The 105,470-nt window shown below is 50.3% G+C and overlaps 6 protein-coding genes and 1 pseudogene across 15 annotated transcripts; 1 reads left to right on the forward strand and 6 right to left on the reverse strand.

Annotated features, from left to right (window-relative positions):
* Nucleotides 1-1,881: 1,881 nt before the first annotated feature.
* On the reverse strand, nt 1,882-7,573 carry LOC144946170 (uncharacterized). The gene is made up of 6 exons (XM_078874972.1): nt 7,357-7,573; nt 6,483-6,632; nt 5,761-5,972; nt 5,118-5,278; nt 4,475-4,607; nt 1,882-3,232 (listed from the first exon to the last, which is right to left on the reverse strand). Exons 1-6 carry the CDS (start codon nt 7,508-7,510, stop codon nt 2,948-2,950), a joined length of 1,095 nt encoding a protein of 364 aa, XP_078731098.1. The 5' UTR covers nt 7,511-7,573; the 3' UTR covers nt 1,882-2,947.
* Nucleotides 7,574-9,650: 2,077 nt separating this feature from the next.
* On the reverse strand, nt 9,651-20,007 carry LOC144946284 (tetraspanin-33-like; annotated as a pseudogene). Its single transcript, XR_013639796.1, has 8 exons — nt 19,827-20,007; nt 18,604-18,661; nt 17,018-17,146; nt 16,783-16,857; nt 16,552-16,647; nt 15,886-16,014; nt 15,153-15,368; nt 9,651-10,378 (listed from the first exon to the last, which is right to left on the reverse strand). The product of XR_013639796.1 is annotated as a tetraspanin-33-like (transcript).
* A 1,140-nt stretch (nt 20,008-21,147) lies between these two features.
* On the reverse strand, nt 21,148-40,660 carry MTMR14 (myotubularin related protein 14). Its single transcript, XM_078874973.1, has 18 exons — nt 40,243-40,660; nt 36,319-36,470; nt 33,231-33,339; nt 32,746-32,924; nt 32,501-32,626; nt 31,490-31,563; nt 30,792-30,862; nt 30,464-30,538; nt 29,051-29,117; nt 28,636-28,721; nt 27,994-28,070; nt 27,686-27,722; nt 26,975-27,045; nt 26,238-26,296; nt 24,614-24,746; nt 23,967-24,110; nt 23,592-23,705; nt 21,148-22,873 (listed from the first exon to the last, which is right to left on the reverse strand). The coding sequence occupies exons 1-18, from the start codon at nt 40,339-40,341 to the stop codon at nt 22,714-22,716; spliced, it is 1,833 nt and encodes a 610-aa protein (XP_078731099.1). The 5' UTR covers nt 40,342-40,660; the 3' UTR covers nt 21,148-22,713.
* Nucleotides 40,661-44,819: 4,159 nt separating this feature from the next.
* Nucleotides 44,820-47,104, reverse strand: LOC144946172 (putative protein BRICK1). Its single transcript, XM_078874974.1, has 3 exons — nt 46,926-47,104; nt 46,177-46,259; nt 44,820-45,685 (listed from the first exon to the last, which is right to left on the reverse strand). Exons 1-3 carry the CDS (start codon nt 47,041-47,043, stop codon nt 45,659-45,661), a joined length of 228 nt encoding a protein of 75 aa, XP_078731100.1. The 5' UTR covers nt 47,044-47,104; the 3' UTR covers nt 44,820-45,658.
* Nucleotides 47,105-50,259: 3,155 nt separating this feature from the next.
* Nucleotides 50,260-58,405, reverse strand: LOC144946173 (nuclear respiratory factor 1-like). Of its 8 annotated transcripts, none has more exons than XM_078874981.1 (11): nt 58,381-58,405; nt 56,220-56,293; nt 55,915-56,119; nt 55,693-55,807; nt 55,245-55,371; nt 54,301-54,447; nt 53,759-53,917; nt 53,000-53,293; nt 52,800-52,894; nt 52,165-52,265; nt 50,260-52,052 (listed from the first exon to the last, which is right to left on the reverse strand). In XM_078874981.1, the coding sequence occupies exons 2-11, from the start codon at nt 56,289-56,291 to the stop codon at nt 51,946-51,948; spliced, it is 1,422 nt and encodes a 473-aa protein (XP_078731107.1). In that variant the 5' UTR covers nt 56,292-56,293; nt 58,381-58,405; the 3' UTR covers nt 50,260-51,945. The 8 variants fall into 8 exon arrangements, with proteins under 8 accessions (XP_078731107.1, XP_078731104.1, XP_078731106.1 ...); XM_078874978.1 differs by lacking the exon at nt 58,381-58,405 and adding an exon at nt 58,235-58,371; XM_078874980.1 differs by lacking the exon at nt 58,381-58,405 and adding an exon at nt 58,230-58,371.
* A 5,678-nt stretch (nt 58,406-64,083) lies between these two features.
* On the forward strand, nt 64,084-83,276 carry ACTR8 (actin related protein 8). 2 transcript variants are annotated; one of them, XM_078874984.1, is made up of 13 exons: nt 64,084-64,259; nt 65,746-65,916; nt 67,333-67,443; nt 68,670-68,774; nt 70,121-70,294; nt 73,488-73,581; nt 75,996-76,128; nt 77,249-77,402; nt 77,834-77,929; nt 78,393-78,533; nt 80,017-80,287; nt 81,268-81,455; nt 82,140-83,276. In XM_078874984.1, exons 1-13 carry the CDS (start codon nt 64,134-64,136, stop codon nt 82,281-82,283), a joined length of 1,908 nt encoding a protein of 635 aa, XP_078731110.1. In that variant the 5' UTR covers nt 64,084-64,133; the 3' UTR covers nt 82,284-83,276. The 2 variants fall into 2 exon arrangements, with proteins under 2 accessions (XP_078731110.1, XP_078731111.1); XM_078874985.1 differs by having other exon boundaries at nt 81,268-81,431.
* Nucleotides 83,277-83,350: 74 nt separating this feature from the next.
* LOC144946286 (interleukin-17 receptor A-like) lies at nt 83,351-104,893 on the reverse strand. The gene is made up of 12 exons (XM_078875174.1): nt 104,732-104,893; nt 101,931-102,091; nt 98,163-98,184; nt 95,555-95,692; nt 94,414-94,544; nt 92,826-92,946; nt 92,035-92,082; nt 90,047-90,186; nt 88,254-88,328; nt 87,597-87,660; nt 86,615-86,734; nt 83,351-85,316 (listed from the first exon to the last, which is right to left on the reverse strand). The coding sequence occupies exons 1-12, from the start codon at nt 104,736-104,738 to the stop codon at nt 83,947-83,949; spliced, it is 2,397 nt and encodes a 798-aa protein (XP_078731300.1). The 5' UTR covers nt 104,739-104,893; the 3' UTR covers nt 83,351-83,946.
* Between the last annotated feature and the right edge of the window lie 577 nt (nt 104,894-105,470).

The raw sequence follows: 105,470 nt of genomic DNA on the forward strand, positions 1-105,470 counted from the left end.
CGCTCAAAGGTGCGATGGACTTTCAACAGCACCTCCATCTCTTCTCTGTCGACCTGGTCAAGACCTAAGATGCCATCAAGGGGCAAGGGCTTTTGGTTATTCTTGATGCTATTTGGGGTCCTTGACCCCTCTGCTCACGATTCATGAAGAATGACGCGATGAAATTTCGATCTAAAGCTTTCGTGACTGCAGGGATTCATCTTCTTGGTTCTTTCGGTAAAGTCACGTAGAAGGGAAATAAAAATCAAACGTAATAAAATTACAGGTGAAGAAACAGAGCTGTCGGAAAGACAGCGTCCTAATGAACACCGCCAAGCTTGGCAGCGTATATTTAAGCTGGTCGGGAGGAGGAGAGCGCCTTAACAAAAGGGTTTACATATCAACAGCGGAATTAAGCATATTGATGGCAAATGCAGATATGGGATTAGTCACTCCTTGTGGAATGTGTAGGTGGTGGTGGGGGTCTCAAAGTCACATTATGCTCGAGTATTATGTAGGATTAGCTGTGATAAAGGGAGGAAGTAGGATTAGCAGTATCAAGCTCGTGCATTGTGTGGGCAACAAAGAAGGGAGGAGTTTCTAAAGAACTGCAAATGCCCAACTACCAGATGATAAACTACATCAATGTTGATGTAGTGTATATTTTAGTTTTTTTTTATCGGTTCACTATATGGTAGTCATTATATAGTGTAGCTTATACCCAGTTACTTAATGTTAATAGCTCAGCTTATTGAGCACATTGATTATATTGATGTAGTTTATATTTAGTTTTTTCACACAGGTGTATTATCTGGTAGTTGGGCATTTGCAGTTCTTTAGAAACTCCTCCCTTCTTTGTTGCCCACACAATGCACGAGCTTGACACTCCGTGGTTACGATTAAAATCCCCCTCCCTTTATTACTGCCAATCCTACTTCTCCCTTTTATGACTGCTAATCCTACATAATACAAGAGCATAATATGACTTTGAGACCCCCCCACCCCCTACACATTCCACAAGGAGTGACTAATCCCATATCTGCATTTGCCATCAATATGTAAACTTCTTTGTCAAGGCGCTCTCCTCCACCCGAACAGCTTAAATATACGCTGCCAAGCTTGGCGGTGTTCATTAAGAAGCTGTCTTTCTGACAGCTCTGTTTCTTCACCTGAGGACAGCTGCTTGTGTTGTGGCCGAAACGTCGTGATAAATGTAATTTTATTATGTTTGATTTTTATTATTTCCCTTCTCCGTGACTCTACCGAAAGAACCAAGACGACGACGACGCGATGATGGTTGCGCACGCCTTGGGGGTCGCGAGCGCAGCTCCCCGGTTCACAAATCGCCGGTGGGACATTGGCGCCACTTAGTGGCGAAGGGCGGTAGTTGCTGTCGCCTGGGTGAGTGTCACCTGGGCGAGGGTCACCTGGGCGAGGGTCACCTGGCGCGAGGGTCACCTGGGTGAGTGTCACCTGGGCGAGGGTCGCCTGGGTGAGTGTCACCTGGGCGAGGGTCACCTGGGCGAGTGTCACCTGGACGAGGGTCACCTGGGCGAGGGTCACATGGCGCGAGGGTCACCTGGGTGAGTATCACCTGGGCGAGGGTCACCTGGGTGAGTGTCACCTGGGTGAGTGTCACCTGGGCGAGGGTCACCTGGCGCGAGGGTCACCTGGGTGAGTGTCACCTGGGCGAGGGTCACCTGGGCGAGGGTCACCTGGGTGAGTGTCACCTGGGCGAGGGTCACCTGGGTGAGTGTCACCTGGGTGAGAGTCACCTGGGCGAGGGTCACCTGGGCGAGGGTCACCTGGGCGAGGGTCACCTGGGTGTCACCTGGGCGAGGGTCACCTGGGTGTCACCTGGGCGAGGGTCACCTGGGTGAGTGTCACCTGGGCGAGGGTTACCTGGGTGAGTGTCACCTGGGCGAGGGTCACCTGGGCGAGTGTCACCTGGGCGAGGGTCACCTGGGCGAGGGTCACCTGGGCGAGGGTCACCTGGGCGAGGGTCCTGGAATCCACACAGCCTCGAACACCGCCACAAGGTAGGAGAGTCCAGACACAGTCACTACGTTCGGAGATTTAATAAATTACAACAGAGGCGCCTCAGGTAACCGTAACTCTCCACCGTAATCAGCCCACTCACCGCACTCACCGCACTCACCGCACTCGCACCACTCGCACCACTCGCACCACTCGCACCACTCGCACCACTCGCACCACTCGCACCACTCAACATACTCGCTGCACTCACACCACCCACTGCACTTGCCACTCTCACCCCACTCGCCACTCTCACCCCACTCACCGCACTCACCGCTCTCACCCCACTCGCACCACTCAACACACTCGCTGCACTCACACCACCCACTGCACTCACCACAATCACCCCACTCGCCACTCTCACCCCACTCACCGCACTCAACATACTCGCTGCACTCACACCACCCACTGCACTCACCACAATCATCCCACTCACCCCACTCAACATACTCGCTGCACTCACCGCTCTCACCCCACTCGCACCACTCAACACACTCGCTGCACTCACACCACCCACTGCACTCACCACAATCATCCCACTCGCCACTCTCACCCCACTCACCGCACTCACCCCACTCAACATACTCGCTGCACTCACCGCACTCACCCCACTCGCACCACTCAACATACTCGCTGCACTCACACCACCCACTGCACTCACCACCATCATCCCACTCGCCACTCTCACCCCACTCACCGCACTCACCCCACTCAACATACTCGCTGCACTCACCGCACTCACCCCACTCGCACCACTCAACATACTCGCTGCACTCACACCACCCACTGCACTCACCACAATCATCCCACTCGCCACTCTCACCCCACTCACCGCACTCACGCCACGAACTCCGCACGCCACCGCACGCCCTGCGTGGATGCCGCTGCCGCGTCCCCCTCTGCCCCCGTCCCCCCACCTGCGCCCTCCGGGTCAAACGGGGCCCCTGGCGCAGTCGCGCACGCGCTCTTCCTCGTCCGCCACGGGGGGGGCGCCCCGCGAGCGGGGGCGGAGCGGGCACCCCGTCGTCACGGGGGGCGCGGGGCCCCCCCGGGCCCGGAGGGAGCGAGCGTGGGCGCGCTCGCAGGCCTCCACGCTCCGCACGAACCAGGTGCGGTCCACGATAGCGGCCAGCAGGTCGGTGCGCACCAGGCAGACGCCGAGCAGCGAGGCGGTGGGCACCGGGGAGCAGCGCGCGCTGCCGGGCCCTGCAAACACCTGCACGGCGCCCGCACGGCGCCCGCACGCAAAGGGGAAAAACCATCATCCCCCCACCGCGTCGCCTTCAACGGATCGTCCGGGGTAATGGGAGGTGCTCGCGAGCGGCGCCTAGAAAGGCCATCGCGGCACACTGCGGTGGGAATGCGGTCGCCACCCGCGCCGATGTTTACACGCAGGGAACCAGGTACCCATTTGATGCCGAGTCGACCTGGGGGAGACCCGGCATCACCAGGCCAGATATACGTGACCAGCGTTGGCCGTGAGCGGGAATCGAACTCGGGTCGCCAGCTTCGAAGTGCAGTGCGCTAACCGCTGCGCCACTGCTCTCCGCACACGTGTACACGTGCAAGCAAACATGAACGTCTTTGTGTGCACGCGCATGAACAGACAAATGTACACGGGAAAGCATGCAAGAGCGCACCCGTGTATATTGTTGTGGATGGTATGAGTGAGTGATGTTGATCGTGTTGTTGTTGGTGTGAGTGAGTGATGTTGATATTGTTGTTGTTGATGGTGTGAGTGAGTGATGTTGATCGTGTTGTTAGTAATGGTGTGAGTGATGTTGATCGTGTTGTTAGTGATGGTGTGAGTGAGTGATGTTGATATTGTTGTTGTTGATGGTGTGAGTGAGTGATGTTGATCGTGTTGTTAGTGATGGTGTGAGTGAGTGATGTTGATCGTGTTGTTAGTGATGGTATGAGTGAGTGATGTTGATATTGTTGTTGATGGAGTGAATGATGTCGATCGTGTTGTTGTTGATGCTGTGAGTGAGTGATGTCGATCGTGTTATTGTTGTTGGTGTGAGTGATGTTGATCGTGTTGTTGTTGTTGGTGTGAGTGATGTCGATCGTGTTATTGTTGTTGGTGTGAGTGATGTTGATCGTGTTGTTGTTGATGGTGTGAGTGAGTGATGTCGATCGTGTTATTGTTGTTGGTGTGAGTGATGTTGATCGTGTTGTTGTTGTTGGTGTGAGTGATGTCGATCGTGTTATTGTTGTTGGTGTGAGTGATGTTGATCGTGTTGTTGTTGATGGTGTGAGTGAGTGATGTCGATCGTGTTATTGTTGTTGGTGTGAGTGATGTCGATCGTGTTGTTGTTGATGCTGTGAGTGAGTGATGTCGATCGTGTTATTGTTGTTGGTGTGAGTGATGTTGATCGTGTTGTTGTTGATGGTGTGAGTGAGTGATGTCGATCGTGTTATTGTTGGTGATGGTAGCAATGTGATGGCGATGTCCCACCTGTGGGTTGACGATTGTGTTCCCGTCATCGGGGCGGATGTTGTCGTCGATGAAGATGTGGTGGACGCTGGGGTCAAACGGGTCCACCCACAGGGGCTTTCCCCCCTCGCTCGTGAAGCCGTGCCTCGCCCACCTGCGCCGCAACCACAACCACAATCACTACCACTGCAATCACAATCACCAAAATCACAATCACCACAATCACTACCACCAACAACCACAGCCAACACCACCACTACAATGGCAACCGTGATACCACAACCACAAAGAGGATCTTGTCTGCAGACCGGACGACAACAACAACAACACAGCAACCAGGAGAGCGCTCTTCGGGTGAGTGAGTGCTTCGACCAGAGAGTCAGTGAGTGAGTACTTCGGCCGGTGAGTGAGTACTTAGGCCAGAGAGTCAGTGAGTGAGCGACCATATGCGAGAGTAGATGACAGGGGAGTCAGCGATTGGGCAAACAAGCACGTGGACGAGCGTGGACGTTGGCGAGCGACGGGGCGAGTGAGCGTGCCTACCCAGGTGAGCGAATTATGGGCGAGCGAGCGAGCCAAGTTGGCGAGTACACGGGTGAGCGAGCGAGCAAATCTAACGACTGTGTTGGCGAGTACACGGGTGAGCGCGTGGGGGAGTGCGTACCAGCGGAAGTCGTCCTGCAGTCCGTGCACGCCGACGAGCGCCGAAAGGACCCTGTATGGAGCTCGCCCGTCCTCCCAGCTATTCACACTCGTCCCCTCCATGCTCAGAGTCACCCCCCGGGGGCCCGGGCACACGCTCCCCACCTGCACGGCCACATCCACCTACGGGGGGCGGGAGGGGGCAGGCGGGCAGAGTTGGGCACGGAACGGTGGCGGGGGGGGGGCAGTAATCTGTGGCAAGAGTCAGGGCAAGGAGTCAAGGTGGTTGTGGTGTCGGTGGCATTGGGGTCACAGAGGACAGTGTCGGGGTCACAGGGGTCGGGATTGAGGTTGGGTATTGAGGGTTGTGGTCAGATTTAACGAGGTCAGGGGGGTCGGGAATAGTGGCAACGATTCGGGTCGAGGCCAGGGAGGTCGAGGCTGGACAAGGGTCGGTATCAGGAAGTGTGGTGAGGTCGGCGAGTTCGGGGGTCGGCGAGGTCACCGTCGGCGTCGTAGACTTCGAGCCGTGCATTCGCCGCTCACGGCAAAGGGAACTCAATCGCTGCACACGGGGCAGCAGAACAGGCGGGTTACGGCGGCTACGAATCGGGGAAGTGTGTCAAAGGTCAGAGTTCGGGAGTCGTTCCCACGTGTGAGCACACCCGCCGCTGGGCGAGCTGGGGGAAGTCCGGGTGGTGTCCGTTGAGGGCGCGCCGCACCGCGCCCAGCGCCGCCTCCAGGTCGGTGCCGAACGTGCGCAGCACCAGGCCGAAGCCCGGGCGCCGGCGCGTAAGCCAGCACAGCAGCTCCAGGAAGCCGGGCAGCAGCAGGTGGCACGGGCGGCCGCGGGGTCGGCGGGTCCCCCCCTCGCTGCCTGCGAGAGACGGGGGGTCAGGGCCGAGGCTTGGGGGGGCGGGGTCACGGTCGGCTGCGTCCTCCGTGGGGGTCTGTCGGACGAGGTCGGGGCACGTCGGGTAAGTTCAAGCGAGGGCAGACGAGGTTAAGGGTCAGCAGGAGGTGGTCAGGGGAAATTATTTGAGGTCAGGGGTGAGCGGGAGGGGCGTGTAGTAGGCTTGAGCGGGGGGGGGAGCAGCAGGGGTGAGCGGCAGCATTGAGCGGGAGGGGTGAGCGGGAGGGGTGAGTGGGAGGGGTGAGCGGGAGGTGTGAGCGGGAGAGGTGAGTGGGAGGGGTGAGCGGGAGGTGTGAGCGGGAGGGGTGAGCGCGAGGGGTGAGCGGCAGTGGTGAGTGGGAGGGGTGAGTGGCAGGGGTGAGCGGGAGGGATGAGCGGGAGGGGTGAGCGGCAGGGGTGAGCGGCAGGGGTGAGCGGCAGGGGTGAGCGGGAGGGGTGAGCGGGAGGGGTGAGCGGGAGGGGTGAGCGCCGCACCTCCGGGAAGGGTGAGCTTGGGGTCGTCCCCGTGTCTCCACTCCAGCCGTTTAACCGCGCTCCTCACCACGGCCTCCGTGCCCCCCAGGGCCCCCCACTCCTCCAGCAGGGGGGCCACCACGGGGTCACTGCTCAGGGGTTCCCCCTCCTCTGTTAGGGATGAGAGGCGGAAGGTGGGGGCCACAAGCACGGCTCGGATGAGTCAAGTGGGGCCGTCTCTGGGTGCCATTGCCACGGTGCGCCTCTCCCACGCCTCTCTGCGCACCTCCAGTCGGTCTGTTCCACGCTCGTTGCCTGATCACGGCGGAGTTCAAGACGCGCGTGGCGCAGCAGGCGGAACGAGCGACACGTTGGGGCCATCCGTCCCACAACGGTTCGATTGACCGAGCACGCGCGCTTTGGGGTAACGACAACCCGACGCGGGCACCCCCAGCGGCAGCTGTCCCCGTGCGGCACGAGGCGACTCGTATACCCCGTCAACCCACGCGGCGAAATTGAGTGAAACGATTTGTTCGTTTCTCCCTTGTGATGGGACTTTGCCGGGTGAACGTTGCGATGCACAAGGTAACAAGGTAACAAGGGCACAGGGTGACCGACCAGGTCCGAGTTGGGTGTGTGACGAGGTGGGGCACTGACGAGGGGTTCACGGCGCTACTCCGCCATGATCGATGCTGCCGTGTAGTCGCGGTCGAGGAGCTTGCGTCTTAAAACCCACTACGGAGAAGGCCCGTTGCCCGAAACGGACAATACCGTATACGCGTCATTAACATAATCTGCGTCATTAACATAATCTGCGTCATTAACATAATCTACGTCATCTGCGCGGCCACGCCCCCACGGCGGGCGCCTCGCGACAGGCGGGCCGCCTCCTCACCAAGCCGCAGGCGCAGGAAGTTGGCGAGCGCCTCCTCTGGGCCCTGCGACGTCACGGAATCGGCCACCACCACCGTGTTGTTGAGGTCGACGTGAAGGACGAGCTTGGGCCTCCACCTCGTCCCCTCGTCCACCTCCTCCTCGTCGTCCGCCATCGCCTCCCACGTTATCCGACGCAAACCTCGAGCCGGCTTCTCAGCAGGAATCGATTCCTTCGATGTAATTCGTAACGTCGCTAATCGATTCTTTGTTTTATACTTTAGGGGAATCGATTGTCTCGCATGAACCGCAAAGTGGAATCGAATCGCGTCGCCCTTCAGCTTTTTGCGTCGCGCCGGAAATTGGCAGCGCGCGAGGGGGGGGGGCGGAGCTTGTCAGCGAGTGACGTCACTCGTTAACATAATTTGCATACCGCCTTACGTCAGCTGCTGGGCTTTACTAATCGTGGTGTTTATGGCAAAACCGGTAACCGGTTAAATGTGGTGGGGTAAAGAGTGGGTACGGTTCACATACTAATTAACATTCTACTGTGCGAGACTTAACAGATTCTCCAAATGGTTACCGGTTTACGACCCAAGCCTGGCTGTGCTGATGAGACCTCAGCAGGTTGAATCCAGCCCGGAGCTGCTTGCCGCATCGCTCACGACAGCCACGAGGCGCGTTCACTAAAACACTAAAGTTGTTTTTCTTCTTGGTTCTTTCGGTAAAGTCACGTAGAAGGGAAATAATAAAATAATAAAAATAAAACATTTAATAATTCTCACGACGTTTCGGCCACAACGCAAGCAGCCGTCCTCTGACAGACCTGTTCTTCACCTTATTTTATTGTTTTATTTTTATTATTTTATTATTTCCCTTCTACGTTACTTTACCGAAAGAACCAAGAAGATGAATCCCTGCAGTAACGAAAGCTTTAAATCGAAACTAAAGTTATTTATTCACATATAGAGTGTAGTTTTACACAGCTGCTGAGAACAGTAGGCCCAAAGGCCCGAAAACGTAAAAATGACCAGCAACAAACAGCGCTATCAAAGTTGTAATAGATCATGAAGAGTGTAACCTGTGTCTAATGGGTGAATGAATGGGTGGGTGAGTGGATGGGTGGGTGAGTGGATGGGTGGGTGAGTGGATGGGTGGGTGGGTGAGTGGATGGGTGGGTGGGTGAATGAATGGGTGGGTGAGTGGGTGGGTGAGTGGGTGGGTGGGTGAATGAATGGGTGGGTGAGTGGATGGGTGGGTGAATGCTGAGGATGACGCCGATAAACAGGAACACTTGGATTCGAGAGCGCACACGCGGCTCGACAACACCGCATTGAACTTCAACGGGCAGTGGCTAGGCCATGACGACGACGACGATGAAGCGAGCATGGGGACGCGTTTCGCGTCGCTGTTGCACGTTTCTGACAGCGCGGTTCCCTCCCTTCAACTCTCCCTCTTTTAGTTGCGACAAAACCAAAAGGCGGCGGTGCAGACTCGTAGCCGTAGCTCACGCGTTGTCTGGCGCGTCCTGCTATCGTTGTATGATGTGTGCTGTCGCTTTCGTTTGCGGCCGTCAAGCGCCCCGTTTGTTAGTGGTGCAATATCCCCCGTGTCCCCCGTGTCCGCAATGTCGATGCTTCTGTCTTCGCTGCTCCTGCTACTGTTCTCACGAACCACGGATCACCCGTGCAACATACCTGGGCAACTGGCGAAACGGGATCATGCGTGTAACGAATCAAATAAACTTTATACTCAATTATTATCACCCCCCTCTCGATTTGAAGCTTTCGTGACTGCAAGGATTCATATTCTTAGGTTTTTTCGGTAAAGTCACGTAGGTAAAACATTAAAATTAATAAAAGTAAAATAAAATAAAAATCACGACGTTTCGGAGGCAACACAAGCTTCCGTCTTCAGGTGGAACCGTCACAGCCACGACAGCTGTATCAAGTAAATGAGAGATTACAAGAACTACCACTCCGTATATATAATGGTTGGAGAGGGGAAGGACCAAGTACGGCACGCTTAGTCACAAACCGGACCTCTCCATAACAAAGGCTCAGCCTTTTGTTATGCAGTCTATTCTTAGTCTTAAGCCTCACCTTACCATATTAATAAAAAGTGTGCCGTACTTGGCCCTTCCCCTCTCCAACCATTATATATACGGAGTGGTAGTTCTTGTAATCTCTCATTTACATGATACAGCTGTCGTGGCTGTGACGGTTCCACCTGAAGACGGAAGCTTGTGTTTCCTCCGAAACGTCGTGATTTTTATTTTATTTTACTTTTATTAATGTTAATGTTTTACCTACGTGACTTTACCGAAAAAACCTAAGAATATTATCACCCTCGTTTACCCAGCACAGCCTCACCGATCCTCAAGACTGTTTCAGGAGGGTTCTGCCAAATGTTTCGCAGGAGGGGACTATGATCGCAACGTACAGGATATCTGCTATACATGCATAGCAAGTCTGTGGGTCTCTATAGGTTCCTATATGAGTCTTTCGGTGTGGGAGACTGTCAGGGTAGTTATATGGGTCTCTGTTCGAGTGTGTGGGTCACGATGCGAATCTAAGGCCAGATGGTGCAGGTAGGCCATCAGGGTGGATCTTGGAGTTCGCTGTGGGATTCGAGCAGACAGAGCGCGTTTGTAGCGGTGAGGTGCGGTGATGGCTTAATGTGGGTGCCAGGTTGTCGCATTGTAAGCAAGTAGGGCCTGGGTTCGATCCCCATCGCAGCTGTTATTTTGCGTAGAGTTTTTCCTGTGAATGGTTAATACCACACCAGAGTATTAACCAGGGTGGCCGCTGGATTCGAACCGTGTAAACCCTCTGCCCACAAGCGGCGAGTGCACTACCACTGGGCTGCGTCACTGCCCTGACGAGCGATGCACGAGTCACCTACAAGTCCCCCTGCTCCATCATCAGCTTCATATCCTGCGGCTGCAGATGCTGCTGCTGTAGCTGTTGCTGCTGCAGTTGCTGCAGCTGCTGCAGCCTCTTGACGTAGGCGATGAGCGCGCAAGCCAGGCTGATGCCGATGAGCTGAGGACACACGAGGAGACACTCAAAGACGCGGAAAAACACACGAAGACACGGGACACAGGGAGACTCAGGGGGGACGGGGAGACACGGGGGGACGGGGAGACACGGGGAGACACGACGTCCCGAAACGTCCAGCGGCCAGCAGCAAGCAGCGCTATCCAAGTTGTATGAGATAAGAGCGCCTGGACACAAGTGTCTTGCATTGAGCAAGGTTTTTGTTATTGTGAGAACTTGGGGGGGGGGGGACGACAATGATGATGATGGAAGGAGAAGGGGATTCCAGAGTAGAGCAGTGAAAGGGAAGATGCAGAAAGAGAAGCGTGGTGAACTGCAGTGTGGCGAGTGGGTGGGTGGGTGAGTGGTTGAATGGGTGGGTGGGTGAGTGGTTGAATGGGTGGGTGGGTGAGTGGTTGAATGAGTGAGTGGGTGGTTCCGCGAGTCAGTTTTTCAGTTTCATTTATTTGGTGTAGCCCTGTGAGCCATTTGGCTCTTGAATCGGGTGCAACCGCAACAAACAAAAAACATGAACAATAAAATATCTTAAAGTGACTATGCGCAAACAGAAAAATCCAGGAAAAAACTGCAAAAAATCTTCCAGAAAAAAGCACCATACACCAACGCTCTGTGCAAAAATCCCAGTGGGATGCAAGTCAAACAACCAACCACAAGACAACTTAGATTAAATTTCGATTTAAAGCTTTCGTGACTGCAGGGATTCATCTTCTTGGTTCTTTCGGTAAAGTCACGTAGAAGGAAAATAATAAAATAATAAAAATAAAACATAATAAAATACAATTCTCACGACGTTTCGGCCACAACGCAAGCAGCCGTCCTCAGGTGAAGAACAGGGCTGTCGGAAAGACGGCATCTGAATGAACACCACCAAGCTTGGCAGCGTATATTTAAGCTGGGTTAGAGGAGGAGAGCGCCTTGACAAAGGAATTTACATATCAACAGAGGAATTTAACATATTTATGGAAAATGCAGATATGGGATTAGTCACTACTTGTGGAATGTGTAGGTGGTGGTGGGGGGTCTCAAAGTCATTATGCTCGAGTATTATGTAGGATTAGCAGTGATAAAGGGAGGAAGTAGGATTAGCAGTAATAAAGGGAGTGAAATTTTAATAGTAAGGAGCTGCAGCAGCCAAACCACCACGTAAATATATATATAAACTACATCAATATCAATATACTCAATATACTCTCCAATAAGCTGAGCTACTAACAGTAAGTGATACATTACACTTAGATTAAGCCATCATTCTAACTCTGTACTACAACAAACAAACATGGCCAAACCAAACAACTTTTCGAAATCACCAAAATGAAGCCATAAAAGCAATGTAAGAGTGACCATAGGAACTGTGAGTTTCTTGATGTGAGAAGAAACATAATAAGGAGTGGAGAGTGCCAGGGAGCATGACACGAGCAAATTAGTATTTTTTTTGTTCCTGGGTAGTAAGTGTGATTTTCTAATTGCGTATGCCTCAAAAGTAGAGAAAATGGCGATTACACTGGTCAACACACTTTTTCTGGCATAAGGTATTTCAACGGTTTTAAGGTTATTTTGGGGTGCTGATTCCAAATCTGGCATCAGTTTTTGTCTATCACATCAGGTTTTTGAGATATCACATATTGCATTTTCAATAAAAACTGCGGAAGAAAAATATTAAATAAATGTGGATATCTACATAAAATGATATTATAAACATACTATCCTAAAAATACAGCACCATATTTTAACACTAAAGCAGTCACTGACTCACAACAACTTGCAATCATAAGTGACAGAGTTAATTTCGGGTAAAATCAATGAAAATGGGGTATGCCGATATCATAAAAAATTAACCCGTAAAAACAAAGTTTTTCACTATAAATCCTTTATATGCGTGGCGGCTAGAGTCCTCTCGTCCTCTGGCTTGAGATGGCTGCCACCTATGGGTCAGATGATTGCCTGCCACCATTAAGCAATTGGTAATTAAATATAAAAAAAAAAATTCCTAAAAAGTGTAAAGTAATGGAAATGTTTTTTCACGAAAATAAATTGTCACGCACAACGAGTCTGTGTGCAAAATGTCAGCTCGATTGGATCACGGGAAGTGGGTTAAAAAACGACCGAAAGATTTGCACGGTCGTAAGCGCGCAGGCAAGTGTAGTAGGTTCCAGGAGACTTGGACGACGTAGTTGGAGGCACACTTATTTATTAACCACAAGGTACATAACAGGCCGAGATGTACAACACTCAAAGGGGTATCGGCCCCTTCACCCGTCTAACAGGGAGATCACACAATCTATGTTACGGCTAGCCTACTCCTAGGTCCTCCACTACAGGGCTAGGGGAGGCTAACTAACCCAGCTCTGGTTAAGCTGGGATTACGGCACCCTGAGTCCCCAGACCGGCTCTTACAAGAGCATCGGCTCTGGGCTCTTGGGGCCACGCCACTGGCTTGCCCTGAGAAGGACAGCGATCCAGGGGAGTCCCAGGGCCTATCTAGCCGGTCTTCTTGCTTCGCTGGTTAAGGCTGAACACTGCACCCCGAGCCCTCCGGCTCACCGCCTCGTATAGCAACTCCCCCACTGAGGGGTGGGGCCGGGGGGGATCCCAGCGCCGTGTCAGCCCCCCAGGCTCAACGGTGCGGACGTGGATGTAAGCACCTCTCGGCGTACGGGCATAACCACGCCCAGTGTGTTTGTTTGCCCTCCGTAACACCTCTACACAAGCAAGCAAGCAAGTGAACTTAATATAAAGGATTTAAAAGTGAGATGTGATAGAGCAAATCTGAGATCAGATTTGGAATCAGCACCCTGAAATTAGTCTAAAACAGCTGCAAAAGTCCAGGCCAGAAAAAAAATGTTTCTCTTTTGTTTGACCAGTGTTATTCCACACACACTTCGCTTTTGTGACCAGGACAGTGATATTTTGAAATTTACATATTTTCCAGAACATTCCAGATAGATTCAGTGCTGAGTAAACTTGGAGAAACTTATAGAACATTCTAGAACTTTCCAGTAATATAAATAGTCGTAAAAATACAGGGGGCATAAGCCCACCAGTTCAGTTTAGTTCCATCTGCCTAAGTGGATACATATCTGCATTGTTCTGAGATGGCATCAAGAGGCTGCAAGCATCCGGCAGACGCATTTTGCGATGTCTGCCGCCAATATATCAAGACAAGAGCGAAAAATGACTCTGTGAAAGCACCTGCTAAGATGTGTGAGGCCTACAAGGCATATTTTGGCATGCCTGTCGGGGCTCAAGCAAACCCTGGGCATTCCTGATGGGTCTCCAAGGCGGTTTTACCAAGTTTCCCTGCTATCTTTGCCTTTGGGACAGCAGGGACACCAAGGCGCACTACCACAAGCGGGACTGGCCACAGCGGACCGAGTTCTCTGTGGCGAGGAACAACGTTAAGTGGTGGACCCCCAGAAGGTGCTGATGCCACCACTCAACATCAAATTGGGCCATATGAAACAATTTGTCAGAGGTATAGATAAGGAGTCGGCAGCCTTCAAGTACCTTCAAGACTTCATCCCTAAGTTGTCTGAGGCAAAGGCCAACGCCAGTGTCTTCGTCGGACCACAGATAAAGAAGATCCTGGAGTGCAATTAATTCCCCAAGAAGCTCACTAGTAAGGAGAAAGCGGCTTGGGACAGCTTTGTCGCAGTGGTTCGTGGCTTCCTGGGCAATCACAAGGTCGAAAACTACGTGGAGCTGGTTGAGACTCTGGTGAAGAACTATGTCACAATGGGCTGTAGGATGTCCCTCCAAGTCCATATCCTTGATGCTCATCTTGATCAATTCCAGAAGAACATGGGAGCGTACTCGGAGGAGCAAGGCGAGTGCTTCCACCAGGATATACTGGACTTTGAACGCCGCTACCAAGGACAGTATAATGAGAACACGATGGGAGACTACATTTGGGGGCTGATCCGTGAAAGTGATTTACAGTAAATCGTAAATCTTGAAAGACTACTCACTTCTAAATCTTTTGTAGTAATTTTTGTATTACTTTAGTATAAATATAATTTTGATTCATGTTGTTTTTCTGACTTTATGTGAACAAAAAGACACAAATTCCCCCATTTTCTCATAGAAAATAGGTACATTTCAAAATATCTCTGTCCTGGTCACAAAAGCAAAGTTTGTGGTGAATAATATCTATTTTCTGTACTTTTTGGGCATAAGCAATTACGAAATAACACTTACTACCCAGGAACAAAAATTGTGTTACATAGTGTAATCATAATAGCCCTGCCAGAGCCAGTGGTGAAAATGACACATTCCTATGCAAGGGGTGAGTCCATCTCCAAGACAACCACTGTCGACTTTTATCGACTCCCGAGGAGGGAGTGGGGCACCAAGAGGCGGTGGGGCTGAGATGAACATACGAGAGTCATAAGGGGTGAGCAGTGACGGTGTGGAGGAGCTGTAGCCGAGGGGCAGCACACAAGGCAGCTCGGTATAAGAGGTGCTGATGATAATACTGCTGATGGTGATGTTGGTGACAGTGACGATGACAATGACCACGATGATGATGATGCTTCTACTGCTGACGATGATTCTTCTGTAACGACCCTGATGATGCCACTGCTGTTGACGACAATGGTAATAATATTGACGATGCTGCTGATGACTTTGATGTCGATGTCACTGCTGCCGATGACGTTGAACCTGTGGCACAGCCGGTCCGATGGCGCTGCTACCCCGCTACCAAGAGGAGGAGAAGGTTCGAGCGGCAGAGCTGCCGACGAGCACGGCGGTGGCGAGGTACCTGCAGCACGGCGAGACCGAACGCGAGGCCCAGCAGCAGCAGGAGGTTGGAGTCGACCCACCGCTCCACGCGGCCCAGGCACCCCTCGGTAAACACCGGGGCTCTGGCCACAACACCGCTGCCACCACCACCGATGCCACCACCACTGCCGCCGCCACCACCGCTACCGTCCGGCAACAACTGGGCTCCATAGCCACACATGGTGTTCATCACCACCTGCACAACGATACCACCCGATGGAAAAACGCACCGCCAGTGGGGAGTGAGCCACATCACCCCTGGTGCTCAAGCACACAACCTGAGCTAGCACACACCGCCAGGGTCAGCAGCAACCAGAAGGGGCAGCCACCACCAGAGGTCAGAGGTCAGCCACACCACCAGAGGTCACCCACCACCAGAGGTCAGAGGTCACTCACACCACCAGAGGTCAGCCACACCACCAGAGGTCACCCACCACCAGAGGTCACCCACCACCAGAGGTCAGATGTCAGCCACACCACCAGAGGTCACCCACCACCAGAGGTCAGAGGTCACCCACACCACCAGAGGGCAGCCACACCATCAGAGGTCACCCACCACCAGAGGTCAGCCACACCACCAGAGGTCATCCACACCACCAGAGGTCACCACACCACATCACCGAACCAACGTCACCACCACTCCTGAGGTCCACGCGTGACCTCCGAGCCCCCTTCGTCCCCCCTCTGACCCCCCCACCCTGGAGCCTCCTCACCTCCCCCTGGATGGGCACGCAGCACGAGTAGGGGACCCCACAGCGCTCGGGGCTCGGGTTGTCTGCGGAGCACTGGAAGTACCGGCTCCGATTCCAGTCCAGGCGGCTCAGAGCCCCACAGCACAGGAACTGGGGGGGGGGAGGGGGGGGAGAGAAGGGTAGGGGGGGAAGGGACAGGAAGTGGGGGGGGGGGACAGGAAGTGGGGAGATGCAGTGAGGAGTGGAGGTGGTGATATCGATGAGGTGAGGCTGCAGTCGTGTAAGTGATGATGATCTGTAGTCCACCTCTCTCTGCATGTAGTCGATCTGGAGACGACGATGCGGATGATTATGACGACATAGATGATGACGACATAGATGATGACGACATAGATGCGGACGGCCCACCTCTCTCTGCATGTAGTCGATCTGGAGACGACGATGTGGATGATGGTGACGACATAGATGATGACGACATAGATGATGACGACATAGATGCGGACGGCCCACCTCTCTCTGCATGTAGTCGATCTGGAGACGACGATGCGGATGATGGTGACGACATAGATGATGACGACATAGATGATGACGACATAGATGATGATGACATAGATGATGACGACATAGATGATGACGACATAGATGATGATGACATAGATGATGACGACATAGATGCGGATGGCCCACCTCTCTCTGCATGTAGTCGATGGCGTTCTGCAGGTCGTGGTCTCCCCGGTACTCCTGGATGGCGGCGTGCACCAGCTCGGTGACGCGCGCTCGCACCTACTAAGCACGGGGGGCACGTGACTTGGGGGTCATCGGGGGGGGGAGCATGTGGGGGGGGGGCGTATGTGACTTGGTGGGGTTGCAAGGAGGGGGTTTGGGGGGGGGGATAGCTACGAGGGGGGTCTCACCGACCTTGGTCTTAAAGATGAAGGCGATGACCCCTGCGGCGAGTTGAGCTGTGAACACCACACAGAGTGTCCCTGTGAACTGGAGACACGGGGGACACGGGGACAAGGGGGGGGCACGGATAGACACGGGAACACGGGAGACATGGAGGAGACGGGGGACATGGGGGGCACGGGAGACCACGTGAGTGTATAATTGAGTGTATAGGTGAGTCTCGAGGTGAGTCCGGGTGAGCGCTCACCGTGTACAGGAGGCACGTGTTCTCCCTGAGCGCCCCCCACGCAGCCGCAGAACGCGAGCAGGAAGGTGAGAGCCCCCACCACGAGGAGCAGCACGGCAGGGTCCCCCACCAGGGAGCCCACGGAGCCAGCTGCGGCACACAGACCCCCACTCACTCACACAGACCCCCACTCACTCACACACTCACACAGACCCCCACTCACTCACTCACACAGACCCCCCACTCACTCACACAGACCCCCACTCACTCACACAGACCCCCACTCACTCACTCACACACACAGATCCCCACTCACTCACACACACAGATCCCCACTCACTCACTCACACAGACCCTCACTCACACAGACCCCCACTCACTCACTCACACAGACCCCCACCCACTCAACCACACAGACCCCCCCCCCCCCACTCATTAACCCACACAGACCCCCACTGACTCACTCACCCACACAGACCCCCACCCACACAGACCCCCCCCCCCCCCACCCACTCACCCACACAGACCCCCCCCCCCACTCACTCACACAGACCCCCACTCACCCACACAGACCCCCACCCACCCACACAGACCCCACCCCCCCCCCACCCACCCACACAGACCCCCCCCCCCCACCCACTCACCCACACAGACCCCCCCCCCACTCACTCACACAGACCCCCACCCACTCACCCACAGACCCCCACCCACCCACACAGACCCCCCCCCCCACTCACTCACACAGACCCCCCCCCCCCCCACTCACTCACACAGACCCTCCCCCCCACTCACTCACACAGACCCCCCCTCCCCACTCACTCACTCACACAGACCCCCACTCACTCACACAGACCCCCACCCACTCACCCACACAGACCCCCACCCACTCACCCACCCACACAGACCCCCCCCCCCCCACTCACACAGACCCCCCCCCCACTCACACAGACCCCCCCCCACTCACTCACACACTCACACAGACCCACCACTCACTCACCCACATAGACCCCCACTCACCCACTCCCACCCATTCACCCACACAGACCCCCACCCACTCACCCACACAGACCCCCCCCCCCCACTCACTCACCCACACAGACCCCCACCCACTCACCCACACAGACCCCCACCCACTCACTCACACAGACCCCCACTCACTCACCCACCCACACAGACCCCCACTCACACAGCCCCCACCCAGTCACCCAACCACACAGACCCCCCCCCACTCACTCACACAGACCCCCCCCCCCACTCACTCACACAGACCCCCACTCACTCACTCACCCACTCACCCACCCATTCACCCACACAGACCCCCACCCACTCACCCACACAGACCCCCACCCACTCACCCACACAGACCCCTACTCACTCACCCACCCACACAGACCCCCTCTCACTCACCCACCCACACAGACCCTCCCCACTCACTCGTGTACCGAGATGACGCTGATAGTGTTGTTGTCATGATGATGTTGCTGATGGTGATAATGATAACGATGTTGCTGATGGTGATGATAACGATGTTTCTGATAACGGTCTTGCTGATAATGATAACGGTGTTGCTGCTGATGATGCTGCTGATGGAACCCCCCCACACTCACCGGCTCGTTTCTCCGTCCGTGCATACACTCCGACTGCAACCAGCAACGCCCCGACAACCTGGACTCACCCAGATTCACCTGGTGAACGACTCACTCACCGACACTCACACCCAGTGTTGATATTGTTGGCGGCGGCGGTGATGCTGATGTTCGTGTTGATGGTGTTAGTGATCTTGTTGTTTGCTGGTGATAGGAGCTTTGAGCAAGTTGAGGAATTCACCCTCAGGGTTGGGGCGAGACGAGACACGGAGGGGAATGCGCCGCTCACTCACGACGCGTGGACTCAGGGACACAACAAAGATCCCCCGTGTAGCCTTGGCAGGCTGTTGGGGCAAGTGGTCTTAGCGAGTAGCACTTACGAAGGCCGACACGGCACACGAGGGGGTGGGTGGCCAGCACACCACGCCCGACCGCCTTTGTCTCCCCGGTGGCGATGTTTTTACACACCAGGCCAGGTACTCGTTTGAGGCTGAGTCGACATAGGGGAGGCCCAGTACAGGTTCAGATAACTGTCACTGGCGTTGGCCGTGCGGGAATCGAACCCGGGTCGCCGGGTTCGTAGCGCAGCATGCTCACTGCTACACTACCGCTCACCGCAACTCAGGTACACACACACACATGTACACGTGTGTGCGAGTGTGCTCAAGTGTGTCTACTCAGATGAGTGTATTTAGGTATGCACGTGTACAAGCGTGTGCACAGGTGAGTGGGCATGTGTACAGGTGAGTACAGGCGAGTCTTGTACAGGTGAGTCTGTGTACAGGTGTGGGTGCACAGGTGATTATAGGTGTGTGTACAGGTGTGTGTGTACAGGTGTGTGTACAGGTGTGTGTGTACAGGTGTGTGTGTACAGGTGATTATAGGTGAGTGTGTACAGGTGCGTGGGTGTACAGGGTACGGGGCGAGGTGGTGTAGCGGTTCGCGCGCTGCGCTACAAACCTGGCGAGCAGAGTTCGTTCCCGCTCACGGCCAACACCGGTGACGATTGTCTGAACCGGTCCTGGGCCTCTCCTAGGTCGACTCGGCCTCAAATGAGTACCCGGTGGAGTGTGTAAACATCGCCACTGGGGAGACAAAGGTGGTATTGTCCACCCACCCCCTCGTGTGCCGTGACCGGCCTTGAAAGATGCTCGCTGACAGCACTTGCCCCGAAAGTCTCGTGAGGCTATACCGAGGGGGGGATCTTTGTCAGTGTTTTGTGTACCCAGGCAACCCCTCCTCACCCAGAAGACGAGATTGAAGACGAAGAGAGTCCATTTCACGCAGCATCTCACGTCCACACCCGGGTCGCAGCCCATGCCGGCAAGGGAGGGGGGGTCAAGAGTGGCAGCAGCGGGCAGCGGAGGGCAGCAGCTGGGCAGGAGGAGGCGGCTGGGCAGGAGGGAGGAGGCGGTGCGGCTGAGGACCACGAGGGGCGAAGGGCAGCGGAGGCAGAAGCGGCACGTGGAAGGATTCCCACTGGGGCGGTTTGAGGGTGTGGAGCAGGAATGTGGAATGGCAACCCAGCACACGGGGGCGGGGCGGGGTCTCCCGGGGGAGGGGGCGCGAGGGGTGGGGCTGGCCGGTGGGAGACTGAGGAACAGTTTTGGAGTTCGTTGAAAATTCACGATGTAACACGATTTTTGTTCCTGGGTAGTACGTGTTAGTTTCTAATTGCTTATGCCTCAAAAGTACAGACAATGGCAGCTATTATTATTCCCCACAAACGTTGCTTTTGTGACCAGGACTTTGTGAAGGAAAGACACAAATGCACACGGCGTTTTCTCATTGAAAATAGGTAAATTTCAAAATATCACTGTCCTTCTCACAAAAGCAAAGCTTGTGGAAAATAATAATAAAAGCCATTCTGTATTTTTGAGGCTCAAGCAATTAGGAAATAACACTGACTACCCAGGAACAATTCGTTTTTGTGACGGTGAAATTGAGCCATGGACCGTGGTGACCGCGGGGTGGTGATGCGAGGGCGCGATTCTGTTGGTCGTGGATTGTGCGGCATTGGGTCCCAACCAGGAGCCCGTGGGGCAAGCTCGACAAGCATCATCGGGTCAAGCGAGTCAGACTCCTGCTGATGAGACGCTGAAATGTCGAAACCGGTCCGGAGTGTCGCTTGCGTTGAATCAACGCCGCTGAAACGGAGCAATCCCCACCGCCGTCTCTACGCCGGAAGACCCTCCTCGTCTGGGGCCTTTCTGTGTGAATGGTGACGACCCACACCGCAGCATTAGCCAGGGTGGCCGCTGGGATTCGAAGCGTGAACCTCTGTACAAGTGGCGTCACCACCCCCCCCCTCCGCTTCTCACACCGTGCAGCCCCCACTCCCGAGTCCAACAGCAACCTCGATGACTCGCCAGGCACAGATGAACCCAGGACTCTCGGTCTCAGCTTCACCAACATCTCTCAGCTTCACCAACATCCTCTCTCAGCTTCACCAACATCCCGTCTCTCTCAGCTTCATCAACACTCCCCACTTCTTTCTCTCTCGGTCTCTTGGCCCGGGAGCAAACCGGTCACTCCTGCAGTGGCCGCGTACGCAGATACTGCGGCTTTGAGCGCACGCACCTGCGATGCATTTATTTATATATTTACAGGACGAGCACGTGTGCGTGTGCCAGCATGTAAAGGTGTGTACAGGTGTGAAGACAGTTGTGGGCACAAGTTTGTTCCTATGAATGTCCAGGTGCGTTCCTGCCATGGCCGGGGATGTGCAGGAGAGCGCTCTCAGATGTGTGTGTGAGTGATGGGGCAGTTGTGGAGAGAGTGGAGAGTTTCCCAAACCTGGGCAGTGTGTTCAAGACCGGCTCCGGTTTAACAGCAGAGGTCTCACTCCGAATTAGTCGAACGGCATTATCCTTTCATCGGTTGCGTAACGCTGCATGGAAGCTACCTGGTCTGCCGCTCCGCACGAAGCTTCAGGTCTTCTCGGCCAGTCATTCCCTCCCTTCTCTACGCTTGCGAAACGTGGACCCCCCTAATGGAGCATCTTCGCTGGTTGTAAACATTTAGGCTGGCCTGCCTACCATCCATCCTGGGTTTAACCAGGCTGGATTGTGTGAGCTCACAAATCCTTGAAAGATCTGGGCAAAGTCCAATCGATGAGCTCCGGCAGGCAAGGCTGCGTTGGCTGGGTCATGTAGCCCAGCCGCCGCATGCCTAAACAGCTTTTGTTAGGCCGGATCGAGGGGGCTAAACGGACGCGACACGGGCTAGAGAAGAGATGGAGTGATGTGGTACAGGAGGACGTGGAGCTGAGTGAACTTGCCGATGACTGGTACCAGCGGTGTCAAGATCGGCCTCTGTGGAGGAGGCTCGTGAAGGACGCTGCTGGGCAGTTGGAGGCAGTCGCTCACAGCAACGAGCGGAGTGCCAGGTGGCACTCCACTCGTTGTTGGCGCAGGAGGGGGCACAGGTGGTGCATCGGCCACTCGTTTCAGTCAGTCAACCCGTGGCACCTCGGTCTGTCCCGTGACCTGCCAATGGGCGTTCAACACTTCACGTGGCCTTAAGGTGCACGTAGCCTGGCACAAGCGCCGTGGTGACGTCACCGCCACTTAGTGGCGAATGGCGGTTGTTGTTGAGTGAGCATGTGAGCATGTGTGAGTGCGTGTGAGTGCGTGTGAGTGCGTGTATGTGTGTTAGTGTGCGAGCGTATGTGTGCGAGCGAGCAAGGGTGAGAGCGTGTGTGAGCATGTGAGTGAGTGTTTGTGTGTGTGAGCATGTGAGTGTGTGAGTGTGTGTGTGTTCCCAGATGGCGTGCGTGCCCGCCTAGGGGTGTGTATCACTGTGTGTGTTCTCAGGTGCGTGTGTGTTGTGTGACGTGTTACCGTGTACGTGTGCGTGTCCCAGAAGAGTGTGTGAGTGAGTTATCAGGCGCCTTATTCATGTGAGCCAGTCCCTGGAAAGTGTTCTTATGTTTGTTACTAAGTGGAGGTCTCCGAGTCCCTGGTGAGTCACGTGAGTGAGTCAGCAAAGTCCCTGGTGAGTCAGGTGAGTGAGTCCCTGGTGAGTCAGGTGAGTGAGTCCCTGGTGAGTCAGGTGAGTGAGTCCCTGGTGAGCGAGTCCTTGGTGAGTGAGGTGAGCGAGTCCTTGGTGGGTGAGGTGAGCGAGCGAGTCTCAGGTGCGCAGGCCGCGGACGAGGTGCTCCAGGAGGCCGGTGAGGGAGGGCGTGGGGGGCCCTGGCGGTGAGCGCAGCCCCACGGTGAGGCTGTACGCCGCCAGGAACACCGAGCGCACCTCCTCCAGGCGCACCTGGCGCGGCGACGGGCCCGGTAGCCTCCGCGTCGACACGGGGGGGGGGGGGGGGGAGGGGAGGGGTACTCGTGGTGAGACGCCGGGCGTCTTCGCGGTTTGACGACCGGCGGACCGCCCCGGCAGACGGCGCCGTCGTATTAGATGCCGAGCGCTATCGAGCGTCGTCCGCCTCGCTCGCGGCGGGCGGTAAAGAGCCCCGTGGCGCCGTTCGGAAGAGCAGGCCGTGGTGTGCCGGCGTCGCTGTGCAAATTTGTGCAACGGCAATCACGGGGAGACACGGCGAGTGAGCGCGAGTGTGCGAATGAGTGCGCGTCGGTGAGTAACACTTGCTCAAAGTGATCTCCTGCTCAAATGCGCATTGAGGCATTGTTACTCATCTCTTGTCTACAGCAGTCAGTGGAGGAAATTCCACATTCATATGGTGGGGGCGAGTCCGTGCGTGCGTAGGACATCCTCTGTTGATTTCCCACGCCAGGCGGTGCTTTGTCTTTATCGAGCTCGGAGGGAGGGGCTCATGGGCCAAGCTGACGCCCAACCAGGATGTGAACTCACGACCTCCCGATTGCGAGCCACCCCGCTCTACCGCTGGGCGTCCCGGCCGGTGAGCGAGTGTGAACGTGAGCGAGTGTGAACGTGAGCGAGTGTGAACGTGAGCGAGTGTGAACGTGAGCGAGTGTGAACGTGAGCGAGTGTGAACGTGAGCGAGTGTGAACGCGAGCGGGTGATTTAGAGTTGCTCACTGGTGAGGGAAAGGCGAGTCTCTGCCCATCCCCCGCGCCGGACCCCTCAGGCTGCCAGAGTCTGACACGAGCTGCCAGCTCTCGCTCTCACACGAGGATGCCACAGAGCCCGTCCTGGAACCGCACCGCGTCACGCCAACGTCACCACCAACGCGACACGTCACACCAATACCGCACTACGTCACACCAACACCGTGCCAGGTCGCACGTCATGCCAACATCATCACCAACACGTCACACCAACACCACACCGTGTCACACCAACATCGCACCACATTACACCAACACTGCATGTCACACCACATTACAAACCAACACTGCATCACATCACACAATACCATACCATCACACACTCACTCTGCACTGCACACCTACCCCGCCACCCGCCCCCACCTCTCTCTCGTCGGCACGGCCAATGGGCTGCTTCCTCTCTGCTGCAGTAAGCCGTGCTCCGATTGGTTGGGATGAGCGGCCATCCTATCTTCTGATTGGTGGAGGAGATGGGACCGCGTCTCTGCACTGAGGAGGCAGGGGGTTAGAGGTTGTCGCTTGTAACATCACTATGACCATCACTGCTACCATCAAATGCTACCGTCACCGCTACCGTCACCGCTACCGTCACCGTCACCGCTACCGTCACCGCTACCGTCACCGTCACCGCTACCGTCACCGCTACCATCACCGCTACCGTCACCGCTAACGTCACCGTCACCGTCACCGCTAACTTCACCGTCACCACCATCGCTGCTACCGCCATCACCATTACTGTTACCACCATCACCACCACAACCGTCACCACCATCACCATCGCAACCGTCACCATCATCACCACTACGCCCGTTACCGTCACCATCATTACCATTACTGTTACCACCATCACCACCACAACCGTCAACACCATCACCACCGCAACCGTCACCATTATCACCACTACCACCGTTACCATCACCGCTATCGTCACCATCATCATGAGTAGGCAAATGGGCGAGCGAGTGGGTGGGTGAATGAGCGGGCGAGTATACCAGTGGTGTGAACGGGCGAGCGGATGAGCGTGCGGGTCGCCCGATTCTGTGAGGACGGACGGAGAGTCGTCCAGCAGGGTGGACAAGCTGCCCACGCTGTTCAGGCTGCTGCTGCTCCCTGCCAGACGCCCATCTGCACCACGCGGAGGCCAAGCGACAGCAGCCGCGTCACACTTCACACACGCAGCGCGCAGCTTCACACGGCTACACACAGCAAGCCACTCACGGCAACACACACAAACGACAGCAGCCGTGTTACACGTCCCACACGCAGAGCACAGGCTCACACAGCTACACACACACAGCCACGTTCACGTGCAAGCACAAAAATAAAACAAAGATCCCCCGTATAGCCTTAAACGGACTGTAGGGGCAAGTGCTGTTAGTGAGCACCTAAGGCCGGAACATGAGGGGGTGGGTGGCCAGCACCACGCCCGACCGCCTTTGTCTCCCCAGTGCTGATGTTTACACACCACACCAGGTACTCATTTGAGGCTGAGTCGACCTAGGGGAGGCCCAGGACCGGTTCAGTTAATCGTCACTGGTGTTGGCCGTGAGAGGCAATCGAACCCGGGTCGCCGGGTTCATAGCGCGGCGCGCTAACCGCTACACTACCACTCCCCACACATGCAAGCACACACAGCTACACATGCAACCACACACAGCCACATTCACAAACAGCAATAAACAACAGCAGCAGCGGCCCTCACAGACGGCAAGATGCAACCCACATAAAGAACGCCGGGACTTGATAGGTGGACAAGGCACACGCAGGTGGAACAGGTGGATGGAACAGGTGGATGGAACAGGTGGATGGAACAGGTGGACACAGTGGGGACACGGTGGGGACAGTGGGGACACGGTGGGGACACGGTGGGGACACCGTGGGGACACCGTGAGGACACGGTGGGGACAGTGGGGACAGTGGAGACACGGTGGGGACAGTGGGGACGGTGGGGACAGTGGGGACATGGTGGGGACAAGGTGGGGACACGGTGAGGACAGTGGGGACACGGTGGGGACACTGGGGACACGGTGGGGACACGGTGAGGACAGTGGGGACAGTGGGGACACGGTGGGGACACGGTGGGGACACTGGGGGGACACGGTGGGGACACGGTGGGGACACTGGGGGGACACTGGGGGGACACGGTGGGGACACGGTGGGGACACGGTGGGGACACGGTGAGGACAGTGGGGACACGGTGGGGACACGGTGGGGACACTGGGGACACGGTGGGGACACGGTGGGGACACACGGTGGGGACACGGTGGGGACACACGGTGGGGACACGGTGGGGACACGGTGGGGACACGGTGGGGACACTGGAGACACGGTGGGGACACGGTGGGGACACGGTGGGGACACGGTGGGGACACAGTGGGGACAGTGGGGACACGGTGGGGACACGGTGGGGACACGGTGGGGACACGGTGGGGACACGGTTGGGACACGGTGGGGACACGGTGGGGACACGGTGGGGACACGGTGGGGACACGGTGGGGACACGTTGGGGACAGTGGGGACACGGTGGGGACACGGTGGGGACACTGGGAACATGGTGGGGACACGGTGGGGACACGGTGGGGACACGGTGGGGACACTGGGGACACGGGCTCATACCAAGGGCTCCACCGTCGTCACTGCGTCCCTCCGTTTCCCGTGAGGACTCCCGCTTTCTCCTATGCACACACAGACAGAGCGTGTGTTTTAACAAGACAAAAATCCCCCGTGTAGCCTTAACAGACTGTTGGGGCAAGTGCTGTTAGCGAGCACCTATGAAGGCCGGGATGGCACACGAGGGGGTAGGTGGCCAGCACCACGCCCAGCGGCTTTGTCCCCCCAGTGGTGATGTTTACAAACCGCATCAGGTACTCATTTGAGGCCGAGTCGACCTAGGGGAGGCCCAGGATCGGTTCAAATAATAGTCACTGATATTGGGCCGTTAGCGGGAATCGAACTCGTGTCGCTGGGTTCGTAGTGCAGCACACTAACGCTTGCGCTACCGTTCTCCACTTAATATAATTTCCCATAACAGGAATTGAACCCAGGTGCAACTGGGTGAAAACCAAGAATCCTCACGACTGGACCATACAGGGAGACGAACACACAGCAAACCTGACCCGACTTTGTAATCAGGTGTCATAACATGAACACGAACATACAATCCGATTTGAACTTAATATTAACCATTACAGATAACATTTAAATTGAATCCAAATGTATCTGGGCCAATGATGGATTGATTGAATGGTAACATTCCTGCTGCTATGGAAGGGGGTTGGGGGGGCGAAGGGAAGGAGGGGTGGGGTGTGGAGGAAGGAGGTGGGGGGGGGGAAGTGGGGTTTGGGGGCACCCACCGTTTTCTCCGCAGAGCTGAGAACTCGTCGCCGGAGATGTGCTTCAAGCAGTTGAAGCAGAAGAAGAAAATCTGCGAGAGACGGAGATGGTCACGGGGACAAAGGATCGAGTCGCAGACACAATGAGACACAGAGACACGGACACAATAAAACAAAGAGACATGGAGACATGGGCACAATGAGACACAGAGACACGGACACAATAAAACAAAGAGACATGGAGACATGGGCACAATGAGACACAGAGACATGGACACAATAAAACAAAGAGACATGGAGACATGGGCACAATGAGACACAGAGACATGGACACAATAAAACAAAGAGACATGGAGACATGGGCACAATGAGACACAGAGACACGGACACAATAAAACAAAGAGACATGGAGACATGGGCACAATGAGACACAGAGACATGGACACAATAAAACAAAGAGACATGGAGACATGGGCACAATGAGACACAGAGACACGGACACAATAAAACAAAGAGACATGGAGACATGGGCACAATGAGACACAGAGACACGGACACAATAAAACAAAGAGACATGGAGACACGGGTAGCATGTGGCATAGAGCCCAAAGACAATTGTGCAGGAATGGGACCGGCTCAACATTGCTGTGAGCGGGGTCACGGGGTCATGGGGTCACGGGGTCACGGGACTGAGAGGTCGTGTGTCATGTTCCTCTCTGGCCTTGCCCTCACCTCCTCGCCCTTAAGGAGCCGGTCCTCGAGCATGTGCCTGTGGGAACACCAAGCGGAGGCATGAACACGCGGCCTCGCGAATCCACCATGCCACCACAGGCTCACCACAGGCTCACCACGCACTCAGTACGCACCGTGTAGTGGTGACACTGGTGCCTCGCAGCGAGAAGTGCCTGGGTTTGATTCCCGACCCGAGCCCCTGTCCAAGTGGAGTTTGTTCGTTCTCCACGTGTGTGCGGTTAAATTGTTTTCAGGGGCCAGGGGAGGGGGGTAAAAGGTCACGGGTGGGAGGTTAAAGGTCACCGCACCCGAAGAGGAACCAGTCGTAGGCGATGGTGAGGTAGAGGATTTCCTCGGGCCCCAGGGATGCGTGGACCAGTCCGTCCTGCACGTACAAAGACAAAGACATCCCTTATAGCCTTAACAGACTATATATAAAAAAAGCCTTAACAGACTGTTGCGGCAAGTGCTGTTAGCAAGCACCTATGAAGGCTGGCAAGACATACGAGGTGGATGGCCAGCACCACGCCCAGCCACCTTTGTCTCCCTGTTGGCGATGTTTACATACCACACCAGTTACTTATTTGTGGCCGAGTAGACCTTGGGGAGGCCCAGGACCGGTTCAGATAATCGTCACTGTGTTGGTGGCCGTGAGCAGGAATGGAACTCGGGTCGCCGGGTTTGTAGCGCAGCACGCTAACCACTATCCCACTCCTCACAGACACGCACACTGTCACACGTGTGCACGCACGCACAGATGCGCACACTCGCTCACGTGTTGTGTGGTGAGACAGGAACTGGGCGAGAGCTCAGAGTGAAACCGTGGAGAAGCGAACCCGAGAACTTCCCTCCTCACACCCACGCAGGTCTCAACCACTGCATGGGGATACGCGGAGACATGCGGAGACACGGGGAGACACACGGGAACATGCGGAGATGCAGGTACTCACGGCCCACAGGGAGAGTCTCAGGAGGGAGATGAAGAGCGGCGTGCGGTCCCAGCCTGAGATGCAGTGAACCAGGAGTCCACTCTCGTCTGCACAGGGACACACGCGCACCAGTCTCCTGTCCACACGTCTCCCGGCACCTCCCTGTGTGTCTCCCCGTGCCTTCCCGTCCCTCGATCATCTCTCCCATCTCACTCTTCTCCAACGCGTCCCTCCGAGTCTCCCGCCGCTTCAGTCTTTCCTGCTTCACCCGTAATGCACCTGAAACCCACGGGCCTGCCACTCGGTACCATCCCTGGCACGTACCGAACCACCCAACCCACACCGCCCTGCCTGGTCCTTCCAGTACATCGTACCGCCCCGCACTTCCTTGCCCAACCCCTGTCCCTGCCCTGCCCTGTGCTGGCCTGTCGCTCACCGTCCAGGTTGATGATGTGCAGCAGGAGGCGCAGGTAGTTTTGAGTCTGCTCCATCAGGTCCCATGACTGCGGGTACAACGATGAGGGCGGAACGTTACCTACAAATTACCGGGAGGTGCACGCACATGCACGTGTGTGCGTACCGGGGTCTCGGAGTGCATCTAGCTGGGTGCAAGTACGGTGGTGATCTCTCTGCCATTTGGTGGCGAGTGGCGGCTGTTGATGTGTGCTGCTGGCCTCTAGAGGTGCTCGCCAACAGCACCGGTCCCATTAGCCCGTGTCGGCTACGTGGGGGATCATTGTCTTCATCGCGGTTGTTAAACAGTAACTGTCGATGTCTGTAATCGCGTCTGGCGGAAGGCGAGTGCCGCACGCACGGACTGGCCACGCGTAAACATGAAAACCGCACGGCGGCCTCAGTCGTAGCGTAGCGCAATGCCCCCGCGTTTCTCAGTTGAGAGGTACAGGGGCAGCCCCTGCAATTGCTCGCCAATGAGATGTGAGAAACTTGCACCATGGTTTGAACTGCCGCACCAGGAGATGGAGCGGAATCGGCGACCTCTGGATGGCGAGTCCGCGGGTGGTGGCCACTACACCGCCACTGTGGTACCACCTCCCCCATCGCGTCTCAGTTAAAAATCTAAGCACGTGTTTACTGCTCTGGACAATGCCGTGCGGAAAACCGGTTACTGGTTATGAAACCCTACTCCATAGCGCGTGTGTGAGATTACACACGTGAGAGTTTGTGTGAATGTGTATACGTGTGTGTGCGCATGTGTGTGTGTGCGCATGCGGTAGTGTAGCGGTTAGCGCGCTGCGCTATGAACCCGGCGACCCGGGTTCGATTCCCGCTCACGGCCAACACCAGTCCTGGGCCTCCCCTAGGTCGACTCAGTCTGAAATGAGTACCTGGTGCAGTGTGTAAACATCGCCACTGGGGAGACAAAGGCAGTCGGGCATGGTGCTGGTCACCCACCCCCTTGTGTACTGTTCTGGCCTTCATAGGTGCTCGCTAACAGCACTTGCTCCTACAGTCTGTTAAGGCTATACGGGGGATCTTTGTGTGCGCGTGTGTGTGTGCGCATGTGTGTGTGTGCGCACGTGTGTGTGTGTGCGAGTTTGTGTGTGTGCGTGTAAGATTGCACATGTGTGCGTGGCGACCCGAGTTCGATTTCCGCTCACGGCCAACATCAGTGACAATTATCTGAACCAGTCCTGGGTCTCCCCTCGGTTGACTCAGCCTCAAAAAAGTAAACATTGCCACGAGGGAGACAAAGGCGGCCGGGCGTGCTGTTGGCCACCCACCCCCTCGTGTGCCGTTTCGGCCTTCATAGGTGCTCGCTAAAAGTACTTACCCCAACAGTCTGTTAAGGATATACGGGGGATGTTTGTTTGTGTGTGTGCGTACTTGCCCTGTATCCACCCCAGTTGATGGGCAGCCCCTCCCTGAGCTCCTCGGGGACGCTGAGCGGAGCGTCCACATAGTCCTGCCTCAAGAACCACACACGCGCACACACACACAAACGGACGCACGCACACACAAAGACACAAATGCGCACATGCACGCACACACATACCCGTGCACACGCACACCCACGCGCGCAAACACGCGCACGCACAGACTGAAAGCGTTCATAAAAAATAAACACTCGACACTCGTGACCCCGTTTCGTCCCAATCACTACCCCCGCAGTTTAGGCCCAGCAAACCGTAGTGCGGGACGGCACCCGCAGTCCATACCTGACTCCAGTCGAACACGAGTCCCTCGCCCGAGTAATCCCGCTCTCGGTAGGCCTTGAAGAACTCGCAGCCTGCCAGACGCAAACACCGGGCCGGGCCACGGTCAGCCCACTGCCGTAAGGAGGCCCCCCCCCCCTCATCCCAACCCGCCGCCGCCTCTCACGATCGCGCGACGCGACAATCCGCACGGCTGCTGCATCGTCACGAGGAGGACACCGCCTCGTCGTTCCGTCTCCACTGCGGATGTACCATCGAGCGCGCTCTCTCCTTCGGCTGCCACTCCGTCCTTAAGTCTCGACCGCCGGCCAGGGTCCCTTCTGGCTGTGACGCATCCTGCCCAAGCGAGGGCTCTGCTTCGTGTGCGTTCTCTCAGCTGCATGCTCCTCTCTCTGCCTCTTGCTGCGATTCTGAGCGTGCGTCTCTCCGTTGCTTCTTTGCGCACTTTTCAGATTTTGTTCCACACGCACGTAAATCGAAATAAATCAGCTCAAGCCTCCCATACGTCGCGTGACTTGTGCGTGGCCTTGACATGGCCCTGGTAACTCGTGACCTAACCCGGTAATCCTTGACCTGCCCATCACCTTCACCGAATACTGTGGCCCTTGACCTGGTCATGTGACCCTGGACCGGACCCTCGATTTGGCACAGTGACCCAACCCTGTGACCCTTGACCCATGACTTGACGACCGAGGCCGTACCGGGATAGGGCAGGGATAGAAGGGTGAAGTCGGCGTAACGCTGAGCCTTGTCCACCTTCTCCGACGACGTGACGCTGCGGAACGCCACACACCGTCACCATCGTCACACCTCATCGACATCACACACCGTCACCATCGTCACACCTCATCGACATCACACACCGTCATCATCGTCACACCTCATCGACATCACACACTGTAACCATCGTCACACCTCGTCACACACGTGGTTGCCGTGGGTGAGGGTACGTTGGCGAGGGTGAGTGTGCGTTGGCGAAGGTGAGTGTGAGTTGGTGAGGGTGAGTGTGCGTTGGTGAGGGTGAGTGTGCGTTGGTGAGGGTGAGTGTGCGTTGGCGAGGGTGAGTGTGCGTTGGCGAGGGTGAGTGTGCGTTGGCGAGGGTGAAGGTGCGTTGGCGAGGGTGAGTGTGCGTTGGCGTGGGTGAGGGTGCGAGGGTGAGTGTGCGTTGGCGTTGGTGAGTGTGCGTTGGTGAGGGTGAGTGTGCATGGGTGAGTGTGCGTTGGTGAGGGTGAGTGTGCGTTGGCAAGGGCGCGTTGGCGAGGGTGTGTTGTTGAGAGTGCGTTGGTGAGGGTGAGGGTGCGTTGGCGAGGGTGAGTGTGCGTGGGTGAGTGCGCGTTGATGAGGGTGAGTGTGCGCTGGCGAGGGTGAGTGTGCGTGGGTGAGGGTGCGTGGGTGAGGGTGCGAGGGTGAGTGTGCGTTGGCGTTGGTGAGTGTGCGTTGGTTAGGGTGAGTGTACATGGGTGAGTGTGCGTTTGTGAGGGTGAGTGTGCGTTGGCGAGGGCGCGTTGGCGAGGGTATGTTGGTGAGGGTGAGTTGGTGAGGGTGAGTGTGCGTTGGCGAGGGTGAGTGTGCGTGGGTGAGTGTGCGTTGGCGAGGGTGAGTGTGCGCTGGCGAGGGTGAGTGTGCGTGGGTGCGTGGGTGAGTGTGCGTGGGTGAGGGTGAGTGTGCGTTGGCGAGGGTGAGTGCGCGAGGGCGAGCGAGGGGCGACTCACTTCATGCCGAACTTCACCTTCTTGTTCTCCACCATGAGGTCGCAGATGAAGCGCACTCCCAGGTGCTTGAGCAGCTTGATGTCGTTTCCCCGGATGCGGTTAAACAGCTGGGACTCCCGGCCATTCCTACAAAGACAAAGGTTCCCCGTGAAGTCCTTGACAGACTGTCGGTTGGCGAGGGCTGCGAGCGGGCAGCACCAACGAAGGACGGCAAGGCGCACGAGGGGGTGGTGGGTGGCCAGCACCTGAGCCAGGCTTCGTCGTTGCTCCCTACGCCACCCACTCCCCCGTCTCCGTCCACCCCTCCCCCTCCGCCGCCGCCGCCACCGCCGTCGTCGACGCCCCCCGTAGAGAAGAGGTAGTTGTAGCTGCTGCGTCCGTAGATCTCGCCCCACCCGGCAAGTGTAGAGGATCGGCAAATGTGCTGTGAACACGTGGGTACACCGACACGTGGGTTCACTGACACGTGGGAACAAAGATAGAGACACACATCTTTTTTTCAACTTCATCAATCCTATCTCCCGGCATCAACCTCACTGCGTTAGTCTCACAAGCCTCAGCGTGTCGATCACCGCCCTGGCCTCACTGCCGCGACATGACTGTTTCGGCTTCACCACTCCACCCTCACCATGGTGATCTCACCGCCCCAGTCTCACCCTCACCATGGTGACCTCACCCTCACCACCTCACCCTCACCACCGAAGCCTCGCCTTCACCGCCCCAGCCTCACCTTGCCGCCGTAGAGGATGACAGGGCACACGAAGCGGCCGCGGCACCGCGCCATCTTGCTCTTCGTCACGAGCTCCCGCAGGCGCTGCACCTCCAGCACGCTCTCAAAGCTGCACAACCACACAACCACAATGCAGCACCACACTACACCACAACCACAATGCAGCACCACACTACACCACAACCACAATGCAGCACCACAATGCACCACAATGCAGCACCACACTACACCACAACCACACTGCAGCACCACACTACACCACAATGCAGCACCACACTACACCACAACCACAATGCAGCACCACACCACAACCACAATGCAGGACCACACTACACCACAACCACACTGCAGCACCACACTACACCACAACCGCAGAACCACACTACACCACCACCACACTGCAGCACCACACTACACCACAACCACAATGCAGCACCACACTACACCACAACCACAATGCAGCACCACACTACACCACAACCACACTGCAGCACCACACTACACCACAACCACAGAACCACACTACACCACAACCACACTGCAGCACCACACTACACCACAACCGCAGCACCACACTACATCACAACCACAATGCAGCACCACACTACACCACAACCACAATGCAGCACCACACTACACCACAACCACAATGCAGCACCACACTACACCACAACCACAATGCAGCACCACACTACACCACAACCACACTGCAGCACCACACTACACCACAACCACAGAACCACACTACACCACAACCACACTGCAGCACCACACTACACCACAACCGCAGCACCACACTACATCACAACCACAATGCAGCACCAAACTACACCACAACCACAATGCAGCACCACACTACACCACAACCACAATGCAGCACCACACTACACCACAACCACAATGCAGCACCACACTACACCACAACCACACTGCAGCACCACACTACACCACAATGCAGCACCACACTACACCACAATGCAGCACCACACTACACCACAACCACACTGCAGCACCACACTACACCACAACCACACTGCAGCACCACACTACACCACAATGCAGCACCACACTACACCACAATGCAGCACCACACTACACCACAACCACAATGCAGCACCACACTACACCACAACCACAATGCAGCACCACAATGCACCACAATGCAGCACCACACTACACCACAACCACACTGCAGCACCACACTACACCACAATGCAGCACCACACTACACCACAACCACAATGCAGCACCACAACCACAATGCAGGACCACACTACACCACAACCACACTGCAGCACCACACTACACCACAACCGCAGAACCACACTACACCACCACCACACTGCAGCACCACACTACACCACAACCACAATGCAGCACCACACTACACCACAACCACAATGCAGCACCACACTACACCACAACCACACTGCAGCACCACACTACACCACAACCACAGAACCACACTACACCACAACCACACTGCAGCACCACACTACACCACAACCGCAGCACCACACTACATCACAACCACAATGCAGCACCACACTACACCACAACCACAATGCAGCACCACACTACACCACAACCACAATGCAGCACCACACTACACCACAACCACAATGCAGCACCACACTACACCACAACCACACTGCAGCACCACACTACACCACAACCACAGAACCACACTACACCACAACCACACTGCAGCACCACACTACACCACAACCACACTGCAGCACCACACTACACCACAATGCAGCACCACACTACACCACAATGCAGCACCACACTACACCACAACCACACTGCAGCACCACACTACACCACAACCACACTGCAGCACCACACTACACCACAATGCAGCACCACACTACACCACAATGCAGCCCCACACTACACCACAATGCAGCACCACACTACACCACAACCACAATGCAGCACCACACTACACCACAACCACAATGCAGCACCACACTACACCACAACCACACTGCAGCACCACACTACACCACAATGCAGCACCACACTACACCACCACCACACTGCAGCACCACACTACACCACAACCACACTGCAGCACCACACTACACCACAACCACAATGCAGCACCACACTACACCACAACCACAATGCAGCACCACACTACACCACAACCACACTGCAGCACCACACTACACCACAATGCAGCACCACACTACACCACAACCACACTGCAGCACCACACTACACCACAACCACAATGCAGCACCACACTACACCACAACCACACTGCAGCACCACACTACACCACAACCACACTGCAGCACCACACTACACCACAACCGCAGAACTACACTACACCACCACCACACTGCAGCACCACACTACACCACAACAGCAGCACCACACTACATCACAACCACACCACACTACACCACAACCACCACATTGCAGCACAACCATGCCCCACAACCACACCACACTACACCACAACAACACCACACTACACCACAACCACAATGCAGCACCACACGGCAGCACCACCACACTGCAGCACCACACTACACCACAACCACACTGCAGCACCACAACCACACAACACGGCGCTGAAGACACAGGGTTTAGGCGATGTAGGCAACAGAGACCCAGGCACAAAGGTAGTCGCAGTACATGTGGTTTACGAGCCAAGTGTTGATGAGATTTTGACTTGAAGAGACGATCGCCCCGTGTTGGGTCACGGCTCATCTCAGGCTGGGCTCTGGAAAAACCCGGCTCAAGGCCACGCGGTTACCTGAAGCCGGCTCCGAGCGTGGCGCCTAGCCGTGCACTCGGGATCTACGCGAGACAAGTTCGAGCCGAGCCACGGGCAGGCCACAGCCGAGCTGCTCGACGGCCCCCGTCGTTGGAAGCAACCGAGCGACTCGAGCCCGAGCTGGAGCCGAGCCACAGGGAGGAACGCGTCTCTCAGGAACCCAGCCGGCGGCCGGTGACGCCGAGAATAGGGTCCCAGGAATTAGGAGAAATCGGACCCCGGCAAGAGGGGTGGGGATTAACGCGACCCCGTGACCTGGCCAAGACCTCCACGCGACCTCGCCCAGGCGCTCACCGCTCGTTGTGGCGCCCGGCGTGCGTCTCGTACTCGAGCAGTGCAACGTGCAGTGGGTAGTGGCCGCACAGCTCGCCGCCTGCATTCTCCAGCCAGGCGCAGACGTAGTCGCGCGAGAACAACTCCAGGCAGCGCACCTGGATCTCGTCGACCTGCACACCGCCACGGCCGCCCGTCGTGAACTCGTGCTCACTGCACCGTCTATATTCCCCCCTGACCTCCCAGTGTACATTTTCCCCGACGAAAGTCATATTGAGTTATGGTGCTCGTCTACCGTTTACAGCTCAGAGCCGGTGATGGAAATTCCACATTTCTATGGTGGAGATGTGTATATCCAAAGGTCAACCGCTGTTGACTTCCCCACAAAGTGGTACTCGTTTTATCAAACCCAGAGGGAGGGATGATTGGATTTAAACTCGCATTATTTAAACTGAACGAGGATGTAAGAATTTGGGAAGAGAGACGATGGGAGAGAGAATTCAAAGCAGAGCGGTGCGAGTGTAATAAACAGAAAGAGACGTGCACTGACCTGCAGGGTTGCGAGCGAGTGAGCGGATGAGTGAGAGTGTTGTAGTGATCTGCAGTGTGGTAGTTGAGTGGGTGAGTGTGTGAGTGCGTAGGCGAGTTGTGCGTGACCTGCAATGTGGTCATTCAACACGTGTTTGCATTGAGGAAGACCGGCAATGGTAATTGGCTGCACAATATACGTTCACCGATCGGCTCAGCTGATCATATGACCTCCACAGCTTTCACTTGACCAGAGCGAGCCTTTGGCTAAAATAAAATACGGCGACTCGATTTGCTAGAGTGGGGGGCGGAGGGTTTGTTGTTTTTCCGGGTCTCCCCCCCACCCACCACACCCCCCTCAAACATTCCCAAACGGTGAGGTCACGTGTTAAACTCGAAGGGGGGCTCCGGTGCCCAGAGATGCTGAGCCAGAGCTGATAAGATCCAGGGTCCAAAGTTGGGGGGAGGGGTGTCACATTTCAACTGCCCAACCCTTTGATTAAAAATGGGTTCCCCAGTGAGTGGAGTTGAAAATCTCAGGCTGGTCAAGAAAGACATAAGAGCCCCCCCCCGCCGCCACCGTTGACTTGCGTAGTAGAGACCATGGACTCGCGTAGAAACTAAAACTCGCGTCAACAGCAACAATCACAGTTCCAACTCCTAACGGGTCACCGCAGCATTCGCTCGCTCTCCCCAACAGAGAGAACCACCAGGAGGTGCGGGGGGACCCACAGACAAGTGCAGAGGCAGCCATGCGACGAGCCTGTGCCAAATTGCCTTGTGCTCTCCTGTGGCGAAGGGGGGGTACCGGAGTACCTGGAGAAAGCCCCACACATTCCAGGGGGGAATTGCTCCATCCTATGCAACTGGACACAGGCAGAGTCCACATTTTATGTGCTGCCTTCTCTTACAAAGCCAGGGTTGTGGTGCTTCGATGTCCACGGGAAGGGGAACTTCACGCCATTTGTGCGATCCACAGACCCTCGACTCCGTAGAGCTGGATTACAAGCATGCGCGTGCCATCACCCTTCGGTAAGAGAAGCCCAGAGACTTACACAGAGATCCAAAGACTCCCGTAGAGACCTATAGACGTACATTTATGATTATTATTCTTGCATACTCTAGGAAAGCCTCACTAAGTATGACGACTGTATTTTTTCTGAAGTGTCCGGCCAAATTTACGCAGAAAGGGGGCGATGATTGCCACATGAAATCCCAATTGAGTAATTTGCGTTGAAATCTACTCGCGTGCGGGTGCCAATTTGGATTGTTGAATTGTAGGGCCGTGAGAGATGGTGACAAATTCAGAATCATATTCATTGAAACTGGAGAAATCCAATGAGCTATTAAGCTATTTTTTCACAGATATCCAGTATCTCTTCATCCAGCAGTGGATAGTGGCCAATTACCACTACACATAGCTAGACTGAGTTGTATGTATGTGTCCTCAACTTCTATCGCACCATACGTAGCCAACCGTGCTAATCGGAGGTTTTGACAAAACCGAGCTCAAGTGCAGTGATTTTCATTGTCCCAGCCCGGTCACCAGTTGAGCTCCACAGACTCTCAGACTCGGAGAGAGACCCACAGACTAGCACAGACCAGGGCGATTCGTGGAATGCCTTGCTCGTCCAAGGAATGTATCATTTCGTGTGAATTTACTATTCTTTGAATGACACAGAGTGACAGAAAGAGGAACACAAGAATTAGAGAACATAATGCAAATCAGAGACATCACATTTTGACTATAGATAAAAGTGAAGTGGGCTTGGGCCTGACGCGTCATGGCCAGAGGGGAAGATACCTGGCGGCCAAGGCCAACGCAGGGGGAGGCAGCCAAAGGAGAAAACGCACCCGACAGGACGTCCACCGAGGAGACTCAGCGATGGGATCAGCTCGTGTGCAGGTGCCAAACTGTTGCATCGCATCGACCAGTGGATTGATCATGGCTGATGCCGATGACAGCTGGTCTCGTTATCTCTACTGCACTGTGAACTGTCGTCTTAGGAGCGGACACTGATTTGGTCATCTATGGATTAGGGCCAGCCACGGTGGTGAGATGTTAACTCCCTCGCCTGGTATACAGGAGGTCGTGGGTTAGATCCCGACCGTGACGATACCTGTTAATTTGGAATTTGCATGTCTCTCTCCCCATGGTCGGGTGGATTTTTCTCCTGGCCCTCCGGTTTTTTCCTCCACATTTAGAAACATCGCGTGCTTAGAGTCTTTGGCTGATCAGCCACTGCGTTGACCTGTCATTTGTGGTAAGGTCTCTGTTTAAAAAGAGCTTTTAGGTCAGTGGGCCCTACCTGGTAAAATAATATTTTTTATTGTTTTTTTCCCTTCTCCCAATAACCCTAACCTGTCATACTGCCCTCCTTGTTAAATGTTAAACTCCTACATAACCGTAACCAAACAGCAGCCACGATATATCCACTGCTGGATGAAGGCCTCTCTCCAAGTTGTCACCATCTCTCACGGCCGTGTGATGCAGCAATGCAAACTAGCGCCGACGGAAGGGCATATTTCATCGGTCCGTGATGCACGACGAACGGTGTCCCGTTGGAAGTTCTCCCCTCCTTTGACTGCCGTCCGCCTTGAGTCTCGACCATCATCCGTCCAGCCTTGAGGAGCGCTGCCCCAAGGCCCACAACTTGCATGGTTCGTCGCGTGGCGAAGCTTCTGCAATCGGTGTTCATCTTTCTATATCTCGGGGTTCGATCCAAGCGTCCAACCTTTCCACCGTGACCTGTTTTTTGGCGCACTTCTTAGCTTCGTTTAATTTCCTTTTGCCAATAACCACGTTTACAATCCATGGGTATGTTACATTCACCACGAGAGATTTCGTAACGATTTCATCGTAATTCAACTCGCCGAAGCGTGTTAAATAACCAAAACACATGGCATAATGGACACGTGGATGATACATATTGGTTCGTGTGCGGTACAGACACCCGCGCGGTGAAGTATGGTCAAAACTTGGTAGCGGTTCCCGTGAGCTTCACTCATCGACGCCTCCCTCCTCCTACCTGCCGAAGTGAGGGGCTCCGGTTTCACGGGCAGCAAAGAAGTTCAACAAACCAGACGCCAAACCCCGTGACACGACGACAGAGTTGGGGGCCAGAGGCGTTCGCCCCAGCAGTGGAGTGAGACTGGCAGGGCGCGTGGATGGCGCCTGAACGCGGCGCAGTGTCGCGGGGCAAAGTCCACGGGGTTCAACTCCGGCCCACGGCCTCAGAGAGAACTGGGAGAGAGAGAGATTGTTGGTTGGGGGGGAGGGAGGGAGGGGAGACAAACGAGGTGCGGGCGTGCCGAGATCGATTTAACGGCGGACGGGCTCGGCTGTCGCGAGGGAGGGCGAGCGAGAGAGAGAGAAAGAGAGACAAAGGCGGCCGGGGAGCGGGTCACGCAACTCGCCTTGCCCACGCCCTCGCGCGCGCGGTACGTGTTCTTGGAGAAGTAGTCGATGAGGTCTCGCACTTCCTCGTAGCGGCCGCCTCTCGCTTGCTCGCCCATGGCTCCCCCCCCCCCGACCCACTCACACCACCATGGCCCCCTCGCCACCGCGCTCGGATCGCCGCCTCTGCCCGCACGCAGCTCACTTCCGGCCGGCCAAGGAGACGAGGTCGCAGCGGGGATCGTTGGGTCGGCGAAATGAATGACGGGGTGTGCGCGAGAGGGGGGCCGAGTGGAGGAGTGAAGGGGGGCCCGCGGGAGGCGATGAGACACGGGGGGGTAGCGGGGGTAACGGGGTCTCGGGGGTACCACGGGGACCACAGCCGTCGCTGCAGCGTCTCGACGAGTGGGGGGCACCCCGGAAAGGAAGCGAATCGGGTGGGGGAGCGAGCCCCGCCCACAGCGTGCCGAGACCACGCCTCCTGGTGACGTCACACAGGAGCCACGCCCCCTAGCGTGGGGGACACGCTCTCTTCACGAACACCCCCCCCCCCACTCTCAACGTGCTCACGGCAATTTAACAAGTCGCAGTCGTTAGTCGTTGTTGTTGGGGTTTCGCGAGCAATATCCATAACGGAGGGTTTTTCTGGGTGAGATCGCGTAAGTATAAATGTGTTGTGAAACCCGCCACAGCCAATTAGTAAGGTTTGTAAATTGTGTGGGTTTTACTCTCCAACACACAACTTTCGGTAAAGTCACGTGGGTATAAAATAAAATAAATCACGACGTTTCGGGCGCAACACAAAGCGTCTGTCATCAGGTGGGAAAGCTGTAATTGTTAATTAAATTAACTTATTAACGTTTTTCTTGATCCAGCTGGACAGGTTTGGACAAAACTTAGCCCACTTTTCACTCAGGCAGGAGTGCACAGGCTAATTGTTACTAACATTTAAACGAGCAATACAATGTTTAAAAATCACAATTACTAGACAAACGACATACATACTATTTACAAATAATTATAATTTCATAACTGTAAAACTTAATTTACAATGTGCGATTGTGCAATTAACAAACAAGAAACTCGACACATTCGTCAATAAGGGTGGCCATTCGTAGCACAAGCACCGTATTGTGTGCGTCATGTGCGTTGAATAAGAGCCATTGCCCTGCGACACCCATTGCTGATTGTTCTATGAAGTCCACACTCCACACACAGCGTTATCGACGAACGTGTTGGGGTTGCCGAGATAGTGTCACGAAGACAAGATCCTCATGACAGACTTCACGGACTATGATGACTGAGACGGTACACGAGGGTGGTGGGTGGCCAGCACCACGCCCGGCCGCCTCTGTCTTCCAAGTGGCGATGTTTACACATCGTACCAGGTACGCATTTGAGGCCGAAGTGACCTAGGGGAGGCCCAGGACCGGTTCAAATATTCGCCGTTATTGGCCGTGAGCGGGAATCGAACTTGGGCGGGCCGCGGGGTTTGTAGCGGAGCGCGCTGACTGCTGCTGCGTCACCGCCCCCCACTCTCTACGATAGCGGTACAGCTGCATGACGTCACGACACACCCACTACGAAGGGGGAAAAGCCCCCGGCGACGTGCCCAAAAAACCCTTTTCTCATTACGTCATTAAACAATTCCCCCACCCCAACCCCTTCCCCCGAGAGATTCCTGGACGCTGCCACATGACGTCACGAAGATCACAGCTGAGCGAACCTGACATTGAGCGTCTTATCAGCAGCAGCAGTCAGGATCGCTTGAACCACAGCTGGCGAACAGCCATATTTCTATTCGCAAGGTCTAGTTTCGACAGTCTCATCAGCACAAGCTCGCTTGAAATAATGCTTAGCTGCCAGATGTGTATAGGCAAAGACCCTCGATCTCCGAGTCAAAACCAATACAGTGTTTTGCTTGTGTTGAACCAATGGTGCTGAATGTATGCACTCCCAGAGGCCCGTGAGGGCTGATTGGATGTGGAAAAACTTTTTTTTACATGGCGTGACAAACATGGCCCGATTTCTGTCAGATCCTGCTTCCTTTCACGGGCAAGTCCACCTCAGCTGTACTTAACTCAGCTCACTTGGTTTCTCTAATCAAGGACATCTCACTGTCTCCGGATGATTTGCCTGTCAGTTTCGATGTAGTCTCTCTGTTCACCAATGTACCTGTACTTGACACCATTGCAATCATTAGAGACTTGGTCCAACAAGGACTGAATCCAGATGTACCAACTTTGGTAAGGCACGGTCTTGCCAACACATACTTCACCTGGAATTGTACATTCTAAAAACAAAATGAAGGTACCCCAATGGGTTCTCCCGTATTGCCAGTGGTAGCGAATGTTTTCATGGAGAAATTTGAGACAGATGCCATCCAGACATCCACCCTACGTCCTTCCTTGTGGAAGAGATATGTAGATGACACGTTCGTCATCTGGCCACATGACCTGCCATCACTGAACCAATTTCTCAACCACATCAATTCCATACACCCGTCTATCAAATTCACCATGGATGTGGAAAAGGATGGCAAGCTACCATTCTTGGATGTGTTGATCGAGAAGAGACCTGATGGCTCGTTGGGACATTCGGTCTACAGGAAAGCCACCCACACGGATGCCTATCTAAATCCTGACTACCACCACCATCCAGCCCAGAAGAATCCCCTCATCAAAACACTACACCATAGGGCCAGTTGCATCTCCGACCAGCACCACCTAGCCAGTGAGTTGGAGCACGTACACAAAGCCCTCAGGATGAACGGATACTCGGACCGTACAATCCGCAAAGCTGTCTCCCCAGCCATGCGGAGACAACCTTCTGAGGATCCAATCAAAACCATCACTTTACCGTACATAGTAGGGGTTACCAAAAAGATTTCCAAAATCTTAAACAAACACAAGATCCAGGTTCGTTTCAACACAGTACACAAAATCCGTGATTTAATCCCATCTGTAAAGAATGTGATTTCTGACATGCAATACTCTGGTGTCTACAAACTAGTTGTGGTTGCGGCAGCAGTTACATAGGGGAAACGAAACGACATGTCTCGGACCGTGTTCGTGAACACAAGGCAGATCTGAAACACGGCAGGACCAATACCTCTGCCTTTGCCGATCATTGTTTTAACGCTGTGGGCTCACACGAAATTGATTTTTCCAAGACGGAGGTACTCTGCAAACCTGCCGGCTACCTTCAGAGATTTGTTCATGAAGCCATCCAGATATATAAACAGACACTTCAACCAAGAGGATGGGTACAAACTGAACAATCATTGGAAGGATGTTATTAACCAGGTAAAGTCTTAACCGACTGTAATGTTTCCATCCAACCTGCCCATGGTCAGCTGTTATTTCCGACTCTCTCTTAGATCTCTCATGCTCACCCTCCTTTTCTAGTTACATGCTAATTTCTCACGTTAACATCATGCTAATCTCTCACATTCACATAGCTACTTCCATGTCCTCGTCTCAGAGGCCGCTTTCCTATCTTACAGTTACATGCTAATTTCTCACATTAACATCACTAGCCCCGGCCACTTCTTAATGACCCTTGGGCACCACTCATTTCAAACCTTTTAAAACAGCAGCCTCAGCAGCAGACCATGCTTTCCCACCTGATGACGGACGCTTGTGTTGCGCCCGAAACGTCGTGATTTATTTGTATTTTATACCTACGTGACTTTACCGATAGAACCAAAGAGAATGTGAAGGAGGTTGTCTGTTTATGAATGTTGCTTATATTCTATACAATAACAGGCAGCTCACCAGCCTGCACACAGCCATCATCACCACGAGGACAGAGGGGCACGAACACAGGGCCAAGGATGCGACGTTTATTCGTGACACGGGGGGGGGGCACCTTAATTGAGAACACGCGGTGACGAGCGTGGGGGCAAAGGGGGCGGAGGGGGAGTAGGTGGCGTTGCTCCCGGCTGGTGCCAATCGAGTCGGCGTGTTTTACACAACTCTTATCCACTGTGGTACGGATGAACCGATATCGCAGATCCTATCATAGACGGTCGACTATTTTTGTCAATAATTTCGAACGCAAAGTTAACATTTAAATGTTGCCCTCGGCAAAGCCCTCCCGTCATCCCCACACTGCACCACGGGCAAAGAAAACCCGACACGGACTCACGTGCGCCACGGGCAATTAACGTGGCCGGGTGGATCGGAGGGCGGTTCGCAATGGCTTTGTCAGACACATCGAGCTGATGTAATTGGATATATGTTCCCCACAGTGAACATTTGGTCTCCACATTGTATTTGTACCCTCGGGGTAGGGGTTAGTGGTTCGGTCTTTGTAATAAAAAAAAGCACAGATATAAACTCACACGCAAAGAAAGTTTACAATGTTACAAAAAAACACAAGTATTTGGAAGGGGAACTCGCACACAGTAGTGAGCAGTGGCTTGACTGTCTTGGCCTGGTCACCAATGACTTCACAAGAAACCATCAAATACAAATTGGGAGTTTTCAACTAAATTTGGCAAAATCCAGGCTCTGACAGGTTTGACGGAACACTCATTGCACGGCGTATTGAAAAAAAATGCATCTGAAGTTTGTATTAATAAGTCATCTGTGACGTCAACTTCCAGGGTCGTTGTGACACAAGGTGGTGCGCTGCTCGCTGGAACATTTAGAAACGAAGATCTGTTCGTCTCGTGGTGACGTGGCAGCGCCGTTGGAACCCAACATGGGAAGGCAGTGGAATAAAAATAACAAACGCTCAATGTACAAAAATCGCCACATCAGGCACCGGACGCAGTCAAACCCAACAACAGGTGGCCCCCTCTGTGTGTCACGACAGGCCCCCAGGGTGACACCAGCGGGAGCAATGGGCCACAACACCGAGACGTGCTCGGGGTGTAACAGTTCACCGCCCTGCAATCCGATAAGTCCTCAGGATTCAGAGAATACATCTGAATCAACCATAATTAGTTTGTTTACACTATAGTGAATGTACTGGCCTCTTGTGGCTGCAGGGGTCACACAAACCCATTACGTGCAACATACACGCATGTCAAACGTGCGATTCCTTAAAACCGCGAGTCGAGGCGCGCATAGTGAGCTTTAAGGAGCGACATTATCGAAATTGATGACTGGCGCCCAAAGAGACCCGCGGTGCGTGCCATGGCGGACGTGGACATGCTCCCAGCCCGCAGACAAGGCTTTGCGTTTAAGGCATTGGTGAAAGGACAGCGAGCGGTGGTTAGTGGTGGGTAGTGGTGGGTAGTGGTGGGTAGTGGTGGGTAGTGGTGGGTAGTGGTGGGTAGTGGTGGGTAGTGGTGAGTAGTGGTGAGTAGTGGTGAGTAGTAGTGTTATCGGCGCGGTGGGGGAGGAAACGGAAGGAGGGGCACCGCCGCAGAGGGCAGATGGGACGGTGAGGATCGGTGTGGCGAGGGTGACACGTGGTGAAGGTCTGCTAAGTCAACGTCTCCCCCTTGGTCACCTGCGGCGAGACGAAGACAAATCAGCGTGGTTATATTTGGCAAAGGTATTTTCTTGCGACCTTCCATGTGGGTGGGGAACGGAGGCATGGCATCTCCCCTCTTTGTGTCTCTCCTCAGTGTCTCTCCCGCGTCTCATATTTTGCATATCCTCTGTGTCTCACCCATGTGTCTCCCATATATGTGTCTCCACTTTCTCCATCTCCACTCACTCAGTCTCCCCTCCTCACAGAAAAGTATTAAAATATAATAAGACAACCCAAATAGGACAGTGTAATATGAGATAGACCATTAACAAAACAACAACATGGAGTCTCTACAAATGACACAAAAAAACAATCAACCCATGACTTGAGTTGTTACTCTGAATTATCACGATGATGTGTGGAACCGTGGGAGGATGCTATGCTTGAAGGGCCCATGATGTGTGTGTGTCTCACCGCCCTGCCTCCCCCCACCGCTCTGGTCACCCCCCCACCACTCCTCCTCTTACCCGAGCCTCGATGTACTCCACGCGTCGCTCGAGTGACGTCAACTTCTCGTTCAGCACGGCGAGGCGGGCACGGCACGACATGTCTGCGCCGCGCACCAGCAGCCGGTGGGAGTGACGGTAGCAGCAGCAGCAGCAGTAGAGATGATGCCAGCAGCAGTAGAGACAACATCAAAGGCAAAGTGGGTTAGGATTCGGTATTTTCAAGACACCACAGCAACACCATCATCAGCCATGATCGATCCACTGCTGGATGAAGGCTTCCCCAAGTTGCCGTCAACTCTTACGATCCTGCGATGCAACAATCTGTCCATCACTTGTTGGCTACGTGTGGCTCTCATCGCTCCATCTCCTTGGTGGCCGAAACCCTCGGACGTGTTCCATCCCTCCATAGCGCCATCACAGAAACACAGTAACATCACAGCGCCATCACAGACCACAGAGTAACATCACAGATCACATGGCAACATCACAGATCACAGGGTAACATCTCACAGTGCCATCACCGAAGGGGTAACTCTACCACGACTGTAAACACACAAAGGAGGAAGTCGATTTCTTACGACGGATAAACATCCCCGGCCGTGTTGGCGATTCCCATTGGCCAAAATCAGCATCACGTGATCTCGCCTGACCAACGGCGACCCTCGTAACAGAGCGCGCGCGCGAGCGCGCTGGGTAATGTAAACGGCGGAGGATGAGGGAAAGGGGGGGGGGGGTTGACGAGTCGGGGGCTTCGCGCCTTCTCGCACCGAACGAGTTGAGGAAGTCGGCGATCTTTTTGATGCTGCTGGAGATCACTTCGATGTACTCGCGATTCGCCCAGTCCTGGTGGATCTCGCGCTGCACGGGATCGAACTGGCCCGCCATTGTCGCCTGGGCTTTCAAGCCCCGCCCCGTTTACCACGAGCTCCGCCCCTCGCTGCAAGCCCCGCCCATCACTACAAGCCCCGCCCCTTCATTACAAGCACCGCCCATCACTATAAGCACCGCCCCTTCACTACAAGCCCCGCCCCTTCACTACAAGCCCCCGCCCGCCACTGCAAAGCCCCGCCCCTCGTCCCCAACGCTAAATCAATCGGTAATAAAAACCAGGCTTTTCAATGCACACACTTTTTTTGCATTCAATAGTAGACAACAAATTTGTTTGACCCCGGAATTAATCGAATTTGACGTGCTCAATAAAAGTGGGCGGCTTCCTTTCGATATGTTTAATTTTCTTTGATGCGAGCTTACACTTTTATTGAGCACATCAAATTTGATTAATTCCGGGGGTCAATGTAATTTCTTTTATACTTTTGAGTGAAAATAAAAGTGTATACTGTACATTGAAAAATCTCGGTTTTTATTACCTCATAATACTCTTTGGGTCTTTCGGTAAAGTCACAGATAGAAAAATAAAAAAATTCTATCTTCGTGACTTTAGCGAAAGACCCAAAGAGCATGAATTCCTGCAGTCACGAAAGCTTAAGTCAATATGTCATAATAGTTTGCAGTGCACTTGTTACTCTCGCACCGAGGAACAAGAGGGGAGCACAACGGCCGCTCAGGCGCCATGACGAGCGGTCATAGATGAAGCGCCCCTCCCATTGGCCATAGGCTGCCAGCAACAGCCGCTGTGATTGGACCAGACGTTTGCCCACGTAGATGGGGAGGGGGGATAAAGTGTACGATCATTATACTGGTAGGAACGAAGTGAACCAGCCTACAATAGTTCTAGATTTGAAGCTTTCGTGACTGCAAGGATTCATATTCTTAGGTTTTTTCGGTAAAGTCACGTAGGTAAAACATCGATATTAATAAAAATAAAATAAAAATCACGACGTTTCGGAGGCAACACAAGTCTCCGTCATCAGGTGGGACCGTCACAGCCGGATTAGTTGCATCAAGTGAGGCAATGATTCAAGATGTAATCCCTTAAAAGCAAGTTGAGGGGGGAGGAGAGGGGGGGGAGCTCATCAGAATGTGGTAGCCAATGAATGGAACGTATCGGGAGGGAGGGGGGCGGGGCTCAAAGACGGCACGGAGTGCCACGTACAACGCATAAAATCCGTGATCTGATTCCATCTGTGAAGGATGTCGTTCCTGACTTACAGTATCCTGGAGTCTACAAATTGAGTTGCATTTGTGGTGATTGCTACATTGGAGAAACGAAACGTCATGTTTCTGATCGTGTCCGCGAGCACAAGTCAGATCTGAAACACGGCAGAACTGATTCTTCGGCCGTTGCCGATCATTGCTACAACTCGGTGGGCTCTCATGAAATTGTCTTTTTCGAGACCAAGGTTCTCTGCAAACCTCCCGGCTACCATCAAAGGTTTGTACACGAAGCCATACAAATATACAAACACAGACATAATTTCAACCGTGATGATGGGTACAAACTTAGTAATCATTGGAAAGATGTTATCAACCACGCAAAAAAGACTTAATTACACTTTTTTGGACCATCTTATCTGACAGGCACTATTTTACTTTACCGAGTGTTAACATCCCCAGTGTTTAACAGTACTCTCTTCATTGTTCAGCCAGAATTGGTATAAACATGGGCATTTTCGTTCTTTTTCTATGTGTATCAGGCCTCCCCTCCCCCTCTCTGTCCAATGCGTTGGCGTGTGCAGCAGCAACCGCGTCCACGCCGTCCATTCTTTTGGCCCCGCCCCCCCTCCCGATGCGTTGTACGTGGCACTCCGTGCCGTCTTTGAGCCCCGCCCCCCTCCCTCCCGATACGTTCCATTCATTGGCTACCACATTCTGATGAGCTCCCCCCCCTCAACTTGCTTTTAAGGGATTACATATTTTAAGAGATTACATCTTGAACCATTGCCTCACTTGATGCAGCTAATCCGGCTGTGACGGTCCCACCTGATGACGGAGACTTGTGTTGCCTCCGAAACGTCGTGATTTTTATTTTATTTTTATTAATTTTGATGTTTTACCTACGTGGCTTTACCGAAAAAACCTAAGAATATGAAGCCTACAATAGATTATATCGTCCGTCCGTCCGATTAGGTGTAGCAACATCGCCCCCTACTGCAAACACTTTGCAGGGCCCTACAAAAACCTTTAGACTCACTGACGCTTTCCTGGCTAAACAAGTGTAACATTCCCTTGTAATTTCCTGAGATAGTTTTTAATTAAAACATTTAATTTCAAAATTAACTCACATCGGCCTAAAGCCTAGAACTAGGCCTCAAACTCTCCCTTCGTATCGTACCCCCGCCATTTCTTTATAGCCATTCATTTGTTCGTTCTTACCAGCCCACACCGCAGGGACCTGTTTTATATTCTTTGGGTCTTTCGGTAAAGCCACGTAGATAGGGTAAGTGGGTGGGGCGGTGTCCCTCGTTTATTAACGAGCTGGTCGTCTCACAAGCACAGCCACCGTTGCAGTGGTTCCCTCACATTGACATGCTCATCTCTCTCGATACAATGGCCACCTCCACAGCTGCGTCCTCGTGGAGGTAGATCAGCTCTCCGATCTTACATTTACGGGCAAATTCCATCTCTAGCCCCACCCACTTCCCCTTGGGCTAAACCCATCTCAAACCTATGTAACAACCTGCTTCAGCAGCTCTCCCGCTAGATATTGTTTTCGCCTGATGACGATTGCTCGTGTTGCGATCAAAACGTCGTGATATTTTTATTATTTTTCTATCTACGTGGCTTCACCGAAAGACCCAAAGAATATGAATTCCTGCAGTCATGAAAGCTTTAAGTCAAGATCATTATTTAGTAAGATTTAGTTAAAAACCCGAATAGGACCATGATGGGCGAGACCTGGACCGGTTTAAAAATTAAATCTTGAATTGTCACGCGAGTCGAGGCTGCGTAATGTCAGCTCGTTAGGCTTCGAAGATCTGAAGACATTAAGCGTTAAAGATTCCAAAGAATATAATGACAACACGGCACGCTCAATAAGTGTGTGAAAAAAGGAGCTATACAGCTCAATGGGCCTTACTTGGTAAAATACAAATAATTTAAATTTGCTTTTCATACAACTGCTAACCTCAGCAACAATCGGTAAATACGACGCTTCCGCTGGCCCGTGTCCCATTTCCATGCATTGAAAGCACACTGCACACACGGATATAAACGGTCTTTATTATATCACAAAATTAACATCATGTATAGTATAGAATAACGCTCATTTTGTACAGCACATACACACGCGCATCATTAGTTATAAACAAAACACGCACAAAGGGAGACCCTGCACCCTCAGCGCGTGAAGATATTTGACTGCATTCCAAGAGTTGAAGCATCCATGAGCCATACAGCCCCCACTGTCAACTCGCCCCCCTCTCCTCCTCCAATGTGCAAAGGATTCAAAGCATTCGCCCGACTCCTGGGCTGCAAGAGATTCCTGTTCTCGCAATACGAATGGAGTGCCAGCAAGACACGAGACTATTGTCATAGCTACAGCAAAGTATACTCTACATGTGGTGTGCCGCTGCTGAATGAAAGCCTCTGCACAAAGCTGGCGTACAATTTTCATGGACCCCAAAAAAAACGATCGTCGCACACAAATCTTGATGCGGTCAAGAAGTGTAAAGGTCACGACAAATATTGTTTTCGGTTAGATTGTGTCAATGTGTCGTAGACACACCTCCACATGACAGCCAATGAGTAAGGTTTGTCATGTGAACAAAACGTCCCAGCACATAAGTGTGTTAAAGAGAAAACCCGCAACATTTACAATGAATGCCATCACTTTACTCTAATTAAGACCCAAAATAGGAAGACTTATTGAGCATTCTGGCAATAACCTGACGATGCTGATTGTAATCACCAACAAAACGTAAAAATGGTCAATTGTAATGTTGTGGGTTTGCTCGCCAACACACTACTGGCGGGTCCTGAGGTTGTAACTAATTTGCATGTTGTGCTCGTTCCAATCCGTACTAATTAACTGCGTCGGGTGGAGGCAGGGGTACGACACTTTTACATTTATGCGATCTAACCCAAAAAAAACGACTTTATCGTGAATAATAATTGGGCACGAAAGCCTACTATGTGTTTAAACAGGAATGGAGTGGCAGCCAAGGAATGGAGCGCATCCGAGAGGACTCCCAGGGAGGAGATGCAGCAATGAGATTGGTTCGTGTGCGGGTGCCCAATGGATCGTTGCATCGCAGGGTCACAAGAGGTGGCAGCAACTTGGGGGTGTCTTCAGCCAGTCGTGGATCGATCACAGACGACGACCACAACTGGATGCGTGTACCGCGGCGCGGGCGTTCGGATGGATTCTGTTAAACTTTTTGGTGAATTTTTACTTGCAACCAACCTTCCTCTATCTCCTGACGCTACCCACCCCCAACCCCAAAACATCTGTCTTCTTTCCTTTTCCTGTCCAGCCCCTCCGCAGGGACACTGGGGTCCGTCAACTTCCAGCAGTAGCGGCAGCGGCCATCCTCCACTGTGGGCGATCATCGTCATCAAATTCCATCTGCTCCATCCGTCAGTCTCCTGTCTTTGTCCTCCCTCTGTTTCTTTCCACTATCATTGTCATTGCTTTTGTCGGATTGCTGTTTTGGTGGTTTTGTCGCGACACGACCGTACAGCGACAGTTTGCGTTCCTCACTTCTTGCCGTTGTTGTTCAGTCCACCTAGAAATAGGAATCCCCCCCCCCATCCCCAAAAAGGGTCCTCTCCGCCCCTCCTAGGTTCCCATGCATCAAGTGAAAGGTGTCCCTCTTCTCACAACTCATGGGTTTGCAAGTCCGCTGCGTGACCTCGTGTACCTCCAGCAAGGAAGAGGTCACGGCGACATCACCCCAGGGTCACGACCTCCACGTCTTCGGCGCACGCCAGTCCGTGCGTCGCTGCCACGGAGACCTGGGCAGGGTGGTCCGTCGCCAAGCGCACGTGGTAAGACCCTGTGGGGTCGGGAGGTCACGGAGGGCGTGGGTCAGGGTAAACGTGAGATTGGCTCAAGGTGAATTTAGGCCAGGGAAGTGTGGAGTGGCGAGAAGTGAGGGAGAGCTGTACCCTCCTGCTGGGCAAGGGCACCCACGGCGGCCGCCGCTTCGCCAGAGAAGAGGATTTGGTTCCCACCGGGCAGGGTCGTCACCGCAGTGACCGTGCCTTCGCTGTAAAGACAATCAGAATATTTATTTATATTGAAAGAATCCCATTAGCTACAAAGCTCTATTTCACAAATGTCGAGTAGATCTCCCCTGTAGCCTTAACAGACTGTTGGGGCAAATGCTGTTAGCGAACACCTATGTGTAGTCCGGGACGACACACAAAAGGGTGGGTGGCCAGGACCACGCCGAGCTGCATGTCTCCCTAGTGGCGATGTTTACACACCGCACCAGGTACACATTTGAGGCCGAGTCGACATAGGGGAGGCCCAGGACCGGTTCAAATAATCGTCACTGGTGTTGGCCATGAGCGGGAATCAAACTCGTGTTGCCGGGTTCGTAGCGCAGCGCGCTAACCACTGCGCTACCACCCCCCACATACAAACACACACCGACAGACTCGTGTTCACTTTTGTGTGTATGAGTGTTAGGGTGCGTGTGTTACTTGTGTAGTATGTTAGGGTGCCAGGGTGAGTGTTTGGGCAATTGTCAGTGTGATTGTCAGTATGAGTGCTGGGTCTCGGTGGCACAGGCTGGCACCTGTTAATGGCCACAGTGACGGTGGCCGTGTCGTGGACCCCCGCCTGGTAGACCATGTCGGAGAGGGTTTCCACCTCCGTCCATCCCCTGTCCATCTTTCAGGGGAGGAGACAGGTGGTGAGTGGTCGGTCATACTTCGTCATCAGCCATCCTCGATCCACCAGACGCACACTCACGATGCACCCCATCACCACACTCACCATCACCTGTACGAGGGACAAAGAGCCATCAGGGTTGATCGCCTGCACCATGGTGGCGCCACTGCCGTCATCGTCCGTGCCGAGCAGCGTGCTCGTCAGCGTGGTGGCCTCCTCCTGCTCCTCCTGCTCCGCAATGGTGGCACCATTGTCGCCGGCAACATCGTCGCCGGCCCGCCCTCCCGCCGCGGCCACCTGTGGCACGGGCGCATCGTCGAAGGCGTAGAGCAGGTCCTCACGCCCGTGCTGCCGGTAGCAGTTCTTGACGATGGCGCGCAGCGCGTGCGTCCAGGACACCTGCCACCGTGCGCCACACGGCCGCCCGGTTGCACAGCTTCATGAGTTGGTGGCTGCTCTGGTTAATACCGCGGTGCGTGTTAATAAAGAGTAATTTCACCTTGTAACGCGACAGCGACGCCAATGCCGACGCTGCACGGTATCCGCTCACTCTCGAAGAGTGACAACGAATCCAAAGAGCGAGGAGGAACCACAAACGAGCGGATGAGCTGGTGCCAAAGATTCACTGATTTCTGCAGTCCTCAACATATTAAGGTGTTATTGGCCAATTTATAGGTGTGCATACATATGGGAGGAAACAAGAGTACACGGACAAAACCCAAACGTGCAGATGAGTCCACATTTTTGCTGTACCGTCTTCTCGGCTATATATATGTATGTTGAACTTCTTCCATGCTGTACGCAGCCAAACGTGCTATGGGGGATCTTTGTATGTGTGTGTGTGTGTCTATGTGTGGTTCCCACCAGCTGTTTCTGCTGGTGGGAGCGTGCGTCGGAGCGCACGTTGGCCCACGGCACGTGGGGTGGCCACCACGGCGGGCGGCACGCCTCCTTTCCCCAGCCTGGCTTCCCGCGGCCCGTTGAAAACTTCAGCATCTCAGGGATGAAGGCCCGCAGCTGGGCCTACTCCATCACCACAGCGTCACAAACAAAAGACAAAGATCCCCCGTATAGCCTCAACAGCCTTTTGGGGCAAGTGTTGTTAGTGTGCACCTATAAAGGCCAGCAAGGCACACGAGGGGGTGGGTGGCCAACACCATGCCCGGCCGCCTTTGCATCCCTAGTGGCGATGTTTACACACCACACCAGGTACTCATTTGAGGCTGAATCGACCTAGGGGACGCCTAGGACCGGTTCAAATAATCTTCACTGGTGTTGGCCGTGAGTAGGAATTTAACACGGTTCATAGCGCAGTGTGCTAACCGCTACACTATCACGCCCAACACAAACATGTGCGTACACACACTAGCGCGTACACACACACATGCATGCGAGTGTACACGTGCCTGCGTCATCTTGTCCACGGATACGGGGATGCCGTCAATAAGGAGTGGCGGGAGCTCCGGTTGCCGTTGCCCCCCGTGCACGGCGGGGGCGTGCACCGAAAGTGCCTCCTCCACATCCTCCAGGATGGACGACTTGTACCGGCGCACCTGGGGCAATGAGTGTACGGAGACAAATATCCCCCGTACAGTCCTTAACAGACTGTTGGGGCAAGTGCTGTTCGCGAGTAGCGCCTGTGAAGGCCGGCACGGCACACGAGGTGTGGGTAGCTAGCACCACGCCCGGCTGCCTTGGTCTCCTTGGTGGCGATGTTTACACATAATACGAGGTATTAATTTTAGGCCGAGTCAACATAGGAGAGGCCCAGGAATGGTTCAGCGGGTATAAATAGATGCACACGCAAGTGCACGGATAGACATCTACACACTCACTCGCTAAGACATCACATATTCCCAATTAGGCCCACACAGGCTGTGGGGCAAGCGATGTTGGCGAGGATATATGAGGGGGCGGGATGTGGCCAGCACAATGGCCAAACACCTTTGTTTCCCCAGTGCTTATGTTTAATACACACCGAACCGGGAACTATTTAAGGTCGTCCTAGGGAAAGCCCTGGACTGGTTCAGATATTCGCTGCCACTGATGTTCGCTATGAGCAGAAATCAAACTTGGGTCACTCGGTTCGTAGCGCAGTGGTGGGGAACAGCTTCTTTGCACGGTTCAGCATCGTCCAAGTTCACTCCACACTCTCCCTCGCTCACCCCACGCTCTCCCTCGTTCACCATTTCACCGCTCTCACGCACGCACGCCCACCCCAACCCAACGAGTCCCCACTTACCCAATTGTCCCCGGCTCACTCTGGCTCACCCTTCCGCACGTCCCCGCTCAATCGCTCGCACACTTGCTCACTCGCCCGCCCACCCTCACTCCCTGCTCGTCCCCGTACCACGTTGTCGAGCGGCGCGGCGCCGAAGGCCTTGAAGACGGGGTTGGGTTTACGTGGAGACACAAAAAGCACCACTGCCTGCTGCCCCACGCGGGTCGTGTACTCGTCTATCATGCCCCTCAGCTTCCTAGGGGGGTAGGGGGGCAGGGGTGGGGGAGAGGGGGTGAATCACGACATTACCAGTGAGGAAGCAGCGAACTTTGGATGCAACATGAGTGAGGAGAGAGTAAGGGGAGTGTGAGGACAGGGTGAGGAGAGTGAGGCAAATGCGGGAGACAGTGACGAGAAGAGGGTGAGGAAAGGGTGAGGGGAGCATGCAGAGAGAGTTAAGAGTGAGGAGAGTGAGGCGAGAGGAAGGCTAGATTGAGGAGCATCGGGTAAGGCACGAGTGACACGAGAGTGAGGAGCGAGCGAGAAGTGAGTGCGGCGTGTGTGCCACTTGGCTGACCGCAGGAGCCTCGTCTGCTGCCGCTTGCGCACGAACGGGTTCGACTCGAAGGCATGCAGCCGCCGCCTCCTCCTCCCCGTCGCCACGGCAGCAGCGGCCGCCAACCCCACGGGGCCTCGGGTGATACAACGCGGACGCATTAGCTCTCACAGCAGTGGCGGCATCGCGCGTCCAGCCTGTGAGTGTGGGTAAGCATGGGCGAGCCTGGGCGAGCGTCCTTACCAGAAGCGGCGAGGTGTGCCGTGACCTGATCGGCCACGCTGGGCGCAAGGACACCACCGCCACCATCGCCGCCATCGTCGTAACCATCATCGTCGTCGTCATCATCAGCCGAGGATGACGATGGTTCATCGTTATCTTCGTCAATATCTTCAATATCTTCTTCGTGGGCCATCGTAGGTCCCAGGACCCTTGTGTAGGCATCCATCTGTTGGGTGATAGTGTGTCAAGAGTCGGTGTGTCAGGCGAGGAGTCGGTGTGTCAGGAGTTGGTGTGTCATGCGACGAGTCAGTGTACCAGACCTCCACCTGATTGGCAATCGCTGTGTCATCAGTGGTGGGACTTGGTAGCTCCTCCTCCATGCAGGCCGGCTCCTCCATGGCTGCATGGGCCAACCACAAAACATGGAAAACACGGGGAGGGAATGATTCAATTGGCAGGATGTGATTCATTTGTGTAGTCATTGGTAACTGGGATGAGACCACTCACTGCACTTCAAAACCCAATTTAATCAAAACTCAGTCCATGTCAGTCTATGGGTCGACATAATTATATGATTCTCTTCAAAAGTTATTGGTGACCGGGCTGAGGTCATTAACTCGCTATACTCGGCTTCATCATTGGTGGATGGCCGACACCTCGATTCGAACCCAGGTTCTCAACAGTGCTGACTCAGTGATTGACAAGGCCATTATGAACAGCACAAGCCACCCTAACACCACAATGTGGTTGTTTAACTGCTCATTGATGAATGTTGCAGGACACAATGTAGACATGAAATTTAATTCTAAGGGGAATGTAAATATTGCCAATAGATTTGTCAATATTGGACCTCTAGGGTTCCGTTTACAATGTAAATCAGTGTAAACATCGACTAACACGGTTCTCTATGTACGGTGCAAAAGACGTTCAAACATACACATACATTCGTCAGCCCATGATCAATCGCCCGGAATGCGACTGGTCTTATCAGATTTCCAAAGCAAGGCATGGTTGAACCTGGCTATTGACTAAATGGGCAATAACCACAAACACAATCAGGTTGTCATAAAGTAGCCGTGCGATACGTTTTGGGTAGCAGAGGAGAGAGAAACAAAACCCTTCATTGCACTCTATACATTCTAAATCCTTAAATAAAAACCCAACGCAGGACCCTCCTGAAAAGGAGTCCTACGACTCAGTGTGGCTTTCATGAATACGTTCTTATCGACAAAACGGGCTGTACATGTACATGTTGGCATCCATATGTACGCGAGTTAGAATCATGTGTGAATGAGTGGATGAGATTGATACCGCGTGGGTGAATGGGTGGATGAGATTACCGTGTGAGTGAATGAGATTACCAAGCTAATGAGTGAATTAGGTGCCAGCTCAGTTGTGGGTGCATGACGTTTGTCAAGTCAAATGTCAACCAAGAAATGTTGTGACGTGTGAGGTCATGTAAGTGACCTTGCGGACGACGCTAAATAGTGAGGGGGGGGGGTCACATCCAGTGCGGCTGAGTAGCTCGGCTCAACTGCGAACTGAATCGCGGCGCCTCTCTCTCCACTGCCAAGCTCCTAGTTCATATCGCCCCAAGTTTGTATCGCTCCTCGTTCCTATAGCTCCCAAACTACCTGAGCCAGCTGTTTAAGGCCACTTACGCCACTCTTAAGAATAGCCCACAGTGCGCCTGCCGGTCACGGGCCTCACCACAACTTCTAGATTTGAAGTTTTCGTGACTGCAAGGATTCATACCCCTGGTTTTTTCGGTAAAGTCACGTAGGTAAATAATTTTTTACCTACGTGACTTTACCGAAAAAACCAAAGATTACCTCACCACAACGTTCGGCGGGTCGTAAGGGTTTATCTTGACCATACTTCATCACGCTGGTCGGTGTGGATTGTTGGGGACGGCATAGACCTTAGAGTCCGGTATCACTATGTAATACTCTAGCACTGCCCTCAGCAGTTCTAACACCTGTTTATCCATGTGGGTCGCCCAGAAAAGCACTACTCAGGCTCAAACAAGCTCAAGGTCTGAAGTTTGATGCGCATTTTTTCATTGCAGTATTCGCTGACGCAGCAACGTTAGATATTACAATTATATACGTTAAAGTATGCTATTCATGAAAACTCCCCGACACGTTTGTAGCTTTACACTGCAGGCCTAGGCTATATGTGCACGCCTATGTAAACATTAATTGTTACCAATGAGTGAACGCACTAAACCTACACGCATAGAAATGTAAATATGCGCACGTGTTAAATTAAAACAACCTAAGAACCGCGCCCGCTCCGTAAGACGGACGTGCCCTGAGCCCCAGTGTCGCACTGGCCTCGCCTGGTTTCGTTCGCCGACTTTGGAGCCTCTTCCACGGCGTAACTGGCAAGCGAGGGACAAGGCTCGGCCGGGCCTGCAGGGCCCCGGGGTTTGGGCTTGGCCGCTCCTTTGACTAGACGCACTGCGGTGATGACGCAATCACGCACCCCGATGATGTCATCACGTACGGAGTTGCCCAATTAGAGACATCAGGCCAGTGATGAGATCATCACGTAACCAGTTACGCTTGGCGCGCGGAGCGCAAACTGAGTTACGTCATCGCGCACAACGTTGCGCGGAGTCGGGGGGGAGGAAATTGTCTGATGATGTCATCGCGTTTTGCGATGACGTCATTACGCAATTCTCTGCATAGGGCAATTACGTCATCGTGCATATATCGACAAACCACTTTTACAGGTACGAACAACAGTTCCACACTGCCCACCAGGTATAATACAGGTAGGAACTACAGGTGCAGGTAGGAACAACAGGTACAGGTAGGAACAACAGGTACAGGTAGGAACAACAGTTCCACACTGCCCACCAGGTATAATACAGGTAGGAACTACAGGTGCAGGTAGGAACAACAGGTACAGGTAGAAACACAGGTACAGGTAGGAACAACAGTTCCACACTGCCCACCAGGTATAATACAGGTAGGAACTACAGGTGCAGGTAGGAAAAACAGGTACAGGTAGAAACACAGGTACAGGTAGGAACAACAGTTCCACACTGCCCACCAGGTATAATACAGGTAGGAACTACAGGTGCAGGTAGGAACAACAGGTACAGGTAGGAACAACAGGTACAGGTAGGAACAACAGTTCCACACTGCCCACCAGGTATAATACAGGTAGGAACTACAGGTGCAGGTAGGAACAACAGGTACAGGTAGAAACACAGGTACAGGTAGGAACAACAGTTCCACACTGCCCACCAGGTATAATACAGGTAGGAACTACAGGTGCAGGTAGGAAAAACAGGTACAGGTAGAAACACAGGTACAGGTAGGAACAACAGTTCCACACTGCCCACCAGGTATAATACAGGTAGGAACTACAGGTGCGGGTAGGAAAAACAGGTACAGGTAGGAACAACAGGTACAGGTAGGAACAACAATTCCACACTGCCCACCAGGTATAATACAGGTAGGAACTACAGGTGCAGGTAGGAACAACAGGTACAGGTAGGAACAACAATTCCACACTGCCCACCAGGTATAATACAGGTAGGAACTACAGGTGCAGGTCGGAACAACAGGTACAGGTAGGAACAATAGGTACAGGTAGGAACAACAATTCCACACTGCCCACCAGGTATAATACAGGTAGGAACTACAGGTGCAGGTCGGAACAACAGGTACAGGTAGGAACAACAGGTACAGGTAGAAACAACAGGTTCAAACTGCCCACCAGGGATTATTTATCTGTCTGTCGTGCATAGCCACGCCCTCGAGTTGTTTTCATAGAGCGCTTCGGGCGGGCTCAGCACCACGTGACGCGCCGCATCGTGAAATGAGCCCCCAAAAAGCATTTGCAATTTATACGTCCTTGAATTGTACTAAAAACATAGGCAAACATCGGATAGCATGGGGGGGGGGGGGCGACATTTTTTTTTCAAAATCCCTTTTCTCAAATAACTTAATCATAGCAACTGGAATTATAACAATCATTATGGCATGCAAGCCAGATATTCAATTCAATCAAGGCCATAGGGTTGAGGTGGCTATGTGATGCCGCCGCCACGAAGCCGCTCGGCGGGCACCCCATCTACGACCTCGCCACCACCAAGCGACGGAGCCAGCCCCACTTCCCCCTCACCTCACCTCACATAAACACGCCCGCACGCATTCCCCCCCCCCCCCCATAGAGCTCCGAGGGGAGGTCACCTGGCTGACCGGTTTTAATCCGAGAAGCCCTTATCGGGATAACTTTCACGGTTTCCGGTGACCAGGGAATTGGACGACCTCCCCCGATGCTACTTCGCGGCGCTGCGAGCGGCATTAAGATTGCAAGGTCGTGGCGAGGGGCCACTCGGCCACTGCGGTTAAAACGCACCCCCCACACCCACGCACGTATCGACGAGACAGGCAGGGGAGGGACGGGACGGCATGGTTAGCATGACCGCAGGGGCTCTTGCGCGTAGTCGCTGATGGTTAGGATAATTACGCTTGAGCACGTAGGCACCAAAATTAGGGAAATTAGGGAAGTTAAAGGGTAAAAGCTGGAATTACAAATAAGCGGAGGTACGCGGAGGCTCCGCGCATAACTTCCCACGGCAGGCCTTTGTGATGGACGCCGCTGCATAATTTGCATAACCAAGGCACCATGCATAAGAAAGGGATTAATTAGAATAAACGCCGCAACACGCAGCGCATCTTATTAGCATAGCAAAGGCGCCCGGAACCGCCGCACGCGCCCTGACTGGCGCGCGCCCATTGTTAAAGAAAAACTGGGAGAGCACCGCAACAGGCGGAGCAGCATCTCTTTGATGTAGGGACGATAAAAGGGGGGCGAAAAGGGGTAGAGCCCTCTCTTGCTCCAGCATCAGGCCATGAGACGCTCTCCAGCCCAGCGACCCGGACGTCCGTGCGACGCATCGAAGTACACTGCGAGCACGGGATCAACGGACCACCGTGGGCACCTAACCGTGAGTAAGAAGGTGAATTAGTATCATAAGCCGATAAATAGGGAATAGGTCTAGGGGTATTAGAATAGGCCAGCTTCGTCGATTCTTACTGATTTAACATCAATTCCCAGGTAGCCGAAAATAAATCATTAATAGCTGATCGTGGCCTCGTGTGATCTCGTTGAGAAGTGTGAACGCGTGTGGTACTGTGTACACAGTGGTTCGCCACGTGGGAGCGCTGCGCAGAGCGGCGCAAGAGAGGGTGTCGCGTGTGGAGCTGTGTGTGGGTGTGGGCATACGTTCGCTATGTGGAGGATACAGGTGCGCGATTAGGAAAGAGAAGTATCATGGTAGTGTGAAGGGGACGTAATACTACTCGGTAACTAACTAACTAACCATGCCTACTACGCGGACCCGCGGTGGAGGGGAATCCTCCAGCAGTGGTTCGCCTAGCAGCAGGGGGGCGAGTAATGATGTTAGCCCGGCCGTTAGCATTATCGAGGGAGGGATCTCGGGGGCCAGCGACCCCCACATATTGGTGTCAGAAACGGGACGATCCCCCGCACCCCCAAGGGAAAGAGGCCCCCCAACCCAGATTAAAATCAAATGCACATTTACGGGCAAAGGAATTCCATCATGGAAATCGTTTGCCCGCAGCATCAGGGGGGCTAAAAAGGTTAATGGGTGGTCAGATGAGGCGTTGCAGCAGTTAGAGCTACATTTAGATGGGCGGGCAGCTGACTTTGTGGAAGCTTTGCCCGCAAGCGCACAAACTCAGTGGGAAGAATTAACGTGCCAACTCGAACGGCGCTTCGGCACCTATGACGAAGAGGAGGCGCAGGCGGCCTTAGAGGCACGCCGCCGCCAACCCGGCGAGGATCTGCGAGATTACGCCGAGGACGTACGCACGCTGACCCAGCTCGCGTACCCGGAGTACGAGGCAAAAATAATTGAGGGCCTCGCCGCCGGTAAAGTCCAGCGATATTTGGCACGCACCCCGTGGTGGCAGCCAAATGTAGACGGTGCACGCCTCTCCTTTAACTCCCTCGTCGAGCGCGCGCGCAAATGCGAGAAACTCTCGGGTGAGCGCGCACAGCCTCGAGGTAGGGGACGAGAGTGTGCCGTAGCGAGCCGACTCTCCGACGAGGAGGAAGAGCTCGCCATCGCAGTAAGGGGACGGGCAAGGGAGCCCCAGAGACCCAGCGAGACAACCCCGGGGTGGGTAGCCGGGTTACAGACCGGCATGGGAGAGTGTGAGAGAGTGTTAGAGAGTGTGAGACTCTCTCACACTCTCTCACTCTCTCTCACACTCTCTCACACTCTCTCACACTCTCTCAAACTCTCTCACGCTCTCTAATGCTCTCTAACGCTCTCTCACGCTCTCTCACGCTCTCTAACACTCTCTCACACTCTCTCACACTCTCTCAAATTCTCTCACACTCTCTCAAACTCTCTAACACTCCCTCACACTCTCTCACACTGTCTCACACTCTCTAACACTCTCTCTGGCGTGGACCAATCAGTTTCAAAGACAATGCATTTGTAATAAAGGACTCGTTCACTGGGTCTGTCTCCGTTGTCCTTTATTTGGGTTCTTTACACTTGTCCCACACGGCCCTCGCTCAGAGCCTCCCCGCTTGGCAGCTCGACCTCTGCCTTCGCTCCCGTAGCCTTTCTCGCTCCGGTGCAGCTCCGCTGCAGGTTCCCCTTGTGCAGTCCTCCGGCTGCTCTCACAGCAGCTCCACCGCTGCTCCTCGTTCCTCCGTGCTCGGTCACCGCTGGCCGACGGTGCCGAGTCTTACTGTGTGTGGCGATCTCGCCACTCTCCAACCTCCGCCCTGCGTGGCCTCTGTGGCGATCTCGCCACTCTCCAACCTCCGCCCTGCGTGGCCTCTCCCTGTCTCTATCCCCAACTCTCTCTTCCACCCCGCTGGCTGGCGCCGTCATGAGCCCCTCAGCCACCAGGCTGAGGCACGGCGACCACCCAACGTGGTCTCCCTTCTTCACTCCCCCCGACTGCTCCAAATGTCTTCCTGTCTCCCCGCTATAACTTCTCCCCCCACATTTATTACCAGAGTACGTTTTCTGTTTGCATTCTGGCCACAAGCAATGTGGTTAATGCACACATGATTCCTTGTAAAAAGGTTTCAGTTTGGTGTTTTAACATCTTAACACCTGTTTTGTTGCCAGAAAAGAGGGGGAAACCTATGATCATATGACACTTTCCTGTGGAGGGAGCTGGTATGAACGTTGGCTTGCTCGGTTAATGACCAAGGTCAACGGCGGCGTGGTGTATTCCGCAAGTATGCCCGACTGTGAGGGCGGGCACAAGCCGGCGTGAGTAGGTTAAACGTTGAGTTTTATAAGAGCACCACGGGGTGACCAGCCCCTCCTCACCCAGCCCCACCCCTCCCATCCCCCACCCAGCCCCTCCCCACTCTCCCCACCCACCCAGCCCCTCCCCACCTTCCCCACCCACCGAGCCCCTCCCCACCCTCCCCACCCAGCTCCTCCCCACCCTCCCCTTCCTTCCCAGCCCCACCCTCCCCACCCAGCCCCTCCCCAACCCAGCCCCACCCTCCCCTCCCCACCTAGCCCTTCCCCACCCTCCCCTCTCCACCGAGCCCTACCCTCCCCACCCAGCCCCTCCCTACCCTCCTCTCTCCACCCAGCCCCACCCCTCCAATTTTTGTATTCACGACGGACGGACGAAACCAAGAAGACGGACGGACGGACACAATAATCCCCTGTGGGCTGGTGGAACCACCCTCAACCAGTATATATACAAGGACTGTTTTCTTTGAATTTCTCTTACTTCTTCTTGGTTCTTTCGGTAAAGTCACGTAGAAGGGAAGTAATAAAATAATAAAAATATTATGTTTTATTATTATTTTTATTATTTTATTACTTCCCTTTTACGTGACTTTACCGAAAGAACCAAGAAGATGAATCCCTGCAGTCACGAAAGCTTTAAATCGAAATTTCTCTTACTTGATACAGCAATCGTGCTGTGACGGTTCCACCTGAAGACGGAAGCTTGTGTTGCCTCCGAAGCGTCGTGATTTTTATTTTATTTTTATTTTACTTGTATTAATTTTTATTTTTTACCTACGTGACTTTACCGAAAAAAACCTAAGATTATAGTATTATGATAATATTATATTGTTATAATATATTATTATGTTTATTTGTCGTGTTGCTGCACACGTGCGCCCCCTATTGACGAGCCCCGCACTCAGGCACGCAGGCCGAGACGACGCACACGCGTGGCTTACCTCTCGCCGCGGCCGAGATGACACCCATTGAGAAGGACAAGGAGAACGGGAAGGAAAACGACCGTGAAAAGGACAAAGAGAAGGAGCAGCGAGGCGCCAAGAGGCCCATCGTGCCCGCCACCATCCCCGAGTCCGTGCCGGAGGTGAGCGCTGCCATCCGCTACGCACGGTGCCGGCTCAGCCTGGTCACCCTGCCGCGAGCGATGCGTCTCCCTCGGTAGGGAATCTAGGCGAGCGGCGTGGGGTTCGCGTGGCCTAGCAACTCATTTTTGTTTGGCCCGGTTAATTTGTAATGTAAAATCGTGATGCGACTGTAAATGTAGTTTAGATACGGGCGTCAATGCTGAATCCTTAAGAGTGCCTTAGTCTGCCTCTATGAGCCGCATGCACAGGTATTAACATGGAAACAGAATCTCAGTGATGCATTATTCAGCCTCATCCGGTGTTGAACCGAACGCACAAAGATCCAAAGGGTGCCTCAGTGTGTATCTATCAGCCTTGTTCATTAACATTCAAACCCCGACAATCCCTCGGACAGCACCCTGATGAGTCTTAGGTGTGCTATCGTCTGGCTCTATGAGCCTCGTGCCTGATTAACACTGCAACGTACGAATGAATTATCGAGGTTTGCCCCATTGATCGATCCACACGAAACCATTCATACGGCTTGATCTTACTCTGCGTGGACAAATCCATTCGCACATTATCCTAACACGCACAAGGGTAAGGGTTCGTCTGGTACTTTGAACGTATCGCTTTGACATGTTGACGCTCAATGGTGAATAAAATCCCATAAGTCTAGATAATCGGAATTCACATAAATATCTTCTACTCTTTGGTTCTTTGGGTAAAGTCACGTAGAAAGAAAACAAGTTAAATAATAGAATACGACGTTTAGATTGCAACGCAAGCAATCGTCATCGGGTAGAACTAAATTTCAGAGAGAGACAAAACACAGACACACAGACAGACACAAGCAGAGATAACTCTTTTCTCTCTACGTCACTTTACCGAAAGAATCAAAGAAGTAATTCCTGCAGGCACGAAAGTTTAAAAAAGTCTCCCCTATCACCGACCGAAGAGAACGTTGATTCCACATTCCTTTGGTAGGCAAAGTGCATCGCACAAACACTTTCATCTTTTGTGCCGCTACAGAGTATAAACGTGCAAGTGATGTTACGGTGATTGTGTGTGCGTGGCGTGGTAATGCTGGCCACCCACCCCCTTCATCGTGTGGTGCCACAGTGCCGGCCTTCGTAGCTTTGCTGCTCATTGACAACACTCGCCCCAACTTTAGGCTACACGGGGGTATCTTTGCCTTTTTAAAATCCTTTATATTAAGTTCGCTTGCTTGCTTGCTTACGACCGTGCAAATCTTTCGGTCGTAATTTTAACACACTTCCCGTGATCCAATCGAGCTGTCATTTTCCAAAATTTTACACTGTTTAGGGAATTTTTTAAAAATATTTAATTACCAATTGCTTAATGCTGGCAGACAATCATCTGACCCATAGGTGGCAGCCATCTCAAGCCAGAGGACGAGAGGACTCTAGCCGCCACGCATATAAAGGATTTAGAGTGAAAAACTTTGTTTTTACGGGTTAATTTTTTCTCCTTGTTCTCCACCAGCAAATCCGCACCAACTTCATCGTGGTCATGCACCCCGGCTCCACCACCTTGCGACTGGGTCGAGCGTCCAGCATGCTGCCCATCAGCCTGCCCCACTGCATCGCACGGAGGCACAAATCCGCCGGGCAGCCCTGCTACGAAGACCCTTGGTTGCTCAGGGATGGCCTGGATGTGAGACACGTTTTTGAGTCGGTGCTATTGCACGACCTGCAGTGTGGCGGCTACGCGTGGTTTTCGCGGTTGCATTGTAGCTGTAGCTAGCCCCTCGGGGTGTATTTTTTTTTCATTCAGGGTGATGTCTGACGTTTCGCTGCACTTGCTTGGGAGCCTTCGTCAGGAACTGAATTCAGTTCTGTTCAGTTCCTACCGAAGCTCCCAGCACATGGAGCGCTAACGTCGGACATCGTGCTGAACGCATGTATGTATGTTGAACTTCTTTTGCACCGTTCGTAGCCAACCGTGCTTATCGGAGGTGCGGGAAACGACACAAATGGTACAACCCAGAATCCCATCCGAGAGTTTAATGCAATGTTAAACAACTCCAGTCCGTGCGGCCACCCTCTTGCATACCTGTCAACCCCTTATCATTGCCTACCTTATTCAGACCAATTCAGACCTTATTGGTTACCCCGTGTAACTCTCAACGTTCATTCTACAAAGTCCCATCACAAGGGAGAAACACAGACAAAAGTACGACTGATATTTTTTTGCCAAATTGAAACAGCTCTACGCCGTATCGACCTGAAAACTAAATTTCCCTGTACAAGAATATGGGTAAACCGTATGGGTTGACAGGTATGCTCATGGTGCACCATTCTCTGATTACAAACCAGCAGATGCAGTGCACAGTGGCTTAATATTCCAAGGCATGTAAAATGTTGGTAATCTCGGAAAGGCAGCAGTCGCGGATTGTGATGTCTGATATTGAGAATCTCTGCTTTAATTTTCACAATTCGGTGTTCCAATTTGATTCTTATTAAAGCCTGTTTTTACATCTGCTTTGCATTGTATATGCCATATATTCATTCTTGTGCTTTTTATTCGTGACAAATAATTTATATAAATAGTAAAGTAGTAAATGATTAACTCTTCAAAGCATTATTGGATGCATGTGTTGTGGTTGATGAATCTTTGCATGCCTGTTCATGAAGTAACCTTTTGCATTGTTTTGAAGTCAGTTACTGGCATTGTGGGCAGCAGAGGGTACTGGGCATCTGTGAAAAGAGATTCACAGCTCATAACTTCTGGCAAATCGCCCAGTGAAGCTGGTTGTAATCACCATCGAAACGGTGTACTCAAATTGTAAATGTGGGTTTACTCTCTAACACACCGGTGTGCTGAAGTAGTCACTAATTGTCATGTTTTGTCTCCGTGACAAACCAAACTAATTGGTTGTGTCGGGTAGTGGTGGATTATAAACGCATTTATATTTACGCCATCTAACCCAAAAAAAAACTTTATTATGAATGAACCTGTTAAAATAGGTGAATGAGTGAATAATGCGAGCTTTGTACGTAATAATGTTTTGTTTTGATGGTGAGCTGTATAAGAGCCATGAGTAAAGATGCGTCGTGCAATATTTCACAGAGACAAGAGAGTAAAGAGCAGAGGCAACATGGACTTAAGATGGTGGAGCAGGCAATCTGGTCTCGCAAGATGTCCAACGGGGCTCGCCGAATCCCCACCCAACCGGACCAGGTGCAGTGCGAGAGCGTTGCCCTCTGCCACTAACCCGATGGTGACACACAGCTGTACCCCCCCACTGCTTTATACTCAACCTAATTCAGAGGACCACAGTGTAAACGGGCTTTGTGTTATACAACGCAATACAATTTTAATTTATATAACACCTTAGTGCAACTGCTTTTCAAGTTTTTCTGCACACGTTGTGCATATTGTTCTAAATATTAACTACTAACTTGTAATTTACCGGGTAAGGCCCACTGAACTTGTTTAGCTCTTTTTTTAAAAGCGACCTGGCCACATATGATAGCTCAACAAAGTGGCGTATCGTATGTATTATATCAGCCAAATACTCTCAACGCACGCTGATTCTAAATGTTGAGGTGAAAAACCAGAGGACCCGCCGGAAAATCTACGCGACCACAGGGAGAACATGCAAACGTCAAATATACAGGTGTCGGGTCGGGATCGAACCTACGACCTGTAGTATACCAGGTGAAGTAGTTAACATTTTGCCACCCCTATTTAGAGAGAGGGCTATCCGTTGCAGCTTTGAGGGGAACACTTCTACTGTAGCAGCAGAACATGATGGTGATGCAGAGTTTGTGATTCAGTGGCGAAGAGAGAGCGTAATAACATAGTTTACAGTCTCTCTTGGGAACTGGTAAATGGCAGTTCTTGGGTACAAACTCTCTCCATGATGTCCGATCTTCAACTTCGTTCCATTGTTGCAGGCCCCTTTCCTTCACGACATTAAGAAATTAGTTTTACTGCATCTTGGCCTCTTTCCCCATTCACGTTGTTTGCCTTTCCTGTATCGTTCTAATCAGGCTTTTCTCCTGAATCTGCTCTAGAACATCTTAATTTATGAGAATAAGTTTTCCCATTTTTTCTGGTAACAAAACAGATGTTGAGATGTTTAAACACCGAACTGAAACCTTTTACAAGGAATCAAAACTTATTCTCATATTTTGGTACTGGCAAAGGAGGTCCCATGATCTTAATTGATCTTTCTCTCCATCCAACTGATGTTCTCCATTCTACGCCATACCCACATTTCAAGACTTCCTATTAATCGTTTTTCTCACTTCATGTTTTTTTTCCCCGCATAGAGTGTCGCGCTCCATCCGAATGCAATTTTAGAATACTTTGTGCAAAGGGAATTTAACATCAACATAAAACCATGACTACGGAATGCTGCCGTGCAATGGTTAAACTTTGAATCTGTATACATCTCACAGCTGGCTGCCTACAACGGCAGAGCAAAGCCAGTAGCCCTGGAATCCAGCTCTTCAACAAGATGGACGAACATATCCCACAAACCAGAGTTGCTCATTGGGGACGAGGTAAGTGACCTCGCTCATTGTGACACCAGGAATGTGTAAAACTGGACACGATTATTGAATACAGGTAGTCCTCTACTTACGATTGAGATGCGTTACGACGACCCCATCGTAAGTCAAAAATATTGTAAGTCGAAGATGACCTAACCTACCCAGGAGTCTTAAAAAATGGTGATAATTTAGCAAAACAGAGCAATTTACTGTACCGTACAGTATAAACTATATTAATTACAATACTGTATTGCACAGTAAAATGTAAAGTAAAAAAACCAAGGTCAATTATTAGCCTATCTATATGAACTGCAATTTAATAAAGTTTTTTCAGGAAACAATCTTATCTGGTATAAACTTTTAACATACATTGAACGTTTGCCTGCCAAGCGAAATTAAAAATATTTTCCAATTTTGTAGTATCGCTATCGCCATCGTAAGATCTAAATATCATAAGTCGGACCATCGTAACACGGGGACTATCTGTACACTGTTAGTACACTGCTTTGTGTCTCAATAAGAATCTTGACGATGACTATCACTGGCAAGTGATAATTAATTGATCCGCTAAATGTTGTCAAACAACAGTGATGACTGACACAGCATGGGGAGGCATTCATCCAAGAGTTGATTCACTTTTCGATTTAAAGCTTTTGTGACTGCAGGGATTCATCTTCTTGGTTCTTTCGGTAAAGTCACGTAGAAGGAAAATAATAAAATAATAAAAATAAAACATAATAAAATAATTCTCACGACGTTTCGGCCACAACGCAAGCAGCCGTCTTCAGGTGGAGAACAGGTCTGTCGAGAAGGCAGAGTCTCTGCCTTTTCGCTCCTCTGCCTTCTCGACAGACCTGTTCTCCACCTGAAGACGGCTGGCTGCTTGCGTTGTGGCCGAAACGTCGTGAGAATTATTTTATTATGTTTTATTTTTATTATTTTCCTTCTACGTGACTTTACGAAAAGAACCAAGAAGAGTTGATTCACTTGTTTTGTTCAAGCAGGTGAGAACACGAGAGACCAGGTTAGTGTCATTTTTAAGGGTGGCCTGGTTCACCAAAATGACAGAAATGAATAAAACATGAAACAAAATTCAGAGCAGAACAACTGTATTATAAGACTAAGAAGAAATACAGCAGTGTATTCATCAATATGTTTGCATGTTGAACTTCTGTTGCACCGTACGTACCCAACCGTGCTAATCGGAGGTATAAAATACAGTTTCCTGTCACGTAAATTAAATCGGCTCAAATTGCTTTCTGACAGGTGATGTGAATAAATAAAAATGCAATGGCAGATGCTTAACGGGTTGGAAGCAAGATATTGAAACGGTACGTCAATCCTGTCTGCCATGCCAGGCACTGCATGTGAACAAGGCCGAAGGCTACGATTTGCACTGGCCCATGCGGCGTGGGCGGCTGAACGTACACGGTGGACCTGGAGGGTCTCTGTCGGCCGTGCTGGCCGATCTGGAGGCCATCTGGATGCAGGCCATCCACCGGTACCTCGACATCTCTTCAAGTGATGTCAAGGTACGCTCCTTACACCCTGCATCATGCCCCACTTTGTTGATGCATTTCTCCACATTTTGCGTTTTGAAGGATGCTGCCATGGTGTAATGCTTTTATCTCCTGGTGTAGTAGTTAAACAATTGGCAAGTTCCCTTAAATTCCTCCCCGCCACCTCTGTCCACCCAGCAGTGTAAATGGGGGACACCACAGGTAATCGGCCTGTTGCGTGCAGTGGGGATGCCGCGATAACAAGGTAATACCCATCGCTTTCACACTCACATCCGCTGCTGTGTCCTCACCGAACTCCAAACAGATCTTATTTAAAGCTAGCCTATCACTAATCTCGGAGAGAATAAGGTTACTCCGATCTGAACTCGATAATTTAGACAAGACTCTCTTACAAACACATCTAATGTTAACACAAAAAATGTCACCTTCTGATTGGAACCACGTTGATAACATGACTTCTGCTTCTGCTGACTCAATGTCAGCCAAATGCAAAGCTAACCTGATTTCTAAATTCAACCTCCTATCTAAAAAGAAACCAGAGCCACACATCGCAAAGCTGGATGTTAACAAGACCGTGATTAATCAGAGTAACATTCCAATCTCTGACAATCTAAAAACGGTACTGGCCAAAGGACTAAATTTCGCCGTCACCCCTAAATATATACCAGTAGAGGATATGATTTCTCAGATTGATGTAGCCCTCAGAGGCATAGGACACATCCATGCTGATGTAGCAAGAGCTGAAATAGCTACTATTCTCAAGAATGCTAAGAAACCCACTAGTAACATCAGCAAAAACGAACGCTCTGAACTCGCGAATTTAAAAAAGAGAGATGATATAGTCATCCTCTCGGCAGACAAGGGCAATGCCACGGTCATCATGGATAAAGATTCATACAACAACAAAATCCTGGACCTTCTTAATGATGGGAGTTACTCCAAAATTAAAAACGATCCCACTAAAAGCCTAACGACAAAAACCAACAGTATCATCATGAGTTCGACTTCCCTAATCGAACCAAGCAAACGTCCCTCTCTAAAACCATCGGCGGCAAGACCTCCCAGACTCTATGGTCTTCCTAAAATCCATAAAGAAGGCACCCCGCTACGACCCATCGTGTCGACGATAAACTCTCCGACGTACAAACTAGCCCGTTTTCTATCAGATACTCTGCTCCCCTTCACAGGCAAGACCTCTTCGGCAGTACTCAACTCAACCCAATTAGTCTCTATGGTTAAGGACATGGTACTATCTCCTGATGACATTCTCGTCAGCTTTGATGTAGTATCTTTGTTTACCAAAGTCCCAGTACCGGACACCCTAACAATAATTGAGGACTTAGTCCAACAGGGATTGAATTCTGATGTACCTGCGCTGGTTAGGCATTGCCTCACCAACACCTATTTTACCTGGAATGGCACCTTCTACAAACAGAATGAGGGTACCCCTATGGGCTCCCCCTTGTCACCAGTTATAGCCAACATTTTCATGGAAAAGTTTGAATCAGACGCCATCCAGACATCCACCCTGCGTCCTTCCCTGTGGAAGAGATATGTGGATGACACTTTCGTCATCTGGCCACATGGCCTCCCAGCATTGAACCACTTCTTGGACCACATCAATTCTAGACACCCATCTATCAGATTCACCATGGAAGTGGAGAAAGACGGTAAACTACCATTCTTGGATATTCTGTTTAAGAGGAGGCTTGACGGATCCTTGGGACATTCTGTCTACAGGAAAGCCACCCACACAGATTCCTACCTGAAACCGGATTCCCACCACCACCCATCTCAAAAGAATTCTCTCATCAAAACGCTATACCACAGAGCCCATGGCATTTCTGACCAACACCACCTGACTGATGAATTAAGACATGTACATCGGGCCCTCAGGATGAACGGATACTCTGACCGTACTATCCGCCAAGCTGTCTCTCCCACCACACAGAAACAACCACATGAAACTCCGACCAAAACTATCACGTTACCATACATAGCAGGCGTGACCAAAAAGATCTCCAAAATTCTAAACAAACATAAGATCCAAGTCCGATTCAGCACAGTGCATAAAATCCGTGATCTGATTCCATCTGTGAAGGATGTCGTTCCTGACTTACAGTATCCTGGAGTCTACAAATTGAGTTGCATTTGTGGTGATTGCTACATTGGAGAAACAAAACGTCATGTTGCTGATCGTGTCCGCGAGCACAAGTCAGATCTGAAACACGGCAGAACTGATTCTTCGGCCGTTGCCGATCATTGCTACAACTCGGCGGGCTCTCATGATATTGTCTTTTCCGAGACCAAGGTTCTCTGCAAGCCTCCTGGCTACCATCAAAGGTTTGTACACGAAGCCATACAAATATACAAACACAGACATAATTTCAACCGTGATGATGGGTACAAACTCAGTAATCACTGGAAAGATGTTATTAACCACGCAAAAAAGACTTAATTACACTTTTTGGACCATCTTATCTGACAGGCACTATTTTAATTTACTTCACCGAGTGTTAACATCCCCAGTTATTTTTAACAGTACTCTCTTCATTTTTCAGCCTGCATTGGTATAAACATGGGCATTTTCGTTCCTTTGTTCTATCATGTGTATCAGACCTCCCCTCCCCCCTTTCTGCCCATTGTGTTGGCGTGCGCAGCAGCCGCGTCCAAGCCGTCGCCAAATGTTTTGTTGGCTCCCTCCCCCTCCCACCCCCCTCCCTCCCGATACGTTCCATTCATTGGCTACCACATTCTGATGAACTCCCCCCCCCTCTCCTCCCCCCCTTCAACTTGCTTATAAGGGATTACATTTTGAATCATTGCTTCACTTGATGCAGCTAATCTGGCTGTGACGGTCCCACCTGATGACGGAGACTTGTGTTGCCTCCGAAACGTCGTGAATTTTATTTTTATTTTTGTTTTGTTTTATTTTACTTTCATTACTTTTAATGTTTTACCTACGTGACTTTACCGAAAAAACCTGAGAATATAAAGTTTGGGTATTCTCAGGTCTTCCAAGATGTCTGACCAGCCTGGCAGAGTAGGCCAAATACCCATAAGTGGAGCTCTCGCGAGTTCTTGAGTTGAGGTCCTTCTACCAAAAGTGGCATGAAAAAGCATTTGTAAAAACCATACATCTTACCCATATTTTAAAACAGTTTTCTGGATCCAATGCAAGACCCGTGTCTTTCTGCTGTCTCAGTATTACAGGTGCATCCTGCTTATTCCTGACATCTACAACCGACAGCATGTAAAGGAATTGATGAACATGCTGCTGACAGGAATGGGCTTTGCAGGTAAAATTGTATTTATTGAAAGTTACGACTTTGCACATTGCAAAATCCACCTATTCACATGCCGACAAGCAAATCGCCTTCAATGCCCCAAATCTGGTCAGATTTCGGAAGTTTGAGGAGGATTGAGCATGATTCTTACTTGGATGGGAAATTAGAAATACTGGCTGTTGTAGGCTTGAATTTTAAATCTATCTGTACGGAGCTTTTAGTGCATCCCTTGTATGTGTGGGCTTTCTCAGGATACTCTGGTATCATCCCATATGCACAAAACTCGTGAAAGGAATTGGCTAATATCCCAATATTGCAGGGTCCTCCTTGTTATTTGCTTTGTTTACAAAAAAGTAGATCCACGTGGAGTGACATTTCCTAATCTGGCAATTAAATACTGAGATTAAATTTCGATTTAAAGCTTTCGTGACTGCAGGGATTAATCTTCTTGGTTCTTTCGGTAAAGTCACGTAGAACGGAAATAATAAGATAATACAAATTTAACATAATAAAATAATTCTCATGACGTTTCGGCCACAACGCAAGCAGCCGTCCTCAGGTGAAGAATGAAACACCATCACCTGAGGACGGCTGCTTGCGTTGTGGCCGAAACGTCGTGAGAATTATTTTATTATGTTTTATTTTTATTATTTTATTATTTCCCTTCTACGTGACTTTACTGAGATTAAGCCAATTTTTTTGAGATATGGCCTCAGCTAGTTGAGAAAAGTGTTTGCGTACATTAGCCTGATGTATGGCTGGAGAACCCGTGGCCTACAGACCACATCTGAACCGCAAATTCATATCGTACGACCCTCGGCCACATGTGGCTTTACTACCTCTAAATGACCCGTCAACAATATTCTGTCCATCAGATGCACTGGTCGGATACTAGGGGGAAATATTTTCCACCCAGCAACAACGCTGTTTCTAATTGTAGCGTACTTGGCCACTTCTGTCGCAAGGAACGATGGCGAAATCACGACAAGCGGTCTTACTTCGCGGGTGACGCGCACGTTCCTTTTGTTGTTCAGTGATAACCGCTGCACCGAATATTATGCTCTTGTGGAACAATCATCTTGTGAGAGCAAAGGCAGGCGTGGGCATCACATGGTTGTTATTGGATAACATTGAGATGTGTTAGCCATACAGTGGTACCTTGGTATACGTCGTTAATTCGTTCCAGAAGGTAGGACTTATACCGAAAATGACGTATACCAATCGAATTTTTCCCATAAGAAATAAAGGGAAAGGAAATAATCCGTTCCAGAGTATAAGAAATTATATTTTATATGGCATATTATACATTAATGGGGTTGTATAAAATAATTTAGACACCACTTATTACTAAAATGCATAAATAAATTTAAATAAATGCATAAATAAATAAAAATAAATAGAAGATTATTTTTTACATCACTTTACCTTGGAGTTGATAGCCTACGAGGATGGTGAGGAAGGGGAGGAGTCGTGAACGGGGTCTACGTGGGTACGCGGTGACTCATGCCGACCCATACAAGTTCTAGCAAGCGCGTCGTATCCCAAGCAAGACGTCGTATCCCAAGACATTTTTTTCTCGTCAAAACACGACGTATACCAAATTCGACGTATTCCAAAGCGGTCGTATACCGAGGTATGACTGTATTTGACTCTCAGTAAGGAAAAGGTTCCCGGCCTCTGCTCTCCAGCTACGCAACCTGGGCAATAACTAAGGATGTAGAGGAGATGATCAATGTCATGGAAGCGTATCAGACGGTGCCTAGGCGCAGCATAGCACTGTGCATAGAAGTTAATACCGTTGATGAAGTTATGAATAAAATAGTAATCATTCACCTGATCATTCAACGTGAACACGTATTAACTCTCGTGAATCCGTGTGAAGCACAGTTGTATGTAATGGGGTTACTGGTTAATTGCTCACGCACTGGCCAGGTGGCTGAGCGGTTGAGCGTACGGCTCGCAACCGGAATGTTTGGGGTTGGGGGTCGACTCAATCCATCATCTCTCTGGCACCGATAAAATGTATATACCACTTTGTGGGGAAGTCAACGGTGGTTATCCTCTGGAGAGTCTCGCCCCTGTCATAGTAATATGGAACTTCCAACACTGTAAACAGATTAGGGCTGTAACCAACACTCCAATACAAATTCAGGGCCCTCGAGCAGGAAATCTACACGCCTTCGGCTTGCTAAAATGAGGGAATGAGAGCGAGAGATGAAGACTAAGAAGCCACTTTTAAATCTAGATTGAAAGTAATTTCTTTAGAACTGATTTTTTTTTGTTTAGTTTGTTGTCCTTTCCCCCACACCTCCGATTAGCGCGGTTGGCTACGTACAGTGCGAAAGAAGTTCAACACGCATTCACACTGAGAATGTGTAAGGAAAGTGTTCCCCGTCTCGGTGTGTGGACTTGCTGTCTGCATGCAGGCGCCATGGTCCACCAGGAGTCTGTGTGTGCCTCCTTCGGCTGCGGACTGAGCTGTGCGTGCGTGGTCGATATCGGCGATCAGAAGACCAGCATATGCTGTGTGGAGGATGGCATATCTCACCGACACACCAGGTGGCCACGGCGCTCTTTCCCTCACCAGTGTGGGCTTCAACTTCTTGGTTCTTTCGGTAAAGTCACGTAGAATGGAAATAATAAAATAATAAAAATAAAACATTATTAAATAATTCTCACGACGTTTCGGCCACAACGCAAGCAGCCGTCCTCAGGTGAAGAACAGGTCTGTCGAACAGGTCTGTCAAGACAGCCCTGTTCTTCACATGAGGACGGCTGCTTGCGTTGTGGCCGAAACGTCGTGAGAATTATTTTATAATGTTTTATTTTTATTATTTTATTATTTTCATTCTACGTGACTTTACCGAAAGAACCAAGAAGATGAATCACTGCAGTCACGAAAGTTTAAATAAAAATTCAGTGTGGACTTCATTAAATCAGGAAGCTGTTAACCCTTTCCCGTTCCAATGACGTAGGTGCACAGCGGTGGGTTCGATCCCGACCCTGACGTCTGTATATTTGGAGTTTGCGTGTGTTCTCGCTCCCCGTGGTCGCGTGGATTTTTTTCCGGGTCCTTCGGTTTTCCACTCCACATTTAGAAACATGCTTTTAGAGTATTTGGCGGCTATACATTTCCGCACAAGCCACTTCGTTGAGCTATCATTTGTGGCCAGATCGCTTCTTAAAAGAGCAGTATAGCTCAGTGGGTCTTACTTGGTAAAAATAAAAACTATATTTTTTTAGCTTTTAGAAAATGATCATACGAACATTTGAAATGCTGATCTTCAAAGAATGATGCATCGATCATTATTCTGTTCCAAAAAGAAGGCAAAATTGATTAAACAGTTACAGAACTATTGGCATCCTCTCGTGCATATACATAGTTAATTACTTTAAGCAAAATTTCGATTTAAAGCTTTTGTGACTGCAGGGATTCATATTCTTGGTTCTTTCGGTAAGGTCACGTAGAAGGGAAAAACAATAAAATATTTTGTATTATTTTATTGTAGAAGGGAAAAACAATTAAATACTTTTTATTATTTTATAGTTTTTTTCATTTCTACGTGACTTTACCGAAAGAACCAAGAATATACTTTAAGCATCGTTTATTTTGCATGTGTTGTTAGCTTCTCCAGGCTAACATCGTTGTGTACGTGTGTGTATGTCTGACCCAACGCAGGCTCTTCTTGGAATACGGAGGCTCAGACGTGACGCGTTGCTTTTATTTGCTGATGCAGCGATCGGGATTCCCCTACAGAGAGTGCCAACTCACGAACCGCATGAATGCATTGCTGCTGCAGCAGCTCAAGGAGAACTTCTGTCACCTGGACCAGGTGTGGACACTCAACTGCTGGGGTTCCTGCATATATCGTTGAGTGTCATATCATCATCAAAAGCCATGGTCTATCCACGGCTGGATGAAGGTGTCCCGAAGCCGTCGCTGTCTCTCGTGGTCTTGCGGTGGATCGATTATCTTGCTCCTGCGCACAAGCTGATTTCTGCGTTCCATCTCTCTGGTGGAGGTCCTATGACCCGTGTGACCCGCCTTTGGCTGACACTGCATCATTCGTCTTGACCATTGGCCATAATTCCTTCTTGTCACATGTCCTGCCCAAGGCCACTTCCTTTCTTAAATCAATACAGTGTATATGTATGTTCATTGAATTTCTTCCGCACCGTGCGTAGACAACCGTGCTAATCGGAGGTGCGAGGGAAGGACAACAACAGGAAAGTTTCACGTGAAATGTTTGTGCAATTTTTGTAGGATATCTCAGGTTTTCAAGACCATGAGTTCCAGGTGAAGCAGCCGGACTCCGTGGCACTGCTTTATCAGTTCAAACTGGGTGACGAGAAGCTCCAGGTGAACTGCCCCACACACGCACGGCCGCCTTGTCAATTCACTGCCGGATGAGGGTCTCTCCGCACTCTGCGCGGTCATGGGGTTATTTGACCGCACTTCACCACGCTGGTCAGCGCGAGTACTCGAGGCTGAGATCCATCGCTCTAGGAGCGTGGAGGGAAAATGACAATGGATTGTGCTGCACTGCCCCCTCTGGTCGCTCACTAATGTAGCCCCGCAGCCTGTAACACCTGTTACGCTTGATGGCCGCCCATCCACCCACTCGCCGCAGACTCATCCAAGCTTAGCTTCCTAGGTCTGCCAAGATCTGGGAACATGCTCGATGATTTGGTCATAGGAAAACTACGCTACATTACACGGGCGTCTCCAATTCTAATGCAGTAATGCAAACTCGTCAAGTGATTATTGGCAGCCTGAACACGAGGTTTCTTGTTGCCTTCGCAATGTGTGTGCGCGCTTGCAGGCACCGATGTCCATGTTCTATCCGGCCGTGTTTGGGATCGTGGGTCAGAGGATGACCTTGACCCAGCAGAGGTCACAGGGTGACCCAGAGGACCCATATGATGAACACTACCTCTTGGCCACCCAAAGCAAGCAGGAGCAGGTGTGTGTATTCTGTGCACTCAAATGTACATTTCAGTATGGTCTGTGCTTGGCCCTGCCATCGTAATGTCGAGTCTCCACCAATGGTTCAGGGATGTAAACTGGGACTGCAAACTACCACGTGATTAAGAGGTAAACCACTTAAGCTTTGAATTCATATTTTTCGTTTGTTAAAAAAAGTACTAATCAATCTTATACATTTAATTTGTCCATCTGAGAGTCGGGCTATTTCTGCTCTTGAGTATGTTTTGTTGCACAGAGGAATGAAGTGGGGGAGGGGGGGTGGCTGGGGGAGGGGCTGGGGGGGAACTAAGCCACATGACCTTTCCTCCAGTCTTTGATGTTTTAGGTCAAGGATTTGCATTTATAGGGCACTTTAATGCCTCTGCAACACAAAGTGCCTTTCATCACACCTCATCTCAACCATTCCATTTCCCTGGTGCAATCAATACAAAGGGGACCCCCAGTGACAGCTGTGTCGAGTATGTGTTATTGAGTTTTGGTTGTGTTGGATTTTACTTAAATAATGTTTTAGTTTAATATAGCATTTTACAGAGGTGTGGACTCGAGTCATGTGACTTGGACTCGAGTCAGACTCGAGTCATGAATTTGATGACTTGCGACTCGACTTGGACTTGCATAACAATGACTTTGTCCCACCTATGAGATGTGGACTCGACTCATGTGACTTGGACTCGAGTCAGACTCGAGTCATGAATTTGATGACTTGCGACTCGACTTGGACTTGCATAACAATGACTTTGTCCCACCTCTGGCATTTTACAATCGCCAAGGAAAATAGACAAGCTGGAAGGCGGTCAGGCAGTGAGGCGTCTCCAACAGTTGACCAACCTCTGCAGTCCTCTATATATTAAGATGTTTTCAGCCAATAGTTTCGTGTTTATACACGTGGGAGGAAACCCGTGCGCGCGCGAGGGGGCGACACCATCCCACACAGAAGGGACAGATGATGTCGGTCTACACTTTGCAGTCAAGCCATCTGCTGGTGAACTAGAGAATAGCACCTAGACGCCTACGGCAGAGGTCGCAAACGGGTTTTGATTCCTTCCCCGTACCCGTACCCGGCCGCACCAGGGTCGCAAATGGGTACCCGTACCCGTACCCGGCCGGGTACGGCTACCCGTTCCCTACCCGTACCCGTACCCTACCCGAAATGAGTGACAAACGGTTACTCACCAGTGACTCACGGCCTACCCGTACCCGTACCCGGCCGCACCAGGATCGCAAACGGCTACCCGTACCCGGCCGGGTACGGGTAGCCGGATATCAGGTAGGGTACGGTATCGGGTACCCGGTTGCGACCTCTGGCCTACGGGGAGGAGTGTTTTCGCAAACACTCGTGCGATCCACCACCTTTGCAGTGCAACAGCTTACCCCGGATGTTAGGTCGGTGTTTTCTAATTGAACCGTTCACAACGAAACCCCTCGCGGCTCAATTACTTTTTTTGCTGCGGTTGTTAAAGGCCGCCAAAGCGGTGGCGGAGAGGAAAGCGCTGGCCAAGCACAGTGCCGCCGATTCGGAAGGAGCGGGGGCACCTGCGGAGGCGTCGGAAGGTGCCGGGCGCGCGCCCGATGGTGATCAAGGGCCGTCAAGGGGTGCGGTAGAGACGCACCACTTGAACCAGCCGGGCGCCCCCTCTCTGCTCTCCCGCAAGCTCAAGCTGGCCTCGCCGCACTTCGAGGGAAAAGCCCTGGGCCTGGACAAGGCTGTGCTGCACAGCATTGACTGCTGTTGTAAGTAGAAGCCTTTCTTCTCACGTTCCATCACCTCAGCTCGAGAGCGGCGATGGGGCCCCAATGAATGAATGAAGTCTTCCTCCCCCACCGGCTTCCGACCGTGTGTGGCCCATTCCTAGCTTTACTGCTTGGGTCGCACTCGCATCATTTTCTGTTCAGCGTCATTCCTTGTCGCACCGTCATATCCGTCACGTTATTTTGCCAGCTGGGGGCTTGTGAAATTTAAAAGTTGAGGACTCGTTATTTAATCTGTGCCGACATTTAACGATGTAGTGTAATGCGGATGATGCGTTTGGGCTCTTAAAGGCCAACGTAGGTTTTATCCACCGAACGATAAGAACGCCTCTGCTGGCTGGAGTGTTGAATTTCTTTTGTACAACTGTATAAAAGGGTACCGTGTATAATTTTACAAAACTAGCTTATGTGACCTTTAAGCAGTTGTTTCCAAGCTCCACATTGGCATTCCGGTTCTTGTTGAAGCTGAGGACACCACACATTCACAAAAGCTACAAAACCCTTCGGACAATTCCTATGTATTTTGATTTAAAGCTTTCGTGACTACAGGGATTCATATTCTTGGTTCTTTCGGTAAAGTCACGTAGAAGGGAAATAATAAAATAAACCGCCACTTTTTTCAAATTTTATTGCTGTGAATTTCACACCTGATGATGATTGCTGTGGATTTCACACCTGATGATGATTGCTTGTGTTGCAGTCGAAACGTCGTTAGAATTTTATTGTTTTATATTTTTATTATTTTCCTTCTACGTGACTTTACCGAAAGAACCAAGAATATGAATCCCTATGTAATTTACCATGTAGCTTAATGCCATTACCAAGTTTGTTATAGCGATGTGCTTCAGCATTTCAGATACTCAGGTCACTCCTCAAGCCGTCCAATGGCTCACTCACCAACTTCGACAGTAACATGTAAGAGAAGCCATTAAACTTCCTGTGTTCCCGTTAACCTTCCTTAGCCTCGGAGGAAACCAAGAGGAAGATGTACAGCAGTATCCTGGTGGTGGGTGGGGGACTTCTCTTCCCGGGAGCCCAGGAATTCCTCCAGCATCGCATCATCAACAAGATGCCACCCTCTTTCCGCCGCCTTGTGGAAACCGTGGAGGTCATCACGCGACCAAAGGTGCACCAAATGTTCCAGACAAATGTTAGTGGCTGTTGTCCAGTAAACGTTCTTTCGCACACCTCTCCATTCACGTTAATAAAAAAAATATTTTTTTACACAACCCACCAGCTGGGCCGGCCTGTAGCGGTCTTAATTTTTCATATATCGTTTAAAAAAAACTTTCTAAATAATCCAAACGAAAAAAGCTGCAATTGTATTTTTCATTTTGTAAGCCATTCTCTGGCATCCAGGGTGGTGCCTGAGTGGGGTAGTCCACTTGTTTCATGAACGTCATGCCCGATACGGTTGAGAGCGGGCCACTGTCATTGGGGCGGAGAGAAACCAGACTGTTTCTTTAGCAGTCGTCAGCCAGGACGAATCACCAACTGCAATTGGCTTGTGTGAAGGTGGATTGTTACACTGCAGGGCTGTCGAGATGATTCAATGTGAAGGAAATCTTATTAAAAATCTGTGTTGCCTAAAGAGACGTACTCTACAGACGAGGCACATTTATCAAAGGGTTGACAAACACTTGCCGATTCATTTTAAAAGGGTGCCGTCACACGCCACGCTCGTTATAAGCAGTTGGCGTCGCCAGTCGGCCGCATGCAAGGATATGCTGCTCGTAGGCCGTAGGTCCCCCAACGCCGCCAACAAACATTTTAATAATTTCTCCACCGCCGCCAGCTAATAAAGCCGCGCGTATGGTTTCCGTTTCTTTGACAGGACACGGACCCGCGGCTGACCGCGTGGAAGGGCGGCGTGGTGCTGGCCTGCCTCGACACGGCGCAGGAGCTGTGGATTCACCGACGCGAGTGGGAGCGATTCGGAGTTAGAATGCTGCGCGAGCGAGCGCCGTTCGTTTGGTGACTCCCAAGCCCAACGCCGCTGTTGCCCCGAAGCTGCCCGAAGCCGCTGTTGCATTGGAACCGCAGAGGAGACTTGATTACCCAAGTTTACGGATCGGGAACTGTGTTGCACCTTTTCCATTGCCACGTACGCGTGCCGAGCCAGTGCGGGGGGGGGGGGGGGGCCCTCATGGTACGGGGTGGTTTTCCATTGACTGCCATGCCGAGTTGGAACCAAACCGTGATACGCTGGCCTCTGAATCTGGCTCGTGGAGAGGGGTGCGAGGCTAATGACCCTCGTTGCGTGTGACTCCATCATACATGAAGAGGATGAACAAAATTACATCGAGAAATTTGAAACCTTGGGGGGGCTGAAGTGTGTGTGTTTATTATAGGTGCTCGCTAACAGCACTTGCCCCAACAGTCTAAGGCTATACAGCTGATCTTTGCCTTGTTTATCAGCATAGCCGTTTGTGTGACTGCGTCATCCACATGCATCTTGATATTCGTGCATTGCATGCCAGGTCAGCGGCACGGCTCTGCTTCTGCAGTGGAAAAACAACCCGTGCCCTCCTGAGCCGTGCCAGCTCGGCAAAGCCCCGGCAAGGTTCGGATGTATGGGTGTGAAAGAGATAGAGGTAAAACCCTGGAATGTTACGCTAAGTTGATTGTTCCGTGCAGTTTTATAGGAGGGGTCATAGGCTTGGAAATGCAATAAACGTGTCATTTGTTTAAAGTATGTTATGTAAAGGATATAAAATGTATATATGAATTAAAGTTGTATGATTGGCTTAAAAAATTTTGATTAAAAGTAAATGTCTACAGTGTACAAGTGTTTCGGTGTAAACATGAAAAGTTGTATATATATATTTTCGATTTAAAGCTTTCGTGACTGCAGGGATTCATCTTCTTGGTTCTTTTGGTAAAGTCACGTAGAATGGAAATAATAAAATAATAAAAATAAAACATAATAAAATAATTCTCACGACGTTTCGGCCACAACGCAAGCAGCCGTCCTCAGGTGAAGAACGCTGTCTTCTCGACAGACCTATTCTTCACCTGAGGACGGCTGCTTGCATTGTGGCCGAAACGTCGTGAGAATTATTTTATATTTAAATTTTATTATTTCCATTCTACGTGACTTTACTGAAAGAACCAAGAAGTTGTACATGTATATATTGCTGAAAATTGAACAGTAGTTATCGTATCGGGTTTCTTACACTTTTTTTGTTGTGGTGGGAATAAAGTTGTTTGGAGTGGTTTACAATTTTCATTATAGAGTTTATTGCAGCAGTTTACCCCCCACAGTACAAGGCTTAAAGTGATCATGTTCAGCAACATTGTTTTGTAGTGTTTCTAGAGTTACGGTACTAAAATCAAATAATTATGGATAACTGTGCACAAAGTTATACACATTGTAGATCGAAAGAGATGTGACCAGTCCATGTACCTCAACATTCCTAAGCAAGGGCATTTGGATATAAAAAATGAGTTCCTTTGACAAAGATCATCAGCATCATTTCCAACCGGTTGCAAAAATAATTATCCGGTGTAAATCATCTTGCATGAGTATTCGTTTCTAAATCGGAAAAGGCTTAGTCTATAAATGTAAAAGTGTCATTAAATAGTAGTTTACCTTTTCTGGTAACTTAAGGGAAATGCAACCCAGTAAAGTCCAGTTATTTCTACTGTCTTTGGAGCATCACTTGCATGAGGTGCTTCATTGCGTCTTCTGATAATGGGGCATCGTCATCCCTAAGACCATCACCACCTGAACAACCATGTGACCTCCTTAGATCGTCGTGTAACCCCACGTGTCCATCGCCAAACATGGACAAGCATTGATCTTCAAGTTGTGGCGGCAAATTGACGTCCGCGTGAACGTGATACATCTCTGGGTATACTAGATCCTGGTGGAAGACCCTATCTGGAAACTGCACGAACTGGGCTTCTGGCAGTAATCCATTGGACATGTCCGGTCTCTGAAACGGCTGGTGAACAGGATTCCACATTGCGGCAGGACCCTCATTTGACGTAACGGCGTGAACCATAAGAAGTGGGTCCGAAACATCGCAGCCGCAACTTGGTACAAGCTGCAAGCTGTTGTTTTGTCCCTGTGCATCATCATTCATGGTTTCCAACATTACTGGTGGCTGAATGTTGCACTCTGCAGTGAGGCAAACGTTTCCCACTGGAACGGTGTGCATATTGACGGCCTCTGTAACGCTGGGCTGTAGATTGACATTTCTGTAGCTTGCAGACGTACAATCTGGTTTCACATACAGCAGCCTCGTTTCCAGCAACCCATTGCCTTCAGCACCGTCATCACCTGCGTCTTCACAGTCTTCTCCCGGGGCGTTGTGATGATTACCGCTGGTCTCTTCTTCGAACCAGTGTGGGTGCTCTGCTTTCCACTGCCTGAACTTGTCCAGTGCCGCCTTCAGTTCCTGGCCGCGTCGGTCCGTGTGGTAATAATCTCCGGAGACGCTAGGGATGCTGTAGTTGGTGCCCGGCGCGTGCTGCTCCATGTTATGAATCCGAAAGAAGAGCTCTTCCGAGTGCTTCATGAGTTTGTATTTAACGGCCACGTGCAACGGAAGGGGAATGTCCTTGCTGCTGCTGCTGCCATCGTCAAAGTAAACCACCAAGTACTTTCCGTACGAGCCCCGTTGGAAGTCGCTGGCGATTAGGCTCATCGCCGGGGTGAACGTGTCTCCCAGGGGCGATTTTGAGTCCTCCTTGAGTTTGATTTTCGCGGACGGGCAGCACATTGCTTGCCACTTGGCCTGGGCTCCCTTGGAGCACACTATGATGATGGCCACGTCCGGGTCATCGATATACTTGGACAGCCACGGCAAGTAGCTGACCTCTGCGATATTGTTCACTTGCCAGAGGTCAAGGACCACTTCAACGTTGCAGTTTCTCTGAAGAAAATTTGCAAATTGGTGAACGATGTCTCGGAAAAGCGCGTGGTCCTGGGAGTAGACGATCAGAACTTTCCTGGGGCTCCTCGGTGGGAAGTACTTAACTTCCGGTGTGTTGCATCTTGTTTCACCTGAAATATTCAAGAACATGTTAACACTTAACGACGAAACTAATAATTGTAACCCCTACATAAAATGCAAGACAAACACTCGCAGATTACAATTGTGCACTGCGTGCAATAAAACTAATTACATGTGATACGGTTTATACATTTAGCATATTTTTGAGAGCCAGGCAGAGGAAAGTAATACAATGATTGAATGACAAGAGTGAGGTCATTCTTTCTCCTCTGCTGCCCCCAAGGTCGGAAAATCCCTTGCTAGCCACGCTTTTTGACTCACGACCTCTGTTCAACTTCAGGCTCAAGTTTTTCCTCCCGTTTATTAACCGTCTCTTTTTCCATAGACACCCTTATCCCATTCGCTTTGCTGTACAGCGTCTTGAAACGCAGTTGCAATTAGACACGGTGTGAATACCAATTGTTTATTAAATCTTCTTGGTTCTTTCGGTAAAGTCACGTAGAATGGAAATAATAAAATAATAAAAATAAAATAATTCTCACGACGTTTCGGCCACAACGCCTCAGGTGGAGAACAGGTATCCACCTGAGGACGGCTGCTTGCGTTGTGGCCGAAACGTCGTGATAATTATTTTATTATGTTTTATTTTTATTATTTTATTATTTCCATTCTACGTGACTTTACCGAAAGAACCAAGAAGATGAATCCCTGCAGTCACGAAAGCTTTAAATCGAAATGTTTATTAAATGTTTACTCGTGCTTTAGAGCAAGTTCTGGCCTCAAGATTTTGCACGGGATAACACAAATACCCGGCCGATTTCAGTCCCAGCGTTGACTCGCACCAAAACTTCAGACCATCACAGGCAGAGACGGGGCCCCCTGCTCCTCCGTCGGTTTTCCGTCGCTCGACAAATGATCAGGAATCACACCTTGTGAAGAGCCACCACACACAGATAGTACCAGTCTGTGGTAATGTTAAAAGGTGCAGCCCTGCAATTGCTCGCTCATGCCGATGCTGGCGAAAGGGTCTCCACTGGAGGGAGCTCGAGAGGGTTTTTGGTGTACTATTCCATGCTGAACCTGGAATGCGTTGGAAGAGGTGGGAGTGCTCACACTTTACCCCACCGCACGCGGACCCGCCGATTGACAAAATGTGGTGTACACATCTATACTCTCTTGGCCATCCGTCATTTCAACTGGCACGCCGGGAGATTGAATCAAACCAGCTACCCGTCTGTGTTGCACTGCAGTTTTGCTTCCCGTGATGCCACGGCAGGTCCCACAGCCGTCACAGCGGCTGCAAATCATCTGTGCGGTGTGGGTGACAAAACTAACGACGTTAACTTACCCTTCTTGTAGTAAGCCAAGGCCATGGCGAGGAAGACCATGAGGAAAATCAAAATCACAAGGATTACGATGATCGGCGACTTCACCTGTAAAGGCGGGGGCGGACTTGGTGTAGGTGGATCTGCAAACAGCACGTTTCAAACGTCAGTGCTTTCTGGCCAGCGCATAACCGGGCGTGAGAAATTAACCATTTATATGTGTGCAAAATTTCTTTCGCACCGTACGTAGCCAACTGTGCTAATCGGAGGTGCAAGTTGCAGGGTGTGGGTGTCCCATTCACCTCTGAATTTCGGAACGCACAAGCGGCTCAGCGTGAATTTTACTTAGAGAGGCATAGCGCCGTTGTTGTTTTTTTGAAGACATCGTACTCATCGCAGAGAACCATAGCGACACGACCGCACTCTACGATAGCTGGCGCCAAACTCTGCCACACGTCCTCCCGCATGGCCTTGTGGGAGCCTCGGTACCAACAAAGCTATTTGATTCTAGATTTGAAGCTTTCGTGACTGCAAGGATTCATATTCTTCGTTTTTTTTTGGTAAAGTCACGTAGGTAAAAAATTCAGCCGCACCGAACCTCACAAAAATAATATTCAGGGCCTACCGTAGCTCCTCCCACCCTCAACCAGTATATATACAAGGACTGTTTTCTTGGAATTTCTCTCACTTGATACAGCTATCGTGCTGTGATGGTTCCACCTGAAGACGGAAACTTGTGTTGCCTCCGAAACGTCGTGATTTTTATTTTATTTTTTATTATTTTACTTTCATTAATTTTAAATTTAATTTTTTACCTACGTGACTTTACCGAAAAAACCTAAGAATATGAAAGCTATTAAATTTTTTCTTCCGTTTTCGTTTTGATGATGTACACGGACATCATCGGAAAGGAATCGGAATAAAAACTGATGACGCATACGTACGTCGTCAGAAGGGGAAAAGGTTAAATTTAGCAAATGAGCTGCTGCTGTGCAAGATACGTACAGAATGAAAAGGTTTTGACAAGCTCGTCGCATGCGTCTCCGCAGAGTGCAAAGTATGGCTTCAGCTGTGAAGAAACAATAAATGTTGTTAGTAACAAGCTGCTAAGCCAGTCCATTTCAGAAGCCTTCATTCCGTCAGGCGATTCGCAGATTTAATTTTGTTTGTGAAGTTAGCGTCGAAAATATTATTTTAAAAAGTATTCTTCGTATTTTTATTTTAGTCAATTTTGACTGAGTGGACTAAAACCAACAAGCGTGACAGATGACGACTGCCCACCAAAGACCACAGTACGACTATGATCAGACAAAATTAACAGGTCTGAATGAAGAATCAGACTTAGATCATTTAAAAAATAGATAAGCAGACTGCCTCCATATATCTGTGTCCGCATAAAAATAAATGTGATTATTTTTACGAAACCCATCAGCCCTACGGCCTTCTGGGAGTTCATTTCAGCAGCATTCATTCATCAGTGCACTGAGAAAGACCCAGATGGTAATTGCCTGTATATGAACATGTATCATGTTTGTATTGAGTTCCCAGATTGGCTATTATAAGGGGCCTATCAGTAATCTTAAAAAAAAACAGCATTAGCCACAACAGTAGGCACTACATGTGGCATCGGCGATTTTAATATCAACCAGTTAATTCTCTTACCGTAATTGTGTACTCTGCATACTCAAGTGGCTTCTTGAAAGCCGTAATGTTCATCTCAATCCGCTCCGCTATGTCCTACCAAAACAGGTGTTGCGTAATCACACGTGAATTCGAGCACATGATGTGGGCATGGCACCAACCAAAGCAACGATAGAAATAAACATCTGTGACCAGTATGCACAATATACTGAAGTCAAATGTCCCCCTTTAGTTCACACCGGTTTGCATTGCAAACGGAAAATATTAACTCCTAGCTATGTTATGCAATGACCCCGCTGGCATTGATGAATGCGGGCATACGCAGAGGAAGCTGGGAATACCGTGGCAGGGGATAGTGTAAGCAAGCCAAAAAGAGTAGTTGCAACGAGGAAGAGGAGGTTGAAATGGGAGGAGCATGTGCAGGATGGAGGAGGGCAAGCTCGTGGCAACCAGAGCGACCAAGGGAAGGGAAGGATTAGAGCCGGTTCGTGGGGATCTTGTAATTGTGGTCCTCAGAGGCCAGTTAAATTTCGATGTAAAGCTTTCGTGACTGCAGGGATTCATCTTCTTGGTTCTTTCGGTAAAGTCACGTAGAAGGGAAATAATAAAAAATAATAAAATAATTCTCTCGACGTTTCGGCCACAACGCAAGCAGCCGTCCTCAGGTGAAGACAGCGTCTGAATTCAGACGCTGTCTTTCCGACAGACCTGTTCTTCACCTGAGGACGGCTGCTTGCGTTGTGGCCGAAACGTCGTGAGAATTATTTTTATTATGTTTTATTTTTATTATTTTATTATTCCCCTTCTACGTGACTTTACCGAAAGAACCAAGAAGACAGAGGCCAGTCGTCAACTTTGCAATCGCTATGGGATATGGCAGAAGGTGCAACGGCATCGGCGGCAATGAATTTGAACCCGACCAAAAATAAAGCTTGAATCAAGTTACCGTGTGAATTTTATAGTGAGCCATCTGAAATTGTGATGTACTGGAACATGCTATGCTAGACGAATTCAAAGCAATAGTAATTGCAGCCCTTTGTCAATCCACAGCTGGATGAAGGCCTCACCATGTCGTGTCCGTCATCAGGATTGTTTGACGATACTTCGCCGCGCTGGTCAGTGTGGGTCGGTGGATTGGGGTCCACAGGACCAGTTCAGATACCATTTGTCACCAATATTAGCCATAGCTACGAGTTGAACTCAGGTCAGGAGGATTATAGTCCAGTGCACGTATCGCTCCACCAGTGATCTCCTATACATTGATGCTTTTTGCAAAAACCCCATTAGATCACGTAAGATTTTTCCCTTTATTTGGTAAAAAAAAAAATATCCAGCTTGAAAAAATCTATATATATTTAGATTTTTGTGTCATTCGACAAATAGTATTCTGTAGCAAGATGTGCGGGAAAGTGCCGTACTCCGTAGTATAAATAAGAGATCCCTCGAATTTATCTCAGAAGTAGTTCTGTGATATCTCCTTCCTCGACCCGTTCCCTAAAGTTGGATGATTACATTGCTTTTTGAGAGATACAAATTGACACCTTTTATCGTGACATGGAAACAAAGAGCAGAATCGCAATCAAGCTGGGGGAAAAGATGAAAAAGAGAAACATTTACGTTAAAAACATGTTTAATAAAGAAATCTAACGACATAGGAGCTGCTGCATTTAAAAGTAACGAGTGTGTAGCAGGGTGTGTGGAAAAGTACAGCAACCCCTGGTGTGTGGATACTTTTTAACACGGCCATTCTTTAAGCGCGACACAACACTCGCACAACGGTGTAAACGCACTCAACAAATTTGTGAGGAGCTTACTTGCGTAATTTGCCGATGTATATTTACACCATGGCCCTGTACCCGCAGCGTGTAGTTTCGCGAGTGGTTGCTTGCTGTGAAAGCGATGTGCAGGAAAGCGTCGCTCATAGTAGCGGAGATTTCTGGCTCCCAGCTCTTGCCTGTCACGTCAGAGCACACGCCCGACTTTACACTCAGAGATGCACAACTATTATTATCATCATCATAACATTCTTCGTTATCCATTAAAATCTCGCTGCATGGCAAAGGCTTCCCTTAGTGTTTCCACTCTTCACAGTGACAAACTATAAACAATGTCTTATTATAACAGGTATGGCCCACTGCGCTATAAAGCTCTTTTTCAGAAGAGACGTGGCCAGAAATGGTAGTTCAATACAGTAGCTCACCACGTGGATATTTATAGCAGCCAAATGCGGTTCGAACCCCGCGGCCGCCCTGCTTAACACTGCGGGTGTATCCGCCATAAACGCACCGCGCGTCGTCCGCTCCACGGCGGTCGTTGCAGATCCCGCGTTGTTATTTGAAAAGGACAAGGCCACGTTCGTGTCGGCGTCATGGTACACGTTCGAAATATTACCCACAAATTACTCAATCGGGAAAACAAATAGCAACATTGCATCTACTTTTAGCACGGAGGCTTTCACGACCTATAAAAAATAAATGTGTGTCGTAAACCCTCCACCACGGCAATCATCCGTGTCAACTCTATGACTGCTTCAGCAGCAGCACTACCGGCGTTGTTGTTGGAGAGTAACCTCACAACATTTAAACGGGTACGGACTTTCGAAGGAAATTACATCCAGCAGTTTTTCTTCCGATTCTGTTCTGATGATAATACGTAAACGTCACTAAATAAAATGACTTAATCGGTACGTCTTCAGGCCGGAAGACGGTACCGAGGCTCCCACAAGGCCGTGCGGGAGGGCGCATAGCACAATTTGGTAACATGTATCATAGAGTGCGGTTATGTCACTACAGTTCTCTGCGGTGAGTACAATGTCTTTAAAAAAAACGATGCGACACCTCTCTAAATAAAATTGACGCTTGTGCATTCCGAGATTCAGCGGTGAACGGGACACCCAGCCTGCAACTTGCAGACATCTTGGAACAGGAAAGGATTACTCTTCAATAACACCAGAAGTGTACTGCTAATAGTTATTCAGTATCTTTCATGGCCTTACTTGCTTGCACCCTCAAGGTTAATATGGATAGAAGGGTTGGCACATGCAAAATATGCACGCTACAATATACAAAAAAAATAACAACCATAATCTGCTTCCTCACTGATAACGGGGAGCTTTCATACCATTGGTATTAATCGAGCATTGAATGCTTCACTCAGGTGCCAGGTGGATCATTACATTTCAGGTTTGCGGCAGGTGATGGCAGCTTGGGGAGGCCTTCATCCAGCAGTGGATTGGCCATGGCCTATAATGTCGAATGATTCACTGCTCCAACCCAGCAATATGATGGTCACTATTTGTTGCCGTAAAAATATATTTCATCTCCCGTATACGTTTTCCACAGACACATCCTATTTTCCACTGGCTATTAACCATGCCGATCCAGAACCAAACCGTGATACGCTGATCTCACAAGACATCTGGATCAGACATGGGGCCAAGCAGGGCCAGAGGAGGGGCTACCAGCACGTTCATTGCCTGTGGCATAACTCAGTCCACAACGTCGCAGCGTCACTTACATGCGACTCTTTCATTCCATTTTTTACGTAAGTGGCACGGCTTGGCTTCTGCAGTGGAAAAACGACCTGGTCCCTGCTGAGCCGTAACAGGCTGGCACGGCACAGCTCACTTCGTGTTATAATTTTTGTCGTCTCATTGGTACAGTTGTGTTCACGCCGTTAGCTATCATGTCAGGTTAGCATATAAATTAGCACAAATCGCTACTGATTCATTCTCACACGTGACGCACTGATATGTGTGCCCGGTATTTATCGCAAGTGCAACTCTTGAGCAGTTGTTCCATACCCGTGTGAATGCAGTAAAAGGTCATCTTCATCGGTGTTTCTTTGCAGCCTGTGTTAATTAAATATAAAAGTGCATAATGTTAAGAGAAAACAGTGTTCTAAATAATTTACCGGAGTTGCAGATTATTGCATGTTGATCGGAGTTGGTCTCAAATTGACTGCCCCCTCAAATAGATTTATTTTATGTTAACTATCTTGTCTTTGCCTGTAATTAGCTTTTCCCTCACTTTGGCTAAGTTGATATGCAAATTGTATCACGCTGAGCAAGGGATGATGCCCAGAGGTCAAGACTGGCGAAGGAATGGCACCCAAAGGAGGAAAACGCACCTGAGACAACGTCCACCATGGAGATGGAGCGATGAAATCAGCTCATGTGCAGCAGCTAGATGGATTGTCGCATCACAAAACCATAAGAGATGCAGATAACTTGGGAAAGCCTTCGTGACAACGATGTAAAGCGATTGTCCACGGTGGCTAGGAGATGTTAACTACCTCGCCTGGTATACAGGAGGTCGTGGGTTCGATCCCGACCCTGAAGCCTGCTGTAAATTTGGAGTTAGCACGTTTTTCTCCGGATCCTCCAGTTTTTCCCTTCACATTTAGATTCGACATGCGCTTTGAGTATTTAGCTGAATATAAATTTCGACATCATGATAAGCCACTTCGTTGCGCTATCATTTGTGGCCAGGTCATTTCTAAAAAAGAGCTACATAGCTCAGTGAGCCCTTACCTGATAAAATGTAAATATTAAATAGTCACTCCGACTACACTGGCAGTTGGTGCAGCACTCGCCTGGGGCTAGGTACGTCTTTCGTGGATTTGTGTCTCGGTCACAATGCCTGGGCAGGTTTTTGACGTTGATCTCATAGGTCTTGTTTTGTTCCACTTCAAATCCAGTGAAGCTGTACTGCCACTGTACGCAAAGAGAACAGCATGATGTTTAAGTGCAAGGCAATCAAAATAAAGTGGCCATTTAGACAATATCCCATTTGATTTTGAAAAGTGTAAGAGTACAACCTCATGCCAACGATTGCAATTTAATGTAAATCCTGCAGTTTTTATAATTGCCTTCCTAATTGAAATGCAAGGGAGATGGTAATTTGTGCAAATAGCATCATGGGAAGACAATTATAACATTAGCTCTTAACAAAGCCATTCCAATGCCCCTCTTGCATTTGCTTCTGTTCAAACTATAACCTCGCTCAATTCAAGACACCCAACTCTTTATCACTTACATCATTCACTGTGAGTATTAGCGGTGCTGTTTGTTGCCGACTGCCTGGGACTTTGAGCCTTCGGGGCCTGTGCTCACCAGCAGTGAGAACGCGATACGAGAAGAAATAACTGAAGCGTGAGGTCGCCGGGTGGCTCAGAACTCAGATATCGCACTGAGCTGGTACCTGAGTTTAAATGAAGTATAATATACACAGACGGGTGTTTTAGACCACAGAACATAACAGGAAGTCAGGAATTCCCAGCATGGTTTGCATGTCAATATTCCCACAATATTCCCACAACAAGCTCCAACAATGGGACTTTTAATTCTAGCCACACGTAAGACAATCGCTATTAGAACTCACCAGCACAATAAACCCATCATTGCCTACCACTGCAAAAGGACAACTGCCGAGCAAGCCCTTTTCTTACGCCAGGTGACAATAATGTCAATCCACCGTTGGATGAAGCCCTTCCCACACTCATAATCAACGTTTTTGGGTTTATATCGCATTATTTATAAATGTGTCGTAACCCTCCACCACCCGACACGGCCAATCAGTAAAAAAGTGTCACGTTGACAAAAGACAAATAGTTTACTGCTTTAGCCCACCGGTGTGTTGAAGCGTGAAACCACAACACTTCCCACACTGCTGGTCGGACGCTTTGTTTGACCATACATCACCACGATGGTCAGTGCGGATTGGCAAAGGGCATAGTTCAGGACTGGTTCAGACATTGCTCGTCACAGGTGTCAGCCATGGCGAGGAATCGAACTCGGGTCCAATGTGCAATTTTTTGCTAACCGTTGCAAAATAATGCAGCACCGACTCAATACTGCATATTGTTCTAGCTTAATGGCCTTTGCAACTCTGTTCATGTTTCGATTTAAAGCTTTCGTGACTGCAGGGATTCATCTTCTTGGTTCTTTCGGTAAAGTCACGTAGAATGGAAATAATAAAAATAAAACATAATAGAGTCTGAATTCTGTCTTCTCGACAGACCTGCTCTCCACCTGAGGACGGATGCTTGCGTTGTGGCCGAAACGTCGTGAGAATTATTTTATTATGTTTTATTTTTATTATTTTATTATTTCCATTCTACGTGACTTTACCGAAAGAACCAAGAAGAGGGTCTGTTCATGTTGTCGGGGACAGACACTCACCCGCTGCAGGGTGCGGCCTTTAGTTTGGCTGGTAAACTGTGTGTGGTACTGGTACCGCACACACACGGGCGCGCCGTTGACGCCATCTTCTCTCACGCACACTTCGGTGCCGTTCAGGTACTTGATGCTGGCTGCAAGGCACGGTCACACGGAACGTTTCAGGTATCATTTGCTCAAACAGGAAAAAACTCAAAATAGCCCAGGTCAGCAGCCTCATTTGCAAGCGTCACCCGGGTCGCACACTGTCCACAATCGTAAAACAAAATCACTCCCCGCAAACCACAAGCCAAAACCACAGCCCTCCTGTACGCAGTCAACTCTCAATTACCATGGTTAATGGTGTGGGGGGGGTAATTGTGGCTTAGGTTTAGGTGCAGTCCTGCAATTGCATGCTCACACCACTGCTGGCAGAATGGCCTCCACGGGAGGACACTTTAGAGGTATTTGGTGAACTCTTTCACGCTGCCCAGACTTGCTGGAAGAGGTGACGGTGCACCCCAACTTTACTCCACCACACGCAACCTGCCACATCTACTGGAAAGCCCGCGTAAAAACTAAAACACGAGCAATGAAAACTGCACGTAAATCGCGAGCTGTAAAACGGACATGGAAATTGTTTAGCTACAGAGGAGGGTGGTGAAGATGGAGAACGTGACGTCCGTTTTTATTGCTTCTTATAGAAATTTGCTTTCTCGCCCGCACTGAGTCGCTGACCCCCCCGATGAGTGAAGAGCAGAGTTTTAACCGCAGGGCATAGTGCAAAGATATTCGTTTCCTCACGAGCGCGGCTAATCCTCAAGCGAGGCTGGAGAGTAAACCCACAGCGTTTACAATTCGAGTACCGTGACGTTTCGCCGGTAATTACAGCCAGCATCATCAGGCGGCAGCCAGAATTGTGGATACATCCTCCTGTTTAACGGCACGTTTATATTTACGCGATCTAACCCCCAAAAAAACCTCTATCACGGATAATATTGGTCGTGAAAGCCTACGTGTAAAAAAAAACAATTGTTTTAGAGGAGAAAGCGAAACATTACTTTAAAACCGCTTTTTCCTACTTTGCTCCACAGCAACTCATAAGGATTTGTTTTGTGTACGTTCAAAGGGATTTTGATACTCCATGCAACAAATGCTCACGTACCCTCTGTAAGAAACCTCCATGTGATGTTGAGGACAGCGATAGGCCCCTCCTGGCCCACATCCAGTAAAGCGGTCTCAATCGACTCCAATATGGGATTCGAGGGGGTCCAGCCATGAATGCAGACATCAGCCGGTCCCACTAAGAGCAAAAGAAACATCACATGGTTACACAGAGTGCATGTCATTAGCAGTACAGAGGGAAGATGCTGAGAAGGCTGAAAGGGAAAGAGATAATTTATGGTTGGATGAGATGCAAATATCTGACAGAGAGAAAGGCCATTACTCCATAATGTCATCCATTATATATTTTATTATTTTATTTGAAGGCCACATTCCTGATGACAGATGTGTTATATTTTGATACTGGCAAAGGAGGTCCCATGATGTAGCACCTCACCCCGAGCTCTCCATGCCCTGACAGCGGCATTGCCTTTGTGCTGTTCGTCTTTTGGCGTCCTCTGGTCTAACACTGTTTGAGACGAGGCTCTAAAGAAAGCTGTCTCTGGTGTGGACCAATCAGTCTCAAAGACAATGCATATACTATCAGAGCATGTTTTAGTTTACATGTTCACCACAAGTATATGTGGTTAATGCAGACATGATTCCTTGCAAAGGGTTTCTTGTTTGGTGTTTTAACATCTCAACACCTGTTTTATTGCCAGAAAGGGTAAAACCTATTCTTACGTGTCGAGTTTGTTGACCGGAATAGTGTCCGACAGGAACAGACCGATGACGCTTAAAAGTCAAGTTATACAAAACTGCAATCAGACCCGTGGTATTGTATGGAGCGGAGAGCCGGACAATGAGGAAGGAGGAAGAAAAAACGATTGAAGGAACAGTAGTGCGCATGCTGCGATGGAGCAAGACCGAGAGATGAGAAGAGAACTGAAGACATCAAAACAACTTGGGGGGGGGGGGGGGGTATGTAATGTTGTCGATTCAAAGTGAGGGACCTAAGATTTCGACAGTATGGCCATGTGGTTTGGAATGAGGAGGAAAACATCGAACAAATAACTTAATACGTAGGTGTCGCAGATTGTATTACGATTCATGTTTTAGTGATATCTTGCATAACAATGTTATTCATGTTATTAAAAATGAGAATAGGTTTTACCCACTCTGGCAATAAAACAGGTGTTAAGATATTCAAACACCAATCAGATACTTTTTGCAAGGGATCATGTCTGCATTAACCACACGTACTTGAGATGAACATGCAAACAAACATGTTCTGATCATTTATGAATTGTCCTTTGAAACTGACTAGCCTATACATCTTAACACCTGTTTTAATTCTAGAAGGAGTAAAACCTATACTTATTCTTCATACTTTGATACTGGCAAAACGGTCCCATGATATCTTATTATGTTGTTTGGCATGATGTTCAACATTTTGCGCTGTTGCCAGCACGTGGAGCGGAACGTCGGACATCGTGTTGAACAACAAGCGGCGTAACCCCAAAACGCATCAGAGAGTAATGGGGCACAACCATGAAAATCCTGCACAAGTTTAAAGTGTCTGAAATGTACATCCAAAATCGTCAAACTGCCCATATGGTGGTACAGTCCAATATAAATCGAATGAGAAGTGACAAGTCTGCATTGCGTCTCATTTAATTAAGCGCATTCGCTGCTCCGCAGACTGCCGGAGGGATCCCTGGATGTTTGGCCGGTAAATGTTGCTCACGTAAACACATAAATGTTCATGTGAATTCTGCTGAAAGCTGTTTACTCAAAATGGATGAGTCTTTAATGAAATGCAGAGACTAAACAACGAGCACTTGAATGTAAAAAAACTGTTATTTCACTTCGGAAAAGACAACACGGTATAATTGATTTAAATATTTGTTTTAAATCAGATCTTCAGAAAGTACACTTACCCACAATGCTAATCAACATATTATTTTAAAAAGTCGAATATAAAGGCCATAGATAAACAAACTAATTACCATAGTATAATACATTATCTTACTAACGATAATTTACAGTCCATCAATTTACTATACTCTTTGGTTCTTTCGGTAAAGTTACGTAGGTGAAAAATATACACACAAAAAAAATTGTTGAGTAAAATGTTTTATTTATATTTTTCACCTACGCGACTTTACCGAATGAACCAAAGAGAATGGATTCTTGCAGTCACGAAAAGTTCAAATCTAGAACATCAATTTACTGCCAGATAAAGGCTTCTGTGTGCTGTGTTGGTTGTGGGATTTGTTTGACCATACTTCACCACGCTGGTTGGTGAATGGGGGACCCAGGACAGGTTCTGATGTCACTCGCCTCCGAGGTTAGCCATGGCCACGAATTAAACTCAGGTCCCTTCGGTTCAAAGTGCAATGTGCTAACCGCTCTTCCATACTTTTAACACTGCACACAAGAAATCCGATCTGATAAAGTTTAGTTTATCACTTAATCAGGTGATAATTGTATTCATGAAATGTCTGTAAGCTGGGAGTGTGGGAAAGGATGTGTGGGAAAGTGCAGTGCTTTCTGGTGGTGAATAAGAGATCACTTTAGCGGCCCTCAATCTTTGTTCTGTGATATAACCTTATTTGACTTTAATACGAGCCCACACCAAACCATAACAAATAATTGAAAACACTTACCAAATATTGAACAATTCATATCCTGAAAAGCAAAACAAAAGCATTGAGAATTTAAAATACACATCCACAATGAAAGAATAATCAAGTCATTCACCTGGAAAACTATACACTCGAAAGACAAATCTTAAATACATTCCTGCAGAGGGAGCTGGTAGGAACGTTGGGTTGCTCGGTCAATGGCCAGGGTCAACGGCGGCGTGGTGTATTCCGCAAATATGCTCGACTGTGAGGGCGGGCACAAGCCGGTTAAACGTTGAGTTTTATAAGGGCACCACGGGGTGACCAGCCCCTCCCCACCCAGCCCCACCCCTCCCACCCCCCACCCAGCCCCACCCTCCCCACCCAGCCCCTCCCTCCCCACCCAGCCCCTCCCTCCCCACCCAGCCCCTCCCTGCACGACGGACGGACACAATAATCCCCTGTGGGCTGGTGTAACCAGGAGGTTCCTACCAGTATTAGTTTGATTGAGCCACTAAACATAAGTAAAAACACCATACTCTTTGGTTCTTTCGGTAAAGTCACGTATAAAGATAAAATAATAAATTAAATACTAGCATACGACGTTTAGATTGCAACACAAGCAATCATCATCAGGTATAAATGAAATAGCAACAAAAAACACCATAATCCCCTAGGATTTGCTGGCAATCACACACATACCCAGTGTTCCATTACTAATCTTATCAAGGACCATTCTGGTTCACTTTGACACGACTGTTTGTCACGAAAACATATTTATCAGATAAAGCGTACAGAGCAGAACTCCATTACGCTTGTCTCCACACTTAAATAAAACAAGTTGTAGTCCATCAGCCTACTGGCTTTCAAGACAAATATTATCTAGCAACATTTGTTCATGGAAGCAAACTAGCTGCTAGTTATGACCTTCTGGGTCCCATCGGTAGACTCCGGCTTATAAAAAAAAATTCTGCTGGGCTACCCGATGTTGGCAAGAGCACTCCATCTAAACTATGGGGCCCTGTTCAAAGCAAAAAGCTATATTTTACAACAAAAACATAAAAGAATAGTGAAATAATAATATAGTGCTGAACACCAATGAATTAACATTCCAGTAAACATGCAACATTGGGCCAACATTGGCATATGGTTGGTAGCATTGGACCAGCGTTGATCCAACGTTCCATGTTTACTGGGATTTTCATTTCCTGTAATATGTACCAACTGGCCAGAATTTTGTTATGGGGATTGATGGAACAAATGTGAAGTGGCTTTGTACATATAGCCAGATATACCATACATTCCAGGTTATAAAGCACGCGTTTTCCCCAGTATTCATTACTTTATTGACACATATAATCATACTCTTGGTTTCGATTAAAAGCTTGCAGGGATTCATCTTCTTGGTTCTTTCCGTAAAGTCACGTAGATGGGAAATAATAAAATAATACAAATAAAACATTATAAAATACAATTCTCACGTTTCGGCCACAACACAAGCAGCCGTCATCAGGTGAAGAACAAGTCTGTTATGTTTTATTTTTATTAGTTTATTATTTCCCTTCTACGTGACTTTACCGAAAGAACCAAGAAGATACTCTTGGTTCTTTCGGTAAAGTCACATAGGCCACAAATTTTGGGTGCCTCTTACTTTCCGGCGCTTCTTACAATCCGGAGACCACGGTGATATTTCCTGGTTATTGCAGTATGTAGCCCATGGGCTTCATTAATATTACATAAAAAAAAAATATGCAATGAAATAATACATTTCGACTGAGTTGTGACTGCTGTTTCCCAGAGGTTGTATTCACTGTGAAAAATAATATTTCCTCAACATTACCACCCATGAAAGTTAATCGTAAACCCCCAGCGATTAGACTCACCCGTTACTAATGTCTAATGATTAGCAATGCTAACCCGAAGCTGCCAGCGGTGAAGAAACATTGATTCATTCAGGTGGCCGAGTAAACTTATAACATCGCACACCAACTGCGATGCACATGGCCAAGCAATGGAACGCGTCCAAGAGAACGTCCACTGATGAGATGGAGCAAAGAAATCAGTTTGTATGCAGGTGATCGGTGCATTATTACCACCGCGTGATTGTGAGAGGTGACGGTGGCTAGGGGAAGCCCTTATCCAGCAGTGTTGAGAATAACTGGGATGTGTACGTGTTCTGTAACCAGTCAACTGGACATGCAACTTACAATTGTGCTCGGCATCAAATGTATGTGCCACAAAGTCTCACACCGCTCAGTCCTGAGTCAGCCAGAGGGATTTTAGGTAATGACTCTAGAGAAAGCGTTTCAACGTTACTGCGCACAGACCCATTGTAAAAATATTTTATTTAACGAAGTAAAATTCTGCTGCTGCTGCTGCATGCTGCTGCATGCTGCATGCTAGTGTCAGTACTGTCACAGTGCTGAGACTGGTGGCAGTGTGAGCATTGGTTGTGCAGGGGTAGTGCAATGTGAGTGCTGTCTTTCGTACAGCATGCTGTAATCCTCACAGTCTGTGGAACATAACGCGCATTTATTAAATCTGTAAATGACAAGAAGAACCCTCAAGAGAAAAAAAAAATACTCTACATAAAGAAAAGTACTATTATTGTACATTTACACCCCTGCATAGATGACACAAAAGTTGGGGATGCATTTTTCTTGCCATAAAACTTACCATAATAAAACACATTGTCATTTGCATTCCAGTTTACGTAGATTACGTGCCTTTTATATTGTTTTTATTGTTTGGTTTTATTTTAGTTTTATGTCGGGTTTTATTTATCCCATTAGCACGGTTGGCTGCGTACGGCGCGAAAGAAGTTCAACGTACATACGTACGTAGAACTCCATACAGATGTATGTATATGCGAAAGAAGTTCAACATACATACGTACGTAGAACTCCATACAGATGTATGTATATGCGAAATAAGTTCAACATACATACGTACGTAGAACTCCATACAGATGTATGTATATGCGAAAGAAGTTCAACATACATACGTACATAGAACTCCATACAGATGTATGTATATGCGAAAGAAGTTCAACATACATACGTACGTAGAACTCCATACAGATGTATGTATATGCGAAAGAAGTTCAACATACATACGTACGTAGAACTCCATACAGATGTATGTATATGCGAAAGAAGTTCAACATACATACGTACGTAGAACTCCATACAGATGTATGTATATGCGAAAGAAGTTCAACATACATACGTAGAACTCCATACAGATATATGTATATGCGAAAGAAGTTCAACATACATACGTACCGTACATAGCTAATCATGCATTCAGTTTTATATGTGAAGGGATGAATTAGTTTACGTGCATCTCTGAGGCCTTGTGTGAATTTCGCTGTATAAAATCTAGTTTTAGTTAAGTCTTACTTTCTGCAGTGTCTTTCAATCCGGGAAATATGGTACTAAAGCTGTCAAAATCTTACAGTTGTGAGGCTTGAAGTCACCGTCAAACGTGGCCTGAGCAATTGCCACGAGCAAGGTTTGTGCCTGGCATGCAGTGAGTGCGCTAGACAAATCGAGCCAGCGATGGCCTAACAATACAGCATAATCAGAATATTTTCTTTATACTGCAAGAGGAATCCGATGAGCTATGAAACTCTTTTTCACAGATGCCCAGTAGGGGCGGGTCAGAAAGTTTCAACTACAAAACACGACAGCAGTGCAAAGTACAAGAAAGGTAAGGAACTCACAAAAAAAATCTGTAATGAAAAACTATTTTTTTTTTCAGGTACAGCCCACTGAGCTGAAAATATTCTACAACAAGAAGACCACTTACTGAATTTGAACAGCTGAGGGACTGCAGGTGGAGGACCACCTCGGCGATTCCGTTCGCAGGCAGCAGGAAAACGACGACACACAGCAGGACGAGAGATATCTCTCTGGGCGACACGGAAGCCCTCATCTTGAAGTCTGCCGGATCAGGTCCCGCACCACCATCTGAACGCACAGGTATCGAGAGATGAAGTTAACAAAAAATGTGCACGAACATCTCCTGCAGGAGGTGGCTGGCCGGCTGTCTCAGGGTTAAGAGCACTGAACCGGTACCGCTAACACCTCTTTTTCCACTACACAACCAAGCCACGCCAAGGTCGTGCCAAGTGAGCCCGGGTGGCTCAGGAGGTCACCAAGTGGTTGTTTTTTCCACCGCAGAAGCCGAGCAGTGCCGCTGACGCCACACGCAATTAACCCTTTCCCGCTCTGAGATGTCTGCAAGTTGCAAGGTGGGTGTCCCGTTCACCGCTGAATCTAGAAAAGTTCAAGCGGCTCAGCGTTAATTTTATTAAGAAGAGGCGTAGCGCCGCTGTTTTAAAAGACATTGCACTCAACGCAGAGAACCGTGGCGACATGACCGCACTCAACAAGAGCTGGCGCCACACGCCCTCCCGCTAACCTTTTACTTCCGATTCCATTCCGATGATGTACACGTACGTATGTCATCGGAATGGGAAAGGCTTTCTGTGGTATTAGCTCCACCCCAGGCCCTGGTTAATCCCCAGCCGGTTTAGGGTTTGTTGTTAAGGCCAGATCAGCAAAGAGACAGTGGAAAACCACTCGTACCGTGAGGTCCCTGCACAGGCTCGGCTCGGATGTGCCAGTGCAAAAGAGCGTAGATAGATCCTGGGTTCGAATCTGGGTAAACACATGTACTGCAATTATAATGATTGTATTTCTAATTTGAATTTACATTTTGACTATTTCAACTGCATTTTAAAGTGCAGTTAGTTTATGATGTCAGTCCGGCCACCAATAACTACACACACACATGTACGGTAGTTGCTCTTGAGGATGAACGTTTCGGTTTGATCACAGTGCCATGAGCATTCGTCTCTGTAGCAGGTGTGTGTTGGGAAGTGCAACTCCGAATTGTGTTCATAGGTCAGAGTACATTTTGTGAAATCCTCTTTCTTGCAAGGCCATTCTTTAAACAAATTACACTGGTAAACTGATACAAATTAAAGGGTCACCAAAAAACACCGATCACCAAATCAATGAGTAACATCGGAAACAAAAAAAACACAATTTATGACTAACAACGATTTATAATAAATGTATCTCACCACGCAGAACGGGTCACGGGGTTAGTTTAACCCTTCGGTATTTTAACCATACTTCTAGATTTGAAGCTTTCGTGACTGCAAGGATTCATACTCTTAATTCTTTCGGTAAAGTCACGTAGGTAAAAAATGAAATTAATAAAATAATAAAATCACGACGTTTCGGAGGCAACACAAGTCTCCGTCATCAGGTGGGACCGTCACAGCCAGATTTGCTGCATCAAGTGAGGTACTTTAACCATACTTCACCACGTTGGTGAGTGCGGGGGTTGGTAAAGACGGGGGGGGGGCATAGGCTGACAGTACAACAATGAATTCCCCAAGTTCTCTGGCAACCTGCCGTACGCAATGATACCCATATCAGCAACTCCCCAGGCTCTATGTATCTCCCAGCTCATCTTTCCCACATGGTGACGAGCTCTCAAAGAAAGAAAGACGCAACACCTCAAAAACCTGTGCCAGGTGTCAATAAAGTCGCAACAAAGACACAGATCCCCGCGTAGCCTCGACAGACTAACGGGGCAAGTGCCTGCTTGCAAGCACACTAAGTGGCGGTGACGTCACCAAGACGCTTGTGCCAGGCTAGGTGCACGTTGAGGCCACGTGGAGTGTCGAACGCCCGCTGGCAGGAGGTCACGGGGCAGACCCAGCAGGTGCCACGGGTCAACTGAGATGACCGAGATGAGTGGCTGATGGACCACCTGTGCCCCCTACTGTGCCAACTTGTTGTGCTTTAGCCACCCGGCACACACACACACGCCACACCACACCACACACAAACAACACGGTGGGGTGGTTAAGCAGTGCGAGTCTTATAAATCCGTAACATCTCTTCTAGATTTGAAGCTTTCGTGACTGCAAGGATTCACATACTCTGAGGTTTTTTCGGTAAAGTCACGTAGGTAAAAAATAATAACATAATAAAATAAATGATTGATTTATTTTCATGTATTATTTTATTATTTATATAATAAAAATACGATAATAAATGATTGATTTCTTTTCATTTATTGCTATATTACTTTTCTTATTTTTTTACCTACGTGACTTTACCGAAAAAAACCTAAGAGTACCGTAACATCACCGATCATCGCGACATTTGGGCGGGTAGCTTCACCCCCTCATCATCATCGACCACCTTGGCCCTCACCTCCCTCCCTGGCTTAGGCCTTGCGACTTGCAGCAACCACCAGCACCTTGGTGGGGAAGTATGGCCAAACACAAAACCACGACCGTGACGAAGAGCAAGGCCGCGTGATGATGATGATGGTGGTGATGATGGTGATGATGATGATGAGGAAGAAGCCGGCGATGACCTCAAGTCCAGCAACACGAAGGCTGTCCCTCCCTCTCTCGCTCCGCGAACAGAAAATCTCGTCAAGTTCAACGCACGAAGGTCGACTCCATTCACAGTTGCGACGACATTACGATGCACAACAACAACAACACGTTGAAGACTTTAACGTGGTGGTGGTGGGGTTAGTGACTGACATTAACAGCGCGAAAGGCGAAGAAGCTTTACCGTTCATTGCGACGGGACGCCGTCACGATGTTGTCCATTAGAATAGGAGACGAAGTTAAAACAAAAACCAGCATTGCGGAGTGACACACTACATTTCGGATTGTTCGTTTGCATCAGGAGAAGTCTGTGTGTGTGTGGGTTATTCCCACGCTGTTGTCGGCACCGAAGAGGAAACTTCCTCGTGTCTATGCAAAGCGAGGTAGAGTGACGTCGTCTGCTGCTGCTGCTGAGCGAACGTCAAACTTCGTGGTCGTGCCACTGGCGAGTTGAGCTTTGCCCTGATATTCTTAGTTTTTTTCGGTAAAGTCACGTAGGTAAAAAATTTAAATGATTTTTATTTTACTTTTATTAATTTAATTTTTTACCTACGTGACTTTACCGAAAAAAACTTAAGAATATGAATCCTTGCCGTCACGAAAGCTTCAAATCTTTGCCCTGATAGTTGAGGGCATTGCGCCCTCTTGTGGCCGCGGGTGTATTTGTCTAAAAATAATAAACAAAAATTCAATAGCACTTTTTTAAACTATTTTTTTTTCGTAAGCAAGGTTGGATTTTTTTTTGCACGATTTCGTTTAACTCGCTCTGTCTGTTGTTGTTGTATCCTCAAATCTTGTAACTGAATTTTAACCCACTTCTCAATGTGGCATCGACTGCAAACTTGGTATATTTATGTCATACTCATGACAATACTATATTCTATCATAAAAAAAATATGTAAACATTGTTTTTTATATGTTAT

This window comes from Lampetra fluviatilis, chromosome 40 (assembly GCF_964198595.1).
Source record: "Lampetra fluviatilis chromosome 40, kcLamFluv1.1, whole genome shotgun sequence".
NCBI classification, from domain to species: Eukaryota; Metazoa; Chordata; class Hyperoartia; order Petromyzontiformes; family Petromyzontidae; genus Lampetra; species Lampetra fluviatilis.

What these genes read in the sequence shown, in the direction of transcription:
- LOC144946170 (XM_078874972.1), bottom strand. Translation starts at nt 7,510, where the DNA reads ATGGCGGACGACGAGGAGGAGGTGGACGAGGGGACGAGGTGGAGGCCC. An exon ending in CTTCCTGCGCCTGCGGCTTG is followed by an intron (nt 6,633 to 7,356) that starts GTGAGGAGGCGG and finishes CATCCCTAACAG; the next exon opens with AGGAGGGGGAACCCCTGAGC. An exon ending in ACACAATCGTCAACCCACAG is followed by an intron (nt 3,233 to 4,474) that starts GTGGGACATCGC and finishes GGCGCCGTGCAG; the next exon opens with GTGTTTGCAGGGCCCGGCAG.
- MTMR14 (XM_078874973.1), bottom strand. Translation starts at nt 40,341, where the DNA reads ATGGGCGAGCAAGCGAGAGGCGGCCGCTACGAGGAAGTGCGAGACCTC. An exon ending in TACGACTGGTTCCTCTTCGG is followed by an intron (nt 27,723 to 27,993) that starts GTGCGGTGACCT and finishes GTGTTCCCACAG; the next exon opens with GCACATGCTCGAGGACCGGC. An exon ending in GGCTCCTTAAGGGCGAGGAG is followed by an intron (nt 27,046 to 27,685) that starts GTGAGGGCAAGG and finishes CGTCTCTCGCAG; the next exon opens with ATTTTCTTCTTCTGCTTCAA.
- LOC144946172 (XM_078874974.1), bottom strand. Translation starts at nt 47,043, where the DNA reads ATGGCGGGCCAGTTCGATCCCGTGCAGCGCGAGATCCACCAGGACTGG. An exon ending in CGACTTCCTCAACTCGTTCG is followed by an intron (nt 46,260 to 46,925) that starts GTGCGAGAAGGC and finishes TGCGCGGCGCAG; the next exon opens with ACATGTCGTGCCGTGCCCGC. An exon ending in TGGAGTACATCGAGGCTCGG is followed by an intron (nt 45,686 to 46,176) that starts GTAAGAGGAGGA and finishes GTCTCGCCGCAG; the next exon opens with GTGACCAAGGGGGAGACGTT.
- LOC144946173 (XM_078874975.1), bottom strand. Translation starts at nt 57,776, where the DNA reads ATGAAGTATGGTCAAGATAAACCCTTACGACCCGCCGAACGTTGTG. An exon ending in ACGACCCGCCGAACGTTGTG is followed by an intron (nt 56,294 to 57,730) that starts GTGAGGTAATCT and finishes TGGCCCATGCAG; the next exon opens with CCATGGAGGAGCCGGCCTGC. An exon ending in TGCCCTTGCCCAGCAGGAGG is followed by an intron (nt 52,053 to 52,164) that starts GTACAGCTCTCC and finishes CCGACCCCACAG; the next exon opens with GGTCTTACCACGTGCGCTTG.
- ACTR8 (XM_078874984.1), top strand. Translation starts at nt 64,134, where the DNA reads ATGACACCCATTGAGAAGGACAAGGAGAACGGGAAGGAAAACGACCGT. An exon ending in TGCTCAGGGATGGCCTGGAT is followed by an intron (nt 65,917 to 67,332) that starts GTGAGACACGTT and finishes AATATTTCACAG; the next exon opens with AGACAAGAGAGTAAAGAGCA. An exon ending in TCTCTTCAAGTGATGTCAAG is followed by an intron (nt 70,295 to 73,487) that starts GTACGCTCCTTA and finishes CTGCTGTCTCAG; the next exon opens with TATTACAGGTGCATCCTGCT.
- LOC144946286 (XM_078875174.1), bottom strand. An exon ending in ATGGAGGTTTCTTACAGAGG is followed by an intron (nt 94,545 to 95,554) that starts GTACGTGAGCAT and finishes CGTGCCTTGCAG; the next exon opens with CCAGCATCAAGTACCTGAAC. An exon ending in TACATCGGCAAATTACGCAA is followed by an intron (nt 88,329 to 90,046) that starts GTAAGCTCCTCA and finishes CTGTTTTGGTAG; the next exon opens with GACATAGCGGAGCGGATTGA.